General features: G+C 38.9%; 4 protein-coding genes and 3 long non-coding RNA genes across 7 annotated transcripts; 3 read left to right on the top strand and 4 right to left on the bottom strand.

The window, feature by feature from the left end:
* The first annotated feature begins 4,289 nt into the window (after nt 1-4,289).
* Nucleotides 4,290-49,094, top strand: LOC122650272 (translocon at the outer membrane of chloroplasts 64). The gene is made up of 15 exons (XM_043843643.1): nt 4,290-4,301; nt 12,692-12,695; nt 13,205-13,446; nt 15,442-15,594; nt 15,929-16,053; nt 19,399-19,524; nt 20,362-20,538; nt 20,654-20,798; nt 24,643-24,805; nt 26,525-26,659; nt 26,823-27,023; nt 46,637-46,764; nt 46,849-46,900; nt 48,241-48,310; nt 48,678-49,094. The coding sequence occupies exons 3-15, from the start codon at nt 13,244-13,246 to the stop codon at nt 48,758-48,760; spliced, it is 1,761 nt and encodes a 586-aa protein (XP_043699578.1). The 5' UTR covers nt 4,290-4,301; nt 12,692-12,695; nt 13,205-13,243; the 3' UTR covers nt 48,761-49,094.
* Nucleotides 8,889-9,194, bottom strand: LOC122650275. The gene is made up of 2 exons (XR_006331407.1): nt 9,128-9,194; nt 8,889-9,030 (listed from the first exon to the last, which is right to left on the bottom strand). It is a non-coding gene; the product is annotated as an uncharacterized LOC122650275 (long non-coding RNA).
* LOC122650274 lies at nt 32,343-52,873 on the bottom strand. Its single transcript, XR_006331406.1, has 4 exons — nt 52,511-52,873; nt 50,783-50,785; nt 37,599-37,607; nt 32,343-32,353 (listed from the first exon to the last, which is right to left on the bottom strand). It is a non-coding gene; the product is annotated as an uncharacterized LOC122650274 (long non-coding RNA).
* Nucleotides 33,697-45,836, top strand: LOC122650276. The gene is made up of 3 exons (XR_006331408.1): nt 33,697-33,856; nt 40,146-40,151; nt 45,802-45,836. It is a non-coding gene; the product is annotated as an uncharacterized LOC122650276 (long non-coding RNA).
* A 492-nt stretch (nt 52,874-53,365) lies between the features above and the next one.
* LOC122650273 (glutathione S-transferase DHAR3, chloroplastic-like) lies at nt 53,366-64,864 on the bottom strand. Its single transcript, XM_043843644.1, has 6 exons — nt 64,555-64,864; nt 63,112-63,202; nt 62,262-62,405; nt 60,851-60,968; nt 54,147-54,287; nt 53,366-53,649 (listed from the first exon to the last, which is right to left on the bottom strand). The coding sequence occupies exons 1-6, from the start codon at nt 64,778-64,780 to the stop codon at nt 53,563-53,565; spliced, it is 807 nt and encodes a 268-aa protein (XP_043699579.1). The 5' UTR covers nt 64,781-64,864; the 3' UTR covers nt 53,366-53,562.
* Nucleotides 64,865-85,959: 21,095 nt separating this feature from the next.
* LOC122651528 (DELLA protein GAI1-like) lies at nt 85,960-95,917 on the top strand. Its single transcript, XM_043844937.1, has 2 exons — nt 85,960-87,917; nt 95,908-95,917. Exon 1 carries the CDS (start codon nt 86,028-86,030, stop codon nt 87,888-87,890), a length of 1,863 nt encoding a protein of 620 aa, XP_043700872.1. The 5' UTR covers nt 85,960-86,027; the 3' UTR covers nt 87,891-87,917; nt 95,908-95,917.
* Nucleotides 95,918-137,661: 41,744 nt separating this feature from the next.
* Nucleotides 137,662-138,921, bottom strand: LOC122653061 (uncharacterized protein At4g22758-like). The gene is made up of 2 exons (XM_043846994.1): nt 138,113-138,921; nt 137,662-137,997 (listed from the first exon to the last, which is right to left on the bottom strand). The coding sequence occupies exons 1-2, from the start codon at nt 138,342-138,344 to the stop codon at nt 137,783-137,785; spliced, it is 447 nt and encodes a 148-aa protein (XP_043702929.1). The 5' UTR covers nt 138,345-138,921; the 3' UTR covers nt 137,662-137,782.
* Between the last annotated feature and the right edge of the window lie 5,258 nt (nt 138,922-144,179).

Genomic DNA, 144,179 nt, shown 5'->3' on the forward strand with positions numbered 1-144,179 from the left:
GTGACGACACTCGCAGGACCGCTCAACGATTTCTTGACGTAACAACTGTATACTGAAAAGAGGAAAAGTTCCCTTGAATCCTGTTGCTCAGGGGTTGCGCTTTATAATCTCAAGCTTATTAGACCTCATTAATATCCATTTGAGCAACTCAAAGTTAACTTGGATAAATAAAATGAAAACTCCTAATCTTACCGAAGAAGTTATGAACAAAAGTATAGCCCACCCTATCTAGCTTACCCTTTGGAACAATGTCCATCTTGAGACCCTTCCGGTGATAGGATCTGATCATAAACTTGTAGCCCTATGTCTGAATCGAATTGCATCTTATAGAGAACTTTCCCATTTCTAGGCCACTTGGTTTTAGCGTCTAGTTTTCCTCAGTTTTCGTAAATATAAAAAGGAGGAGGCGGGTGGCAGGAGTCTTCTCTATCAAATATGAGGTCTTATGTAATCTCCTAATTGTTGCACAGCATTTAAGACTTGAGCTAAAGCCTCATTATCAACCGGTTCAGTGGAGTATTGCTCAAGAAAATGATTACAAAGGGTGTGTGATATTTCAGCTTCAGTGGATGTCAATTGCCCTAAGGGCAACTTCAACTTCAAGATTTTGTTCTTGTGACGACGTTGAACAGTAGAGGTATGAAAAAAAAAAGTGTTTTTTGTCATCACACTGCAAGTAATTCTTAATTTCTACCACTACATCTCCTTCTTTTTTAAGTTCCTAATCAAGAAATTTTCTATTCCAATTCTTGAGAGAAAGAAGAGACAGGAAGGCCTGAAGATGCTCAAGTTCAACTTTTAGGTTTTTTATATTCTCATGAATATTCCCAAAACTTCTCTATTCTACTTCTTGAATAATATACAACAATGGTTGATCTTCCCCATAACTCTCTGCATAGCCGAACCTGAAGGAGTGATGGTCCAACCATGATAAGGTGCATTTTTACTGTCATACCCCTATCCCGACAAGGGATAAAATATAATATCAGGGTATGATTGGGGTGACACGCGTCATCCCACCTCACCACCAGGATCTCGATGCAGTGGTCAACTCACAGTCATAAACCAATATTACAATATAATAATATCAGAGTGCGAAAGACAAAGGAATATTACATTCCAAGATAAGTCAAAGTTTGCAGAAGCGTAAATGAAATAATTAAGTCTTAGTCTAATATGAACATACCATAAAATTCAGAGTACAAAAGGTAAGGAATATTCCATTTCCAACGATCATAAAATAAGCGGAAGCGTTTACAGTAGTTACCTCATGTTTATACGGCTAAGTGATACATAAATAGTTTGGATGGATATCCCCAATGACAATAGCATAACTACCCCAAAACAAGTATAACAATAAATATTTATACAAGGCACGTGGCCCCAAAAAAACAAAAGAAGAGAACAAGTCCCAAGTATCAATACAGCCCGTAGGCACAATCATCATGGGCAACCATCGCCATGATCCTCAGTCACGGTCTCTGGCTCCACAGAAATCATCTGCATCAAAATCTAAAAAGAATGTGTACACGGGGATTAGCTCCACCGAGCTAGTGAGAGAGAAAAGGAGATGCACAATCACACAATCACAAATAGTCCATGGTGCATGCCATTATTAATTCATTTACCACCTAACACACAATACTAAGTCAATGGGTATATGCTACTGCAATAACTAGGGAAGACACTGTGGATCCTTCCATTCTCACCACAATGCAACCTCAATTATTACTATGGAGCCCGCGCCGGTCGTAGTCATCACCACCCAGAGGCAGACCCCAATAACCATTACTACCCCTGGCCTGGCCTCTCTAACTCTCCACATGCAGCAGGTGCTCTGGCTACCCAACACCTAAACCCATGTTGGTAAGGGTCGTAGCATAGGGAACTGAGCCTAACCACAGATATACTACATGAATCCTATCGTGTTGAGAGGTACATCCGGGTCTGTCAACGTCCCATTCCATCTAACCCTCGGGTACCAGCACAACACGGCGCATACGGTAAGAATGAGATGCAATATACAATTCCATAATCTGGGGTTCCTGCAGTAGATTTCCAAGACCGTAACCCAACACAAATCCATATCATCCAAATCATCATCATCGAATAAGAATAAATGCAAATATGCAATCATGCTTTAATGATAATGTCACAATATAATTCATAAATGCATGAATAAGCAATAGTAAACAAGCTCAAACAGTCACCCAAACCCACTCACCAATTACTTCAAATAGAATTTGTATAAGCGCAACGATTCCTGCTCAAAATCACTCCATTGCACATATGTTGGCGCCTATAGAAGTGAATAAGAGTGTGAGAGAGTGTAGGGGAGGCCCCATAGAGAAACCCTATAGTTTACATAAGTTATAAACCTTAAAAACTGCATCGGAGGCAACGTCAGACTCAGCAGGCTTGCCTCCGACCTTGAGTCCAACCTTCCTGCAGGCTCAGGCCACATCGGAGGCAAACATCGGACTCACGCAGTCTTGCCTCCGACCTTCCTGCAGGCTCAGGCCACATCGGAGGCAAACATCGGACTCACGCAGTCTTGCCTCCGACCTTGCCTCCAACCTTCCCTGCAGGCTCAGGACACATCGGAGGCAACATCGGACTCACGCAGACTCTACTTCCGATGCAACCCAAGTGTAATTTCAAGGTCTTTAAAAGCCTAGGGTTATCCCATTTGGTTCTCTAAGCCTCAAGGGACTAGGGAGGGGTGTCTTGGAGTCTATTTGGGTCTTAGAAACACCCAACATCCAAAGATTTAAGGGGGGTTTAAAGGATCAAAAGTTCAAAAATCCAGATTTGGGGTTTTCTTTGGTGGTTGAAGCTTTAGAATCAAATAGATTCAGCAAGAGGTCAAATAGAGGTCTTTATAGGATTGTAATGAAAATAGGATAGCATCCTACAAGGGGAAACTACACATGGCTCGAGCTAACCCTTTGGGTTTCCAAAAAAGAAATCCCCATCTTGGGGCTGCAACCAAAGAACCACCCAAGCTCAAACGAGCAAGGGGGAAAGAGAGAAAAAGGGGGGAAAAGGGCACTTGGCTTACCTGGTCTGAGATACACAAGATGTGCCCTCTTTAAAACTCCAAACCCAGCAGTCGTTTCCTTCTTCTTCTTCCCCTCCTTCTCCTTCTTCTCCTCCTTGTTGCCTCCTCTCTTCAAAGCTCTCCTCTCCTTTCACGATTAGGTTAGGAAAGAAAAAGAGAATAAGGAATAGTACTACCCATCTCTCTCATATAAAAAATCACCTTCATTGGCCTATTTGGATAAGGCCTCATAAGTGTAGGCTAGGGCCTGTTTGGATAGGGTCAAACAACCATCCATCCCTACACAAGCTTTAAAAATCCTAACTTGGGCCCCAAGGCCCACATAAGGTCAAGTTAATAAAAAGGGGTAAGGGTAGGGTCAAACATGGCAGGACACCAATAGTACCTTAGCCACAGGGTCTCACCCACAAGGGTCCTTGTCAGCAACATTGGATGCAGGGTCGGAGGCAGCCAGTAACCTTGCCTCCGATGGGTGTAGGAAGGTGGTTCCCACCATAAGAGGTCAGGGCCTTTGGACCACACTTCGAGGGCTTTGAGAGGGCAGTAAGCACACAACAAATTTGGTCAACTACTTACCCCTGATATGTCAAGGTGCAACCTCCGTGATCCCGACTAGTTTCCACAGGCAAACTCGTACTATGGTCAATAATTTTATAGCTGGGTTTGCCCACCAGTGAGAACAACTCACCAGCATATGTGACAGTGATAACTACATGTCACGGGGAAGAATTAATAATTAATTATACTCCCGGGGTGCGGGTATAACATTTACAGTCATTATGTTGAAGTCACATGGATTCAAACCTAAAAGGTTTGTGTGCGATCATGCAATTGGCCACTATTTGTATCAACTACAATTAGACAATGATTAGAACCAATGCTTTACAAAAATTGAAGCATTGATAAAGCTTTGTCGCCAATTAGGATTACATAGGGCACAATCTGGCCGAACATTTATATTTGAGGTGCCACCACGCTTGTTATTCCATGTGTAAGAAGGCCCATGGGAACCAAGATCAAAGGAACTTACAAGAATCCAAGAAATCCTTGAAGTTAACAATATCATGATAAGTAGTTTGAGATCATCCAGTTTTCTCATGCCCAAAAAGATAACAATTAAAGTCTCCAATACATGACCAATTTCCTTGTCTTGATCTACCAATAGCAGATATATAGTCTCAAACATGTTGCCGTCTATGCTTTTATAGATAACCGTACACACAAGTTAAAAAGAAAGGAAGTTATCATCAGAGTCGACTTCCACATCAATGAGTCTTGAGTTAGCAGATAAAACATTAACCTTGAAATTATCCTTTCATAACAAAGCAAGACAACCCGAGGTGCCTTGGGGATCAACAATAGCTTTGTCATGAAATGCCATTGCCGACAAAGTCTATTAATTCAAGTATTTTGGCACTTAGTTTCCATAAGATACACAAAATTTGTGTGCTCAACTTGATGAGATTATGAAAGGGACATAATGTCGAGGGACTCCCCAGCCCTTGACAGTTCCAAACCAAGAGTTTCATTGCTTCCCTTGGGGCTGATAACTTCCATCCACCACGGGGTTCTGCCCTAAAAAAGGAGACAGAAAGTCATTTGCATTATTTCTCACCACATCGGTATCATTTAAGGACTGTGATTCTTCATTATCAGTTCTTGGTCATTTTTGAGATTGCAACGGATGAGTTGCTCAGATGATACGGGTGGGTTACATGGGATGAGGTGCTAGTTACCTTGCAAAGCAACATGTTGGCTAGTGGGTTGAGAGTAGTAGTTTGGGTTTGAGAGAGTGCACTTGATAGATGGGGCAGCAATGTTGATAAGGCTTGAGGAATTTCAGACGTTCAGGAAAGTTGATGGAGGTAATGAAGGAGTTGATTCCCAGGCAGTTCAAAAGGATGGTCATGATATAAGGCTTGAGTAATTTCAAACCCATGGATGGATGTGGGATGATCTTGGGATGGATGTAACGTAGGGCGATAGGAATTTGTAACTAATGGACTGGGGATTGGACTGACAGGTGGAGGATAGGTGGCTAAAGAATTACTCATATAATTATAAGGGTTATATGACTTAAGGGAGGTTGCACGGGATAGGGGGTTGAGGGGGTTATGGAGTGGGTAACGTTGGCTATAATAAGTGTTGAACATGGGATGGTGTGGGACGAGGGGGTTATGGATAATGGATGATCAACAACAGTTACAAAAATAGATTGATTGACCCTGGTTCGAGTAACGGGTGGTGATTGGTGGCGGCCATCTGTGGTTTTGGTGCTGCTGGAAGATTAGGAGACTGGGTTTATGGGATTGACGATAATGGCTAGCTCCAATTAATAAGCATTAGGGATTGGACAATGAAGGTGGGGATGATAACGATGTTTTTTGAAAAATGAGCATGAAGCATTTGGGTTACATTATTGTGAAGTGTAATGAAGTTTTTTTTTATGAAAGATTAAATATATTGAATAACGCAAATTACAAAGTTTTATGGACAGGAGATATTATATCAAACCACTTAAAACCTATTATAGTAAAGTTGTCAGTTTCTTCAGCAAGTTCAAAATAGTTATCTATAAGATTCCAAGGAACAGACTTTAAGTTTAAGGGGTTAAGTAATTCACAAAGTCCTTTGAAGCGCAATGAAGTTGTTCATTCTCAAACAAGGAATGGCATCTCTGCTTATCATGATATGGAAGGCCATGTCTCTCATGTGTGTGAAAGATTAGTCCATCTCCATTCCTTGGCTTCATAGACTATGTTTGTTTGAAGCTTTTGGCTACAAACATGACAATCATTAGTAAATTGCATTTCTACAAAAAAAAAAACAAATAAATATAATAATAATAAAAGAGAGACAATCATTCATACTAGATTCCACTAAGTGTTGGTTGCCATTACGATGCCATATTTGCAAAGAGACTTTCAGTGGTTTCATATATTAAACCCAATCAAACATTATCACATATTAGAATAAGAATAAAGTTTTCATCACTGCGCATGGGGGAGGGTTTTGCCGTCATCCTAGGGTTCTAAAACACCCCCCTAGTTTTGAATTATTGAACATATCTCCACATTGTTGTGTGATACCCTCTCCCACCCATTCGAAGAAGTCGTAGTCAAGGGATTTTCCCGAGCTAAGATTTGGTCCTCTATGTGTATGTGTGGGTGTGAGAAACTCAGTTTTACTCCACCGCCCGGTGAATAGATTCCCCCTATGTTAGGGTTGGCAAACCCCTCCTAGGTTTTTTTTTTTTTTTTTTCATAATACCCCCTGCGTGCATATGGACCCACCTCGGTGAATGGAAACTCGTTCAATATATATTATGGTGGTTTACTATGATTCATTAACAGACCTAGAACTATCAAGTTGAGTATTAGTATACTAAGTAAGGGCATATTGTTTGGTTGCAGATTAAATTTCATGCTTAGCATCTTTTGAGAGGCAAATATCCTACCAACCTTTAAATTGCTCTATAAATCCATTGATAATAATTTTTTGCAATGGTTGAATCTTTATTATCTAAATAATTTGAGGCTATGGCAAACATCATCATTTAGCTCATGATATTTATAATTTGATATTTAGATAATCCATCTAAATTCCATTAAACTATTGATCTACCATCATATTGAGCATAATTGAATGTATTTTCTTTTTCGAATGGTAGATCTATTGGGGTTGGCCTATGATAGTATGCTTTAGCGGGTGCAGTTGGCTTAATTTTTTGTTCATACATGATCTTATTTATTTTTAGAGGATTTGATTTATCCTTAGTATTAAAAGTATCTTCGACTCTAATTATCTCTTCTCTTGAATAATCATTCAAATCCTCTGTTATTACGTTGATTTGAGCTAATTCTTGTCTTTTGTTGCATTTAGCTGGGTCTGTGTTTCTTTTGCCTACATGAAGATCTGCCATGTGTATAGCTAAGGCTTCTATGAATTCATTATTTTATTTTCTTGGAACATGTAGTTTTATAGAATCCTTTTCTAAATTAGGTGGAGGTTTGAACATCACAGATCTTTCTTAATTAATCTTTTTAAGGTTCTATTTATCTTTGGGAACCATAGATAGCATATATTCTATCTTAGTAGTTTGTTTACTTATGGACTGCATGCATAAATTTATATAATTATTTTTTTCAGTAACATGACTCAAATGTTTTAGAGTAATATTACTATTTTTCCTCTTTAGTGGTATATGTTGTAAGAGAAGTTTAAGGAAAATCAAGTAAAGAAACAGATATTCTGTTTGGTTAATTCCATAAAATGACACCATTGTTTATAAAATAGTTTTCTAATTGGTTCATTAAATTGCTTAAAAAATCAATTCTCGATTTTACTTGTTTGAATTTAAAAAATAAATCTCTTTTAAGACGTTATTTATCAATAATGAAAGATTTTTTCAATTGTAGAACATTTAGTTAATTGGAAGTCCATGTCAGAGTATGTGGGTCCTATAGATCCTGTCTCGTCTTGATTTAAATGAATATTACTGGTTTCAGTAATTTTGACCATATAGTATGGATGTTGAACTTGTGATTCTGATTGTATAGTTTCTTTTAAAGATAAAATGATCCTTCTCATGCTTTGTTTGAGAAACAGAGGAACATGAAGCCCTATACGATGAAGGACGAGAAGTACTTATCTGTATTTTTTCTAGAAGATGAAATTGTATTTTCCACTTCATCATTAGAATATTGCAGTGTTTTTTCTCTGGAATCTTATTTTCCAATGGAAAAGGTTTGATAACTGAATGTAAGTGCCAAGTGTAATATCTTTCCATGGGATTATTCCTGGTACCATTGCATTTGATTTAGCTGAATTAGCTTGGAAAAGTATCGTTTGACCATTTGTGGCGTTTGGGACTAGAGTAGTCATTCATTACTTTATAATATACTCTAATTGTAATTGTCAAATTCTAAGATCCATGCATCATATTGAAACCATTAGTTTTGATGTTCAAGGTAAGACCTTCGAGGATATTAGGGTCTATTAAAATCGTAGGAAAGTTTAGGTAATAATTATAAATATATTGTCCTTTCATTAAGGTTGGATTTTATTAATCCAAACATAGAATCTCTAAAAATATAATGCCTAGTGTCTTTAACGACTGCTAATAATTATTTCATCCAAGCCTACTTAGGGGCTTATTAGCTACCCGAATTTAACAAATATGAAGATAATTATACTCATGACTTAAATGTTCTTCAATTTATTTTTTAGGCATCAACTGGAATTGATCTTGATATTCCATTATTCAAATTGTTTTTTCAGTAATTTTAATGGCATAATCACTTTTAAACTAAAAAGAACCTTTGTTATATACTTCATAAATATTTACTTTAGGTATGCTCCAATTTTCAACTTGCTTTTCGGCTTCTCTAAAAAAATGTTGCTTTAGAATTAAGGTTTATGACAAATGCCCCCTGAAAATACTCATTTATCCAAATGCCCCCTACAGTTTTTCTAATTGCAAACTCTCCCTACTTTCAAAACATGTAGCACTTTGGTCCTGCCATTAATTGAGACGTTAGATGTTAGTTTTAAGGAATCTAATGACCAAAATGCCCTTCTGATAATAACCCACCAAAATTAAAGAATAAAATGACCAAAATGCCTTCATCTTCCCCAAATTGATTAGGGTTGAAACTTAAAAAAATTTCCCCAAATTGGTTAGAGTATGAGCCCATTTTGATACTTTCCTTCCTTCTTCTAGATTGTTGTCGTCTCATAGAAGAAGAGCCCTTTGATTCTTGGATCCCAAGTACATGAACTCAGTGTGTCGGGTGAGTATAGACAGGAACCAGAAGTTTGCATTTTACCCTGATAACCAACAACTGGGTAGCCTGTGAAGATTTTGTTGTTATTTTTCAGGCCATTGGCAATTGATTTATTGTATTCCACAAATGAAGCTGCCAATGTGCATTTCCCATTGACATTCTTTGCAGACTCAAATACTTTATCTGTACGGGCACATGGTTAAGTTGAAATATAAGTGCTTGAGACCTGTATTTTGCACACAACTTAAAAATCAAATTTGAGGAATGAAGAAATATATACCTGAAGCACGAACTGTACTGGAGACCAAAACAGGGTTAGACTGGAACCCAACGAAGTCATATACTCCTTCTCCGGCATTGTTAAATGGAATTCGATCATCGTACCCGTACGCTTCTGTATGTCTTGATGCGTACCAGGTGATATCTGCAAATTCGTGTCCCTGTGCATGGTCCATGAAAGTATCAAGATGGGTTCAAACCCTAATCAATTTCAGGAAATTTTTTTTCAATTTCAACCTTAATCGATTTGGGGAAGATGAGGGCATTTTGATCATTTTATTCTTTAATTTTGGTGGGTTATTATCATAATGGCATTTTGGTCATTAGATTCCTTAAAACTAACATCTAACATCCCAAATTAACTGTAGAGACCAAAGCGCTACAATGTTTTGAAAGTAAGGGGAGTTTACAATTAGAAAAGTTATAGGGGGCATTTGGACAAATGGGCATTTGTCAAAAACCCTTAGAATTATTAACAGACCTAGAACTATCATTATGATGGCACCTATAAATAGTTCAAATTAGGTTTTTCATAGCAGAGTTTCTATTCAAATTAATGTATCTGTGGTATTTGTCAACATTAAACAGTCCTCTTAATAACAAACCCTTAACCTTTCAGCAAGCAATAATATAAGGTTAGTGTGACTTGAGTGATACTCATAAATCAAATAGTATCTTACTATAATAAACTTCTGTTCTTCTGATTTTGATATTAATTTTAGCCAGGATAAGTGTTAGAACATGATAGATACTCTAATATTATAAATGGATGAACACTACATTCAAAATGAACTCATACAATACAAACTTAGAGATAGTACAAGAAAAGAAATACAAACAACAAAAACTTAAAGAAAGAATATTTACATAGCTTAGGAGAGACACAAACTAGCAACACACAGTATAGCTTACAAAATAACATATGAGAAATTCAGACTAACAGTGTAAACACAACGAGCACTTTCATAACACACTTATTCACAACTTGAGCAAATGATGCCCTCAACACTCTCTCCATATACCTTATATAAATTTGAATGAACTTAAATGAATTATAAGTGCGACAAACTTAAAACTCTTAGAAATCCACTGACAAAAGGATCAGATTAATTATAAAAGGAAGGGGACACGTGTTGTTAAATCATGAAATCGAACTAGTCCAAGTAGAGTAGAACCTTTTAGCTACATGAACTTTTTTTTGGGGAATCTTCTTTTTTCACACGAAGTGGAATTATATCGTAGCAATCATCTCCACTGTCGTTTCCGAGGTTAACAGTCTCTTCTTCATCTTTGACAAAAGTGGACACACCATCTCTACCATCTTCATTATGAAAATCGTTGCTTAGTACCAACATGATTTGTCTGCAAAAATCTTATCTAGACAGAGAATAGATTAGAGATCTTAATTCATAAGGGGATTCTTGAGGTGAGGAAGCAATATCCTGAATTGAAGGATTGGAGAATTTAACTCTTTCTAGAGTAAACCTTTGTGGTTCAAATTGAAACGTATTAAACTTTTAACACCATTTAATATATATTTGCCTATTTAAAATAGTAACATAATCCCAATGTCCATAATCATATCCTAGAGATTTCATATAAAAAATAGAATTAAATATATATGTCTCTCTCATCAAAATTATGATTGATTTCATTGAATTTCGAGAGACACTCATTAAGATTAGGAGGAAGAATTTCATGGATAGGATCCCAAACCACGAACCAATATGGAAGGTCCTTTGAGGTTTGAAATATGAATTGAAAAAACCAACTATAAATTAAGAGTGATTGCTACTGATTTTGATTCTATGAGAATTTTCTCATAAAATTCTTGACCTTTATCATCACGAATTCTATTAGGATGGTCATCATTAATAAGATATGTGAAAATGGTTCTGCTTGGTGGCACCCCCTACGCCTCTCATTGGGCACCGTGAAATGATGTCCTTGCCCCCCTGGGCAGATACCTAGGTGCATTCCTCTATTGGCCCAGACACTGATGTAGAGACCATGCGACAAAGCAGGGATCTCATGCCCATAAGATATATAGCATCAATTTCAAAAGAAGGCCTACGGATGTTTTTTTTTTTTTCCAATAAAAGAAGGCATAACGTTGATGTTTTAATAAAATGAGTTTTTTGGAATGGAAGAGGAGATGCTAATAGGGGCGATTGCAAGTGCATAGGAGAAGGCATATATTGCAAAGCTCGGGGAGAAGATTGAGTTATTTTAGAAGAGGCGCTTGACAAGCTAGGAACTATTCCTTTTTGTCTTCTATCATTGCAAAACTCACGAGTTGAAAGTCAGACAACAAAATTTAATTCTATTTTAATATATTTAACATCGAAATTAAACACTGATAAAATTGCTAGTCATCAAACAAAGATCTGTTTGGATGCTAGATTTTTAACATCTTTTTACAACACATCCTTGTTGCTTTGCAATCAACTCGTACCAAGAATTATTGGTTTGGTAAATCACTGTCAAATTTAGCAACGCAATGAATTATAACTAGAATTTTCTTTTTAATTGTTGAGTAATTTGTTGTGGTGGTTTCAACAACAAATTTAGATGCGTCGGTCTCAACAATCTTAAAAACTTCAGGATTTGAGAGGGCTAAACAAGGTAGTTCTTTAGCCTTAAGTTTTAATTTTTTCGACAACATTTGTATGCTCAATTGTCCATGCTTCTGCCTTCTTTTTAAGCAGTTGAAACAGAGGCTTGCAATCTTTTGTCATGTCTTTATAAAATTCAGCAATATAGTTTAAACTTCCTAAGAAACGTTGCAATTGATTTTTATCTTTTATTTCATCAAGAAATTTATCACCAAATTGAATTGCTTGAACACCTGAATTTTTTATTTAAATAATTTAACCTTTTTAATACAGACATGTAATCCCATATTCTTGACTATTTTAAGAAAGATACGCAAATGTTTCCAATGTTGTTGGTTAATGGAATTTGAGAAGATAAAGACATCATCAACGTATACAATAATAAATTGAGTATAAGGAGTAATGAATCAACTCTAAAGGGGCGTCATTTAATCCAAAGGGCATAAAATTCCATTCAGAATGATCAAATGGTAATACGAAAGTAGTCTTATATTTATTCTTTTCAGTAATTTGAAAAAAAATTTATGCATTATATAACCGATTTAACAATTATTTCTTATTTAGAATATGGTATTTTATCCATTCTAATACCTTATTAAGGGGTATATAATTTAATACTAATCAAAGTGCTCCTCTTTCAATTTTTTTGTAGCATTTTTTATATAAAAGATAGAACAACTTCAAGGAGATTTACTTGGTTTGATAAGACCCTTTTGAAGGTGGTCTTGAATTTCTCGTTTGCAAATCTCCTAAAGTTGAGAGGGTATCTTGATAGTTCGTAGCTCGTGCTATGGTAGAAATTATTATTTCCATCAAAATTAGGTTCATAATGCAAGAGAGAGAGAGAGAGAGAGAGAGAGAGAGAGAGAGAGAGAGAGTATTTTTATGTTTAAGAATAAATATTAAATTTTGTGTATGTTTGGAAATTGTTTGAATGTTTGACTGCTTAGATAAGTTAAGACCATCCCATTGTAAATGAGACCAAATATTAATTTTGAAATTGTTTAATAAATAGGTCAGTTTTAGGATTGACACCCTGTGAACTGAACCGTCTCAATTACCCTCAACCGTCCATTGCACCTAGGTTATAAAAACTGAGTCCGGCTCAGGTTCTCGTATGAGGACACTCCTTGGGACCTGAGCACCACCCATATGGAATCGTACGAAGACCTGAGCCACACTCATAGAAAGTTGCAGAGAGGTTCGCTAGATTAATTTTTTTATGAGATAAACCCCATAGATTTTAACGGCTAACGTATATTATCATTATTTAATCTGACGGTACAGAATCCATGAGATCATCAACACCAAACTTCCTGGCCCCCAGCGCTGCTAGGTTATGGGGTGTTTATTTGTGTTTTACCCTCTCTCCCCGTAGCTCTGTACTTGTGTTATCAAACTATCCAGGTCCTGGGTGTTGCTCCTCACAACGGAGCAGAATAGATAAGCAGAGGTTAAAGAAGGGAAAGAAACAAAGAAAAAGTGTGTGCAAGTGATAATCCATGGCGTCGTCCTCTGCCAACCTATGGGTGTTGCTGGGATTGGGTTTGGCCGGAATCTTACTTATGACCAGAAAATTGAAGAAAGTCGTCAAAGAAGATTTTGGTGCTTTCATCGAGAGGTTTCAGCTTCTGCCCCCTCCTCAGCCTGCACCGCCCAAAGCTCCTCACCCCTTGACGGGTCTCTCCTTCGCCGTCTCAGATGTGTAAGCAAATGATGTCTGCTTCCTCTGTATTTTACATGTTGAATTGGGTTTCAGGTTCTATTGGGTTCTGCTGTTTGAATGCTCTTTTTTCCCCCCTCCAATAAGAGTATGTGGACGGGGTTTAGTTGCAGAATTAATTCTAGTTATCTGGAGGGTTCAGTGGCTGGGATATGACAATGTAATTGTACGTGTACCCGCTTAAATGACTGTTCACCTAAGGCGCGTAGTGGAGCTGCCTTGCGGGCTAAACATTTCTGTTTTGTTGCTCTCAATGCTAACAGATGGCGACTTCTAAGTTCCGACACACACACCCACATCCATTTCGTACTATATTTTTTCATCAAATACTTCTCTGAATCAGGAATAGATCTATGTGTCATCTGACGCATCGACTCTTATCAATCAATAGTCTAAAAAATCTTACTGTATATATTGATCAGTGGTTGTTACTCATATTGAAGTTAATGTGAAAAAAACCTTCATCAGGACGGTCTTCTAAATCTGTATAGTAGCTGTATAGTCATGGATGCAAACTATGGGGTCAATGCTCCTCTTTTAAGTTAAAAATTGGTGGTTGGTGTGTATTAAGTGCTCTGATATCCTCAAACTTCTTTGTGTTTGATATTCTTGTCGTTAGAGCATTGACATGATTTTGATATCTCTTTCTCAACTATTATATAGGGAAGCTCCTGTCCACAAGTAACTGTGTGATACCTTGAGCGAGCTTTTTGAGTTGATGTAACTGAGATAAATGATACCCTCATAAAATCCAAATGAAGTTGCTTTGAGTTGATTGGGGAAATATTGTCACTGTATATAGAAGTCCAAGCTGAGGAGAGTTAAGGCTAGTTAATTGTCCTCTGTTCTGGGACCATTCAAGGGGATCAATGCTGATGTGATGTAGGGATCAAAGTTTATATTGGGATCATTTGTTTGAGTTAGTTTGGGGCAACAATGCTACACAAAACTCTGATTTGACATTTGATTTAGGGAGATCTTTAATGTGGTCACATGGGCTGCCAATGGTGATCCCAAAGCTATCGACTCCTAAAAATTATTAATTGCTAACTCTTCCTGTTTGTTAATCTTAAGTCTCTTCTTCTATTTGTTCTCATCCATAATATCCCTCAAGTGCCTGTTAAAATTTCTCGTACGTTAACTTGTCTTTGTGTAGGATTGAAGTCCTTCCCCTCGTCTTAAATACTCAAATCCACTTTCACCTATAGGTTACAAGTAGGCAAGGTTCAGCAGTCGCTTGCTGTCCCTTTCTAGCTCCAGAGGTCCAGAATTCCTTAATGAACGACCAGCCAACTGACATTTGGCCATGAGAGCTAGCCTGGGGTCTATTACTCACTGGCTGTGCTATTTCAGCTGACAATCTTCATTCTTTGACTTGACCTCTTTCTTTTCCTATCCCTTATTTTACATATTTTGTTCTTATACTTCAATCAGCTTTTCATTTGATCATTTCCTGCTTGAAAATTTTAGATTTATTTTCCCACCTCTCCCAACTTAGTATCTTGTTTTTTGTTTACCAATTGACTATCAATATTCATCTTCTTCTTTTGTTTTTTCTTTCCAATTAATAAATTGCAGCAGCATCTAGCTATAGTGGGTGGCATTTCCTCATCCTTGTCATCTGAAGGTTCAACTCCTGATTGTGGTTTTGTGATTCACATGCATAGAAGGAGAAACTTGCAAGAATTTCTTTTTAACAGGAAGACATATATACGTGCATGGTTGCTACATAGTTTGTTTACCTATTTGATCAATTTACATGAGAGGTGTTACCTACAATTTTTTTTTTTTTGCAGTTATTCTTGAGTTGATCAGTAACGAGTCTTGAAACTTGAATTTAATAGTCTTGTGAGAGTTTCCATCTAGTAATACCTTGGTGGTTACTGGTTATCATAACTCTTAGGCACCTTTGTCTCAGAAGCATTTCCCATCTCATCAACATTGTTAAATATTGATTTTTTTTTTCATGGTTTCCAGATTTGATATCAATGGATACATTACTGGGTTTGGTAATCAAGATTGGACCAGGACGCATGAAGCTGCTGCTCGAACATCTCCTGTGGTTTCAGCAGTCATTGAAGGAGGGGCCACTTGTGTTGGGAAAACTGTTGTGGATGAAATGGCTTATAGGTTAGAACTTAACTCATTTGTTCTTTTGGGTCTTAAAATTTCATATGCCATGGTTGTTGACTTATCTGAAGTAGTATTTTTGTTACAGTAGTTGTTTTTTTTCCGTGGTTTTTGAGTTATTTTATCACAGAGATGGTGATTATTGTTCCTTAGCATTGAACTGCATGGTGGGCTTACTCGGAAAACTCTTTCTTTGAACACAATACTTGTCAATGACTAGCTGTTGATCTGTCTATCTACTGCTTCAATTTTCTATATGGGTTTTTATGTGTGTTGTCGTTTTGTTCTGATTTTATATTATTGGTATCATGATACCTATGTTTTTTTTTTTTAGTTTCAATGGAGAAAACAAACATTATGGTACTCCAACCAATCCTATAGCTCCTGAACGAGTACCAGGTGGATCTTCCAGTGGATCTGCTGTAGCTGTTGCTGCTAAACTAGTTGACTTTTCTCTCGGTGAGCTTCTAACTTTTCTTTCATTTGAATTCTCATCGAGTTTTACAATATGTATGGGAAGCTACAGATAAGTGGTCCTGTGCATGCAATTGAATCATTAGGTTCTACTATCTGTTTTATGATGGATGTTATCCATATTGTTTCTCCTCTCTATACCACCACCACCCCCACCCCAAAAAAATAAAAATAAAAAAGAGTTGCGCTCATAAATATTTTTGTTGCCATGTTTTTTCTTTGGAGCTGTATATTTTTTCAACTTTTCTTTCTTTGTCTGAGGTACGGACATTTCTTCATTTTTTTTTTTGGCTTGGTAACACCCAAGATTGTCTAATGTAAAGGGCATTCCTTTAAAATATTTCAACACTTTTCCCCTTCACCTTTTTTTTTTTTGTTTCTTTCTTATTTTTCTTTTAATAGGTGGAAGTTCTCTTAAATGTTGAAGCATTTGGTGGTAGAACATTAGCAATCTTTTGTCAAGATTTTTGCCAGATAATTTAAGTGTTGTCACCACCTAATGTAGAGCTAGATCGATGATGACCTATCCTGTAGAAGTATCAAGATGCTGACTAACAGTAGTGGTGGAGGGCTGGTTAAGGACAAGGAGAAGTCTGAGAAGAAATCAGAGTTGCAGGGGAGAGAGGAACGCATAAGAAGAAGGGAGGGGGGGGGGAGATAAGAAGCTCGCACACCAAGCCACACAGAATTCAACCAAACATAGTTTATTCCATTCTCAAATCTCTGAATTTTTGATCGGTACCAGCATACATATAAATAAGAAAAGAAAACCTATACAAAGCCTAAAATAAAAATAGAAACATATCCAACTAGGAAACTACCGTCCTATGTATCATACCCAAAATAAAAGATTACATAATATTTTCCCAAATAAATAAACATTCTAAAATCCTACTAGACTCCAAAAACTCAAATTGGTCCCTGTTCATCTCCGTCTGGATACCCAAATGGGTTTGGGTCGGTCCAAGGTAGTGCACCTGCATCAATTCCCCCGGTGTTGAGAAAAACTCGACCTCAAGTTTTGTAGGACAGAAGAATTAAAAGCTCACGAGTAGCGGCTATCGGCAACTTGAAGAAATCCAAAATATGAAGTTTTGGCGTTGCATCCATGTCTGCGAAATCATGGGGAAGAACGAAGTCAAGGTGAGGAATGATCCACAATCTTCTCGTCTATCATTGCCATTATTGGCTGTTCTTGTTGAGGTTGCATCACCGGTATTGCCTCTTTTGGCTTTTGAGCGAACTTCATCAACTAACCCATGAAGAATGAATGTCTGGCGCATGTAAAAATGTTGTAGGGTGCACAAGTTTCTGTCACGAGCAACGATGCCTTTTCATTCTTCTAACCATTCCTGCAGGAAAGCCCCCTCCCAACATCCACTGTGATTCACGAACCCACAAACCGCCCCACTGTGACCTCAGTCGAATCCCTGTCTAGGGGGTTCTTTCTACACCCCCCCCCCCCCCCCCCAAAAAAAAAAAAAAAAAAAAAAAAAAAACTCAGACCTTGATTCTGCCACATCCGCCAGCGACCAACACTCCACTGCCCCCTCATCTCCCTTTTTGGGTTCCACCAGTGAATAAAGAAGAGAATAGAAGACGGAATGAGTGGGAAAAAAATGGTTTTGAAGCTCCCGACGCGAGTCGCCCTCCTTCAAAATTGCACTCCTCCCATTGAAGTCCCCTTTTCTGGTTTGAAGTTGAACTTTCCAACCGTGGATCGACCCAAACTCCTTGCCGAACTCCTCTGTTGCAGCTCGCAGCGGCTTCCTTGGTAGTCTTTTTCCTCTCTGGTTCACTCCTAGTAGAATACAGTATCCCTCCCATGGTTCCTTTTGTTCATTCTTTCCTTGTATTTTTTTTTCTTGTAATTCATTCCATTCTCAAATATCTAATTTTTTGATCGGTACCAGCATACATTTAAATAAGTAAAGAAAACCTATACATAGCCTAAAATAAAAATAGAAACATTTCCAACTAGGAAACTATCAAGTTACCGTACGTCCTATGTATCCTACCCAAAATAAAAGATTACGTAATATTTTCCCAAATAAATAAACTTCCTAAAATCCTACTAGACTCCAAATACTCGAACTGGACCCAGTTCATCTCCGCCTGGATACCCAAATGGGTTTGGTTCGGTCCAAGGTACTGCACCTGCATCAAGTAGACTTGACAACTGATTCCAGCAACACAATATCAAAAAATCACCCAACAACCAAGCTATTGATATAGTTCTTAACATAACAGACACTCAAGGGTCTGAGACACACTACAAGGCTGTTAACCAGTCACAGAAAATGGGACAACACACAGTCTGTACTGTTGGCTGACAGAGATGAACTAAAACACAGAATTAGCAACTGGCCCAGGTGGTTTATGACCAGGGAATGAGCATACCAAAATCTGAAAGATTTATACTGGTTTGATGTCTGAGAAATCACCATTGGAAGTTGCTGTTAATTGAATGAAGTAACAAAGAGAATGAAAAGAAGAAGAAGAAAAGAAGGATACGTAGGTATCTCACCTACCGTAGAGAAGGTATCCCACCTTTCTCCACGAGGGCCTCTTAGCCTGGCTCTCTCTCACAGCAGCTGCATCTCACAGGTTTCAAAGGCAAGCTTTCTTTTCTTTTAAACTCAAACCGTGGGAGCTGTAACAGTCCCTCTCTTGTATTAATAACCTTCAAACTCCCTTCTTGCGTTGGGGGGGGGGGAACCCTTACAAATTAGAAACCAAATAAACTAGAAACTATCCTTGATTGCAATCTAATTCCTAGTTACATGACTTGCATCAAAATAGTAACTGAAATCAAATAAGATCTTGTAAGTTTGTAACTGAATCCTAATTAATACCTAGTAACTGAAATAGAAACTAAATAAAATCCTAAAACCGTCATTAACTAAATAGCACAAAATAGAAACTACTAAATAGTAACTGTATATAATTTTAAATTTCATCCTAATCACCTCCATATCATCAGATTTGGAAGCTTTATATCATAAGGATGATACCCCCGCAAGTCATGAAAGAAGATCTCTTCTTGGGCCTAAATCTGGACCACGCTAGGCTGGCTGATTGACTGGTTCGATGTGCTGGCAGAATTGGCCTTCTTTCTTTCCTCCTTTGATCTACATCACCACCTGCTTTTGACATGGATTTAATTTTAGAACCTAAGTTTGAAACAAATTCTGTTTATTTCCCTTTTTCTTCTGGAAGTGATTGTATTATTCTGATGAGTTGAGGTAATTATATAATGATATATCAAGGCTGTTCTTGATGTTATGTCATTTTTGGATGTGCTTACTTATAAGTTAAAATGTATGGTAGGTACGGATACTGTTGGAGGTGTGAGAGTACCTGCAGGTTTTTGTGGTACAATAGGCTTCAAACCATCTCATGGCGCTGTTTCTCACATTGGAATTATTCCTGTTGCCCCCAGTCTTGACACTGTCGGTATGTATGGATAGGATCCTTTTAGAATTGATCTGGAGACATGTTGGCTATTCCATTATCTTGAACATCATGACAATTTAAAAAATACAAATATTTGTGTCTGCTTAGAGTTTGCAAAAATTGCTTAATAATTACTTTCATGTGAAACAGAGCTTAATGGTTGGTTGAATACTTCTTACTCATCTATCTGATAAGAAGATATATAAATGCACTTCAACTTATTTAATTATTAATATTGTAAGCATTATATATATAACAAGACGATATGAAATCAGGATGGGTCGTACTCATTATTTATTGACTACACCAATGATATGCCAACACCAAGCTGAAGTCATACTTTGATCAGGCTCAGCTCAGGCGAGTTTAATTAAATGAGCTGGCTTAACGGCTTAACGCTAGGGCTCATCTAAACTCATATTAATACTTATTTATATCCTTTATACTAAAGTTACAATTTTACGTTCCTTCCCTTTGTTACATCACTACCTTTTTATCTATTTTCTTTGAAAAATTGTGTGCTTATTTTCTGTCATTTCTCATCTGAATTGGTCTTGAAATTTATGTTCACATGATCTGTGTTATGAACTTATGATTCATAATCGATCCTGCTATTAATAGAAAGATCATCCATAGGAGTAAATTTTTATAGTATTTCAAATTCCATATTGTTTTGATCTCTGATCTATTGCTGGTTGATGGGATGGCTTGGCAAGTAATAAATCTATTCTGTGCAACATACCATATCTGTATGGATGCAATTCTAATTTCATGTCTGGAATGCCTTTGTTATTCCATGTATTGTCCTTCCTCTGATATTTATCATTCCTTAACCAGGATGGTTTGCTAGGGACCCTAGTGTCTTGCGCCGTGTCAGTCATGTGCTTCTACAACTTCCATATGCAAGTCAACGTATGCCCAGGAATATTATAATAGCCGATGATTGTTTTCAGCTATTAAAGATGGACCGGATTACTCAGATGGTGATTAGATCCACAGAGAAGCTATTTGGAAGTATGTTCTTATTCTGTTTGACTTGTACCTGTTTTTCACTAACCTTTCTATCCCTATGCTCTCTTATTATTTTGTGGAATTGCTGACAGCCTTCTTTTATGACCTGCTATTTCAGGACAAGTTTTGAAGCATGCAAACCTTGCAGACTATTTGGATTTTAACGTACCAAGTTTGAAACAATTTCATATTGAAAAAAGAAATGACGAACTGAAAATATCTTCCATCAGAGCACTTGCAAATGCCACACAGTTACTTCAAAGGTGTCTATTTTTTCAATATTAAAATTTAGGTCTTAAGTAATGGTGGTGGTGTTGTAGTTTCTAAATTCTGTCTGTGAGTCTCAGGGGCAGTTTTCTCACTTTTTTATTTAGTTTCAATTTTGTGCACCTTCTTGGTTATTTGCAAGGTACTAAAACTCGGGTCTCGGTACCAACTCGACTCTTGGAAAAACCGAGACGAGTCGAGATCTCACCGAGTTGGTGCATTTTTTTTTCTTTCAACTCGAAGCCTCAACTTTGGGTCAACCCGAGATCCGAGATCTCGCCGAGATATGTCGAGTTTTGTCCAATTAGGTAAGGTATTTAAGTGGTAGGTGGGTTAAATAATGGGTCGAAACCGAGATCCGAGATCTCGCCGAGATATTGCACTTTTGAGACTCGTAGGCAGTCTCGTCTCGGCTTTTCCAAAAACCGAGAAACTCGGCGAGATCTCGGCTCTTGAGTTCTCGAACTATGGTTATTTGACACAGTTTCCTGCCATAATACAGTTGTCTTTATTTAATTTCTAATTTGGCTTGAAAATTGAAATATGAGCCAAGGAATAAAGCATCTTAGAGCTCGTGGAGCTTTAGATAAGCTGTTATGATTGTTTTATTACTAGTTAATGAAACTTTGCTGTACTTATGTTGCTGGTTGGGTGTTTATTATGAATATTACTCTCTGGTTGCGACTCCTGGAAACTATTGCAAACCAAGTTGAACCTATTCTCTCTTTCTCTTCTCTCCTTATTTTGTGCTCTCTTTTCTCTTTTTTGCCGACCCCATTAAGTTGGGTTATTTTTATATGCTCACTCATACTTTACTGCCAGAAAATTTAAACATAACCATTTGTTAAGCTCAAACCCCCATTAAGTTTCTCAGTTCTCACTCCTAGGTCCTAGTATAGCCAATCACTACTTATCTCTTTCATGCTCATCAATGATCTTTGAATCTTCACCTTATCAACTGTCACTATAATATTCTTCTTCCTCTTATCCCTCATACTAAGCTTGAAAACACAGCAAATTTTGCTTGGGAGTATCAAACCCTAACCATATAATTACGCTACATGGCTCTTTCCTGGATGGGTTATGCATATCAATCAGAGAACCAATGACGAGGTTGTAAAGATTGGTGAATACAGGACAGCTGGGGCCACCATTTGCCATCATGTTTCAGTCTCCATAAAGATCAAGACGTTTAAGGAGATAGTGCCCATAAAATTATGGTGAGGTGGATTGATGCAGTTAGGCATAGGGATAATTAGAGATGTATGTAATTTGTTTTTTTGTTTGTCTTTATATTTTTAGATTCATTAATAGCAAGTAGGAGATTGAGTCCAAATTAGAGTCAAGTTTTGTTTTAGTTTTGGGTAAGGATTAGGATTGTTTGAAATCTTTAAATATATGTTGTAACAGAGGATTCTTAGATTTGGAATGAAAAGTTTCTTTTTTGAGTTGAAACCGATGGCTGCCAAGAGCTGCATATCCCTCTCTCCTCTTATCACTTCAGGTACAGCCTATCCACACCTTTACCTTTATTTGTCTTCTGTTCTTCTGATTTCTTCTTTCTTCTTTCTGTTATTTCCTTCTTATTGATATTACCCTGTTTTGGTGTGAATCTGATATCCGTAAAGAGAGCTCATCTCTCCAGGCTCTTGTTCTTTCAACGGTTCAACCTAAAATTCTGTGCATCAATATCATTGCTGTGGGCAACTTAAACTCCAGAATACCATCCTTTATAAGTTCCCTCTTTGTTAGATATTAACCCGTAATCATGTCTGAATCTGTAGGTACTGCCAGGAACACACTCAGCGATTTCATTCTGTTATTTAAACAAATATTTGATTTGCTAATGTTTGCATTCTGTCTGGGTGAGTGATATTATGGGGTTGAAGATGAAGAGTTTCTGAACCAATAATGACAGATTCCTCCTTATTTACACAAAAGCCCTTATTTCTCTATTTTGTTCTATTTTAATTCCTTAGGCTAGTCTAATATGATAATGGATCTTCCTTCTTTAAGTTTATTTATTATTACATCCCACATTCTGTTTACCCCTCTCAAACAGGCCCTAACCATTCTTAATATTTCGGAAATTGCCACTGATCTCAATATTTTAAATCTTATTCACTTTTGTGGGCCCATGGTGACCCTAATCTGGGGTTATTGATCCCAGGATTGCATCATGGATTATGTGGACGGTTACTTCTAGAGTGCCATGTGATTGAAGCTTGCAATTCTAATTTAGTAGGAAAATTTTATACAACAGCTATTAAATCAATGATGCTTTATGGAGCATAGTATTAAATCTCGTCTCGGAAGGGCCATTTTGGCCGGACCGAAATTTTGGCGCAATTTCGCCAAAATATTGTATTTTTTTTCTCTGAGTTTTGCTTGGCCATTGAGGGGTGTAAAATGACGAATTGCCAGAATGACCGAAACGAAATGACCGAAATTTTGGCGAAATGGTGCATTTTTTAGAGTGAAATTTCTGAAACAAGATGACCGAAATTTCAGAAATATTGCATTTTTTTCATTTCGACATGGCATCTCGTCTCGGCCTGGCCGAAATATCCGAAATTTCAGCGAGATTTTGAACTATGTTATGGAGCATAGTGATGGGCAATCAAAGAAGCAAAAAATGTAGAGAATGAGGTGATGTAGGTCAAAGCATGAAGAAGAAAAGGACCCTTCATATCTCAACATCCATGCATCAAAATAGGCTGAGATTTTGAGGAGTCGTCCCAACCTAGGAGGTCTACCCTTCGACTGGAGAATCAACCCCATCAAAGGTTTTAGTTACTAATTCTGGAACTTGAGTTCATCAGGTTGACAACTATTTTCTGTCCAGCCGATAAGCCAGGCTTGGTAGTATTTATTTTCTTCTGAGGTTAGCCATCAACCTAATGTAGTTAGGCCTTGAGAATTAAAAGAATTAAACCCCTCCTGATCACCTACTGTTAGGTGTTACTCTAATTTTTCTATTGCTGGAAGTGGTGACATATCATACTGACGTTAGTATTGAGTGATCCTATTGTGGGATTGGTTCCTAGTTGGGAACTGGTCCTACATTAGAGGGTAGCTGGATTAGGTTGGATCAGTGGCATGATTAGAAAAAAAATAATGCATTCACAAGAACTAACAAGTAACAAGTCATTCCAATGGATTTCAAGATGGAGGATTACCTGATATGGTTCGAGTCTAGACCCCTCAACTCAATGGGATTCCAGTCCAAAGATGTGTCTTCTGTTTTTTTTTTTTTTTGGGGGGGGGGGGGGGGAGACTGCACCACTGAATGACATATTATTATAATTATACTGTCACTATGTTTTAGGATGATTCTTTTGGCATTATTTTGACTTCGTAGATTCTATTTCATATTTGTACACTCCAGAAGTAAAAAATCATCTTCTTTTGCCTGTATCTGGAAGTCTTTTCTGTGCAAACTTTTTTTTGTTAAATTGGCAGTTACTTTCTTGGCCATTCAATTTGGAAAGAGATGCTAAATTTTCTTTCATAACAAAGACAACAAGAAGAAGAAGAAGGTTCTGGAAGTCTGTTGCTATATTTTGTACTCAAGGAGGAAAATTTGTATCAGGACATTTAAGATATGATTAGATGCTTCTTTTGGCACATAGTATGACTTCTGCAGATTAAATGACATATTTGTACCCTCCTGAAGAATATAATAATCTTCTTTTGACTGTATCCGAAGTCAGACTGTGTATTTCTTTTGCTAAAAATGGCAATTACTTTTCGTGGCCCTTCAATTTGGAAAGAATTGCAAAATTTAGTCTGATTTTCTGAGGCTATGATCTAATACTTTTTGTTTCCTTTGTAAAACAGACATGAGTTCAAAAGTAATCATGAGGAATGGATCAACTTGACCAAGCCTGTTTTAGATACTTTTGTATCAGCACAATTTCACCAAGTGTCCGCCGATACAAAGTTGGAACATTGCCATTTAGTAAGGAATGAAGTGCGTTCGGCTCTCAACTCACTTTTGAAGGTATCATAATATTTTATGGGTATTGCACTGATATTTGGTAAAGTTGTTAATTGCAGTATATTGTTTATAGTCAAGGGTGTGCTCAGGGAGCAATCAAGTGCATGTGTTCCTTTGTTATGTGCGACTGGCAATAATTTATTATATGCAACTTGGAAGATCAGCAACAATTTGTTGAATAAAAAATTTAAATGACCAAAGGGTGAAAAAGTTACATGAGTGGAAACCCTGTACTTTAGTTGTTTTTCTGCTTTTGGAAGACTGGATAATTATTTCTGTATTTATGTGCAACTGGGATCCCTTAATATGTTAAGGCTTTGTTTCTTGTCCATAAAGCATGGAAGAGTGAAAAGTTCACTTTTTGATCACTTCCCCACATTTTTCTGTTTGATTTTTTTTTTTTTTGAGAAAGTGATTGTATTGGGAACAGTGCTAAGGAAGTACCCACTTTCTCGTTCCTCTTTATAGTGGTTGAAATTTTTATGAAAATGGTGGAATTTTTGGGAGAGTGCATGTTAAACCTCTAAAAAGAGTGGGTCTCACTTATTTTATGTACTTCCTTAGCACAACCAAACAGCGGTGTGGTTAAATTTATCATTTTCTTGCACTTCATTTCCCACTTCTTATAATTTCACTTTCACTGACTTCCCCACAATCTCTGGACAACTAAACACATAAAGGAGATTGATGAACCAAATACTGTTGTATTTTGTGTTACTTGTTTTTAAGGTATTATGTAACCCAAGAACTGTGAGTGATTTCCAAATGTGGTGTGTGCAATGATCCTAGCACTTTTATCTGGCCTATGTATTTCATTTAGTAATACAATATGTTTTTACTTTTCTGTGTTCAAAATTCATTGCAAATTTTTAACTATTTTTTTTGGGTGTATTTTCTTCTATTGCCAGCGATGTTTTTCCTTAAAACTTTTATCTACTTTTTCAAATATTATCCAATTCTTATTCATTGTTGAAATGTCGGTTTGTCGTATTGAAGCACAAACTTCTTTTGGTTTCTCTTGAGTTATGGAAGCCACTTAAATGGATGTGGAATTGCTTGTTGCCATTTCTTCCCCCAACTGCTTTGCAATTCAGTTATCAATCTCTTTTCCCCTTTTCTTTTTGCTGAAATTATCTGATACTTTGATTTTGGTGTCTTCTGAGCACTTGTTTGAATGCAGCTTCTTTTGTTTTCAGTATGTTAAAGTTTATCGAGTAATTAGGGTAATTAGGGCTGGAAATAATCTCGACTAGGATATTCTAATATCCTAGTCGAGATTCCTCCCTAATTAACTCCTATTTCTATTATGGTTTACACCTAGTTTTAATTTACTTTCTGTTTTATATTTATGGATCCTAATATGATTAGGAATCCTCTTTTGTAATCTGAGTATAAATAAGACAACAAAGGGTTGGGGGGGGGGGGGGGCACTGTTATGCTCAATTAATGCAACCAACAGTCCCCTTTCCTCTTCTCCCCTCACTCTCGGTTCTGGTATTCTAGTGTTCTGATCTGCTACACAGTACATATGCTTTTGGGTTTTGGTTTTTGAAGCAAAATTTTGTTGTTTTTTCCACATTATCTACTCAACTATGGACATGTTCACATAAATTTCTTCATTAACATGCACATAACTAAAATTGATATAAAAAAATGCACAATGAACCATTTGCCCTTATGTTGATAGTACTGTCCTGGTTATTAATTTTATGTTTCATGCAGGATGATCGGATCCTTGTGATTCCTACAGTTGCTTATCCACCTCCAAAACTCGGTTCGAAGGAGATTCTATCAGAGGACTACCAGAGCCGTAATTTTAGTCTGTTGAGTATTGCGAGCATGTCCGGCTGCTGTCAGGTAAATATTTTCTTGTTTATTCTTTTCTAATGAATGACAAGATTCATGGATCTCCTTATATTATCATTATCAGTATATCAATTTTGGTGGTTTTTTTAGTTTGATTACTTTAATGATTGACTCATGCTGCTTTGGTTCTGTTCTATTGTCATTTAATTTTTAGGTCTCTGTGCCACTGGGCCTTCATGACCGGTGTCCTGTCTCAGTGTCCTTCATAGCAAGGCATGGTGGTGATCGGTTTTTACTAGATACTGTGCAGACTATGTTTGCATCTCTTCAGGAACAGTCTGATGTAGCTGCAAAGTCAAAATTGTCTGGTAATGCCATCAACCAGGAAGAATCTGCTGAGATTGCTAAAGAAAAGGTTAGCCTGTTCCATCTCTCTCTCTCTCTCTCTTATGCTTTCTTGGTTTTTTAGTTTTGCATTTATGTAATTTTACTAAGATCTTCTTGACTTAATGCAGGAGTGATTTTGTTAGATAACCCACACATATCGAGTAATAATTGATTTGTTTGAGTGTAAATAGGTACTTAATATATGGGGTTCTATGATTGCTAAGCTAGTTGGGACCCTTTTGATTTTATTCTCCAATGATGGGTCTTGGATTGAATGCACCTTTGACATTCTCTATGGGATAGAAATGATCACCTTGTTAAATTTCTCAAGCCTTACATTTCATTTTGTCTCTTCCTGGGATACTGGTTATGTCATTGCTCAGATGTGGTTTGATATAGTATTCCCCTTAGTTCATATAACAGAGGTATATGGCCTGGTTTTAAGTTGTGAACAAATTACATAAATTTTAAAATTTTAATGGCTCAAATATAATTCATAATCCCCAATGGACTTAAATGCAAAACATGAAAAGTTGAAAACATTTAAGTGCATAATAAATGTGCACACTTTGATCCTGAATCATGGAGATTACTGCTTCAACAATAGATGCCCCAGTGCCCAATGGAGAGGATGGAAAATTTGATCAAACGTGTATTCTTCTGCCCAGGGTTTAAAGTATCAGTTAGTATCGTATCGGTACCGACCAATACCAATATGTATCGGTCAGTACCAATATGATACAAATTTTTTTTTATAGTGTATTGTACCATATCAATAAGTATCGGCCGATACACACTGATACTTAAGACATTTATTGACAGAACCCATTTCACTTTCAAAACAGACCTGTTCTTCTCACTGGCGGTACTTGAGTTTCCAAAATTTGAAGCACAACAGCACAATCGATCTCCCTTTCATTTTTTGGACTTGGGGCTTTGAATCGTTCATAAAAAAACAATTCAAAATCTACAATCAAACTGATGTTTGAAGGATTGAAACATAAAAATCATATAGTGAAAGCTAAACATAGCACAAGATATATAAGTTGAAAAAACTTCCAATTTGTTTTGCAAATCTTTGTTTTTACTTCTGTTTCTTTACTATGTTTGAGTTGATTTAGGTAAAACAAACTAAAATATTGCATCAAACATGAATTATTTCATCAAATTGTTCATAGATTTTTGAAATTTCTCAGAAACTTGAAAAGTGTACTACCCATGGTTCGAGGTCTCAGTTTCGGACCCCAACTCAGTCAGGCAGAAAATCGAGTTGGTGTATTTTTTTTTCAACTCGTTTCATGGTTTCGGTGGGTTTTTGACCTAGTTTGGTCATGAAACTTGGTAAACAGCCTATTTTGGGCCATTTAAACACAATGACACTATCAGATTTTGAAAAATCGAAGTCCAAATATGAGTTTGACTCTGGACCCTAGGTTGGTAGGCTATGACATACTAATTGGCCATATTCTACATATAATTTAGTAGTAGAAAGCAATCAAAGCATACTATTAATGTAAAACAACTTAAATAAGAATTAGGAATGTAAAAATGTAAAATAAATCAATCTTGTCTCACCTTTATCATGCAAATGAGTGCCATGCTGAATCAAAACCTTGAGACCTCGGTTGACTTTGCCGAAGCAAGTTAGCCTCTGCCTGTGACACATAGGGTTCCCATGTCATATTTCTGCAAGTTCGATGTTTGCTGAAGTATCTCCGTGCAATCCGACCATTTTTCCATCGAAAAATGGGATCAAAACCAAAGTTTTTGAGTATTTTGGAAGTTCTCTGCCGAAACCAGTGAAACTTGACTGCTCTCAGTCGAGTTCAGTGCCTTTTTATATGTGGGTTTGGTTGAGTCTCGGTCGAACCAAGATCTCGGCCGAGACAATGCACGCCCCCCATTTCGTAGCTGGTCTCGTCTTGGTTTTGCAAAAAATCGAGATATTTTTGAGATCTCGGCGAGACCTCATTCCATGGTTCTACCTTAAAAAAATTGATTTACTTGCAAAAACAATTGATATTGAGTTGGGAGATTTATATACATTAACTATATATCAGTATATGTAAGAAACATCATCCTTTGTACAATTTCAATCAAATGCACTTGTCTCGTAATACATTTTTCTCCTTTTTAGTGTTTATACATGATACATGTTGTATATTGCTTATGTATAGTGTTTTATGCTCCAAAAGCACATTTCCAGGCGTATCTTGACCATATCTATGCATATATTTAGCGTATCCTGTGTTTCTCTGATATGGTACGTCTCTTAAAATCGCCCCTCCGATACGATACCTGATACCAATACATAAAACCTTGCTTCTTCCCCCCCGCTTTGTCGTCGTCGTCCTCTCTTCCCTCTTGCTCTTTCTCCTCTTTCTTTCTTTCTTCTGTGGCTACTTAACAGCAATGATGGATTCTTCTTTTTCCTATTTGTGGAAAAATCATTGTCTGATGGTTGCTGGAAGGATATGAACTGATCCTATACCCATACTTGTGTTGCATCATGTCAAGATGGGTACTTTGGATGATGCAGGAGCATTCCTGCAATGCTGCTGAAAATTTTTCTCCAGGGTCATTGCACTGTTTTGGCATTGGGACTTGGGAACATTGTGGTTTAACTTGTAATGGGCTGGTTTTATTTAAGTTTGAAGTTTTTATTTGCAAATGGGACTTAAGCCCGTGAGTCAGTAGTAGTTAGCTTGGTCAAGGGGTTCAGAGATATGATCAGTAGGAGTCTCTAGACTTGTTTTCTAAAAATAGAGTTATGTTAGTGAAAGAAAGTTGCATCTTAGGAATCCTTCCCATAGGAGTCCTTTCCTATCCTATTTTATTTCTTTCTTAGTTAATGTTATTGCAACTTCCTAAGAGAGCTGGATATAGTGTGGTGAGTTGATTAATGGAAGTTGTTTTGTGAGTGTTGTTGCTCTTTTCTGTTCTTCCTGTGGTTGTACCCAAGGGAAACCCTAGCAAGGTTGTAGCTATTAGTTGTAGACCATTGAGTCTATCCTTCTTTTATCTCTTCTTCCTTTTTTTTTATTTTTCACATTCGTCAAATTATTGTTTACAGGCCCATAACCATACTTTTTTTTCTTCTATCCTGCTAAACCCTATGCAGGCCTTTTCCCACTATATCTTCCTAGAAGGAGAAGCTTCGTCATTGGTGTGTATAGAAGGATCCAGAAATCTTGTGAATTTAGTAAAAAGGATAATATATAAGTAGGAATTGCACCTTCTACCCCTTTAACATCCCCCCCCCCCCCCAAAAAAAAAAAAAAAAAAAAAAAAGGGGGAAGGGTGGAGCATATAATCCCTTTGATGGGCTGGATTACATTTAACTAGGTTTTTTGAAACTATAGTTGCATGGGCCCATTTCTTTTAGGGACAGATAGGAAACATCCTCCCAGAAACTACTAAGTTGCTTTTATGGTGTTATTGCTACACTTGTTGGGGTTGGGATGGAGGTTACTCATCTGTGTGCTTTGGGACTGTGTTAATGTCCACTAGATGAAACAAGGTTAATGTCCACTAGATGAAACAAAAATGGCAATAACAATGAAAACTGTGAATAACTTTTGCAACTAATGATATATGTTTGAACTGCTGCTTGGTTCGAGCATCTTATGTTTTTGAGGCTACATTCTTGAGACGATTTGAACTCTGGTCACATCAACTTCTTTAATATTCATTGTCAATACTACACTTTCTGTTTCCATGAGATTTGACAAAAAATAAATTTGAGTATAACTTTAGATTCCATCATATCATCCCCTTGCTGTGTCGAAGAGTGCATGCTCGGTCAATTATCCTACTTTAAAAAGAAATGCTCAGTACATGTTATTGGGCTTTAATATATAAATTCCCTCAAAGGCATGGTCATTGTCCTCAGTCCCTGACCTTTTATGGTCAGTGTAGATATTTCTGATACCATCTGTTTATATTCTTTTATGTTGCATTAATCTATCATGATCTTTTATAGAATTGCAAACTTGATGCATTGCCATTTTAGAACATTATTTACAAGTGTGTTAATTTGTTGTTTTAGCTTGTATTTTTCACTTGGTCATCTCTGTTTTTACATGCCCTATGTTTATGTTCATCAAATGGAGAGACACTATGGCTATTTAAAATCCAATGGTATCTAAATTCTGTTGAAAAAAGAGGAGCACCTAGTTATGATCTTTCCATTGTGAACGAGGAGCACTTAGTTACCTATAAAAGTGAGAATCATACTAGCCAAATAGACTTCTTCTTAATAAGAAGGGCTGACAGATTGGTGTGTAAGGACTATAAGGTTATCCCTGGAGATAGCTTAATCATCCAACATAGATTGGTGATCCTGTATATGTGCTTCAGTGCATAGAAGCGTAGGAGGAGGGAACATATGCACCCTAAGATAAGGTGCTGGAGATTAAAAGGGGTGTCCCTGAGGACATTTACTGATAATGTGGTCAAACAAGGAAAGTGGGATTTTGAGGGAGACACCAATACGGTGTGGAACACAAGATGATGTCTTATATTAAGAGGGTTGCCAAAGATGTGCTAGGGGAAGCGAAGGGTAGTCGTCAGGCCCCTAGGGAGACTTGGTGGTGGAACGATGAGGTCCAAGCAGCCATTAAGACCAAGAAAGAGTGTTTTAAGACATGACAAAGGACTAAAGAAACAAAGGATAAAAAGAGGTATTATGATGAAAATAGATGAAAAGAGATGAAAAGAGAAGAGAATGTAGCTGCAACTTTTGGGGAGTCCAGCCGTATGAAACTCCCCACATCAATTCATTATATAAGATAACAGGACAACAAAAATATAACCCCAAAGAACCCAAAATACCCCTCTCGTTATTAGTGCTAGCGCTAATCCTGAGACTCCAAGTCTCTTAAGATGTTAAAGAAACAGAGGATAAAAATAGGTATTATGATGCCAGAAACAAAGCTAGGAAAACTGTGGGGATAGCTAGGGGGAAGAAATATGAAGATCTCTATATAAACCTAAACACAAAAGAAGGGGAAAAGTGATATAATAAGATAACTAAGACGAGAGAAAGGAAGAATAGAGATTTCGATCAGGTGAGGTATATCAAGGGTAATGATGGAAGAGTGTTGGTAAGGGATGAGGACATTGTGATGAGATGGGATGAGTTTATTTGTGACTTAGTGTCCGTTTGATAACACTCCAAGAAACGCGTTTTCCCATTTTTTGTTCTAAGAAATGGAAAAACACCCCAAAAAGTGTTTGATAAACGTGTTTCGTTTCTACTGTTTCTTGAAACATAAAATAAAATTTATGGGCTAGAGAATGGGTTTGACGAAACAAGTATGACTTGTTTTTCTGTTTTTTTAAACAATTTGAAGGAAACTTGTGCCCGATAAAATAAAGAGGGGGGGGGGAGAATAGTCGTTCCTGATAAAAAGCTTAAGCGCCATTGACTCTCCTCCAACCTCAAGCTCCATTGCTCGAGAGCTCCTAGTGCCTGCAACTCACCATCGCCATCGCCATCTACATCTAGCTCCTACTGCTTGCAACTTACCATCGCTCGAGAGCTCCTACCGCCTGGAACCGTTTCCAGAACAGGTTGACCAAAAGCTTTTGAACACCCCAAGAACTGTTTCTCAGCACAAAAATGGAAAAAGTTCTTTCTGTTGTTTCTCAACACAGAAACAGTAGAAATGTTATCAAACGGTGCCTTACTAAATGGAGATAGGTCGAGTAGAAATGACCCGGGCAATTACATTATCCAACAAGACACCACATGTCATAGATTGTAAGAATGGTTAGTGTGGCGGAAGTTAAGGAAGCCTTAAGAAACATGAAAGCAGGCAAGACACTAGGCCCAGATGAGATTCTAATAGAAGTATGGAAAACCCTAGGAGGTTGTGGGGTATATTGATTAACCAATCTGTTTAATGGGATTATGAACACAAGGAAGATGCTAGATGAATGGAGGAGAAGCATTGTTATCCCGATCTACAAAAATAAAGGCGATATTGAATGCTGCAATAACTATAGAAGCATAAAGTTAATGAGTCACACTATAAAACTTTGGGAGAAGGTTATTGAAGCCCGTTTGAGAAGAGAGACTCATATCTCAGTGAACCAATTTGGCTTTATGTAAGATAGATCCACGACAAAAGCTATCTACTTATTGAGGAGGTTCATGGAAATATATAGAGATAGCAAGAAGGATCTCCATATGGTCTTTATTGACCTGGGAAAAGCCTATGACCAAGTCCCTTGAGATTGACATGTTTAAACGAAGAGAGGGGTGTTGAGTAAATATGTAGATGCTATTAAAGATATGTATGAGGGTGTGGTGACTAGTGTGAAATCTGTGGGAGGTCAGGGAAAGGAATTCCCAATTATGATTGGGTTACATCAGGGATCAACCTTACGCCTTATCTATTTGCGCTTGTCATGGACGACCTAACCAAGAGCATCCAAGACGAGGTCCCGTGGTGTATGCTCTTTGCCGATGATATCGTTTTGGTGGATGAGACAGAAGTAGGGATTAACGCTTTAGAGCTGTGGAGATCAACCTTGGAAACAAGAGGATTTAAGATTAGTAGAACGAAGACGGAGTATATGATTTGTAATTTTAGTCATACTATGATGGATATTGACATAGTGCGCATTGAGGAATGAGAGATACCGCAAAGTTACTATTTTAGATATCTGGGGTCAATTATAAATAAAGAAGGTGACATAGAGGATGATGTTTCACAGAGAATTAAAGTGGGATGGTTAAAGTGGAGAGGAGTGTCCGGAGTGCTGTGTGACCGACATATTCCTTTAAAGCTTAAAGGAAAGTTCTATAGGATTGTTGTACGACCGACTATGCTGTATGGAGTAGAATGTTGGGCAGTTAAGAATAAGGTACTAAAACTCGGAACTCGGTACCAACTTGGTCCCTTGAAAAACCGAGTCAAGTCGAGATCTCACTGAGTTGGTGCATTTTTTTTTTTTCCGACTCGAAGCCTCAACTCGGTGGGTTTTGGACCTAGTTTGGGTCTGAAACTTGGTAGTCAGCCTATTTTAGGCCATTTAAACACAATGGCACTATCAGATTTTGCAAAAACAAAGTCCAAATAGGAGTTATGTACCGGTCAAACTTAATTTGGTGTGCACGAATGCTGTCAAAATCGCTCTGAATGAAAATATTTTCTTGGACATCAAAACAAATGAATATTTTACCGCACTTTTGGTTTTTAGCAATGTTTTACCATATTAAGATTTATGGAATTTTTAAATTTGAGAAAAACCCCAGCATTAGAAAGTTGAAAATTGCACCTACCGCCGAAAATCCAGTTTTTGTTCTTGAACTAGGGGGTTGTCTTTTTTTCCTTTTGGAATTTGATTTTTTAACTATTTTTATTGGATTCAAATAGGGGGTATTTGTTTATTTATGAATTGTAAATAAATCCAGATTTAATGGAGAAGATGGAGAGGAAGAAGATGAAGAAGAAGAGAAGTGGCTGTAATCCTTTGGGGAGAACTATCGAATGATAAATTGTTCTCCCCTCTTCACCAATATTATTAATAGTAGGGTAGAGCTAGCACACAAGAGAAATTCCCAAACTGCCCCTCACTAACAACTCTCATCTTCTAGTTACTGTTCACATGAACAGTGTATGACACTGTTCACGACACTGTTCACGACACTGTTCATGTGAACAGTACCCAAAACACATTAACACTCCCCCTCAAACTGGAGCATAGATGTTAATCATGCCCAGCTTGTTACAAATATAATCAATTCTCACACTTCCCAAGGACTTGGTAAAAATATCAGCAAGTTGCTCCTTTGTACGAACATGTTGTGGAGCAATAAAACCTTCTTGTAGTTTCTCTCGAACAAAATGGCAATCAACCTCTATATGCTTCGTCCTCTCATGAAACACAGGATTGGAAGCTATATGGATAGCTGTTTGATTATCACACCACAGCTGTATAGGTAACTCCTTCGTAAATTTCAACTCAGTAAACAACTGCTTCATCCACATCAGCTCGCAAGTAATTTGTGCCATAGCCCAATACTCTTCCTCTGCACTAGATCTTGCTACTACTGGCTGTTTCTTGCTCTTCCAGGACACCAAATTTCCCCCCACAAAGACACAATACCCAGTGGCAGACCTCCTATCCACAGGAGAACCAGCCCAATCAGCATCACAAAATCCCTCAACACATCCATGACCATGATCAGTGTAGAGTAGACCACGACCTGGAGCTTTCTTGAGGTATCTCAGAATTCGAATCACAGCATCCCAATGTGACGTCCTAGGAGAGGACAAAAATCGACTTACTACACTAACCGGAAAGGCAATATCCGGTCGAGTCACAGTGAGATAATTTAATTTTCCAACAAGTCTTCTGTATTTTTCCGGATCATCAAGAGCATCACCACTATCAGCTGTCAACTTCAAATTTGGGTCCATTGGAGTATCTAAAGGTTTAGACCCAAGCATACCTGTTTCGGAAAGCAGGTCAAGAACATATTTCCTCTGGGAGAGAGAAATACCTTTACTAGACTGAGCTACCTCAACTCCAAGATAGTACTTCAACTTACCAAGATCCTTGGTTTGAAATTTACACTGCAAATGTAACTTAAGCTGCTTAATGCCTTCAACATCATCACTAGTGATGACTATATCATCTACATATACCACCAAAAATACCCTGCCAGCCTTGTTATGCCGGTAGAACACTGAATGATCACTGCCACACCGAGTCATCCCAAATTCCAGAACAACATCTGAAAATCTCCCAAACCAGGCCTTGGGAGATTGTTTCAAACCATACAACGACTTCTTAAGTTTGCACACTAAACCAGACTCCCCTTGAGCAACAAACCCAGGAGGTTGCTCCATATAAACCTCCTCATGGAGATCACCATGAAGAAAAGCATTCTTCACGTCCAACTGAAAAAGAGGCCAATGATGGGATGCGACGAGAGATCAAAAGACGAACAGATGCAAGCTTGGCAACAGGGGAAAAGGTATCAAGATAATCAATTCCATAAACCTGTGTATAACCTTTGGCAACTAAGCGTGCCTTCAAACGAGCCAAAGAACCACCAGGGTTCACTTTAACCACATATACCCACCGACAACCAACAGCCTTCTTGCCAGCAGGTAACGGTACCAAGTCCCAAGTGTGATTTTCAGCCAAGGCAGCCAATTCCTCCTCCATAGCTGTCCTCCAGCTAGAGTGGGATAATGCCTCTGAAACAGATTTAGGGGTAGGATAAGACCAACAGTAGAGAGACAAGCAGTAAAGTTAGCAGATAAGCCTATATAAGAAACAAAATGAGACGAAGGATGTTGAGTACAACTACGAACACCCTTACGAAGAGCAATGGGAATATCAAGATCAGAAGAAGGAATACTTAACTGAGGAGTAGGATCCGCATGCGAAGTTGAAGTTGGAGGATGAGTAGAGATCAGGGGTTTTGCATCATCTCGAGGACGCCGAACAAATGTAGACCAAACAGGAGGAGGTGGAGGCGGAGGTGGTGGAGACAGAGCAGTAGCCGGTTGACCATGGGAAATAGTACGTTGCACCACATATAAAGGAAGATCCTCATCCAACTCCGAGGAAACAGAAGATGTATCATCATCAGCAATGGACTAAAAAAAGTTAACATCAGCAGAGACAAAGTACTTTCGAAGAACTGGTGAATAATACCGATAACCTTTTTGAGTGCGTGAATAACCCAAGAAAATACATTTAATAGCCCGGATATCTAATTTGGACAGACCTAGACGATGGTCATGGATAAAGCAAACACACCCAAAAATTCTAGGTGGTAAAACAAAGAGAGGTTTAGTAGGAAATAAAAAAGAATGAGGAATCCCACCCTGTAACCCAGAAGATGGCATACGATTTATAAGGAAACAGGCAGTCAAGATAGCATCAGCCCAAAAGATTTTTGGTATTTTCATCTAAAAAAGAATTGAACGGGTCACTACCATTAAATGTCTATTCTTCCGTTCAGCTATACCATTTTGTTGGGGTGTATATGAACAAGAAGACTGGTGCAACATGCCACGGTCAGCCATAAAAGAATTAAATGGAGCAGAAAAATATTCAAGGGCATTATCACTACGTAAAACACAAATATTCTTGTTAAACTGAGTCTGAATTTCAGTAACAAATGCACGAAAAATGGTAAACAGCTTAGAACGACTTTTCATTAAATAAATCCAGGTGACTCTAGAATAGTCATCGACAAAAGTAACAAAATATTTAAATCCCATCTTAGAAGTAACAGGGCAAGGCCCCCATACATCAGAATGCACTAAAGAAAAAGGGTACGCAGACCGTTTATTGACTCTGGGGGGATAACTCACACGGTGGAGCTTTCCAAACTGACATGACTCACACTCTAAACTAGAAAGGGAACTAAAACGAGGATCCAACTTCTGTAAACTCTGCAAAGACGGATGGCCCAGCTGACAATGAACTTGGTATGGAGACAAAACACTGGAATAAGCAACTGAAGGAGAGTCTTCAAGATGATACAACCCCCCTTGCTCACGTCCCCTACCAAGCATCTTCTTCGTCATAAGATCCTGAAAAACACAGGAATCGGATAAAAAGTCCGAACAATTGTAGGCTTTAGTAATTTTACTAACGTAAGAAAGTTACAAGGGAAGTCGTAAATGGAGAGAACAAGACAAGGACAAGGACTTAGTTGGGTTGCATACCGTGCGTGACTTTGGCAAGGGAACCATCAGCCAATGTAACACTAGACTCTGAAGACCGAAAGGAAGAAAAATTACCTGACACACCAGACATATGATCAGAAGCACCTGAATCAATGATCCAGGGACGAGAAGTGAAGAAACACGCAGTGGCATTACCTGTCTGGGCAAAAGTAGCCGTGGAGGAAGATGTAGAATGCCGAGAAATCTGAAACTGTGTGAACTGAGCATAATCCTCATCAGATAACCTTACCAACTTATCCTCAGAAGGTGTAGCAGGAGACTCGGTACTAGCTGCTGAATTAGCATACTGCTGTTGCGGTGGCTTCCCATGAAGTTTCCAACAAAAGCGTTGGATGTGTCCTGGTTGACCATAGTGATTACAAGTCTTCACAGAACCAGAATTTTCACCACCATTACCACTACCACTGCCTCTTCCACCTCTTATACCACCACCACGACCCCCATTACGTCCACCATTACCTCTCCCTTGACTAGAAGCAACAAGGGCAGAGCTCTCACCAGGAGCAGCTGCTGGTTCATGGGAACTATCACGAGAAACACAAAGAACGCGAGAAAAAGTTTCTGCAAATGGCAATTTTATCTCCTCCAAGAATAGTGGAGCGTACTGAGTCATATTCCTGGCCCAGTCCTCCCAAAAATCCCATGACCGCAAGTTGTTCACGTTGATCTTGCATCTGTTTCACATCCGAACTAATGGGCAGCAATGCATTTTACTCTTCAAACATTCGTTTATAATCGGCAAAATATTGGGTCAACAGACGTCCCTTCCTATCAGCACGATAGAACTCCTGTGACAGCTCATATATACGGGATAGATTATTCTGTCCAGAATACAAAACATGTAAGTAATCCCATAACTCCTTCACAGTATCTATGTGAGTCACTATGTCAACAATCTGTGAATCCATATTATTCAACATCTGTCCCAGAATGCGTGCATCTACAATTTCCCACGCTTCATCATCCTCTGGTTTGGGCTTTGTAAGATGTTTCTGTTGGCCATGACTAGTCAAAACCATAGTTCAAAATCTCGCGAAATCTCGATCCTCGATATAGATTTCGAGAATTTCGACCCCCTCGAAACGAAATGGCCCCTCAAATAAAAAAAATACAAGATTTCGATTGAATTCTCGAGATTTCGAGATTTTTTAAAAATCTTGCGAGATTTCGAAAATCTCGAAAAATTGCTTTATATAAAATACCATGTTTCGTCAGTCTCGGTCGAAATTTCGACTGAGACTGAGAAACAGAGAACATTTTTCCTCCTTTGGCACTTTTGCATGGTTTTTGAAGGTTTTTGCTCATTTCTTCTTCAATCTTCCACTTCCCACTTGAATCCTTGCCGCATCTATGCCGGAATCACTTGGAGAACAAACTTCTTAGCACATCTGTGAAGCCTTTCCACTATTCCAGGTAAAATCATATTCTCAAAATTGATTTTTTTTAGGGAAATGCATGATCAACATGTTTGTTTATGATGAAATAAATATATGTTAGACACCGGAAGCCGATCTACGACTTCACGGTGTCGAAATTTTTTTTTGGTATATATATTATTTATTTATTTTTCTGCTTAAAAAATTGGATTTATTTACAATAAAAAAAAAAAAATAATAGGGGTTATGTATATTGTATAGTGATGAATTAAGTATATGTTAGACACCATTGGCCGATCTATGGCCTCATGGTGTAAAAAATATTGTTCTGCCAATAATTAATTATTTTAATTTTCAAAAATTATAAAAAATATTTTAAAAATTCAAAAAAATAGCAAAAAATAAGAAAAAATATGAGGTCTTTGTTTTAAAATTACTGAAAAATATAAAAGTAAATTGTACATACTTCTTATTTGTTGCCCATTTACATATCTTTTCGATTTTGTTGTGCTAAGCCAATATTTATTTGAAAAATATTTTTAAAAATTGTTTTTAAATATGAGAAAAATATGAGGGTTAGGGGAAAAATACTAAATAGTTATATACATATATACTTGTGTTAGTGCTCTTAAATCTTAATTCTTAAACATTTAAACTAAAAGAATTGATGTGCTTCAGTGATTAATGAATTGTCTTTTATTCATGCAACAGTAAACTAGTCCGATCATGGCGAACCGTGGTAAACGACGGAGCCAGAGGCAAGAGGGGCAGAGGCAGCAGGCCCAGACCCAGGGGGAGGGGAGCACACCCAGGCGCACTAGGGGTGACATTGCATGGTTGCATGGCACTCCAATTGATGGGGATAAAAGAAAATCCCAATACAATTATTGGCACATGCAGTTTTTGGGAAGTGGTGCCACTAGACTCAAACAACATCTAGCTGGGAATTCTCCTGAAGTGGTCGCATGTCATATGGTCCCTGTGGAGGTATCTAGGGCTGTCATTGATTACATGAATGGAGGGAGTAAGAGGAAGGCTCAGAGGGAGAAGGCAAAAGTAGATCTTGAGGAAGCAGTGAGGTGTACAACGGGAGGCCAATCAGGCCATCGTGATGATGATGATGATGATGACAGTGATGATGTCTATGTTCCTGGTGATATAGAGATTGAGCAAGAGGCTAGGGATTGGAGACGAGCACAGATGATGAGCAGAGCCAGTTATCATGAGGATCAGGAGAGACAGAGAGTAGGTGGTAGTGGAGGAGCTGGTACCTCTAGAGCTGGTGCTAGTGGTAGTGGAGGGGCAGGTACAAGTGGAGGAGGTGGGTTGCCTAATCCCTTTAGGAGATCACAAAGTACGAGGGCAGCTCCCCCTTCGCCTCCACCACCATAAGATGACCCAGCACTTCACCAAGCACCTGGTGTTTATAGAAAGAAAGGCAACAAACAACCAAAAATCAAGGGAGCATGGAAAAATCTGAAGGGGATGGTGAAGGAATCTATAGCTAAGTGGATGTTATACCATACCATCCCAGCAAACACAGCACAAGGCCCCTTTTATCAGACTATGATAGATTCCATTGCTGAGGCTGGGCCAGGGTATAATGGGCCCACCCCATATGAGATTATGAATGTGTATTTGCCCCAACAGAAGAGAGAGCTTGAAGACTACATCAATGAAATGAGGGGGCTGTGGGAGAACTATGGGGTGACCATAATGTGTGATGGTTGGACTGGTCCTACAAGAAAGTCCATCATCAACTTTATGGTGTATTGTGATGGGAGGACAGTCTTTCTGAAGTTTGTTGATGCATCCAAGGAGAAAAAGGATGCAAAGTATATCTACAAATTGCTGAAGGAAGTGGTAGAAGATGTAGGAGTGGGGAACGTTGTCCAAATTGTAACGGACAACGGAAGCAACTACAAGAGTGCCGGTGAGAGGTTGATGCAAAACAGTAAGTACCGGTTGTTTTGGACTCCATGTGCTGCCCATTGTATAGACCTCATGTTGAAGGACATGGGAAAGATCAAATTGGTACAACATGTTGTGGAAAGGGCAAGGCAAATGACCAACTTTGTCTACAACCATGGGTTTGCACTAAACCTCTTGAGGGAGAAGTGTGGGGGTGACTTAGTAAGGCCAGGCATAACTAGATTCGCCACCAACTACATTGCACTCAAGAGTATAGAGACCAAGAAGTCTGGACTGAGATCAATGTTTGCTTTTGAAGACTGGTTCAACTGGAATGGGTCCAATACCCATGGTGGTAGGGAAGCAGAAGCTACAATTTCATCAGATGACTTTTGGTCTAAGTTGCATAAAGTGGTACAACTTCTGGACCCAGTGGTCAAGGTTTTGCATATAGTTGATTCTGCTCTCAAGGGACCAACCATGCCACATCTATATGCTGCCATAGACTTGATGAATGAAGGTGTTAACAATGCAAATCCACAAGGTAGCAAACACTTTCTCAAAATTATCAAGGAGCGCTGGGAAAATCAACTTATGCATCCACTGCATAAGGCTGGTGAGTGTACACTCTTTGTTTTTTATGCAATTACATCTTTTAAAGTTAATTTGAAGGATATATTACTAACTAGTCAATATATAATGTCAATTTCAGCATATTATTTGAACCCCAAGTACCAATATAGTCATAGGTTTGGGTTGAATAATAGTCTTATTGACGCAGTCAAAGAAGTAGTTGCCAAGTTGGAGCCGAATAGTAAATTACAGGCGATATGCAACAATGAGGTGAGTCTTATAAGTTTTAATTCATTTGGAATTACTCAATTCAATACTAAATAGTAATGAGTCATTACTAATTTTAAATATTTTCCAAATGATTATAGTTGAAGACTTTTAGGGATGCATTGGGAAGTTTTGGAACCGATGCTGCAGAGCAAGGCCGGACACGCGGTGATGCCGGTACTCATTAGTCATTACTTCATTAGTCATTATCTTATTCTTTTGAAATGAAGGTGACATGTTTCTTTTGTTGTAATGCAGCTGAATGGTGGGTGTCGTATGGGGGTTCGGCAAACAATTTAAGAAAAATAGCAATCAAGGTTCTCTCTCAGACATGTTCAGCATCTGGCTGTGAACGGAATTGTAGTACATTTTCTCTCATCCACTCCAAGAGGAGAAATAGATTGGGTTCTGAACGTCTCTCTGACTTAGTGTATGTGCATTATAATTTGAGGTTGAAGATGAAACACATACGCATGGGACAAGAGGGTATCAGGGAAAATATCGATCTCGCCAACATTTTCCAGGTGGAGTCAGATGATGAAGATCCTATTGTTGATTGGGTGAGGGATAGAGGTGAGCCAGTGTTAGATCAGCCTGGAGGTAGACCTGACCCCATGATAGCTGAACACATAGAAGCTAATATGGATGATTTCATGGCTGCAGAGGGGCGAGGTACACACACGGGACGCGTCACCCATACCGTTCCAGCCTACTGGTGGTGTTGATGAGGAGGATGAAGATTGGTCTATGTCATCTGGTGGAGTTGGTGGTGGTGGAGATGGTGGTGGTGGTCCTGGTGGTGGTGGAGGTGATGATGAAGGTAATGATGGACGTGATGATGATGGTGATGGTGGTCAAGCATATGAGGGAACTTGAGTCCCGTTTGTGGTACAAGAGCAGCAAAAGGCAATCCGTGCCCCCATACCAGCCACACGACCCACATTGTCTACCTCGACCTACTCGAGAAAGCAGCGTGGCCAGTCCCATCCTGGTGGTCGTGGTAGTGATACTAGTAGGCAGGCTGAGCTTATGGACATTGATGCGGGATAGAGGTGAGCCAGTGTTAGATCAGCCTGGAGGTAGACTTGACCCCATGATAGCTGAACACATAGAAGCTAATATGGATGACTTCATGGCTGTAGAGGGTGAGGTACACGCACGGGACGCGTCACCCATACCGTTCCAGCCTACTGGTGGTGTTGATGAGGAGGATGAAGATTGGTCTATGTCATTTGGTGGAGATGGTGGTGGTGGTCCTGGTAGAGATGGTGGTGGTGGTCCTGGTGGAGATGGTGATGATGGAGGTGACGATGAAGGTAATGATGGACGTGATGATGATGGTGGTCAAGCATATGAGGGAACTCGAGTCCCGTTTGTGGTACAAGAGCAGCAAGAGGCAATCCGTGCCCCCACACCAGCCACACGGCCCACATCGTCCACCTCGACCTACTCGAGAAAGTAGCGTGGCCAGTCCCGTCCTGGTGGTCGTGGTAGTGGTACTAGTAGGCAGGCTGAGCTTATGGACATTGATGCCCTATCTGGCTCTGTTGGTGGACTGAGTATTGGCGATAGAGATAGTAGATCGAGTGGGCATTTCCGTACCCCATCTTTGCATGTAGACAACAGTCCATCTCCAGCACAATCAGAGTTTGGTTCATCTCATTCACATCCATATGGCGAAGGGCATTATGGGCAGTACCCTTGGGGGCAGTAGCCTATATCTTCTCCATCCATTCCCAGTTTTGAGTATGACTCCCACTCACAGGGATATAGTGGATCGTCTTTTGTGGATGACTTCTTTTCCCACCCTGGCTACCCAACCCACCAGTCGTAGCCGTACAACCCGTACATGCTCCCAGAGCTGTCATATGACTCATATCATAGTGGATCAGTGGGTAGTACTTCTTCACAGTTTGGTGACCTATATCCTAGGATAGATTACCTTAGGCATGTTGATGATGCAGTTTACATGGCCACTGTGGATGACTACACTCGCTTCTTCTCCCAGATTATGACGTGACATGCATTTGTCCTACAGTTGGAGAGCAATACACGTCGGCTCCTGCAGACCATGAGTGGGGTTGATCCTTGACGGCGGAGTAGTTATTATTAGCAAATTTGTAAACATTTGAGATGAATGATGACTAGTTGACTACTTGACTTGTAGCCTTGTGGGGGACAATTGGGGATATTGACATATTGTGATTTTGAATGTTTGATATCTTCTTAAATCTTAACTCTTAAGTTGTTATTTGTTAACTTGTTATTGACTTGATGTCTTATGTACTTAATATTATGATTTATGACTTAACTTATGAGTCATTATGTTTCCAACTTAGTTGCAAGTCAATTTACTTGTTTAATGTACAATGTGTATGTGTAAATGTGTAATTAACTAAGTTATATATTAGGGTTCGACCGTACATTGCCAATCAATGGTGCACATCCAAAACATCATTTTGGGTGACTATTTTTGCAATTTGAACATTTAAATGTGTTTATATAGTCTAAAATAGGGTTTCCATGAAGTTTCAGGCCTTAACTTGGCCTAAAACCCACCGAAATGACCTATTGAAACATACCAGAAAAAATACAATATTTCGACCGAAATATCCAAAATTTTGAATATTTCGGATATTTCGGTCAGCTCGAAATACTGAAACGAAACGAGTTCTCGAACTATGGTCAAAACAACCCACACAATTTTCTTCCATTGCTGGAAATTACTTACCCCTTCCAATCTCTTCTCTGTAATAGATTTGGAAGAGCCCGAAACAACCTCAGAGATAACACCTTTAGATTCTTCAGTTGGGTCATCCATCTTGATCAAGCAAACCGATGCAGAAATTCACCAACAACTAATAAAAACTGAGAAAAAGTGATGAACCAGCAAACAAACACGATCGCCAACAGCCAACAAAAAATTCAAAGATCGATTTTAGAACAAAAAATCGATGCAATCTTCAATATCCAGTAAGGACCGATTCAGGGAAAACCTTACAAAGAACCTTCAAACCACAAAAAAAAAAGAACTGAAATCGAAAAATAATCACCTCCCAAAACCTTGAATCGATATCAAGCAATCACCACAAAATCGAGACTAGGTTCCTTTATATAATCATGAACCAATCTCAACAAACTCCACCAAAATGCAGCATAGGGTGCTGTAGCCCCTTCAAACTGTGGTCACGAAAACCTTCAAACGTGAAGCCTTCAAAACCGCAACACTGTCTTGATCAATTTGAGAGTAATCGAGTAGGTCCTAGGATGTAGAATCGACTCCCAAGATCCTAGCTCTGATACCATGTAAATAAAACCAGATTTAATGGAGAAGATGGAAAGGAAGAAGATAAAGAAGAAGAGAAGTGGCTGTAATCCTTTGGGGAGAACTATCGAATGATAAATTGTTCTCCCCTCTTCACCAATATTATTAATAATAGGGTAGAGCTAGCACACAAGAGAAATTCCCAAACTGCCCCTCACTAACAACTCTCATCTTCTAGTTACTGTTCACGCGGACAGTGTACGGTACTATTTACGACACTGTTCACGTGAATAGTGTATGGTACTGTTCATGACACTGTTCACGTGAACAGTACCCAAAGCACATTAACATGAATAATATCTTAATTAAATGTAATACAAATTAAATGATATTAGGCATAAATAAGTGTCTGTCTTAGTTCCTGGCCTAAATAACTGTCTGTATACCAAGGTTTGCATAGATAGGTGTCTGTATACCAAGATTTTCCACCAAGATTTCGAGATCCAACACTCATATAGAGGAGTTTGGGTCGAGATTCTCGAGATCTTGAGATCTCGACGACATCTCGAGATCTCGGTCGAGTTGTTGCACTTTTGGAACTCGTATGCCAACTCGTCTCAGTTTCTCAAAAAACCGAGAAACTCGCCGAGATCTCGCCGAGATCTCACGAGTTCTCAAACTATGGTTAAGAAGTGTCATATTGAGAAGCTATGTGTAGCAGAGATGAGGATGTTAAGATGGATGTGCGGAAAAACTAGGAGGGACACCTTTCTGTTTTTATAACAATTAATTGTTTCTTGATTTCCATTTCAAATTGTTCTCTGGACTTTTTATCAATATGAGGTGATCGTAAGTAAGAAATGAACATATTCGAGCTGAATTGGGAATTGCCCCGATCAATGACAAGCTCCGAGAGAGTCGTTTGGGGTGGTATGGTCATGTTCAATGAAGGCGTGGGGACGATCCAGTAAGGAGTGATATGATCCCGAGTGAAGGAGCTAAAGAGCTAGGAGCAGGCATAAAATGACCATAGGAGAAGTTGTGAGGAAGGATATACATAATCTAGGTCTTTTTCCAATTATGACCTCGGATGGAGCTTATTGGAGGGCTAGGATCCATGTAGCAGACCCCATTTAGCTGAGATTCTGCTGACTTGCTGGGCTGTGCCACTTTCCTTTTACTTTCATCTTTCATTGTTCTTTTTATTGGCCATCTTTCATTTGTCTAATTCTTTTTTTCATTTCTCATCTCACTTCCCATCCCACTTTGCCCATCTCTTTTAAACCTCAGTTTTTTTTGCTTGGATACATGTAGCCGACCTCATTAAGTTGGGATAAGGCTGAGTTTGTTGTTCTTGTTGTTGTTGGTATCTAATTTCTATTTGAGATAACTGATCTGGAATTACATAATAAAGGTCTATAGCCATTGTAGTAATGTTGTCCTCTCTGAAATTGGTTGGTTTCTTTTTTATTTTTTATGGTTGAAGAACTCATTGGTTTCTTCTTTTAATGCTTTCTTGATTCAGGGTAATATTGCTTTTAAAGACAAACAATGGCAGAAAGCTATCAGCTTCTATACAGAAGCAATCAAACTTAGTGGAAAGAATGCAACATACTACAGTAACAGGGCTGCAGCATACCTGGAGCTTGGGAGGTATCACTGTCATCCAATTGTTTTCGTTTTCAACTCTTTAATATATTTTTTTCCCTTAATGATGATTCCCATTTGTTGATTCAGCTATGTCCAAGCGGAGGCAGATTGTAGCACAGCTATCAGTCTTGATAAAAAGGTAAGGTTTCATCTCCTAGGAAAACTGAGCCGAAAATGCCAAGAAGCAAAGACTGCTTTCCTTAACCAGATAGACTTAAAATTATCCAAAACTGTACCTTTTTTGAAAAAAAAAGAAGAAAAGTTCCAAAATAGAAAATCCTAAAAGCTATGAAGCACTTCAAGACTAACAAATGTCCTTTCTGATAAATAAGTTTACTTATCTACTTTGAGCTGGTGAACTGCAGTCTGGAGTTTCTCTGAATAGGTGAAATACAAGGTTGATTCCATAGGTAGTTGATCACTCGATCCAATAAATCAAAATGTTCTATAAGAATGAAAATCATGCACAGGAATATTTCAAATTTCCATGCACTGTATGGATATGGTTGAATATAATGTGATTGCATATGCATGCTCAAAATAGCAATATGCTTTGAAAAAGGAAAACAGTATTTAGCTTCAAAGCTGGTTTATCAAATCTCAAATGGCAATTTGAGCCTTTAAGGTGTGGCTTGATTTCTACCTTCTGCTTGTTCGTTATTGTCCCAGGACTACTGTGCTTGATTCCCTAAGTTCATAAACCCAAGCATTTTATGAATTTGTGATTCATGAATTACAAACAAGGAATGAACAAATTAGAGCTAATATAGGAGTTGCTCCGATACATGATAAGTTGGGAGAAAGTTGTTTTTAGGTGGTATGGACTATCGACATGTGTAGTGGAGGCTGAGGCTTTTGAGTGCTCCAATAAGGAGGGGTGGTGGTATGATTCACAGATTGGAGGAACTAAAAGAGCCAAAGGGTAGGCCTAAAATGACTCTAGGAGAAGTGGTGAAGAAAGTCACTCGTAGCTTAAGACTAGTAACTAAGTATGGCTTTGAATAGAGTTGATGGGAGAAAGAAGATCCATGTAGCCGACCCCAATCACCCCATTTAGTTGGGATAAGGCTTGGGTTGAGTTTTGATTCATGAATTACAATTAATGCTGTTAAGTAGTTGAACTAACTTGGCTTGTTTGGGACAAGCCTGAGCTATGTTTTTGTGGCTTGTGAGATGATCCTGAACCTTTAGATTAAGCTCATTTATGTTAATTGGCCTGAGCTCCTCACAAGTGTGAACTGCTCCTTGTGAGCCAGTGATGAGAAAAATTAAATTCCATTGATGTAAACAAGTGGAAATTTCTCTTTTGCATTGTAATTTGTAAGTGTACCATCACATTGTTTTGTATTCATGGATAATGGTATTTTACAATTGTTTCTTAATGAAATATATATTCTGTTTTCGGTAAAAAAATCTTTGAGAATCTTTTGTTGGAGGGCATTTGAAGTACAAGTGAGATTTCGTTTGCTTTTTGTTTAGAATGTTAAGGCCTACTTTCGAAGAGGAACAGCACGGGAGATGCTTGGTTATTTTAAGGAGGCTATTGAAGGTAAATATTCTATTTTAAAAAATGTTATTCTATTATCAGTTCAGTATCATGTGGTAGTCCTTACCAATTTTTATGATGCCTATTGTCGGACCTAACAATGGGGATACGGTAGTTCAATTCATTCTCAAATTATGATGAAACATTTTATATACTAGGATGGGGGTTGTGTTTTAAGATGTTAGGTCGAACATGGAAGGAAATATTAGTGTTTGAGCCACTCCATTAAGTGGCTCAGGATGTGGGTCACACTAGATCAGAATAAGCTTTTTTACACAAGTTGCTTGATTTTGATACCTTTGGATGTCTATTGGTTTTGCGCTAGTCTCCTAAATTTGTTGTGCTAATTTTTGTTCTCTTTCCCCTATAGATTTCAGATATGCACTTGTTTTAGAACCTACCAATAAGAGAGCAGCACTTGCAGCTGAGAAATTACAGAAGTTGTTTCAATAAATGTTTGAAGTCTAAGAAAAGATTTTGAGAATCTCCATTTCTTGGGAAGTTTTTGCAATGAAAAACTTCCGGATTACTAGTGCACACCTCTCAAGATGGGCCCATACAAACAGTTGTTGATTGCCAGATCTCTTGGGAGTCCCTTTGACAAGATTGCATTTCTTTCTAAACGAGGCAATTTTGAAGGATTGGACTGTATTTGCTTGCTGGATCCAGAGCACTTCTTCAGTCTCCCATCACTTTGTTGTTGCTGGGGTTTGTAAGTTGATCAATTTTGTTTCATTCTCGATTGTTGACATTAGTAAGTGTAATTCAAATTAGAGAGCCTATAATTCCCCCCTTATTTTTTTTATGTCGATTAAAGTTACTGAGAACAAGCGTATTTGAACAATTTATGATCACTGAGGTTATGAAAACTTTAATTGATCCTTTTTTTCTTCTTCTAAATTGGTCAGAAAATACTGAAAAAAATCCAAAAATATACAGGTTGGACCAATTTTTGAATAACCATATTTCTTGTTTCTGGTGGATTGCTATGCCCATAGTATCCTTGGTCTCTACTCCTTTTCTTTCTTCCGATATTTTAGAGAAGCCGATGGTGATGCCAATGGTGCCTGGTCCTTAATGCCATACTCACTCTTATTCGAGGTTGTCTCAGGTTAAAAGCCGTCTTCTCTTCCTCCTTAGTGAATTTACTCTCGCTTCTTGTTCAGAACTGAGAATGAACATGTATGTTCTTTGGGGACAAGGATTTGGTACATCTATGCAAGTCAAACGACCCTTGCCTTAAGTTTTGGAGGTTTTCACCTCCAGATCTGGGAGAAAAAGCTCAAGAAACCCAGACTGAAAATCCTTTGCCTCGATTAACTCTTTTTAAATAAAGAGCAACTCATGCAGTTGAGGATTTCATCCTGCTCAGTTGGCCGATCGAGGGCTGAGTTGGACAGTTGGACTCTCCGGCAATAGCAGATTGCTGATGGGCGATCCGAGACAATATGATCCACAGGCTTGAAACTACAGGTTGGACAGGTTTAGAGACTGTCAGTGTCAACACTAGTTGAATAGGATTTAGATCCTTTCTCGGCCGAGTTCCTCTCCAGTGCTGGGCTGTCATAATGCGCACCAGGATGTGTGTCGGGGTGCATACCATGCCAGACCCCAGACCAGCGGTTGGATGCACGCAGGAGAGGCACCCGGGAGAGGATCTGTTTCCAGTTGAATGGGCAAAGATAATGGCCAACCTAACCCAACCCAGCTCAGCTTTGGGTTTGACATTACCTGATCTGAGCTACATGATCAAACCAAATTTTAATCTCTCTGAAAATTCAAGATCATTTTATAATGGAATGGATATCGGTCTTAGAGTTTCCAATTAATTCCCCCCCCCCCCCCCCCACCAACTTTAAAATTACAAGGTTACCAATGGTAGTGAGGGTTCTGCTAATTTGGAGCAACTAACCAATATATGATGGATACGATAAGATGATGGACCATGAAGCACTGTTTTGAAAATTGGAATTAATCGGTAGAATTGGAATCGGTTGTGTCCGTTCCCAATTCTGGATGTTCTAAAGTAGTTGATTCTAGGGTTTTTGGGATCAGATTGCTGGGTTTTCAGATCTGAGGGGGTCGGTTTTAGGAATTTTGAGACCAATTCTAGCAGAGTTGCGAGTTTAAAATCCTTGCTATGGAGATGCAGATCCGAGAAATTAGGGGAAAAATCATCGAAAACATAAGCCGATAATTCAGAGTCTTCTTCAATAGATGCATTATCCAACTACATTACTTCAAAATTAATTTTTGTTCCATTTCCAACCGTCCACCTCTCCATATGAGAAATAAAATCCCAAAGGTCAAATGGAAGAGGATTTCTTGATAGATTTCTATTAACAAACCTTGTTTTGAAGAAGCGATTCACTGCTGAGTTGCCATGCTTGATTTCCCAGACCAACTTGTAGAGAAGAGATTTATTTACATTTCTCAATCTTCAAAGACCAAGACCTCCTTCAGATTTCGGTTTACAGACTACATCCAATTTCACCACAATAGCTTTAGATGAATCCGCACCCCTTGACCAGAAAAAAAATTTCATCCATCTTTCTATCAGATTTAGTAGACTAGAGGGTCACCCACCAATAAACTGAAAAAATTATAAGTAAGGATTCCTGATATCACAGATTTTACCAGCTCCAAAAACCTAGTCATCGACAACAATTTTGCCTTCCAACCAGACAATCTTCTTTTGATATGATTGAGCAAAAGCAACGAAGGTTCCTTTTTGCTCTGTTTGGTTGCAAGGGAAATTAAAAAGAAAGGAAGTGAAAATTATAAACTTAAATAGGAAACTTTTGTAATCATTACCCCATAATTACCTCATGTGACTATATCATTTGCTTCAAATCATTCCATATTTGGTTATTAAATTTCACTTTACTCTCCATCTAATTTCCTTTGGTTTTAAAAGTAAAATAAAAATTATATGTAAAATGTATCATTACTAAATATGATATGGAATTTAAGTAGTTTCCACAATCACATGGGGTAATTATTACAAAAAATTACTTTTTAAGGGTTGAAAATTTTCACTTCCCTTCCCTTTAATTCCCCTTGTAACCAAACATAGCCTTGAAGATTTCCACTCCCAAATAGCGAGTTGGAAACCTACAAACCAAGATACGCAGCGCATCCACAATATTTCGATCTTCCCTAGAAAAAAACAGCTTGCTTTACTTCAAGTTAATATGTTGCCTAGAGAAGACTTGATAAAAAATCCCCGAGGACCTCACATACCTGAAATAGGCATTCAAGAAGATAAAAATGTTATCAACGAATAATTGGTGGGAGGGAACTGTCGTACCATGTGATCCCTGAATAGATTTCATATTATTACTTGCAGATAAGAAACTTGAGACCTCTACAAGAGGCTCGGCGAGAGGAGATCACCTTTCTTGAGACCCATTTGAACACCGAAAAAACCAACCAGGCCTCCATTTATCATAATAGAAATAATTTTGGTAGAGAGAAAATCTGATGGATCCACATGATCCATTTTTCACTGAAACCAAATCTTCACAGGACCTCAAGCAGAACATCCCAAGAGAAAGTGTGATAACCTTTATGCACATCAAGCTTGATCCCAATCCCCCCTTCTCTGGAAGGCTGGAACATTAGATTAACAATCATAAATGTCATTCTTCTAGCAGACACGAAAAAGAACTCCAGAGAAGCCATCCAGACTTGGGGAACTATTTGGATCAAAATCCCATACAATTTTTGTTCATCACACTATACGACCTCGTTATATTAATTAGGAAAAGTCACGTCTACCATCCCTATCGTTTCATCTATTTCATAAACTTCCCCTGTATTTTGAAAGATTCTTACAAATGTATCCCTATCGTTAGTTAGAGCAGTTAAGTGATGATGTCATCGCCCAAATATTAATTAAATGCCCATAATACCTTTAATGAAGATGCTTTTACATCTTTACCCTCATTTGTTTGAAACACCATCGTCTCAAAAGGGAAAGAACAGAGCTCCATTGCCGAACACAGAGCTTCGTTTTTATGTTTGAGACTTTGAGTCGAACTTGAAGATTGATCCTATTAAAAAATTAAAGCTCACCAATGGTAATTTTATTCACCACACTGATCACCCCACACCTTGAAGGATCTCTGGGCAAAGTCAATGAAAGCAGCGGCATTCTAGTGGATCTACAAATAACCAGTCAAGGCATTCTAATGGATCTACAAAAGGAGTTGAATGTTCTAGAAATTTAAGAAAAGAGAGAGATTTACAGCATGAGATCGATCCTCAAGGAGAGGGAACAATCACCTCAAAGAAACCCTAATTACACATCAGATCGAAATTCCCAAAATCTCAAAGCGATCACACCTGCCTTCTGTAATGAAATTGTATCTAATCTGGAAAAATCAAAAGGGGAAAAAACAACCCAATTTCTAAGAGCTAGTGAATTTTGTGACGGCCTTGGTTCCCTCTGAGACAATGTGTTTTGCCAATTCACCAGAAAGAACTAGTCGAACAGCGGCCCGAATCTCTTGAGAGGTGATGGTAGGTTTCTTGTTGTAGCAGGCAAGCCTTGAAGCCTACTGTGCAAGCTCATCGAAGATCTCGTTATTGAAACTGTTCATGATCCCCTTGGCCTTGTTGGAGATACCGATGTCAGGGTGAACCTGCTTCAAGACCTAGAAGATGAACGATATCAAGGGTGGGTGGAGTGGGTTTATTTCTTATGAGAAATAAGAAAGGGCAAAATTGTTATTTTCTTTCAAAACTAACAGAGTTAGTAGCACTCAAGGGTACAAAAGTAATTGTTTGAAACTCCAGGGGTGGTAGACGTAATTGTTTGAAACCCTAGGGGTGGTACACATAATTTTCCCTATTAATCAAGGTTTGGTTTGTATTAAAAAAAAAAACAAAAAAACAATGGCTATGCAGATCTAATGAAACTCATTTGCTAGTGCATTTCTTTCATCCTAGAATTTAACAGAAGCATGACATGGTTTGATAAACCACAAGCTCTGTTTTCAATTTTTAGTTCAATTTCAGTTTCATGTCTATAATATAAATTTGCCAAGAAACACATGCACTAAAGAATTTTCTGCATTAGATCAGGTATTATCCCTGAAACTACATTAGTACATGGATATACAGATGTAGTGAGTACACTATGACATTAAAAAGAAGAAAAAAAAAAAAAAATCAATTAATCCTTTTTCCATTTCTGCAATACTGTGGAGACCTGAATCATTGCCTGGAAAATGAGTTCCAGTCGCCTGATTTTAACCCATCACTTTCGGAAGCCATCCAGCAATGACATCTTCCGGCAAAGCCCGAGTTTTAATGAATGAATCCTTGGAGAAGATCGTCTGGAACATTAGAACATATGCACTGTTAGACACAGAGCCACAGTTTGTTGAAAACACAAACTGCAAATAGACAACATGAGCAGAACTTCAGCCATTTGCATGAGAGGAGGAACAGAAGGAACCTTTTCCATTGCGTGCCTTAACACTCGAATATGAGCTTAGACTTGATGAATGCACATGGATTTAAAAGACAAGCACACACCAAGCATGGTGTCTAAGCTGAAAACTACTTTACAGTCCACACAATCAAAGAAATACCTATCTATGCATTAGCCAGAAGCATGCTCTGAGTTACCATTTAAAAGAGTTCACATACATAACCTAACCTGTCGCAAGCAATTAGATGGGCTCCATGTTATCTTTTCCCATGGGACAGATAGACCAGAGTAAAACTATTGTTGTCTATTCCAAATCACTTTCAATCACAACAAAGGGAAAAGATGACTTTCATGGTGATGGGTAAGAATCAACTTGCCAAGGTCAACTATTCAACACACCTTCATATACGACTTCATATACGGTAGTGAGTCCGGAACAGACCAGTTCTTGTAGTGCCCCAACGTGATCTCTAAATGGTAAAGCTTGGGTGCCAGAGCGCAGTCTGCAGCAGAGACCTCTTTTCCATTGATAAAAGGTCCCTTTAAACAAATAAAAGAAATTCAGGACATACTGAAAAGTTAGGGATATTGCTATATCCATTTATTGCAAAGAAACTCCAGCATATTTTATAAAGCCACAAAGATCAAGGTTTGGAAGAAGACATTGAATTGGTACAAAAGGGTGTTAGTCAAAAGAGATTATAACATGTCTACCAAACAGATTAAAACAAAAAGAATACATAATGCAGGGAAAAGCTAGTCTGGAGCTAAATGGCCCATGGATATAAAAACAAAAGGAATACATAATGCAGGGAAAAGCTACTCTGGAGCTAAATGGCCCATGGATATCCTTGGTTAGCTAGTAATTGATGTATATGTCAGAAATTGAGCAAGACGATTGTAAAGTTCCATCAATTACTTGGGACAGCTTACATAATCCTGACAAGCCAATTCATGACTCAGGTCTCCCAATTCCTACAAGTACAGGGATGCTCAAGGATTTGCCAATACCGTCTAAAGCATTATTGATTAATCTCCAACACTCATGGGCTATTTTACCTAGACCACTTTGACACAGCAGAGAAGCAAAACAAGGTGCCACAATCTCTCTTCAAATGTTCAAAAATAAAAATGATGAACAGAAAGCAAGAGAACAAATAGGTATCAGTTGATCTTCTTCTGGTTCAGTAAACCAGGGTTAGAGAGAGAGAGAGAGAGCTACTTGCTAAACCATTAAAATGACAATAATAAACTGTCCCTTGTATACATTAACCAATCCTACAAGCAAGCTCACTCCTCCAAATAATATGATATGAGACATAAATTGTAATTTAAAAGAAATAAAAAGACTCAATGCTCCCTTCAAACACAAAGCCAAGGATTCCATGGACCGAACAGCAACAGTAAGATGACCAGTACCTTCCCAATTTAATTTGGTTCAAAATGATGCAAGGGAAAAGTTACCTCAGATAGCCATCATGAAAAGCCCTCATAGCAGCTCAAATTTCTGCCACGTGGCAGTTTTATTGATATTCAAATTTCATGGACCAGTTGCTGCCTTCTAATTTCAACCCAACCAATTTTCCTATGTACAGATACAAACCGGTAAAAACTTTCACCTCCAGTAGTTTTGGCTCAACCATCCAAAATACAAGGGGAGAAGCACAATAAAGTATGGGAAATATTATTAAGATGGGGCCTCAAATTCGACATGTGGCTAATCCACAGTGGACATCTAACAGTGGGTCACCGAAGACCAAACCTCCAGTTTCCCAAAGTGGGCCTTCTCATGACAGGCCATTAAATGCAGTTTTTCCCATGATGTAAATAACCTCTATTTTATTTAAAACAATCAGTGGAGACAGGTCTCCACAACTATACCAGCTACTACACTCTGGAAACATATCAACAAAAGAGAAAACAGAAAACCAAGCAATCTGCTATGGTGTATCACTATGCACCATAGAATTGTTATCCTCTTCTTCAGATAGATACTGCTGATCACACTTTAAAGTAGGAGGCATACACAAATGCAGTACTTTGAGCACAAAATTCTGCACCCAAGTCTTGAGTAATTGTTCCTGGTGACATTAAAGAATTTAGTTTTTGACCAGGTAATGTAGATTCATCCCGAACAAGAATAATACAGCTAGAGATTAGTACAAACAGAATTACAGAACAGAGAATATTGGATATGGAACTAACAAAAAAGAATATGAAACTAGATCTAATAGAAAATAGAAGAATTGATTGAACAAGGCAGAAATCCAATAAACCCCTCAAGAGAATCCACTCTCCTACTAAGGAATCCACCTTAGTTTTCACTTGGAATTCACCAAGAACACTACTGAATCCACAACAGCAAAATTAAGGAAATCTGAATTGATTACAATACTCAGTGCACGAGGCTCCCGTCACTGCGGGGTCTGGGGAGGGTCATAATGTACGCAGCCTTACCCCTGCTTTTGCAGAGGCTGTTTTCAGAGACTCGAACCCGTGACCACTTGGTCACAATGGAGCAACCTAACCGTTGCACCAAGGTCCACCCTCAATAGTTGCAGACAAAAATGGCCTAAAATTGACCTGATTGGTTCCAGATGTACAAGAAATTTACATGTCAGATCAGGTAAAATAAAAACTTTGTACAACACAACCAGGATACCCAGACTAGACAATATTAAGAATTAATTTTGATTTCCAAGGTGATGCATTGAGCCCCAATCATCCAAACAATCAAAACTGGATGTTTTGGATAAGTAAATGAGCACCAGCCAGAAATTAATTGGTAGATAATTATTACATACTATTTAGAGTACAATTTCTTCAGTACAAGAATGGAAGCAAAGGATAAAGTACTTTTTATATCACAGAATGAAAAGAAACAACAGTCATGCTGATGTTAAGTGACATTTGTACACGCTGATTGTGTGCATCAAGTGCCCTTTAAGAAAATGGTTCCTCCCTGGATATGAAACAAGGGATTTCATTGCCACTACAGTTGAACAATAATAAAATTGTCCGAGTTTGATGGTTGACATACAATAAATTGTACACATTTGATATCTAAATACTTCTTGTATGGCCTTTACGTTTATTTATAATGCGAGCTAACCCAAGTAGGATAGCCTCAGAATTGATTACAAATAACCTTATTCAAAATAAAACGATAACAACAAACCATCTATTTTACTAAAAGACTGACTCTAGAGATAAAGATAAGCTAAGGATAAGGTAGATTGCTAATGTCAGGCCTAATCCAGCTAAAGATTAGATAAAATAATAAATAAGAAGTGAAATAGAAAACAACTACTAAGACCCAACAAGTCCTGTATTCCTACCTCTTACCCATATTCTATGGCCCATTAAAGAGGCTTATTACAATGAAAACCATCAGACCAAAGGGCCAACACACATGTAACCCAACCCAAGGCTTATTTCCACTATTTAAGCAAACTTTTGGCAATTTATCTGCATTAATTCCCCCCTAGTTGAAAAAATCATCCTCGAGTTCTGAAGGACATAGAAACAGCACCACATGATAAACTTCTATTTTGAAATAAAGTTCTGGTTTCTCTTGAACAAGAAAAATAAAATTAGAAACTCCTGAACCCTTCTTGTCTTTAGAAGTGATGGCTTTGATACCAAATAATCTAAACCAATCGCAAACCAGAAAAAACCTGCTAGAGACTAGTACAAACCGGATTGAAGAACAAAGAATATGGGATATGAAACTAACAAAAAAGAATATGAACATAGATTTAATAAAAAATAGAAAAATTGATAGAATAGGGCAGAAATTCACCAAACCCATGAAGAGAATCTACTCTTTATTAAGGAATCTACAACAGCAATTATCGAATCTACAACAGGAAAATTCAGGAAATCTGAGCCATAGTTGTCAAGGCATCGCCTAGGAGGTTTTCTGCAGGCTGGGCGGTTAGTCAACTTACTGTAGTCATGAAAGGCAAAGCGCCTTATTGTCCTGGTCAACACCTAGACATCACCTTTAGCACCTTGGGACGCCTTGGTGCTTAGGGGGTCGCCTTGGCGTTGCTTTTTTTATTTAAAAGATAGACAGATGCCTTTTCTTACCATATCATTTGTGTATGCAGATCGTATACTTAAGGTGAGATGCACAAAATCATGTAGTGAAAAACAAAAAAAAGGAAGAAGAACCAAGAATGAAATGAAAACCTTGAGCATCCAATACCCAGTTTTATTGTTCAATTGTTCTGTGGTCACCCTTCACCGCACGCTGCAACCCTAATTCCAACCTACCATGGTAAATGGGCGGCGACATTCCAGAAGGCGGCCATCCTCCCAAAATGTTCATTAATGATTACTTGATTTCAAGTTCTGGTAGCAGTTTGCACTGTTGTATGATACTATGATTGACTGTATCTATCTTTGCATCTGGTATTCTGGTTAGTGGTTATACACTTAATGCTTATTTTCTTAGTGATTCTTGATGAGTTGATGTGGCTTAATGTTGATTTTTTATGTATGGTATAAGCATACTTATATTACACAACTTACATGTTATAGCATACTAATTGATGTGATCACTGGATTAAAACAGGGGAGGGGGGATAACACTTGGGCGCCTAGGCGGGCAGCTTGTTGCCTAAGCATCTAGGCGCCCCTTCAACACCTTAGGTCGCCTTGACGCCATGACGACTATGATCTGAACTGATTCATTACTTCAAATTGTTGGAGAGGCCTATGGCCTATACATATATTTATAATGTGAGCTAACCCTAGTAAGATAGCATCAGAACTGATTACATAACCTTATCTAAAAGAAAATAATAACAAACAAGTGAAACAACAATCTATTTTACTAAAAGACTGACTCTAGAGATGGAGCTTAGATAGAAATAAGGATTTTTGACACCAGGCCTAATCCAGCTAATGATAAGATAAAATAAAAAATAAGAAGTGAAATAGATAACTAACAACTACAAAGACCCCAGCTAATCTCATATTCCTACCTCCTACCGAAAATTTATGGCCTACTACAATCATGGAACAAGAACTCGCCGAGATCTCGGTAATATCTCGGTTTTTAGACAAGATGCTAGGTGAAATAGAAGGAATGCATTGTCTCGGCCGAGATCTCAGTGGGAAACCTTGGTATACAAACGCTTAAATGATATTAGGCATAAATAAGTGTCTATCCTGGTTTCTGGCATAAGTGTCTGTCCTGGTTTCCCACTAAGGCAAACTCCTATTTGGATTTTGATTTTTCAAAATCTGATAGTGCCATTGTGTTTAAATGGTCCAAAATAGGCTGTTTACCAAGTTTCATGACCAAACTAGGTCAAAAACCCACTGAAACTATCAAACGAGTTCAAAAAAAAAAAGTGCACCAACTCGCCGAGATCTCGGTCAAACTCGGTTTTGGCCCAACCGAAACCAAGTTCTCGAACCTTGATTACAATGAAAACCCATTGGACCAAAGGCCCAACACATTTTTAACCCAACCCAAGGCTATTCCCACTAAATAAGCCCACATTTGTGATTTATTTGCATCACCAGGATTCCCGAAGCCCTACTTTGACACATTAGAGTTTTGATATACAATGTACATTCATCATCGATATGTTCTAGTCTAGCTTCATGACTTCAATGTAAATCCCTGCAGGTTCCTCATCTTTGTCCTTAGAGCCTCCAACCAAACCATCCTCATCATATTTTCCTTCACTAGTCTTCACTGTATACATTTAAGTTACTACAGTTTATTCTTTTATTGACTATTGATGATACTATAATTCCAAATTGTGCTTTTAAAAGTTTATCTCAAAGGTAATGTGCTATCTGCCCTTTCCTTTACCATCAATTAATGCTATACCATAGTTCCTCAACTGACCTTTCCTTCTCCATGGCTTGATGGTGCATCTACCATTAAATATCCTTGATTCTTATCCCTAATGTTTGCTGCATCTCTCCTCCTATAGTTTGGCAATGTGATGCATAACTTTGAGAAATTTTAATTGGAGCAACTTGTTACATGTCTCCATTCTATCTTTTCTCATAGGTACAATGTACTTCTCCATTGGTCCAGCACTTTTTAATTCATTGAGTGTAGTTGCACAGCTTAGCCATAACAAAAAAGTTTCTTATATTCTTCCACGATTCTACTGGAATAAGAAAACTGGTACAAAAGTATTTTCAATCTATTTTTGCTGGAGTTCTCTCAAATGCAATTTGTCCTCGAACCAAGGTACGTAAGAAGTGGCATCAATATATTTTAAAATGATGTGTAGGGAAACTGTTAAGGTGGAAATGAGAGTAGAAGGTGATATATTAGCTCCATTAATACACTATTTTTCTTTGTCATGTTTTTATGTGATAACAAATGTGCAAGAACATCCCCTCACTCCATTAAAAGGAGGTGAGAATTAAACTTCTGGCCAGAGTAGCAGCTTTATTATTAGCAGATCTTGGTGTTCAATGGAATGAGATGTTCATCCCAATATTATGATTCGCTAAGAATCCTAGAACTGGGACAAAAACAAACTGTGAGAAACCTGGTCTACTATAGGTTATCAAATATGTCTTGACTACCATATTTTGTCACATATTTTCACCAAACAGACACAGGAGGAATCAGAAATAAATAAGGGGAGAGCAAAATCTAACCTTTACTATCAGAGGGCCACCAAGATTCACAATGTGCGCTGTAGTTCTTAATACATTAAGTATATATAGCAAATTATTACTATTTGTTGGCCAATTTTGGTAATTATCTAGGGTAGTTCTACAGATTCTAGTTGTTCATAGTTTTGAATAAGTACTTTCTATTTGAAGGCTTCTCAGATGTAACTATTGTTCTTCCCATGTAATTAAAAGGAACTCCCATCTTAGAATAGCCTGCCAAGATGTCGTTGAGAGGGGGACGGGAGAAAGAGAGCCAGAAGACAATTTCATTTCAAGTGTCTTAAAACATTTGAACATAGAGCTGCTAAAACACATGGTTTGCTTTCAAGCATACAGTATTATGTAATGGCCTCAGAGTTTTGGAACGTTACTATGACTTCTTTGCTCGCATAAAAGCTAGAAGTAGAAGCAATAGAATAATGTTTCTAAACACTAAAGCTCACATTTTCTTTGATATAATCATTAAAGGAAGTTAACTCGCTGAGCAATGCCTGCTCTGTTCCATCATTGGGATCTTTGCTTTTAAGGAAACCAATAAATGTGGAGAAAATCTTTGATCCCCTACAAGAAAAATAATATAATCAGACAAAGATATTCCTAATGATAGCTAAAGAACAAGTTTAGATGCTGATGAAAAAAATATTACGTATGGAATTACGAATAAATCTCAAACTTTTACTATGTCAAATAACTATAATATAAATTGATAGGCAGAGTTAGCAATTTAAAAGAATCCTAAAACTATTTTTCAAAGAATCAATCTGCTTTTTTTAGTTCTAAAACTCCGAATTTGAATATGAATGAGCTACTTATTGAAAGCTGTATTGTTAAGGGAGAATTTAAAGGAAACATAATACCCCCACATGTTCAATGGAAGAATTCAATAAAGTTGTATGGTCATAGTAATTAACTAACAAATATTAAATAGAGAAAACATAATAATTAACTAACACAAATTAATAAAAAAAGAAAATTAAGTTAGGTTAAAAAAATTTGCACTCTGCAATAACATATTTAATATGTACTAGATACCCAAATGCAAAAGGAAAATCTATCACCGACAAAAAATAATATCCACAGTGGGACTTCAAAATAGCAAATCATTTTGGACAAGATCCTATGAGCGTGGAACCAGTTTCTGATACAACAATGGCTCAAGAGGCAACAAACCATTACACCAATAAGAGAAAGTATAGAGGGGATAAGAAAAGATCCTTCAAATACCAACATTTTGGAACTCTATTCTATATTTATGAGGAAAATAATTCTGAACTAGGAAGCAGTAACCAAAATATAGATCAGAGTTTAGGCCAAGAGCTTGGGTTAACACTGGTTTGATGAGCATAGCTCCAATCCAGGTAAGAAGAAGCTGATCAATGCAAATGTAAGGTGGTTTATAAAATTGACAAGAGGCTGTTTGCAATGAGAAGCTAGATGCCTAGATGAAAATGTAAGAGTGGATTTGGACCTGTAAATGAAGCCAGGAATACCTAGGCAAAATAAAGCAGGTAAAACTTGTTGCCTAAGTAGAGGATCAAAGGAAGTTAAATCTCTTTAATCTCAATGAAGGTACTTCGATGTTGTGGATAAGATTCATTTGTTAAAAGCCTTCTAGTGCAAGATAAACATGCATCAACACCCCCCCCCCCCCCCCAAAAAAAAAAAAAAGAAAAGAAAAAGGGTGTGTGTGGGGGGGGGGGGGAGGAGCACATTTGTACGACTACAATATCAGTGGAATAAAAAGAATTTCAGAGGAAATCAAGTACACAACTTTTGTCCTCTCAATGTTTCCATCAGGAAGAGTAGAACCATATCATGGACAGCTGGACGCTCATATAAACGTTAAGAACATACACTGAAGTCTTTTCAGGTGGAGTTCCCAAAGGAGGATATGGGTATTTCTCTTCCAATGATTGAGTAATAACATCTGAATCAGCGATCCACTTCTCATCAAGTTTGATCACTGGAACTTTGCCTTCTGAACTGATTTTTAAGAACCTAGATGGAAAAACCAAAAACATGCAAGACAGAGTAAAGATTAAACAAGAAGTAGGTTAGCATATGGATGAGACAAAGATATGCAATGTAAAGGCCAAGTTGTACATCAAACTTCAACAGGTAAACCAGTGATTTGAACACATGGCAAATGAGGTAGCACCCAACTTGGGTCCACATTCTCCATGACACCCTACCTGGACAACAAATTTCATCCAATAGGCCTCTGAGTGTGACAAAACAGCTTGTGCTTTCACCCTTTTTTATGTCAAAGAGGCAAGGAATGAGTCGTCCCACACTAGAATCAGACCTGTACAACTCAACATCCACAAGGGATGGCTCATCTACAAGTTTGATCAACAGATGTTTGTTCCCATAAGTTGACTCATAGACCATCTCCCTCTTGAAATGAATGAAAAAAAAAAATTGTTGATAAATCAAAGGAAAATTTTATCAAGAGGCCCCACAAAATGAGAGAAAAAGTTTACTAATATTTGCAGAGAAAAGATGCAATAAAGAGTCAGAGATGGGGTCGAAGTGGACAAACTGCTGTGCACATAGCTAATCCAGAAGACCACATCAGACAGAGTCTAATTGTCCCTGTCAGTCCCACACAGGGGCAAAGAAACCCAGTAAATGCAAGCTGCATGAAGCCTGCATATATACAATAGAATACTTTTCACCTTTGATTTGTCTCATGGAAAATTACCATTCTGGCTTGTTACCCAAATCTACCAACTTCGTGTCATATGCAAGATGCTTTTCCTCAAGAGTCAGCAACACCCTCTGACAGAAGGGGCCTGAAAATGAAATGAAAAACAATTAGCAGGAATGAATGTGCAATGTTTATGATGGGGTACAATGCCTTGATAAAAATGAGAAGCATAAGATCCCACATACAAAAAGTGCTACAAGAAGCTGGATTCAAGATCAACCATCCAAGTCAACAAAAAACATGAATACAACTCAACTCAACTCACCCTTATCCCAACTTAATGGAGTTGGAAACATGGATCTTCTTTCTTCAATCAACTCTCTCTAAAACCATACTAGTCACTAGTCCTAAGCTATGCATGTGTTTCCTCACTTCTCCTAGTCATTTTAAGTCTATTATTGGCTCTTCTAGTTCCTCTAACCTGAATCATATCACCCCTTCTGGAACATTCAAAGGCATCTGTTGCACAAGTCCATACCACCTCAAACGACTTCCTTTCAACTTATCATGTATCAAAGCTATCCCTAAATTAGTTTTAATTTGTTCATTCATTATTTTATCTTCTTTAGTTTTTACCACTCATCCACCTTAACATCCTCATTTTAAATACACCAAGTTTGTTTATATATTGTTTTTTCACTGTCCAACTTTGAGCTCTACAAAATATGCCCCATGGAATTGAATACTTTTACTTGCCATGCAAGGATAGTTCCAACATGCTATAAGGCAAAACCAGGTGGAACCAAGAAAGGCAACAGAAAGTTTCATCGTGCAAGAAATTGCAAAGAAGCAGGAGACTTGTGGACCAGTCAATTTATCTACAGATGAACACATTTTGATGATCACATATGAACTCAAGCAAATGATTGTTGATATCTTGTCAAGGATTATCAGAAACGGAAAGGAAGATGGCAAAAAAGGATCACTCTGCAAAGACAATTCTAATACATAGATTTTATACTAGTTTGTTTCTGGTTAACGGTTCACATTATTGTAGGGATATAGTCAAAATGTAAGAATAACTTAATATTCCGCATTGCTTTCCCTGCTACCCAATCAACCTCAAAGCCCCAACCCAAACAATCCAAGACCTGCATTTGTATTCTGCTATGTTAAATTTGCACAATTTCACCCAATTCCAGTCCAAAACAGTTAATCGATATGCATCCATGTTCAATGACCAAGCGAGACAACACGTCGCCTAAGGAATGTAACAATGCCTGTTACTGTGATATCAACTTCTCCATCAATGTTACCATAAAAAAACGAACTTCACACTCTCAATTTGCAGATCAAAATCACAAAACTCGGCAACCAAAGAGTTCAAAGGCAGAATGGGTTATACCATGTTGCAGCAAATCAAACAAAGTAAACTAACATTGCAAAAGAAAACTGAAGCTCAAGAAGGGAAAAGGGTAACGAGAAGAGAGTCCATACAGTCTCCGAGCTTGCCGGGAGAGGTAACAGAGTCCTTGATGCAGACTTCGATAGGGTCTGAGACTGTAGCCATCGCGACAGTAAGATTTCTGGAGCTCCTGAAACGGTTGGAAGTGTTAGTAGTAAACAAAAAACTGAAATTTTGGGAGAGCCGAATGTTACGACCAATTTGTTTGAATGAAGAAGAAAGAGCCGCAGCTGTCTGAGGTATAGTTGCTGTCGACATTTCTGTATCTAAAATAAGAAACAGTTCGAACAGAGAAGGAAGAACAGAAGAATCTGTTATTGGGTTGATGGGTTCTCTCTGAAAACTGTGTGTAGAGACTAGAGTCTTCTTACTGGATTTCTCTCCCTGTCTTTGTTTGTAGGCAAAGAAGAAAAACTGGAAAGAAAGATGAGGTTCTGTTCTGCGTGGGCGCTAGTGCAGCTTGACAACTGGAAAAGGCGCATCTTTCATGGGACGGTCTGGAGCTCTCCACGTATGACCCCCTACCTTTGATAACCACTCGAAAGATGGGACCCTATTGCCAACCAAAAAAAAGAAAAAAAAAGGTGGGACCCATTATCACATTTGAGTCCTCTGTAGCGCGACAGGGTTTGTAACACACCATCCGACGGCCCGCAGTGTTCGGGCACGTAGTCCAACACATATGCAGGGTATTGGGCTACATGCCCAAGCATTGTGGGCCGTTGGTTGTGCGCTACACTCCCTGTCGCACTGCAGAGGAGTCGAACGCCTATTTAGGGGTGTAAATGAATAGCCGAAATCCGTGTCCGTATCCATTTAGCACTATCTGAATCCGTCAGAAAGCTAAACGGATGCGGATACGGATAGGCTATAGCTATCCGAATAGCTATATTTACACGTAAACGGATAAAATATTTGATCCGTATCCGTGTAGCACTATCCGAATCCGTCCGATAACTAATCAGATGCGGATGCGGATGTAGCATTATCCGAGCCGAATCCGATCCGTTTACAGCCCTACGCCTATTACACTTTTTTTTTTTTTTGAAATTTGCAGTCATATTGAACTGAAATTATGAGGGATCTTCCAATTGATGCTTCAAAAGAAAGGTGGGACTGTGGAAGTGCTAGCCAACGAGCTTTGAAATATATTTTTATTGATGAACTCGTGAAGGACACCTGGTAGGGAAGGGAACAGTCTCCCAAAACCATGGAGTGGAAATCAGCCAGACTGTCTTATATGATATCGACAAGGCTTTCTTAGCTAGGGAATTGGCAACAGAGTTTGCCTCCCTAGAGATGTAGTGGAAATTACAAGATATGAAAAAAGATGCAAGTTGTATGATATCGACTAGGTTGGGATGCAAATCTTGAGGGATTGACTGGTGCTGCTAATTGATATTGTCTATCACCACCTTAGCATCTGATTCCACTATGAGATGCTCGAATCCATAAGAGATAGCTTCAAGAAGCCCATTCCGAACCGCCAACGCCTCACCAAGAAGAATGCTCTCAAAAGCACAAGGTTCAGAAATAGCCAAAACCAGGCCTCTATTCGAATCTCTAACGATGAAACAATGCCACAATTTAGCTATATGACTGATTGAGGGGGTGGAGACCATGTTGCTGGTATGTTTTGAGAAAACCGAATGCTATCCTTGGGGGGGGGGGGACAAGATTGGGAGAACTCCCATTCTGCTTTAATAGCAGCTTGGATGACCTCCAAGGGTTGCAGTCTTCTCTTGCCAAAGACAAATTTATTCCTTGCCTTCCAAATGATCCAAGCCAAAAAATCACATAGACTCATAAGTGCCTTAGTCTCCCTTTTAATCTGGAGCTGTAATGAAGACTGGCCACTCATTAATCCATCTTGGGATGGTATAGGCTGGGTCTTGAGGAACCATAAAAGAACGGGGAGATCCAAACCACACTGCCTTTGGGAAGGGGTAGTGAAGTATAATGTGGTCGATAGACTAGGATGAAGCTCCACACCTTGAGCACTCTTGATTGATAGGGACTTTCTAGCGGGCGAAGACTACCTTCTGCTGTAACTAGACCATCCGCACACAACCTCCAAAGAAAGTCACGAACTCTAGGAGGAACCGAACATTTCCAAACGGACTTAATATACATTACTAGTTAATATATTAAGGGAAAAGGTTCTCGGAGCCATTGGGACAAGATACACTAGCATCCATGTGTCTACCTCTCTCTTTTAAACATGAGATGACCTTGCTGCCCTCCCATGCACGATACCATTTTGACGCACTTCTTTGGTGTGTCGCTTGCTTAAAGAAACCTCTCCCATATATTAAATATATAAGGGAGAGGATTCTCTGAGCAAGCGGTGTACTTTGCTCCTTCTCACAGTGTTTTTTAAATAATTTGTTCCTCTCTTTTAAAAAACTAATATAATAAGTGATGTGAGAAGGCGTACTGTACGCCTTAGGCACAGAGAGTCTTTTCCCAATATATGTTAAAATTATTTTCTCCCATTGTTCGTGTAAAAAAAATGATAAAAGTAGGGCTCAGCCTAATTGGCCTGCCCTGCGTCTGATAGAGTTAGGGTTGGGCTGAGATATCCTAGCCCGACTTGATTGCACCCCCTATTTCCATGACCAAACTTTTCTTTCTTCTTTTTGAAAGAGTTGGATTCCTACAATGACATTGCCAGCTTTTTCACGCTAAGGGTGTCAATTTAGAACATGAACCGAACATCGAAATCAAAACTAGCTATTAAAAATGGACCGAATCTAACCGAAAAAATTCAGTTTGATTTTGGTTTTGAAAAGAGAAATTTCATTCGGTTCGATATTGGTTTTAGATTGAAAATGTTTGTTTGAACCAAACAAAATAAAGTGTAATCTGACATGAACCAAAACTGAACCTAAACCATACTAAATCCTACAATCATGTGTCTTCCATGAATTGTGAAATTACCTACTATGGGTTTCTTTGTCGAATTGTGTAAAAAAAGAATGAAAGATTTTTTTTTTGTTGGGGTAAACATAACTTTACTACTGATAATATGTATTACACATGGAATCTGAATTACAAGCTTCAAGAAGTCATGGAGCGAAAAGGGGCCAAACAATCCTACACGATACAGATCGAGCCCTCCTAGCAAGGGAGTCAACCACACTATTTCCCTCCTTTGGGACAAAAGAAAAAGAGCTAGATTCTAAATAAGATGCAATGTGAATAATATCTTGGCAATAGGAGCCACTGGCGTTGGTGGAGAAGGGTACTCGTCGTTGAGGATGGTAATTAGAACCTTATTATTCGATTCAATCACAACATGATCCCAACTCTTCTCAATAACTTGTAGGATGTCTGACCGAATAGTCATTGCTTCACCAACAATAATGGAGGAAAATTGAGACAGTTTAGAAGTAACATATAAAGGGTTCTCACTATTATCACGAAAGATGAAGCCAAGACCAACATTAGGGTTACCCGATGGGAGAGATGCATCACAATTTAGTTTTATAAAGCCCGTCAAAGGTGGTTGCCATATATTCTGATTTCCTTCTTGTTGTTGCAAAAGAGGAACAACGATTGATGGATAAGATCTTAGCCCACTAGTTTCTTGAAATTCATTGAAAGCTTGTTGTACTTGTCTAATAACATCAATTGATGAAAGCCAAAGCTTCTTGTAAGATATTGGATTCGATAATTTGGAATTTCATCTCAAGAAGTTGTAACTTCTTTACCACTTTATTTGTTTCAACAGGTTATTTCCACTTATATTTAATATGAACCGAATTACTAGACCGTGTATAAAACAAATGAAACCGAATAGGAACCGAATAAAATCGAATAAATTCATTTCGGTTTTAGTTTTGGAACTATGAAATTTATTTAGTTTTCGGATTGTACATGTTGTATTGTATCCTGAACAAACCCAAAACCGAACCAAAAAATCGAAACGGGTTGACAACCTTATTTCACGCACATGTCATAATTTGTTGGCATCAATACTATACAAACTTTATATCCATGCCATTAATTTCTAGACTAATCTAATCTCTCTACTAATGCAATGTAATGTTTTTTTGTTGAGGAAATAAACTTAATTAAACAAGATATTAGTATTTTTAGTTGTTATAGTCGATTGGAGCTCCTCTCTCCTAGCCTCACTAGTCCACTTATGGGCTGAATAATTCATCAAAATAATAAATCACCCATTCCTTACACTAGTGACCTCCTTAATCAACTGTACCAACAACCATACTAAATGTTCCAAATCCTTCCGCATTCGGACATATATGTGTGGAGAACAACAAGATTCCAAAGGAAAGTGCCTCACTATACCAAGGTGGTAGATTTTTTTTTGTTTTTTTTTTTTTAAACCATAAAAGAAACTATTTTCGATGAGAAATGCAAAAATGGAAAATGAAAGATGAAAGATGAAAAATAAAAAGAAAATTGGAAGATGTAAGTAAGAGGAATGAGTCACAGTCCAGTATGTCGGGAGAATCTCAACTAAATGGCGTTTGCTATATGGATCCTTGGCCTCCAATAGGCTATATCCGAGGTCATACTTGGTACAAGACCTAGGCTATGCAATTCTTTCCTCACAACTTCACCTATGGTCATTTTAGGCCTTCCCCTAGATCTTTTAACCCCTTCAATCGGATTTGTATCACTCTTCCTTACATAGGTATCCCTAGGCCGTCATTAAATTAAGATTTACATAATAGCACCACAACCCAACCAGCTGACCCTGTAGCTAAGTCAAAACACCCATCGCAAATTAGAAGGTGATCAACTCCTTCCACCTTCCTAGTTGGCACACCTTTTTTTTCTCATGTGGAAGGATGATGTGGTTATTCTTTAACGTTTTAACAACGGTGTGGGTTGGTCAAGTGTCAAATTTCATATTCGAATTTACACTCTTCTGTAATGCTATACATACCCTCCAATTTATGTCTATGCATCCTTTTATTTTTTAGCCGTCTATGTAATGGCATTCATCCTCCTGTAGTGTGGATTTTAGATAAGGAGCCTTGGGTTCTACCTATCCTAGATGAAACTTTTGGGGTTGGTTAAATGGAAAAGACAAAAGTAATATATATACATGGGCCAGCCCATGGAGTTTGAGGCCTGAAATTAAATTAGATTGGGTCAGCCCATGACGCTCAGCCTTTTATGACAACCAATTTTGTACCTTTCAGGCCCATATTCTTATCAACAAGACAATTTCTTGTTTTTCCACTACTTCAGTCATGGATGTGTTTTTTTATTGTGGGTTCAGTCAAGCTGCATATGGGCTATGTCGCCAATCTAAATTTTAGTTAATTAAATTGGGTAACAAAAATTTATTGAAGGTCAGGACTTGGGCCAAGCTCCAGCCTCAGCCCAATTGCTTGGCCTCTGAATGGTCAAGCCCAACCCACCAAAGAGTGAATTCTTTAGGATTAATGTTGCTTTTTTCTTCTTGATTGCGGCAATCAAAACCCTAAGAGAGCTTCCGCTATGATAACATATCATGGTTTCGGTAAAGCTTTCCAGATCGAGTCCTATTATGTTGCTTAGTCACTCATTGTGCTTACGATATGAGACGACACGACCTACAGGTTGGTGATTTTCAAGTCTGTTGGGATCAAGTAAACGTCACTGTGCTATGCCGGATCAAACCACTACCAACCATATCAACACTGCTTTAGGCCCCAAAATTTAACAATGTTAGAAACTGTTCTTGATGATTTCCATAAAAGAAAGGACTGAGTTTCTCTACACCCATGGTGAAGAGGGAATCTCCACATCTAAGGATATCTTACCCTTTTAAGTAGCATAGGGAGGTTATTTTCGATTCTGTCAATAGGGGGTGAGAATTTATTGATGACACATGAATCCAATCACATGGTTACATCACCAGTGGGGAAGAGATTTCTTTGTTCCACGGGTGAAGGAGAGCCGAGTATGGGCCAACCCCATGGAGTAGTTCTTTTTTTTTTGTGTGTGTGTGGGGGGGGGGGGGTGCAAGCCCATGGATTATTTCAACCTGAATTTCAAGTTTTCAGTTGCAATGGCCCAGCAGGTACTGGGTCCCAGGCCTATCAAAGATCAGATCCAACAAATGTAAGGCCCATTTATACCCCATGAACACACTTAATGGGAATGCTTTTGTTATGGCACCTTTTCTTTTAATGATATTGCAAAAATATTCCCCTTACATCCATCAATTGTTTGTTTTTTTTTTTATTTAAATTTTCTTTAATTCCCTAAAATATTCATCCTTCAATGTCCACACAACCTTTAATAAGGCCTATAAGTTGCAGATCCAAATCTTCTTAATATATATAGAGAGAGGAATTTAATTGCTGAAGCCCATTGATACTGAGTTTGTCCGATGTGAACAAACTTTTGGTTGTGATGATGAATATAAAATACAGAATTTTGAAAGCTAGTGAAGATTGATGAGTAAATGCGCCATATTATTCCCATTCAATTCCACCAAACACAAGAATTATTTGTGGGGGAGAGGGAAGGGCTATTTGGATGGATGCCTCCACCACAGTTTTTTTCTAACTTTTATTTCCCACCTAAAACAGGACCACTCACTTACTTTTAGATCCCACACAAAGCCCTTTCTTTTGTTTGATGAAAAAACAGATAGTAATAGAAAAGAGAGAGAGAGAGAGAGAGAGAGAGAGAATGCAAATTGCACTACTATGGTACAAAACAGGAAGTGAAAGAGGGTCTTTTGTGACACAAAAAGGTAGAAAGCTATTCCAAACACTATTTTTTTTTGGGGTAAATTACACGTCACCCTTTTGTTTTCAAACGAAACTCAGATCACCCCCTGGTTTTTGAAAAAACTCAAATCACCCCAGTCTGCTATTAGTTATTAGTGTGAAAGGACTATTTTACCCTTATACTAAAATATTAGAATTAAATTTATCATACTACCCTTCCTTCATCTTCAACATTGGTCAAGGATAGTTTAGGGATTTAAATTTATTTAACTGGCTGACATCATCACTTAACAGCATAAAACTAACGATAGGGACTAATTTGTCATATTGGGGTCTAAACTAGGGGTGATATGAGTTTTTTCAAAAATCAAGGGGTGATCTGAGTTTTGTTTGAAAACCAGGGGGTGACGTGTAATTTACCCCTTTTTTTTTTTCACTCAAAAACTAAAAGAAGAAAGTAAAAGAGAAAAGGGGAGGCAAGACTTAAAAGAGGTATTGCCTTGTATCTCAATTTTGGTGCTTTGCATCACACAATTCAACTTCATGTTACAGGCTTTAATAAATAGCACCATAATTATTGTAGATTAATATAGAGGCACTAGAAGTCTTAGTACTACTAATTATAAGTCCACATAGCAAGACCAAATTGACTCTCTGACCTGTTCTAACACTTTAATTTTTCCTAAATGGAAACAAACTAAGAAGTACCCAACAATTTAATGTTTTTCAAATTGCATTTAAGATAATTAAATCTCCTTAATTAGTTTCCTTATTGTTGTAAATTTGAATGGAATGAATATAAATACCAACAACATCAATTGGTACATGACCATACACTACTCTCTGTTTTCCTTAATCAGCAATTAGAAAGAAATTACTAATTCATGTGGGAACTTTCTTAGCAAGTACCAAGACTAATGAAAGTATTAGTTGTGGAGCAGTTATAATTGACCTCATCATTCCCACATAAACCTACACAAATTAGTAATATATCTTCCAAATGATCACTGTTTTAAAGCATAAACCATATCTATATATTTTGGGGACTTGAAGTTGTATAGGAACTTGGGGTGCTATTGTTTCCAAAAGTATAAAGAACTATGGGTTTCATTAGTTCATGTGGAAGTGGAAGGAAAGGGCAAAAAGTATGTAATTGAACGCAATGTGATACCTGATGAAAGCAACTAATTAACAACCATGTTATGTATTAAGTCATCAAGTTGTGATTATTTTATAGGTTTAACAAAGAACAATTTTGATTATTGTAATCCAAAAATGTATTCTATTACTAAGGTCACCTTAATTTACGTGTGCACAAGATTAAAGAATCATTATATGTAATAGTTACTCATAAACAACATGGACCTTCTTAATTCAAGGCCTGCTTATTATTTCTATAATTAATCTATTCCATCTAAAGAAGTGAAGTTCTTGGGCACCAACAAAAGTTAACCAATTAAATGATCTTAATTATCTAACTTTGATATATTTATTTCTTCTAAACGGCTAGAAATGCAAGAGCAGTCGTTTCGATGAAAAGTCTAATCGCGAGTTATAATTTCTTAGAATGAACAGACTTAGGAGATGGAGACATAATTCATAAGAAATATTTAGTGGTGGTGTAGTCTTCACTAATTAAATGATGCATGCTTATGTCTTCCCAAAGAAAAAAGTAAAGGAATTTTTATTTATTTATTTATTTTTATATGGTAGACATCAACTTCAAGTTACTATGCTCTATGACATATTCTTTGTTAACTATTTATTTGTCTAAGGATTATTACATGCACACATATAGCATGAATCATCATTTTCATTTCTTTTGGGTGAAATATATATAGCTTAATTGATCATTTTCTCGTGGAGATATTATTTTACATAAATAAAATTTTTCTCACTGTTTTTTTTTTTTTTTGGCTAATGGTCAGCAAATGAATTGTATTAAAGAAAGAATAAAGAATGAGAGGATACAGACCGTTGAATTACTATTCCACCTTCGGCAAAGCCATCAGCTGAAAAACAAAACAATCAAAAAATTCAAAGAGAACTAAGAAAACCTGTATCTAAGTCTCATTTAAGAATCCCCTAATACTTCCTGAGATATGGAATTAGGAGCTCCATCCCAAGTTGTAGAAGTCATTGATGTCGCTGCATGTTTGGCCAGTAGATCTGCAACACTATTAACTTCACGGTAGCAATGAGTAATTTTTCTTACTGTCTTCTCCATGAATTTGATCCTTTTCCAAGTCCAAATTTAACATTCCCCTAATGCCCTTAGACGTGCATGAAGAAACGGTACTGACTCAAATGTTTCTTCACCACCTTCTGAGGGTATTAGTAAGATCTAGTAGGAACTAATGTTAGCATAATTTTTAGTAGTCCCTAGCTCACACATGCATCACATATACCTTATGGTATTTCTGTTCAAACTTTTTACTATCTAGCTCACCATTTTGATCACCTAGACTAGCTAGCCATTTAGGATGGATGGTTGGATCAGAATTAAAGGGACATTTGTGTAAATGGATGCAGTTAAGGATGTAATTTTGTTTCTAATTTTATAATAAAATATTTTTCAATAACATTACAAGCCATGTTCCTTTGGGGACATTTGTGTGACCTTTTCTAATCCTAGATGGTGGGGTGAACCTTCATGACTTCATCACATGGTGAAGGAAAACTTTGTCCTTAATTCTTTGGACTGAAGACTTTAGATGGGGAGGGAGAGGGTATTTTTGGAATTATACTAGAACCCTATTAGATCCTGTTTGTTTGACTAAGAAAAGTGGAAAAGGTAAAAAAGGTGGAACACTTGTACTTGTTTTTTCACAAACTACCACAAATATGACATTTTGGTTAAATGAGATGAGAAACTTTCAAACAAGCTCATTAAATGTATTTATTCTTGTCTGGTGAGGAGACACCCCTTTTTTTACCACTTCATTTACTTTTCAGGTCCTACCAAATTGATAGGACTTTGGCATTATTCATGGAAGAGTTATTTTTGAGTCTATCTCTCTCCTCTTTTTATTTCCTTTTTTTCCCATGGAATTCCACCCCATGTCCATTTCCTCTTTCTCCTACTAAATCCCACCCCACTACAAAATGCGTATTATTTCTTTTTTTTTTTTCCTTTCCTTGTCAACCCAACCCACAACATATGAGACTCACGATTACAAGTTTTCAACCCCTTTTCATTTATCAAACAAACGGGACCAAGGGTTCGTGAATCCTAGGATGATGGGTTGAACCTTTTTCATCGCGCAGTGAAGGAAACCTTTATCCTTCCTTTTAAGTCTTCTTCTTCCTTTTAACAGTTTCTCAACAGGAAAGGGTCATCTAAGGAGAAGTAATTAAATGAATTAATATAAAGCTTTCTTTTTACCACGTGGCTGGAGCCGACAGGCTGAGACGATGTGACAATCACGTGCAATCCTTCATGGCTGCCACCTTAGCTTCGACATCTAACTAGTCGCCCAATGTCAAGGAGATCTCTTTTCTCTACACAATTGTCCTTAGAAACTTGCCTCGATCAGCCTTTATCTATGCATCAGTTTTCTTTCTTTGATGAATAACTCTTAATGGGAATCTTTACCTAAGAATGTAGAAACTACCAAGTCTTGGGCTTTGAAGCTTTTTTTTTTTTTTTTTTTTTTTTTGGGGTTCTAGCAGTCTTGTGCTTTGAAGTAAAACATTAAGAGGAATTCCTTGGGAGGGCCATGTGGTAGTATTTTATTTTATCATTTTAGTCTTGTGGTAGTTCTTGAAGGGAGGAGTTTTGTTGTTGAAGTCCATAGTTAGAATTTGGTCTTGTTTGTTAAAGGGAAAAGAGAGGAGAGGATAGTCACGGGTGTGTTATCTTATATTTTTTAGTAGTTATTCCCCTTTTATCAATCAGAGATGGTAGTTCTTGAAAGAAGTGTTTGGTTTCAAATCTCCTTTTTTTTTTTTTTTTTTTGGGGGGTGCTCAGCCTTTGTTATTTCAGAAAGAATAGAAAGGAAAACATTAATATTAAGGCATGTCAAGGAAGAAACCATAGGAGAGACTAGGGCTTAAGCTAAATAAAACCCAACACAACAGTAGTAGGGATATAAAGAGACTACAGTTTCACTAGTGAGAGAAATGGAGCAGGTTGATCTGACTAAACTCTGTAGCCAAACACAAAACTGAAGTTAAGTTGAATAGGGAGGGACACACACAACATTATTGTTTGGATACCCTACATGAAGGATCCCAAGTTTGGAAATCACCCTTGCAGAACTTGATATATATGAGTCATATGACAATATTATCCTTTTTGATCCATCAAAATTTAACCTAAATGCCCATCTCTTGTTGGGTCATTTTGCAGGTTTTTGGACACCCAACTAATTGTGTAGGACATATAGAGTAGTGGTGGTGGTGGTGGTGGTGAGAAGCAATAAGTGGAATCCCAAAAGAAGAAGAGCCCACCACCCATTTGGCTTCCTCTTTACTTAGGGAACAGCATTGTTAACAAGGCAATAGGGGCACCACAAATGCCATTGAGAGGTCATGGGGACCCCAAAAATCACAGAAGCTATCTCAAAAGAAAATGGGACATACAGTGTTTGATGTCTTCCTCACAGAACATGACACATGAGGCACATGGAAGGAACAGTCACTTGATGCTTAGGGTATAGGGGTCCCTCCTCTCCTTGGGCATTTATGTCATCTTGCCATTGATTAATGCATGATCATAACCATTTGAATTACAATTATTTCTGCTCCATTTTTGAATCAGTTTTTTTTTTTTTTTTTTTTTAATATTTATGTCCTAATTAGATGCAGTTGGTGATGATCCAATTGGAAGGCTAAAAGTATTGGTCACTCATGAACTATTTCCCAAATCCCAAAAGACATGGAACAAGTAGTTCCATCTAGGGAACCCTGCTTGCCTGCCTTGGTGAAGTGAGAAATAATATATATGACACTTCTTACTAGTTACAGCCTTACAACTTTTGAGGTCCCCTCCAAACAAAACATGAAATACCCTTCTTTTTCAACCCAAAAATTAAAATAAAATACTCTTCTTTCTTTTTTAATTTTTAAATTTGGTATTAAAACACAATATCCTATGGAGCTCACGAGCTTAGGTCTCAACGACCCTGGACCCCCCCTACAAAATATAGAGAGAGAATTGCAAAACTAGTTTCTATTTATTAATGAAAATTAAACTTTAATAAATTTAAAAAATAAATAAATAAAAGTCAGAAAGATAATAAAATAAGAAACAGAAAAGAAATTACAATTTATAGGTTCATAGCCCCTAGCCATCGTTCACTATTGTATGAGCAGAGACAGAATAAAATGATTCAATTTGGTAAACTTTGCAAAAGTCCTCCGGCATGAAAGATGGGTCAGAAGCTCTTTTTCTTTCCCTCAAACTATGAGAAACATGGACTTCCATGTCCTACTTTGGTTTTTTTTTTTTTAATATTTTAAATAGCTACCTTGTGTTTAAATATCAGCTTATTATGTTGACTATGTTCCAAGGGTTGGATGCTTTAGTGTTTGATGCAATTGATAAAGAACTTGAAATTTCCTTCCACCCAAACAAATTTTTCCATGGGTGGATTTAATGGGAACTTCTACCTTCATTCTGTAAGCTTGATCAAGGTTACAAATCGGGTAGGTTCACCTAGATCACACAAAAACCTACATTGGTTTGATATAGGGGTGTCAAATGATTGGTGAATTGGTTTGATTTTGGTCTGACTTTTCAATTTTCTAAATATAATGGATCATACCAAAATCTGTTTGATAAGGTGTTCGGTCTACAAAAGTCAAATCAAAATAGGTAGCCATCATTTCGGTCAATTTTGAACCGCTATATCGGGTTTTTTTTTGTGTGGTAATGATCCCTTATCAAATCTAGTCTTGTGTGATCTGTAATATATAAAAAAGGAAAATGTATTGGTTTTGAAGCAGATGGTCCCTGGTGGTTTGTTTGATAGCAATGGATTGCTTTACAGGATTTTTTTCGGGGACATTGAGTAGAAAATTACACATTGCTATCGGGAGGCTAACTCGGTGACAGATTTCCTTGAAAAATCAACGATAAAGCTACAGATTTCTTATGCCATTGTTTCTTGGCCAGGTCTAGTGGTAGATGAACTTAGAGTAGATGCTCAGGGAAGACCTAGAGTTCTGGTGCGCTAAATTTTGGTTTTTTCCCTAAGTCTTCTTGTTCACTAGTCGTTTTTCTAACTGATGGCAATGTCATAGGTGGGATTCGTTCTAGTTGATTCTGTTGCTTGGTTATGGTTTTTCCAGTCTATCTGTATTTTATCTTTTTATTCTCTTTTAATATACACGATCTTTTAACGAAAATAATAAAAAATGAATAAATATATATTTAATTTTATTGTTTTTTTTTCCTTTCGGGTTTCAGTCCAAACAGTCTTATCAATCGGTTCAATAGGTTCCAATCGATTTTTTAACAGTTTCTAAACACGAAAACCAGTATTGAACCGATAAGATGTACGTACAATTGGTGAGTTTTGCTTCGATTGGTTCAATCGGTCCAGTCTCATTTTTGACATCCCTAATTTGATATATATCTCTAGAATTACAGCTTAATTAAAATTCAAATTGGGAATTAACTGATCTGGTAAGAATGTCATTAGGTGGTATGGGTCATTATAGTTCATAGGATGAATGAAGATTACAAGGAAAGATAGAATTGAGTTAGAGTTTGAAATTAACAACACCAAACTCCATGGCACCATGTCCAAAGCAGGTTTAAATCATTTCCCTTGAAATCTTTCAAATATATTGACTTTGTCACCCTCCCACTATTCATGCAATGAATTGAAGTCAAAACCCAAATCCTTGTTTAGCAGAAATTAATGTAAATGAAATGTTGAAAAGTCAATATTTTGAAGATTAGGAATAAGCAAATGGTTGACTACAGATAGAAGAGTACTTAGAGAAGGGGATGAGAATCTTCTTTGAGGAAGAAGATGGTACACTCCACACATTCTATGTATTATAAACTGAGAAATGGATCAAATTTGCTTAAAGAAAGACTTAAGTTACTTTTTATGGGTTAGAACTAAAAATGGAAAAATGATAGTGATAGACAGCAGAGTTTGGACTTTGAATCAGAGAATTAGTCAGAGGATAGTTGCAACTGAGAGCTGAAGATTAAGATTCATTTGGAATCTTTCTTAAGCCGACTTGACAACTCGGTATGTATGATAAAGCCAGAGAAATGAGTTGACTCATGACTAGTTTCATATCACAACTTACTTTTTTCCATATGGTTATGTTTGACAATCTAGAAAATGTAAAGTACTTTTATTGAAAATTTACCATTAATTGCTCTTTTCCTATGGGCAACCAAGCCTAGCCCAAGGTTCATGAATCAAGTTGGTGTAACATTGTTACTTTTTCTAAAATTTTGATGGGAGAAGGTTTTCTGAGCAAGTGGCATAGGGAGCACGAGCGCACAGCAATGAGGTGCAATAGTTTCGTACATTGGAGGTCAGTAAGGTCATTTTATGTGAGGGAGAGAGACATAAACACAAAGGTGGAAGCATAATCTGCTTTTGGCGGGTTTAATGAGAAAAGTTCTTTGAACTGTCAAGGGAGGCCGGGAGAATAAGTTAGCATCCTCTCTCTATCTCCTTTTCAAATAAAATGGTTTTGCTACTCTCCTATATAGGATACTGTTTTATCATACCTCATTGGTAGATTCCTCTATGCCGTTTGCTCAAAAAACCCTCTTTTATTTTTTATTGTTACATTTTTAGAAAAGTAGTCATAAGTGAATATTGTGCTTTATAGATGCAACATTTATCCAATTCATATTGGATATGTTTTTCAAAAGGGATAAATTTTGAGTTACTAGTTTCCTATGTTATTGTTATTGAAATTATCTATTAAACTCCAAACCAAGAGGAAATGTGAGAACATTATGTATTTAGAAGTCTTAATTTCTTGGAGAAAAAAAATGTTTAATTTGAGTTGGGAGAATTACGTTTTTACTAACTGGTTTATTAGCATATGAAACTTCCGAGTCATATTAATCACAAAAGTTTTTTTTGGGTGAAAATTATTAGTCAAAAAAGTTTCAACTTGTTAAATGCTAAACATTGGTAATTTAAGATCTTGTTAAATTATTGAATAATTTACTACTAGTATGAGTCCCCAAAAGACTTCCATTTTAATTGAATTTATTCATTTAGAGTACTTTCATCCAACCATATGGAACCTAAGGCTTCATTAATTTCCAAGTAAGAAGAATGTAAAATGAAAAATTTAGTACCACAACTAAACACAACCTATAACATGAAAAAAAAAAAAACCTGGAAGGGTCTTGCTCTCCTCTTAGGTAGGGAGGTAAACAGATTCAATTCGGCTCGGATAGTGCTATATCCGCATCCGCATTCGATTAATTTTCGGACGGATTCAGATAGTGCTAAACAGACACGGATCGGATATTTTATCCGTTTATATGTAAATATAGCTTTTCGGATAGCTATAGCCTATCCGTATCCTCATCCGTTTAGCTTTCGAACGGATTCGAATAGTACTAAACGAATACGGACACGGATACGAAAATGAATTTTGACTATTCATTTACATCTCTACTCTTAGGTACTGAAAATGGATTTGTAAAAAATATTTTTTTATAAAGATATAAGGAGAAAGTTTTCCGTTATCCGCGGAAAAAACAGCCAAAAATCTAAGGTTATTATTATTGCACCTACTAGTCCCTGGCATCCATCCTACTGCAATAAAGCACATTGGTGAAGGAACTCCTTCACCATGGCTCAAGAAAAGTAAACCCAAAACATAATCAATCTAACTTACAGCATTCTATCATGAAGATCCAAGAGAGATCCTTCAAAATGGGTCCCATGAACTGTTAGGTCCCACCAGCCACAATGTGAACCACAATTTTTACTACATAATATGATACATATATGAAGGAAGGATTGAATAGTAGTTATCAACAAGAGAATCTAGCTCAGATTTTACCCATCTCTCTTCCTCTCTCTCTCAAGTCTCAAAGCATTCAAATCTCAAGAGTCTCCCAAATATGAGGCTGAAGAGGATATAACCCCACCAGCCATCCCTTCCAAAGCTCACATGCTCACCATCATGGGAGGTGTCCTCTCGCACGGACAAAGGAATGGTGGAAATGGGACCATATGTATATCACTACTACTGATCAGTCCTTTTGCCTTTCAACTCCCAAATAATATAGAATCCCAGTACAAAAACCCTTAATATTTTCACTCCCCTTCCCTCATAGACAACTGATTTGACACCATTGTCTCTTGGCCCTCACACCGACTGGGAAGTGGGAAATGCCCTAAAACTCCCTTGGTAAAATTTTTTTTAAAAAATTGAAAACAAAAGTTTACCACAATTTCGGAATGGAATTCAAAATTAGGTCACTCTACATGTCATTCTATGGTGGTGATAAGAAAATCTTCTCCAGCGTGTCAGTGAGTGTAGCGCGCATTGGACAATTGGAGCTGTCCTTGTGTGTGTCAGGTAGCTTCAGCCATTTGATGTACATTACACTCACTGGTGCAGTGGAGAGGATCCGAACTCGTGGTGGTGACAATTTCCATCCGTTCAAACAGAATAAGGTTTAGGTCACAATTCTGTTTTTTTTTGTTTTAAATTTGATTACAATGCGGGAATTGGCCAAGCTCGGTCTTTGTTCCCATTATTTCAAATCAATCGTTGCATAATAGATATTTGGTGTTTAGGTCTATTGTAGAAGATTTCAATCTTTGATTCTTCCTTCACCATGGCTTGAAGAAATGTCATCTTAAATTGGTGAGAATATCCATTCATTTTAAAGTTATGTTTAAAAACTCGAAATCAAAATTGAATACGAAGACAATATGGAATATAATTGGATCAGAATCAAGATCTAGATCAATCTTAATCGATTTCGATTTGAAATCAGTCAAGATCGACCCAGAAACCACTGTGTTGATCCATAACCCTGGTTTCCACACAAATGATTGATCTAATCTGGATCAGCCAGAATCAGAATCACAATCAAGATCACTCAAAATTGATCGATGGAAACCGATTTTCAAATCCATGATCTGCACATAAAGCCTTGGCGTAGGTACCATGTGTACCAGAAAATAACAGCTGGAATTTTTTTTTTTATAAAAAAAGGAAAAGTGCAGAAGTGAAGAATCTGTTTTTTTTTTTTTGGGTACGAAGAAGAATCTGTTTTACGAACCCCAGAAATAAAAGTGCGACCTTTCCCAAGATGATTCATTTCACGACCCCTTTTCTCTCTCCTCTCAAATCTATATACATGTGCAGACTATGGACCACAGTGCAGAAACCCAAATATCTAACAGGCAAACATTATTAACCTCCAGATCTGAATCCATGGTAGGACCCATTAATCACATGGATTTTAATCCGACGGTTTGGATTAACAATAGAATGGGCCCACGTTTTCGAATTGTCTAGCTCAAAAAAAATTTTATTTTTTATTTTTTGAGTGTTGACGTTGAGGGATCAGATCATCAGAATCAATCCAGCTATAAACTGCTCAACTTACTATTAAAGGTAAAAGAAAAACCGCCTTCTTTGCCTTACAAAAGTGGACCAGACAATTTGATGCAAATACGAAAATACCCCAATACGTACAAGTGGTGGGTGGAAGGTAGTTCAATCACTGACTCATCTGAGTCATCTCTCAATATTCAATTTCATTTTCAACTTCAAATAAATAAATTTTAAAAACAGTTTTTTATTTTATTTTATTTTAGAAAACCTAGGTTTAAGCTAGAGTCTTTGGACGGCTAAATAAAAATTAAACTAAACTTATTTAGTTTATCTAATTTGGAGTATACACTTGGTTTATATTGTTCTATTGTTGATACTTAAATGTTAAAGTAAAACAATATTTAAAAGATTTAATTAAATATTTTTGGAAAATCGGTCGCTGTAAAGAAGCGTGGCTCCTGCATATGTGGGGACCAATGAAAAGGAACACAAAGGCATCTTAGGGGTGGGATGATCATTTTACTATCTATTATTTATGGTCATGGGCGATTCACTCCCCCAGAGAGAATTTTTTTTTCATATTTTTTTTAATCACTTGAAAATACTAAATAAACAAAGGAAGGTTCAAAGGTCTAACGGATCCCACGCCCTAACCCCTTTTGTTCAACCGGTACTTTCAAGTGATTGGAAAAGTTCATCCGTGGCCATAGATTTTTAATACTATTTTCTAGGATTCTTTTATTTTTATATGTGATTTGATCCGTGCACAGACATTAGCAATGGATTCCATAAATTATTTTATATATATTTTTTAGTAGAGAGATGCAAAGATTCCTGGGCAATCTTAATTCATATAATGAAATGGATTTAATGGATAAACAAGCGTGCAAGTGTGTAGGGCAAGGTTCAAGAAAACAGAATCGGCAACGGGATCGGCCTTAGATAATTCTAATTCCATTTTAATCGGAATCACTCGGAATTGACTGAAAATTGGTCAGAATTGACTTGAACCTTAGAAATCTAGTATGGATCCACCGATTTGGATTGACATGAATTGTAATCCGTATCTAGAGAGATAAGACTATTTTGCACCTCAAAATACTGATATCTCCCTTGTACCGATACGATCGGTGATATCGATATGGCCAGTATTATACTTATAGCTTGAACCATGGATTAGAGATAGTCTTTTTCAAGTATTGGATAGACAGTTGGATTCTAAAGTATAGTGTATTGGGCGAGTGAAGAGGAACTAACATTGATTTAGGATCAAAATTCAAAGAAGAAATAACCTCGAGTAAATGGTAAATTGTTAAATGGTCATGTGATACCTAATACGTTTACTTCTTTTTAACCGTTGGGTGAAATTTTATTAAGGAAACCATAGGATTAATAGATTAATACACCCCCTACAAGCTTACAGTTGGTGGATCAAATCTAAAATAATGATCACCACCGTGAACAAAGGTGATGGAAGAATGGGGGGGAGGGGGGAGTGGTGGACCACAATCTGAGTTTAATGTTGGTAGGGGTCCACTTTAAAGGAAAGGATGGACTACTACTACTACTGACTGAGTATGATATGGATATCCATCTACAGACACAAAAAGTAAAATTAATTTCCTTAAAAATAGCTCTAGTTTTGAGGGAAACGAAGAATGAGTGAAAACAAGAGTTAAAGTGGGTTGGTCAAAATGAAGGCGTGGGGGTTTCTTAAGATGGTTACAGAGTGCAGAAAAAAATTAGTTAATGTTAAAATTACTTATATTTAATTAGGGTAAAACAATGCCGCCTAGTCATGTGGCCTTTGCACCAGCGCGGGGCTAGTGAGAGAACATAGGTGTGTTAATGTGGATGAGATTTTAGGATGGTAATTTTGTGCACTTTTATGTCTGGGCACAGGATTTATGCGACAAGGAATCGTTATTTTTCCATTTAATTAAAAGGAATTTTTTTTTCTTCTTTTGATAATGAAAAAAAACTTTCTTAGCAAAACGAGGAAACTATAATGTCCAAGTGGTTAGAATTTACTCTAACGATTTCTTACCGCTAACTAGTGAGCTCGATTAGTAAAACATCTATCATTTTTAATAATACATGCATCCTTACAAATCTTCAATATAATTTTGATGTCAACCAAAATACTAAACACTTCCCATGGCCATTGAGATTTTTTGAGTCCTTGGAGTAGGATATGCTGATGCCCCTATGTTTATTTGTCTCCTCCTCATATGAACTGACCTTGTTGTCCTCTCAAGTGAGATGGTGTTGATGCCGGAGACCAGAGTGCAAATTCCAACATACACCTTCTCACATAATGAGATGTATGACTTTTACTAATACACTCTCTCCTATTCTAACCCACATGGGTGGACCCATGTAGATATGTTGTTTCTATACTATCATTGGTCACATTGGGGTCATGAGGAACTCTCTTCCTATATATATAGAAAAGGTTTTTAGAACCGTCAAGAAAGGATATGCTAGCATCTTTGTGTCTATCTCTATCTCATCTTAGATGAAATGACCTTGCTGTTCCACTATGTATGATATTGTTTTATTGCATCTCATTGGTGCGCTACATGTGCCGTTTTCTCAGAGAATCCTCTTCTAATAAATATGGGGGAAGTGCAGGGGCCACACACCCATGACGACCAATGAGAGAGAACATGGAACCACCTTAGGGGTGAGATTTTTTGCCTTTCATAGGGTTGGGGGTAGTGGTACACTCTCCCATGGAAAACTTTTCTCCGATAAATATATATTGATAGAAAAATATTGAGGAAAAAGGCAAAAAGGAAAGAAAAGAAAATTAAGAATAAAGAAAAAAAAAAAACAGTAACAGGAAGAAGCAACGGCCTCCAAGGTGGGGATGGGTACCACAGGAGACAAGGAAAGAGGGACACGGGGAAGGACCACATGGGAATGGGCCACGGAAGCCGGAGAAGAGGAAAGGGAAAGGGGGTGGGGGGGGAGGAGTGGGATGGAAGAGGAAGAGCGATGGTGTCAGTGCGGCGTCGCCTGTTTCATGTTGTAAAGGAGGCATCGTGCGGACGTCACGTCTCGATGGGGATGGCATTAAGAAAAAAAAGGCTGTTTCTCTCGAGTTCAGATTTGCTATCCACATGGGACGGGTGGGGACAGATTTGAACCCTCCATGGAGGTGTGAGATCCACCTCTAAAATATGAGACCCATGTCCTATGGAGAGATCAGATCTTTTCCCACTCGTCCCCATGTGGATAGCTGATCTGGATTTGTTTCTCTCAGCCATCAGGTGCCCTGTGTGTCCAGGGCCTCTCTCTCTCTCTCACTCACACACTCACCTCTGCCTATGTGGGCCCACAAAAAAACACTACTATTTCTACTACTGCTCCTGCCCTCTACAAGTCTACTGTGTTACTACTACTACTACTACTACTACTACAGAACAAACACCAGAATAGTATATACTTTATACTCATATAACCTATACTATTTATAGCCCCTACAATCATATCTTATAATTCATATTCTAGATGTAGATGTGTGTTATTGCGGTTGATAAACACGTGTACGGTTCTTGGGGATGGAGGTGTATTGGGGGCAATGCTGGTTTAAATACGCTGGCAATATTCTCTTATGTACAGTTGTTAATCTGGGGAAACTATATTCAAACGGGGCCTCCCAGGGACACGTGTCATGGATAGACGTGAGAGTTTATCAAGGCCTAAGGGTTGCGGTACCACTACGGTTCTTACACTATTCCCTCAGAGACTGAGAAAGAGGAGAGAGAGAGGAGGAAATTCTGAAGGAGAAAAAATAAAAATAAGAATTCTGATTTCTGATTGGTTTAAGTAGTGGGTTCATCAGCAGAAGAAACAGATTTAAAAAAAAAAAAAAAAAACATTTTTTTTTAAGAAGGAGAATTAGTTTTAGTTAGTACCTGGTTTTAAGCATTTTCATCTTTTTATAATTTCATTCGTTCCTTTTCAATTTTTTTTTTGCTTTGCTTTGCTTTCTTATCTCTTTAGGCCCTCCTGTTGTTGGTTCGTTGGAGCCCGCGCCCGTCACGAGCGTCCTCTATTATTTTCTGATGGGAAGAACTGGAGGAAGTGAAAAATCAAGCAATCAAGCTCTAGCATACCACCGCAAAAGGATCAGATTCTTCTTCTTCTTTTACTTTTGCTTCTGCTGAGGTTTTAGGACAATCTTCAGTCTCCATATCAGGGCACTGGTGAGTGGTGACTTCTGTATTGATCTTTATTTTTGGGGGTTTTTTTTTTAGCTTTATTGGAAGGAGGAAAAATGAAGAGAGAACATCAAGAGAGTAGCGGCGGTAGTACTGGTCCTGGTGGTGGAGCTTATTCAATGGGGGCTGGGAGGGATATGGGGAAGACGAAGATGTGGGACGAGCCACAGCAGCAAGATGCAGGAGTGGATGAGCTTCTAGCTGTTTTGGGTTACAAGGTGAAGTCATCAGACATGGCGGAAGTAGCTCAGAAGCTTGAGCAGCTGGAGATGGTAATCGGCGGTGCTCAGGAAGATGGTATCTCACATCTGTCTTCTGATACTGTTCATTACAACCCCTCTGATCTTAACACATGGCTCGAAAGTATGCTCTCTGAACTCAACGCTCCACCCAATTTCGATCCAAACCTTGCTCAGCCGTCTTTGCCCCAACCCATTGATGATCCTCTCCTTGCTCCCGCTGAGTCTTCCACCATCACCACTGTTGATTTCCCCAATTCCACGCAGCAACATCGACACCAACATCAACCTCAGTCTCGAATCTATGATGACTCTTCGGATTACGATCTCAGAGCAATCCCTGGAGGGGCCATTTACGCACAGACGGAAGCATCCTCGGCTCCCAGAGAGAACAAACGGATGAAACCTACTTCCACCACATCAACTTCCTCTGCGTCCGCAACTGCATCTTCATCGTCTGCTGCTGCTCCTCCTCCCCTTCCTGCTGCCCCCATAGGAGGAGGGGTTGGGGTTACGACGACCGAGTCGGCTGGGCCGGTTGTACTAATGGCCTCTCAGGAGAACGGAATCCGACTGGTCCACACCTTGATGGCGTGCGCAGATGCGGTTCAACAAAAAAATTTCAAGCTCGCTGAGACACTGGTTCAACAGATAGGGTTGCTGGCTCGTTCCCAGGCAGGCGCCATGAGAAAGGTAGCCACATACTTCGCAGAAGCCCTCGCTCGTCGAATTTACCGATTGTATCTACAGGAAAGCTTGGAATCATCCATCTCAGACACTCTTGAGATGCACTTCTACGAAACCTGCCCCTATTTGAAATTCGCCCATTTCACCGCCAACCAAGCTATCCTGGAGGCCTTCGCCGGGAAAAGCCGAGTTCACGTCATCGATTTCAGCATGAAACAAGGGATGCAGTGGCCGGCTCTGATGCAGGCGCTGGCACTCCGACCAGGCGGTCCACCTACGTTTCGGTTGACCGGAATCGGCCCACCTCAGCCGGATAACAACGACGCGTTGCAGCAAGTAGGGTGGAAACTGGCGCAACTGGCTGACACCATTCATGTCAAATTCGAGTATAGAGGGTTCGTAGTGAACAGTTTGGCAGACCTGGACCCGGCGGTTTTGGACCTGAGGCCGAGCGAGGTGGAGGCGGTGGCGGTGAATTCAGTTTTCGAGCTTCACAGATTACTGGGAAGGCCGGGGTCGATGGAGAAGGTGTTGACGTCGATTAGGGAGATGAAGCCTCGGATCGTGACGATCGTTGAGCAAGAGGCGAACCACAACGGACCGGTGTTCATGGACCGGTTCACGGAGGCGCTTCATTACTACTCCACCTTGTTTGACTCATTGGAAGGGTGTGGGATATCGCCGCCAAACACACAGGATCTCTTGATGTCGGAAATGTATTTGGGGCGGCAGATCTGCAACGTGGTAGCCTGCGAGGGGCCGGATCGGGTGGAGCGTCACGAGACTTTGACTCAGTGGCGGACTAGGATGGGATCGGCCGGGTTCTCTCCGGTTCATCTCGGTTCCAACGCGTTCAAGCAGGCCAGTATGTTGTTAGCTTTGTTTGCCGGTGGGGACGGGTACAGGGTGGATGAGAACAATGGATGTCTCATGCTAGGTTGGCACACTCGTCCACTCATAGCCACATCAGCATGGCAACTCGACCCTCAATAATGAGTTTTTTATTGGTTGAGTCATCTCGTCGCGACTCGGTCGATTCAATCCCAAACCCTAAAAAGTCCCGAAAACCATGCTAAAGCTTAAACCTTTGATGATGGTTATTTCCTCTTTCATCTCTTTTGTTTAATTTTTTTTTTTTTTTTTTTTGGGGGGGGGGGGTTTAAAATGCTGCCATGACACGTGTGAGGCTGAGCGAGTCGGACCAATTTAACCCAATCAAGTGCCCTCTTTTAATCGCTGAGTTGGGCTTGTAAGAGTGAGTGAGACCCACCACTAGAACAACTACTCGAAGTGTCTCCAACTTCTTTTTTTTTTTTTTTTTTTTTTTCCTATTTTCCTTTTTTTTATTTTATTACTCCTCCTTTCAACCCCTTGTATCTCAACGGTGAATGAATGCCAATGTGTATTTTATGAATATATATCTTTTTTTTTTTTAATAAATAAGAAAAGATAAATGTTCGTTTCGTTAACCTAATTATTTAAGTTTAAAAAATAATAATTTTAATTACCTAAGGTTTTACTTTCATCTAATTTAATAATTTAATAATTTAATTAATTGATTATGGGAAAGGTTAGTAGGGGTTTGAAAATTGAAAAGGAAGGCCGGCCATATTAGTCTATGGTTATTGGACTCCATCTACACTGCTTTGAGGTAGTTTTTTATTTAAATATTTTTTAAAAAAAAATTTCAAGTGGGTATAAACTATAATGAGAGTGGGTTTGCATGACTGATGTTACCCAAAAAAAAAAAAAAAAAAAAAAAAAAAAAAGGTTTGCATGACTGATTTGACCCTCCCTTCAATAATAGTTGGACAACCATCACCACCCGAAAATAAGGGGAAACCTGATGTAATGCCTTTCTTTTATTTTTCCTTCTTCCCCCCTTCCACCATGGTTTGTGGAGAGAGAGAGAGAGAGAGAGAAAGAGAGAGAGTACTGTTTCAAAAACTCGGATTGAGGATTGAATTGGTCGAATCGGGGTATTTGGATTGGAATTGTCTATGATTGATCTTGATTCTGGATGTTGGTTTTTGAGAATGAATTGCTGTCTTTTCAGATTTATGAGGCTGATTTTAGGGGCTTTGGATCCGAGTCTGATTGGAATAGATAAATCAATTTGACCTGGGTTCTGAGTTTAAAAATCCTTGAGAGAGAGAGAGAGAGAGATTGATTTGAGTTGGGGTCAAGTTCATGTACGTGTGCTACGAGACTGGATCCCAGTTGTTCAGATGGAATCCATCTGTAGAACCCACAAAATGGATTCCAACTGAACAATTGAGAACTGTTCTCGTATGCTCATGTACGTGAACGCGAGCTGAACTCGTACCAAATACTTATGAGCAGGCCAAATTGGTCCTGGCTGATTTTGGGATCAATAACAATCTCCCTAAAACAAGATGTAAATTCAGATTAAGATTGGATGATAAGGTTCATTGAAGCTCCATTGAGGCACTAAAGGTGGACAAATATATAGTAAGTAATTTTAGAAGAAGGGAGTAGACTTGAGATTGTTGTTGACAAGCCACTTTCTTTTCAATGGGTTGTTTTTTCCCACTCAAAGGGAGAAAGCGGTTTATATCAAAGTCGTAATTTTAAGAACTTATTTTGACATTCCCTCTCCTATAGTCCATATTAAAGCCAGCCACCGCCACCAGCAGCAGCAATACACGTCAGACACTCGCCTACTAAAATTCACCCAAAGCCTTTTAATCCCAATACTTTTTTACATGAGAGTGAGAGAGTGAGGGAGTGAGGGAGTGAGGGAGTGAGTGAGTGAGTCTCCTCCTATTACAAGTAATTACCATTTACTTTCTACTGCTCGGGGCCATGCCACCCGGCCTCTTTCTTTCTTTCTTTCGTGTCTATGTGAAAGGAAAGCTCTTTCCCTATAATTATATCCTCTTCCACCCTTTGACCTTTTACTACATACTCTCATATATATATATATATATATATATTCTTTTCTTTCTTTTAATAGTGCTTAGATAGGTTCTACTTTATATAATCAGGTACGTGTCCTCGTACAATTATATTGGGTCGTGCCCTAGCTTCCTCCTTCAACGGGTCATTTCAGTTTTAAGATATGGGTCAGACCACATGGATAATTGTATACCCTAATTAACCTACACAAATTAATCTGGATCAATTGTAGCTCATGATGCCGCCAATCGGATCGCAGGATGCATGGGCATCGATCCCCTCAAATTCCAAATGTGTACTTACTAAAATGCCCTTTTAACTCCTGTGGATCAATAAAAATTATCCCGATTGAGTGATTCCCTAGCTCTCCACGACTCATGTTCAGATCGTTGTCTGATTGTGTGGTCCCTACATATCCAAGTAATATTTTTTTTAAAAAAAAATATAAAAATAATTCATTAGAGGTGAGATGGTAATTTTGTGCATTCTTGTATTTGACACACAAGATGCTCACGATCAAACAATGTTCTTTTTTCCTTATGAAATTAATTACTTTTATGGTTGTCGATTCAACTAGAGGAATTTTTCTTCATTACTGAATGACTCAACTTAATTGGTACTTCTGTATGCTTTGCTATGGAACCTGTTAGCTCTAAGAGTTGCTACTTAATTGGGTTGTATATTAATTAATGCACTTCAATATATAATGCTTCTCAATTTGTTTCATCATCTTCTGTTGTGTACACAACTAAATTGTATGTACAAGTTTGGGTTTTCCTCATGGTTTTTGGTTCACTTTTTAGCCATGTTTTTCATTGTTGTTTAATTGGATCGAGTGTTTTTTCACCTATGGTGAAAAGAGAATTTAAATAATTTTTTTTTTAACTGTTAGATTGAATTTTAGGAATAGAAAAGGACATTTTAGACCTTGGTCTAGTAGGGGCAGAGTAAATATGACCCTCTCTATCCATGGGTGTATCCGTGAAGTAAGAATACACTTACAAAGATGGAAAACTTTCACCATTCTTTTTCTTCTTTTATTAATTTCTTTTTTGTTTCAACAAGAAAAGCAAGTAGAATAATTTACACATTTTCTTACTTATTTTAGAGTCCTTGGGTATAAATTAGTGGAAACTATTGTGGAACTTTACATGTTTTTCTTTTATGTTTGATGCAATAAATCTATATTAAGAAAAGGAAAAAGGAGCCTGTTTGGCAGTGTGACTCATGCATGTGCCCAGACATAGGCCACACAAAATGACCGTCATAACCCCCATGAAAGGCATCTCACCCCTGTTGATGCTTCTGCGCATCCTCCGCGCATCCTCCCATTGGCTTCCTCGCGCAGAGACTATGCTCTTGGACAAAAAACAATGGTAAAAAGTTTGGGCTGTCAGAGCAAAAACCCCAAATTTGAATCTTGAGAGTGATCACTTTGCACAAAAATAATGAAAGTTAGGATTGTCTCCAAATATAAGTGGAGACCAATTAATACTGGGTACTGACCCCCTTTTTAATAATTCCAATTGGATATAGACCTCTCACAATTGAGACCTACAATTTGTGCTTAGGGTAGTTCACTTCCATTAAAGCAGGGAGGCTTGAGTGTAATGTAGTGGCATTCAGTAAGATTCAAAGAATCTAATCTAATGCATAAATACTAAAAATGAAGATTGCCTCAATGTGACTATACTATATTAAAAGATACAACTAATATTTTTTTGATGAATAATTTAAATATATACAACTAATGTTGCTCAACTCTTTCATCATACTTCTCTTTCGCATGTTCTTAGGTCATTTTTTTTTTTTTAATAATCCATAGTTTAGTTTGCATGTCTTTTTCAATTACCCATGAATCAAAATTTCAAAATATATGTGGTCCAAGGTTCTCCATTAACAAAGCTTTGGATAGATTAGAGCATTAGAATGGTAAGGGCTTGGATTTTCCTGCTTTTCAAGATTCTTTTCTTTCCCTCTTTACAATCACCATTTGCAACCTATGTCTATTAGTCTGATCATAGGAAAGAAAAGAAAAAAAAAACCCTAACTATTTTCAATCAAAGGCTGTGTTGTATTTTAATAGACCAAAGCTCCATAGCTATGCTTATAAACCATTTCCCAAAAATCAATATTTACATCAAAACCATACATGCTATGCAATGAATGTAAGAAATACTGATTTACATTTTGGTATTTGAAAATAGAAAAATACATATATAGGTTATTGAGAAAATTTCTATATCCCTCTAAAAATTTTAAAGTAAGTATCCATTATATTACAACTTTTAATACTCCTATTTCTCCCAAATAACTAGAGAAGTGGTTACCTAAGAAAAATTATTTAATATTTCTTAGAAAAGGATAACCAAATAAGTAGAATGCCAAGTCAACTTGTTCATTGTGATAGGCAATGATAGATATTAGATATGAGTGGGTCCATGTTATTAGAGATCATTTATACCTCTGGTTGATGTAGAGTATATACAGTCAAAGCTTTTAACAAGTGGCAAAAGTTTCCTCCCATCTTGTTGAAACACATGGCATTTTGGATGAGGGCATAAAATTTTGTGGACAGATAGATACCAAGGTCCCTTGCTTACATATCAAGTTTCAACCAATACGAAATGAGCCAAGTGGCAAAATATATTATCGAAAATCTAGGAATATTAAGAGGGTACAAACTAAGATATGTACTATGAAGACATAAGGTATATAATTAAAATTGGCTATAAAATTTGTCACGTAACTGATCCAAAATTTTCCTCCTTATGAGTTCTGTCCAATGATCGAAATTGTCATATCACATTGCCATGTGGTAGAATTAGATTGGCCATGTAAACAAACTTCTCTCAAACCCTGATGTAAAGGACTTTATGATTTATTACACAAACACCCACTATTTGAAATTTCTATAACTTTGAATTCACTTTCAACTCATATGGTATCTCATTTTGGGTTGGGTAGGGTGTCCTTTACAGCATACAACCATCTAAGGATTAGGCATGCCATATAAGTTGATAAGACTTTATAGAGTTCACTAAATATTGGAACATTATTAGGACCACCCCCCTTCCCCCCTCACCACAAAAAAAAAAAACAAAAAGAATAATAAAATTGGGAAAGTGCCTTCCCATGAAAAAAGTGGCACCTAATAGAACATCGAGGTCGTGCAAGAACAAAAAAAAGATAAAGAACATAGATTCCATGTATATTCTATAATCAACCAATTCAAATATCTACAGTTGTCCTCCCTATATCTACACCAAGTCTTCGATTAATTTGCCCTAATTAATATTTTATAACCGAATGATGTCATATAATATCTCAATTATCAAGTTGGTGCCTTGGTTTAAAGAATAATTCTTATATCTTTTAATTAATAACTTTTTTGTAGAAATTCTTGTATACCTATTATATGTAAGGAAAATATATTGCTATACATATGTATATATTTAGACATTTATGTGTATATTTAAATATGAGTGGTGTTGTAATCAAAGTGGAGAATTGAGATCTTGTTATCTTCTTTTCTCTCGTCCCTTGTTTTATTCCTAGAAGTTCCTTAAGTCAAGGTTAGAAAGGCTTTTGAAAATAATTTAAAGTAACTTAACCTATGTCGTTCTCAAGCCTTGTCATTGTTTTGCATATTTTTCGAATGCTCATGTGAAATAGAAAGATTTTACCCTTATTGAAATAAAGAAAAAATAATTTGTTATATTAAAAGGACAAAAAGTAAGATTATAATTTCTTTTTCACCAAATTTGGTTACAATAAGATTTTTCTGTTTAAATATATGTTAAGGGAGGGTGGAGGTGGGTGGTGCTCCTACCTTTTCTTTCTCTTAACATTCTACATATATCTTCCCCGTTAAGTGGTTGTAAGCGACAACTGCCTAATATTTGCATACGAATATGATTACAGATGATTTGAGTTTGTAGAATTTATTTATTTGATATTTGCATAAAAGAAGAAAAAAAAATATAAGAATAAAAGATGAGATTCGATTGGAAAGAGGAATAGAGTTCATTAAACAAATTCAGTGCCTCATTTTTAATAATTTATAAAAGGGTAAATTACACGTCACTCCTTGGTTTTCAAACGAAACTCAGATCACCCCCTGATTTTTGAAAAAACTCAAATCACCCCTTTTACAGTAATGGTGTTAGTCTGCTGTTAGTTATTGGTGTGAAAGGACTATTTTACCCTTGTACTAAAACATTATAATTAAATTTACAATACACTGCTAAAAGGTAGTTTAGAGATTTAAATTTATTTAACTGGTGACATCATCACTTAATGGCACAAAACTAACGTTAGGGACTAATTTATCATATTGTGGTCTAAACCAGGGGGTGATTTGAGTTTTTTCAAAAACCAAGGGGTGATATGAGTTTAGTTTGAAAACTAGGGGATGACGTGTAATTTGCCCTTTATAATTGAACATGAATATAATTACGTGGTGAAAATAAAGTGAACAAAACTAAAGAAATTAAATTATGAAAACACGAACCAATTGATTTAAAGAAGTTCATTTTAACCAATAATGATTTGTATAATTAAATAAAAAATTTACTGAATATATTAAAATCTAATTATTATTTAGATATTGGTAGAAATGAACACCAACACAAATTTTGTTTCACTTTTAAATGCTATCTAAAATATCTTCTTAAAATATTTTACATATAACCAAACAAATTCAACAAGCCTAAAAAAAAAGGTATTGTCTACAAAAAAAGTAAGGAAATGAAATAATTTCTAGTAATTGCTTCCAACAATTACAATTTTGGATTGTGTTAAAGAATTTCAACCTAATTATTAAGTGGAAATGGAAATCATAAATAGCTTAAAGGAATCTATCCATTCACCTAAAAAGAAACTTGTTCTTAATTTATTGTGGTTGAAATAGGATTGGGTTCTTTATCATTACTTAATTCTTTGAGATGACAAGAAGTTTTGTTCTATCTGTTCTCAAGCTTGGAATTCTAAACAACCATTATCAAAGGTTAAGCTAGCTATCCAAAAATGATATGGTAACAATAAAAGCATTAGATGAGAAATCAAAAACATTTTAATGATCAAAAAAGGAATTCTTGATTGTGACTTATTATCACATATATTATACAAACATTAATAGTCTTTCTTGGAAATTAAATTGTTGATATATGAGGTAGTGTGTTGTTTCACAGGCTTTTACAGCTGCCCTCCTAGTGGCCAATGGTTTCTATTATGTTCCCTACTGAACTGTATATATATAGAAACATTATTGTGCCATGGGACCCAGTAACCCAATTTAGGCCAACAATTAATGACAGTATAGGGTGAATCATTATTTAATGTTTGGTTTTATATAAGATTTCCAAACTCAAGTAGTTAGTACACCTCTCAAGTATGTAGTTGTATCATGTATGCAGGGGAGAGTATATAAGAGGCCGGTTTGGGCTGGGTTTTTGAAAACCCAGGTCCAGCCTGAGATCCTCATGGCTCAGCTCAGGTTTGGCATCTCAATCCAGGTTTATCCCGGGTTGGGTGAAACTTAATGTGGATGAATGCTCTCTGGGGAATCCAGGGAAGGTAGGCCCAGGTGGCATCTTCAGAGAGTTCATTGTGATGTTGTTGTTGGTTTTTAGCATTTTTCTTGGACACAATACAAACTATGACGCTGAATTCGTTGCTCTCAACAAGGGATTACATAAAGCCATGGAATTGAGGACCAATTTCTTATGGATTGAATGTGACTCAATGGTTGTGGTATTCTCAATTCAATCTATGTGATTCCATGGTTTGTGTTGCAAGAACGGATTTTCCTTCAACATTTCTTGTCATCTATATTGGCCAAACAACGGTCCAGGGATCAACCCATGGTTCCCTAGGGAGACCAAGATATTTATCTTTAGGGTTTTGCACGCCCTGGGTTAGCCCATGGTGTCCCATGGGTGCCCCATTTTAATTTTAGGGTTTCCCATGGTCGCCCATGGGAACCCTGGTGCATCCCTATTAGGGTTTCTCCTTCCCTATTACATTCCATAAAATTAATTATCACAATAGGGACGGAGAAACTTGTCTCTAATCCATCACATGGCAAGAGGGATCCATCCCATACTCGAATGCGCAGTGGAAAATAATCGATTCGAGTTTCTTTCGCATCCCATAAATATTCATAATCAATGAACAGAAGGAATTAATAAAGAACTGCTAACCTGGTGAGCCTCAAGTGTTGCTCCTCCAATAGACAGTGGTTCTTCCTCCAATGAGCGCTCCAAGCAAACAGATCTGAACCTCCAATGGTGCTACCAAGGTTCTACACGCCAATCCCAGATGCCCTCAAACTCCTCAGCACAGATCTAGGGTTTCACAAACCCTAACTCTCAAACACAGGTGAGAGAAGCAAGAAGAAGAAGAGAGATCACAAGAGGGAGAGAGAGAAACCAAAAACGTAGGAGAGAGAGTGTCTGCTCCAAAAACGTGGAGAGCTCCTCTTCTGCGTATTTTTGGTCCCCTATTTATAATAATAGGGTTTAATTAAATCCTAGATAGATTTAATAGAGCCCTAGTGAGAGTCTGACTCTCTCTCTCTCAGTCTGGCAGTTCTGTTTAAACTCAAAGTGCTACACAGGTGAAGAAGCAGAATCTAATAGGGAAAGTATTAATTAGATTCTTTATTTAATTATTAATGGATAATTACAATTAGCACCAAATCCATTAATTAAATAAAGAGCCAATTAAATTAGCAAATTCCAAATAACTCCCTATATGATAACAATTTATCATATACAACCCCCCCACTAATCAACACCATCATTATGGAATCTAGGGCATGTACACATGTATTGCCAAACCCCAATCCATAGTACATGTCCATATAAGAGCGTCTGTGCATCCGATCGGGTCCCGCAAAACTCGATAAAACACTTTATTTGAAATAACTATAAATAATGTATCATTTTATGTAAAATAAATTTTGCAAAACCATTTCCAAAACGGTATTGGATCCAGATTCTAATCCGACCATTCACAGACAGTCTCTATCTTGGTGTTCCCCAATCGGGCAGTGGTGACCGTGTTGGATAACTCCTTCACTCACAAAGTGTTCACGCATTCCCAGAACACCGGCTTTGACTCGCTTGAGTCTCAGTCATTGATGAACCAAAGAATGCGATCACACTTTGCAGTGACAGGGTTCCCTCAGGTACAGGGTGTCGGTGACACATGTCTATCCCTTCCTACATCTGGCAGTAATACATGAGGGAATAGACAAAGTAGATTCTTCGCCAATGCACACATCAAACATGTGAGCACTCGCATTCGTACCCCGACATCACATGTCTAGGCATACCCAATACGACTACCATATGATAAGGGTGCCCAGCCCAAACCCTAGTCGTGACTACCATTTTAAGTATAACTTACGGACACATAATGCTCAAAAAATTTATATCGCATGTGATAATATTAAACTAAAATGTATAAATGTTCAATACAAAGGTGAACCGGGTTGAACCGGACCGAACCGGGTTTGATGGACACACACTTATCCAACAATCTATTATATGAAAAAAAATAACCCACAATTATTACATGGAGACAAACCCAATAGCAAATTATACTGCCAAGGAGGCAGCAAAGCATAAAGTTTGGTTTAATGCAATAGATTTCCCATCCATATTAAAGAGGAAATATTGATAGATACTCAATGTAGACCAAAGATTTCGATTTAAGTGAATCTGGTTGTTTGTTACTTTGAGTTGTTTGGCTCTCCCCTGCTGATGCCAATACTGAAGGTGGGGGAGTCCATTAAGTGTTTCGTTCTTGTTAGTCTGGGTTTTTCTAGACTTTTTCCTTGTAATCTTATGCAAGCCTATCTCGTATCGTAAAATTAATTGAAAGATCAAGAGAAAGATCAGGACAGGAACCCATAAGTCATGGTTTCTTGGTCACATTCTGAAGCTTAGAGTCTAAATCCGTAGGACCGTGCCCTTCCTTCTATTTGTCCTTCCAGCTACTGTACTCCATCTTTCAGCTATACCCCGTCTTTCTCCTCGCTTATTTCCACATTCTTGACGAATACATTGTTAGATTCCAGATCCAATTTCGAACCCTCCATCCCCATCTTGATTTGATGCAGAAACTCCGGATCGCCAAACGACAAGTCACAAACACCAATCGAAGACAAACTCTATGAGAAAAGCCTGTATCTTCTACTTTGAAAGTACTCCACTTCCCACATCGTCCATCTTGAGTTTACTCATTCGAGAACACAAGTCCAGACGACAAAAAAAGAGACAGAAGACGAGCTATTTGACTCAAAGCCTGCCTGTTGTATCTTCAAAAACACTCGGGCTTATTTATTTATAGGGAGCATGGCTTATTTTGTAATTATTTTACTCCCATGGCCCATATTGGACATTTCCCCCCTATTTCGGTTGATTCCACTTTTATGAGATTATCCAGGTAACGGGATTGGCTTGTGCTGGGATTTTACAAATAATTTGAGACATGAATACAAAATTCACAAGGCTCCTGCCATTGTGGGGTCAAGGGAGGGTCATAATGTTCGCAGCTGACCCTTGATTTCACAAATAGGCTGATTCCAAGGAGGGTCATAAAGCCATGGAATTGAGGAACAATTTTTTGTGGATTGAATGTGACTCAATGGCTGTGGTAATCTCAATTCAATCTATGTGATTCCATGATTTGTGTTGCAAGAATGGATTTTCTTTCAACATTTCTTGTCATCCATTATATGAATAAATAAAAAAAAAACCCAGAATTGTTATAGGGAGGCAAACCCAATAGCAAATTATATTGCCAAGGAGGCAACAAAGCATGGAGTTTCGTCTAATGCAGTAGATTTCCCATCCATATTAAAGAGGAAATATTGATAGATACTCAATGTAGACCAAGATTCCGATTTAAGTGAATCTGGTTGTTTTTTCTTTGGAGTTGTTTGGCTCTCCCCTGCTGATGGCAATACTGAAGGTGGGGGAGTCCATTAAGTCATTCGTTCTTGTTAGTCTGGATTTTTCTAGACATTTTTCTTGTAATTTGATGCAAGCCCATCTCGTATCATAAAATTAATTGAAAGATCAGGAGAAAGATCAGTAAAGGAACCCACAAGTCGTGGTTTCTTGGTCACATTCTAAAGCTTAGGGTCTAAATCCGTAGGACCGTGCCCTTCTTTTTGTCCTTCCAGCTGCTGTACTCCATCTTTCTGTTGTACCCCGTCTTTCTCCTCGCTTATTTCCACATTCTTGACGAATACATTGTTAGATTCCAGATCCGATTTCGAATCCTCCATCCCCATCTTGATTTGACGCAGAAACTCCGAATCGCCAGACGACAAGTCACAAACACCAATCGAAGACGAATTCTCTGAGAAAAGCCTGTATCTTCTACTTCGAAAGTACTCCACTTCCCGCATCGTCCATCTTGAGTTCACACATTTGAGAACACAAGTCCAGACGACAAGAAAAGAGACAGAAGACGAGCTATCTGACTCAAAGCTTGCTTGCTGTATATCATCAAAAGCACTTCGGCTCGTTTATTTATAGGGAGCATGACTTATTTTGTAATAATTTTACTCCCACGGCCCATATTGGACATTTTCCCTCCTAGTTCGTCGATTCCACTTTAGGAGATTGTCCAGGTAATGGGACTGGCTTGTGCATGGATTTAGATTATCCAAGTAACGGGATTGGCTTGTACCGGGATTTTAAAAATAATTTGAGAAATGAATACACAATTCACAAGGCTCCCGCCACTATGGGGTCTAGGGAGGGTCATAATGTACGAAGCCTTAACCTTGTTTTCACAAATAGGCTGATTCCAGGAAGGGTCATAAAGCCATGGAATTGAGGACCAATTTTTTGTGGATTGAATGTGACTCAATGGCTGTGGTATTCTCAATTCAATCTATGTGATTCCATGGTTTGTGATGCAAGAATGGATTTTCCTTCAACATTTCTTGTCATCCATTATATGAAAAATAAAAACCCACAATTGTTACAGGGAGGCAAACCCAATAGCAAATTATATTGCCAAGGAGGCAGCAAAGCATAGAGTTTCGTCTTGTTTCGTCAAGAAATCGTCGAGCGGTCCTGCGAGTGCCGTCACCTGCAAGTGGACCAAAGGGGTCAATCAGAAAGAACCGGTGTGGTCCCGGCCTAGGGCTCTCCGATGCCAAAGTTAGATCTCCTGGCGCAAATAGATGAATAGTGATTATTCAGTATGAGTTTAGATGTCCTCTATGGGGTTGTGTACCTTTGCCTTTTATAGTAGCATATGGCGGTGTGGAGAGTCCCCGTTTGATTGACGATTGTGCCGTTGAGTGGATAGAGGCCCCGGGGTAACGGGGCTCTATCCTGATTGGTCATCTCCCCGTGGGAGGGAGTGTCCTGGTGGCATCAGGATCCTTGGTGGATAGATACCTGCGTGTGGTGATAACGTCCTTGGTGCTTGAATCCGTCTGGATGACGTGACCTCTAAGCGGCGGTCTAGAGTCCTGGTAGTGACATGAGTCTTACCGATACGATCGGATCGTAGATAAGTGGCCCCCACCTCACGTGCCCACGATGTTGTGCCTGGGTACAGGCCGCGCCTGGGTGAGGCTGCGCCTGGATGTGTGGTTGCGCCTAGGTGAGGCCGCGCCGGTGGTGGCCGCGCTGAGTGAGGCCGCGGCCTGGGTGAGGCCGCTCCTCGGTGAGGAGGCCGCGCCGGGTGAGGCCGCTGGGTGAGGAGGCCGCGCGGTGAGGTGAGGAGGCCGCGCTCGGGTGAGGAGGCGCGCTCCGGGTGAGGTCGCCCCGGTGAGGAGGCCGCGGCTCGGGTGAGGCCGCGGTGAGGAGGCGCGCCGGTGAGGAGGCGTGAGGAGGCTCTCGGGTGAGGCCGCGCTCGGTGAGGAGGCCGAGCTCGGGTGAGGCCGCCTCGGGTGAGGAGGCCGCGCTCGGGTGAGGCCGCTCTTGGGTGAGGAGGCCGCTGGGTGAGGAGGCCGCACTGGGTGAGGCGCGCTCGGGTGAGGAGGCCGCGCCCGGTGAGGAGGCCGCGCCTGGGTGAGGCCGCGCTGGGTGAGGAGGCCGCGCCTATGCGGGGCCGTGCCCGAGTGGTGGCCGCGCCCGAGTGGTGCCGGGACCCCGATTCGTTCCCCTTAGCTATGGAGCGGGTCGTCGTGACACGTGGCGGTCGTTGATTTGCCCGGTGAATATTGGATGTATCATTTGCCCCCCACTCTCTTGGGATAGGATGTCCAAGAGAGTAGGTGTCTTTGCATAGTGAGGGGTCCGCTGTGAATAGACTTTCCTGTGGGGTTTGCCTATAAATCCACTAATGAGGTAGGAGAGGTTGGGGGTTCAAACCTTACCTCCTACACTTTTTCTTTTTGTTTTTTGTAGGTATATGTTCCTTCCTCTCCCTTCTTCTTTCACTTCTCATTTCTCTTTTTGTCTCCCCTTTTGCTCTCCTTTGATTCCCCCTTTTTGTCTTTTGTCTTCTCTTTGGTGCCCACCATGTGCTTGTTTTTGGGTCACCTCCACTAGTATCCATTTTGCTTGATTTTGGGTCCTTGTGTTGGGGTTGTGTTATCTTGGTGCCTTGGTTTGCTTGGAAGGCTTGAGTGGTGCTTGGCTTGAGTGCCTTGCCTCTTGTGACCTCTATCCCTTGATTGTGCCTCGTGGTGTGGCTACGTCATCGCCGTGTGCTTGCCCTTCCGCGCGGTCACCTTTTTTCTGAGGTAAATCGATCCCCACCTTTTTTTTTTTTTTTTTTTTTTTGTATGGTGTCTCCTCGGTCTCGGTGAGGCCGCGCCTGCTGCTGTGGCCGCGGTGAGGCCGCGCCCTGCAGATGTGGCCGCGCAGGGGTGGCCGCGCCTGAGTGTGGCCGCGCTTTGGTGTGGCCCGCGCCTTGCGGGTGTGGCCGCGCCTAGGTGTGGCTGCGCCTTGCTGGCGATGCCCCGCCTATGGTGGCCGTGGCGTGGGTGTGATGGACCCTCGCTCTTCTTCCCTGTTCTTCCTCTTGTATGTGATGGATCTGCTGTTTATATTTCGCAGGTGGCATTCTTTTCATTTTTCTTGCCAGCTTCGGGGAGATTGCTTTCTCGAGTAAGTAGTTCGTTCCCCTTTTGTCCTTGTCTCTTGGTGATTATTTGCGCGTTGATGCTCTCTGACCCTTGATAGTTAACGCCTTAGGCGTAGAGCCTCAATGGTGGCATGAAGCCTCAGTGTTGGCATGTTGCCTTAGGCTTGAAGCCTCGGTGTTGGCATGTCGCCTTAGGCATGAAGCCTCAATGTTGGCATGTCGCCTTAGGCATAAAGCCTCAATGTTGGCATATTGCCTTAGGCACGAAGCCTCAGTGTTGGCATATCGCCTTAGGCACGAAGCCTCGATGTTGGCATATCGCCTTAGGCACGAAGCCTCAGTGTTGGCATATCGCCTTAGGCACGAAGCCTCAGTGTTGGCATATCGCCTTAGGCATAAAGCCTCAATGTTGGCATGTTGCCTTAGGCACGAAGCCTCAGTGTTGGCATATCGCCTTAGGCATAAAGCCTCAATGTTGGCATATCGCCTTAGGCACGAAGCCTCGATGTTGGCATATCGCCTTAGGCACGAAGCCTCAGTGTTGGCATATCGCCTTAGGCACGAAGCCTCAGTGTTGGCATATCGCCTTAGGCACGAAGCCTCAGTTGAGTAGTAGAAGAAGCCGAGTATTCCCGAATTTTTTTCAATTCATCTTTGAAACTGTAATGCCATCTACTGCCATGTTGGTGGTGCTAAACTCATTGTTGTTACTTCACGATAGTACTTCTTCAAGTATAGTGAGTTCAGTGCACGGTCTACCTTCTTGCCCCCTGGAGTCTTCAAGTGGTAGGTCCCTGGGTGTATCTGCTTGGAGACTATGTAGGGTCCTTCCCAGTTGGGTGACAGCTTCCCTGCCTTTTGTGGCTGTGATGCACTTGCCCTCCGTAGTACTAAATCTCCCTGGTGGAATAGCCTTTCCTTGACCCTGGCATTATAGTACCTGGCAGTACGTTGCTGGTAGGCGACGTTCCTTAGTAGTGCTCTTTCGCGGACCTCATCTATAAAGTCTAGGTTCGCCCGCAGTCCGTCGACATAGGTGCGTTCATTGAAGTGCGTAACCCTATGGGACATAGTGCGAGACCTCTACCGGCGCCAATGCTTGATTGCCATATGCTAGGCGGAATGGGCTCTCTCCTGTGGCGTCCGTCCTATGTAGTTCGGTATGCCCACAAGATGCTTGGTAGCTCTTCTACCCACTTGCCTTTGGCTCCTTCTAGCCTTTTCTTGACTCCTTCCAATAGCATTCGTTGGTGACCTCCACGACCATTGGCTCGTGGGTATGCTACCGACACAGCCGATAGTCGATGTTGTATGTGATGGAATGCTTGGAATTTAGGGTTGTTGAATTATTTTCCATTGTCCGAGACGAGGATCCGTGGTACCCGAACTGTAGATGACGCCGTCGCGGACGAACTTCTCCATCTCTGTCTCTGTTATCTTGGCCAAGGGTTTAGCTTCAACCCACTTGGTGAAGTAGTCGATCGCGACGACCCGGTACTTTCGTTTCTTGGTGCTGCGGTGAAGTTGCCTAAGATGTCTAGTCCCCACATGGCAAAAGGTATGGGGTTGAGGATTGATGTCACTTGGTGGAGGGTAGATGGGGTACTGGGGTGAACAATGACATTGCTCGCACTTCTTGGCATATTGGATGGTCTCCTCTTGCATTCGTGGCCAGTATAGTCCCTGGCGGAGGATTTTGTAGGCTAGGGCTCGTCCCCCCATGTGGCTTCCACATATCCCCTCATGGACTTCAGCTAGGGCGTACTCTGCCCCCTTGGGTCTTAGGCACCGGAGTAGTGGTGTTGTTGCCCCTCGCATACGATGCCCATCTAGGACGGTGTACTTTGCAGCTCTCATCTTGTTCTTCCTTGCTTGACCTTGTCTTACGGTAAGACATCGTTCTGGAGGTAGTTGAGTAGAGGGTCCATCCAGCTAGGTCCCTCCGTGATCTTGTTAACCTGCTTTTCCTTATACGTTGGCTCATGCAGGATCTCAACATAGACTGCACTAGCCAAATTTCGGAGTTCCTCATTGGCGAGCCTGGATAGGGCGTCAGCGGTGGCGTTCTCCTCCCTGGGAACTCGAACCATCTCAAACTTCTCGAAATCCTCGATCAATGCTTGAGTGCGTGCTAGGTATGATGCCATCCTCTCATCTTTTGCCTCATACTCTCCATTCACCTGATTCACCACGAGCCGGAGTCACTCCGGGCGGATAGGTGTGTGACTTGGATGGCTTTGGCCACCCGGAGTCCAGCTAGTAATGCCTCATACTCGCTTCATTATTGGATGCTTGGAAGGTGAACCGGAGAGCATATTGGATTCGAAATCCCTCGGGGCTGGTTAATATGAGCCCAGCGCGCTCTCGCCGCATTGCTCGACCCGTCCCACGAACATGTCCCAAGATCCGTGATCCTTCTCTTGGGCTCCCCTGTTTGTGACTCGATCTCAGGACGGGTACACTCGCAATGAAATCTGCAAGAGCCTGGCCTTTGATGGCTGTCCTTGGTTGGAACTCGATGTCATGCTCACTTAACTCCACCGCCCATGCTATCAATCGTCCGGAGACGCCCGGCTTGTGCAATATCTTCTTCAAGGGTAGGTCTGTGAGGACTGTGATGGTATGGGCTTGGAAGTATGGTCGTAGCTTCCTGGCTGCCATTACCAATGCATAGGCTACCTTCTCGATCCTAGTGTACCTGGTCTCTGCATCGATCAGGACATGGCCGACGTAGTAGATGGGCCTCTGGACTTTGTCTTCTTCCTTCAAGAGATCTGGCCGACCGCGACAGGGTGGCGGCCAGGTAGAGCCGCAACTCTTCGTTAGGTTCCGGTCGCCCAAGTAGGGGTGGGCTCTCTAGGTACTCCTTCAATTCTTGAACGCCTTTTGGCACTCTTCCGTCCATGTGAAGTCCTTAGGGCTTCGGAGGTTTTTCAATGTTTTGAAGAATGGTAAGCACTTATCACCTGATCGTGACACGAACCTGGAAAGGGCGGCAACCCTTCCATTCAACCTCTACACTTCCCGACCGTTCGAGGAGGTGCCATCTCTTGGATGGCCTTGATCTTGGATGGGTTGGCTTCTATTCCACGGATGAGACCATGAACCCCAGGAATTTTCCTGACGTTAACGAAGGCGCACTTTGCGGGTTTAGCTTCATCCGGTTCCTCCTCGAGCACTGTGAATGCTTCCTCTAGGTCGGTCAGGTGTTGGTTGGTGTGGATGCTTTTCACGAGCATGTCATCCACATATACCTCCATGTTGCGCCCGATCTGCTCCTCGAACATCTTGTTGACCATTCTCTGGTAGGTGGCCCCTGCATTCTTTAACCCGAACGGCATGACGTTGTAGCAGTAGCTCTCTTTGTCCGTCCGGAATGCGGTGTAAGACTCATCATCCTCATACATGAGGATCTGGTTGTATCCGGAGTAGGCGTCCATGAAACTCAGCATCTCATGGCCGGCGGTGGCGTCGATCAGTAGGTCGATCCGGGGCAGTGGATACTCATCTTTTGGGCATGCCTTGTTCAGGTCGGTGTAGTCGACACACATCCTCCACTTCCCACTTGGCTTTGGTACCATGACCACTTTGGCGAGCCAGGTTGGGAACTTCTCCTTTCTGATGAACCCTGATCGGCTTAACTTCTCGACCTCCTCCTTGATTGCTGCTTGTCGGTCGAGGGCAAAGTTACGCCGCTTCTGCTGAACGGGCTTCCTGGTTGGGTCGACATGTAGTCGGTGTTCCGCTATGGAACGTGGTATTCCTGGCATGTCGGAGGTCGACCATGCGAAGACATCCATGTTCGCTTGGAGGAGGTGTCCAAGCCCTTCTTTCTGTTCCTTGCTTAGCAGCGAGCCGACCTGAACGACCTTGGAGGGGTCATCCTGGCTGAGGGGCCATGGGATGAGGTCTTCCACTGGCCTTCCCCTTCTCTCTGTCAGTTCATCTCTCTGGTCACTGACCATGCTCTCTAGGCAGAGTGCCATTCCACGGGTGTTGCCATTTTTCATGAAGGTGGCGTAGCACTCCCTTGCTTTCTTCTGATCTCCTCGGACTTCGCCTACCCCATTCTCGGTGGGGAACTTCATCTTCAGGTGAAGTGGTGATATGACTCCTCTAAGGGCTGTCAGTGATGGTCGCCCTAAGAGGCCGTTGAAGGACACCACGGACTTGACTACCATGAAATTTACCATGATGGTTACTTGTTGAGGGTGTACCCCGAAGGTGACGGGTAGCTCTATGGTACCTCTGATGGAGGCGGTGGCCCCTGAGAATCCATGGAGATAAGTGGGCTCTGGTTTGAGCTGGTCGTCCCCGAACCCGAACTGTCGATAGGCGTCCAAGGAGAGTACGTCAACGGACGCCCTGTGTCTATCGCACGTGTGCAAGTCGATTGGCTACCTCCACCTATACTACCAGGGCATCTTCATGCGGGAAGTTTAGTCCTTCCAGGTCTTCATCCAAGAAGGAGATCACCGCCTCGATCTTGGCTATCTTCTGGGCTTCTCTCGCCACTCCCACGAACCTGGCATGAGCTTTAGCTTTCGGTGGACTCTTGCCCTGGTCCTCCAAGTATGGTGAGGATAGGAGGTCCCTTGGTGCCACTAGGTTCGTGGCATCTCTCCGCTCTTCGGGCGGTCTCTCTCTCGACTGTTCTTCTTTCTTCTCGTCTCGGCTCCACTCTGTCTCCGTCGCGACCTCTATCTCCTTGGCCGAGCGGTTGTCACGTCTCCCCTTCACATACTTGTTCAAGCTTCCTGCTCTTACCAGTTGTTCTATCTCTCTCTTCAATTGATAGCACTCCCGTGTCGTGCCCATTCTCTTTGTGGAAGAGACAATATTTGTTAGGGTTTCGCTTCTCGGCGCTGCTAGCATGGGTCGTGGCCAATGGAGTAGGTCACGGTCTGGATCTCGCATGAGTATCTGGGACTGGTGGTGTTCGTGGTGTGAACTCGGGGTGCTTGCCCTCTCGCTTCTCTCGGGCGCGTCGTCCTCCTAGATGGGCGGTCGCTCTTCTCTTGTCGGCGCTCTGTCCTCGACCTCTTACTCTCGTTGCGGTCATCAGGTGTTGACCTCTTGTTGTCCTATGGCTTGGCCTCGATTATTTTTGTTGTAGCTTGTAGTACCTCGGCCATATTTACAAACTCGTTGCACCGCTCCAGGAGCTCTTTCATAGTCCTGGTCTCATGACGTGCCAGGTCCTTGATCAAGTCCAGGTCCCTAATACCTCCTGCTAGGGCTGCATCTTGTGTCCGGTCATCCAAGTCTCGAACCTCCAGGGACTCCTTGGTGAACTGGTAACGTATTCCTGAGAGATTCCCCAGGGTTCTGTACCACATTTAGTAGATTGACGGTGGTCTTCTTACGCTTGTGCTTTGGAAACGGGTGACGAACTGTTCGCATAGCTCTGCGAACGAGCATATAGATCTCGATCATAGCCTGGAGAACCATGATGTGGCTGCTCCCTTGAGGGACGCAAGGAATGCCCGACAGGATACCACATCCGACCCCCCATCATGCCATTAAAGTAGTTGATGTGGTCATTAGGGTCAGTGGTACCACTGTAGAGTTCAAAGGTGGGTAGTCGAAACCTGGAAGGTAGTGTGGCTGACATGATCTCTGCCAAGAAGGGGTGTTGTCTAGGTATGGAATGTGTCTCACCTTTGGTCTACTTCTTCAACCCTTCCAGCTTCTCATCCAGGTCGCAGAGTCTTTGATCGAGCTCCTCGTCCCGTGTCTGCCCCCCACGCTTAGCCGGACGTTCGCTGCGACCCCGTTCACGCTCTCTCCTGGATGTCCCCTCCCGCCTTGAGTGTTGGCGGGATGGTGAATGGTCATGCCGTGATGAACCCTGTCGTGAAGGTGAGGGGCTTTCTTCTCTGCAGGTCCGGCTTCGTCATGGTACGTGACCTTCTTCCAGTCGTCCATCGAACACAGACCTCCGGACTGATCTCTGCGGGCTAGACACCCTTGCCCTGGGTGTTGGCGTCCTCCCACGTTCTGACCGTGGCGAGAGGTCTCTTGTTCTCCTGGGATGCTGGGAAGGCTCCCCCCGCTGCGGAGTGGGGGTTGCCTGTCGCGCAAGTCTCTCTGATCTCGTGCCCCTGGGAGATGATCTCCTAGGGTTTGGCTCTTGTTGAGGTATGGACTCCACCCTTGCTGATGGTGAAGTCCTCCGACGGCGAGATGTCGCACGCTGCGTCAGGTATTCTCGAAAGAGTCGTTGTTCATCGAGGATCTGTCGTTGCAGGTCGTTGATCTGACCCACAGTGGCTGGAGCATTGGGGTCAGGTGTCACCTCCACCACCACATCGTCGGCCTCGTCATTGTTGGGCTCGGCGATCACGAACTGGTCATTAAGGGGGATCTCCTCCTCCAGAGGGACATGGTCCTGGTTGTTGGCTCCGCGGCGAGAGCACTCTGGGGGTGGTGATCCATTTCTTGCTCCGTTGTTGGTGGTAGTAGTCTTCCTTCGTGCCATTGAATGAGTATGTAAGCGAGCTAGTAGCTATAATGGCTAGCGTCGTTCCCACAGACGGCGCCAATCTGTTGCGTCAAGAAATCTTCGAGCGGTCCTGCGAGTGCCGTCACCTGCAATTGGACCAAAGGGGTCAATCAGAGAGAACCGGTGTGGTCCCGGCCTAGGGCTCTCCGATGCCAAAGTTAGATCTCCTGGCGCAAATAGATGAATAGTGATTATTCAGTATGAGTTTAGATGTCCTCTATGGGGTTGTGTACCTTTGCCTTTTATAGTAGCATATGGCGGTGTGGAGAGTCCCCGTTTGATTGACGATTGTGCCGTTGAGTGGATAGAGGCCCCGGGGTAACAGGGCTCTATCCTGATTGGTCATCTCCCCATGGGAGGGAGTGTCCTGGTGGCATCGGGATCCTTGGTGGATAGATACTGCGTGTGGTGATAACGTCCTTGGTGCTTGAATCCGTCCGGATGACGTGACCTCTAAGCGGTCTAGAGTCCTGGTAGTGACATGAGTCTTAGCGATACGATCGGATCGTAGATAGGTGGCCCCCACCTCACGTGCCCACGATGTTGTGCCTGGGTACAGGCCGCGCCTGGGTGAGGCTGCGCCTAGGTGAGGCCGCGCCCAAGTGGTGGCCGCGTCTGAGTGAGGCCGCGCCCTGGTGAGGAGGCCGCGGCCTGGGTGAGGCCGCTCCCTGGTGAGGAGGCCGTGCCTGGGTGAGGAAGCCGCGCTGGGGAACCTCGGGTGAGGCCGCCCGGTGAGGAGGCCGCACTCGGGTGAGGCCCCTCCTCGGGTGAGGAGGCCGCGCCTGGGTAGAGGAGGCCGCTCCTTGGTGAGGAGGCCGCGCCTGGGTGAGGAGGCCGCTCCTGGGTGAGGCCGCGCCCTGGTGAGGAGGCCGCGCCTGGGTGAGGCCGCGCCCTGGTGAGGAGGCCGCGCCTGGGTGAGGAGGCCGCACTTGGGTGAGGCCGCGCCTGGGTGAGGAGGCCGCGCCTGGGTGGGGCCGCGCATGGGTGAGGAGGCCGTGCCCTATGTGGGGCCGTGCCCGAGTGGTGGCCGCGCCCCCGAGTGGTGCTGGGACCCCAGTTCGTTCCCCTTAGCTATGGAGCGGGTCGTCTGTGACACGTGGCGGTCGTTGATTGGCCCGGTGAATATTGGATGTATCACGTCTAATGCACTGGATTTCCCATCCATATTAAAGAGGAAATATTGATAGATAATCAATGTAGACCAAGATTCCGATTTAAGTGAATCTAGTTATTTTTTTTTTTTTTGAGCTGTTTGGCTCTCCCTTGCTAATGGCAGTACTGAAGGTAGGGGAGTCCATTAAGTGTTTCGTTCTTGTTAGTCTGGGTTTTTCTCGACTTTTTCCTTCTAATCTGATGCAAGCTCATCTTGTATCGTAAAATTAATTGAAAGATCAAGAGAGAGATAGGACAAGAACCCATAAGTCAAGAGAAAGATCAGGACATGAACCCATAAGTCGTGGTTTCTTGGTCACATTCTGAAGCTTAGGGTCTAAATCCGTTGGACTGTGCCCTTCTTCTTTTCCTTCCAGCTGCTATACTTCATCTTTGTGCTGTATCCCATCTTGCTCTTCGCTTATGTCCACATTCTTGACTAATACATTGTTAGATTCCAAATCCGATTTCGAACCATCCATCCCCATCTTGATTTGACGTAGAAACTCCGAATCGCCAGACGACAAGTCACAAACACCAATCGAAGACGAACTCTATGAGAAAAGCCTGTATCTTCTACTTCGAAAGTACTCCGCTTCTCGCATCGTCCATCTTGAGTTCACTCATTTGAGAACACAACTCCAGATGACAAGAAAAGAGACAGAAGATGAGCTATCTGACTCAAAGCCTACCTGCTATATCTTCAGAAGCACTCTGGCTTATTTATTTATAGTGAGCACGACTTATTTTGCAATAATTTTACTCCCACGGTCCATATTGGACATTTTCTCCCCTAGTTTGTTCGATTCCACTTTTACGAGATTATCCAGGTAACGGGATTGGCTTGTTCCAGGATTATAAAAATACTTTGAGAAATGAATACGCAATTCACAAGGCTCCCGCCACTGTGGGGTCTAGGGGTCATAATGTACGCAGCCTTACCCTTATTTTCACAAATAGGCTGATTCAAGGGAGGGTCATAAAGCCATGGAATTGAGGACCAATTTTTTGTGGATTAAATGTGGCTCAATGGCTGTGGAATTCTTAATTCAATCTATGTGATTCCACTGTTTGTGTTGCAAGAATGGATTTTCCTTCAACATTTCTTTTCATCCATTATATGAAAAAAAAAATAACCCACAATTGTTATAGGGAGGCAGACCCAATAGCAAATTATATTGCCAAGGAGGTAGCAAAACATGGAGTTTCATCTAATACAGTAGATTTCCCATCCATATTAAAGAGGACATATTTGTAGATACTCAATGTAGACCAAGATTCCGATTTAAGTGAATCTGGATGTTTTTTCTTTTGAGTTGTTTGACTCTCCCTTGCTGATGGTAATACTGAAGGTGGGGGAGTCCATTAAGTGTTTCGTTCTTGTTAGTCTGGATTTTTCTAGACTTTTTCCTTGTAATCTGATGCAAGCCCATCTCGTATCGTAAAATTAATTGAAAGATCAGGAGAAAGATCAAGACAGAATAAAGATCAGGACAGGAAACCATAAGTCGTGGTTTCTTGGCCACATTATGAAGCTTAGGGTCTAAATCCGTAGGACCGTGCCCATGTTTTTGTCCTTCCAGCTGCTATACTCCATCTTTTTGTTGTACCCCATCTTTCTCCTCGCTTATTTTCACATTCTTGACGTATACATTGTTAGATTCCATATCCGATTTCGAACCCTCCATCCCCATCTTGATTTGATGCAGAAACTCCGAATCGCCAGACGACAAGTGACAAACACCAATCGAAGATGAACTCTCCGAGAAAAGCTGCTATCTTCTACTTCGAAAGTACTCCGCTTCCCGCATTGTCTATCTTGAGTTCACTCATTTGAGAACACAAGTCCAGACGACAAGAAAAGAGACAGAAGACGAGCTATTTGACTCAAAGCCTGCCTGTTGTATCTTCAAAAGCACTCCGGCTCAATTATTTATAGGGAGCACGGCTTATTTTGTAATAATTTTACTCCCACGGCCCTTATTGGTCATTTTCTCCCCTAGTTCGTTTGATTCCACCTTTACGAGATTATTCAAGTAACGGGATTGGTTTGTGCATGGATTTAGATTATCCAGGTAACGGGATTTGCTTGTGACGAGGTATTAAAAATAATTTGAGAAATGAAGACGCTATTAACAAATCTCCCGCCACTATGGGGTCTAGGGAGGGTCATAATGTACGCAGCCTTACCCATGTTTTCACAAATAGGCTGATTCCAGGGAGGGTCATAAAGCCATGGAACTGAGGACCAATTTTTTGTGGATTGAATGTGACTCAATGGCTGTGGTATTCTCAATTCAATCTATGTGATTCCATGGTTTGTGTTGCAAGAATGGATTTTCCTTCAACATTTCTTGTCATCCATTATATGAAAAAAAAAAAAAACCCACAATTGTTACAGAGAGGCAAACCCAATAGCAAATTATATTGCCAAGGAGGCAACAAAGCATAGAGTTTTGTCTAATGCACTGGATTTCCCATCCATATTAAAGAGGAAATATTGATAGATACTCAATGTAGATTAAGATTCCAATTTAAGTGAATCTGGTTTTTTTTTTTTGTTTTGTTTGAGCTGTTTGGCTCTCCCCTGCTAATGGCAATACTGAAGGTGGGGGAGTCCATCAAGTGTTTCGTTCTTGTTAGTCTGGGTTTTTCTCGATTTTTTCCTTGTAATCTGATGCAAGCCCATCTTGTATCGTAAAATTAATAGAAAGATCAGGAGAAATATTAGGTCAGGAACCCATATGTCAGGAGAAAAATCAGGACAGGAGAAAGATCGGGATAGGAACCCATAAATCGTGGTTTCTTGGTCACATTCTAAAGCTTAGGGTCTAAATCCGTAGGACCGTGACCTTCTTTTTGTCCTTCCAGCTGCTGTACTCTATCTTTCTGTTGTACCCAATCTCTCTCCTCGCTTATTTCCACATTCTTGACGAATACATTGTTAGATTCTAGATCCGATTTCGAACCCTCTGTCCCCATCTTGAATTGACGTAGAAACTCCGGATCGCCAGAGGACAAGTCACAAACACCAATCGAAGACGAACTCTCTGAGAAAAGCCTGCATCTTCTACTTCGAAAATACTTCGCTTCTCGCATCGTCCATCTTGCTTTAACTCATTTGAGAACACAAGTCCAGACGACAAGAAAAGAGATAGAAGACGAGCTATTTGACTCAAAGCCTGCCTGCTGTATCTTCAAAAGCACTCCGGCTCGTTTATTTATAGGCAGCACGGCTTATTTTGTAATAATTTTACTCCCACGGCCAATATTGGACATTTTCCCCCCTAGTTCGTTCGATTTCACTTTTACGAGATTATCCAGGTAACGGTATTGGGTTGTGCAGGGATTTAGATTATCCAGGTATGGGATAGGTATGTGTCAGGATTTTAAAAATAATTTGAGAAATGGGTACGCAATTCACAAGGTTCCGGCCACTGTGGCGTCTAGGGAGGGTCATAATGTACGCAGCCTTACCCTTGTTCTCACAAATAGGCTGATTCTAGGGAGGGTCATAAAGACTTGGAATTGAGCACCAATTTTTTGTGGATTGAATGTGACTCAATGGCTGTGGTATTCTCGATTCAATCTATATGATTCCATGGTTTGTGTTGCGAGAATATATTTTCCTTCCACATTTCTTGTCATCCATTATATGAAAAAAAAATAACCCACAATTGTTACAGGGAGGCAAACCCAATAGCAAATTATATTGCCAACGAGGCAGCAAAGCATAGAGTTTCGTCTAATGCGGTGGATTTCCCATCCATATTAAAGAGGAAATATTGATAGCTACTCAATGTAGACCAAGATTTCGATTTAAGTGAATCTGGTTGTTTTTTCTTTTGAGCTGTTTGGCACTCCCCTACTGATGGCAATACTGAAGGTGGGGGTGTCCATTAAGTGTTTCGTTCTTGTTATTCTGGATTTTTCTAGACTTTTTCCTTGTGCAAGCATCGTAAAATTAATTGAAAGATCGGGACGAGAAACCATGAGTCAAGAGAAAGATCAGGACAGGAACCCATAAGTCGTGGTTTCTTGGTCACATTCTGAAGCTTAGGGTCTAAATCCATAGGACCGTGCCCTTCTTTTTGTCCTTCCAGCTGCTGTACTCCATCTTTCTGTTGTACCCCGTCTTTCTCCTCTCTTATTTCCACATTCGTGACGAATACATTGTTAGATTCTAGATCCAATTTCGAACCCTTCATCCCCATCTTGATTTGATGTAGAAACTCTGAATCGCCACACGACAAGTCACAAACACCAATTGAAGTCGAAATCTCTGAGAAAAGCCTGTATTTTCTAATTTGAAAGTACTCCGCTTCCTGCATCGTCCATCTTGAGTTCACTCATTTGAGAACACAAGTCCAAACGACAAGAAAAGAGATGGAAGACGAGCTATCTGATTCAAAGCCTGCCTACTGTATCTTCTTAAGCGCTCCGGCTCGTTTATTTATAGGGAGCACGACTTATTTTGTAATAATTTTACTCCCAAGGCCCATATTAGACATTTCCCTCCCTAGTTCGTTCGATTCCACTTTTACGAGATTATCCAGGTAACGGGACTGGCTTGCGCAGGGATTTAGATTATTTAGATAATGGGATTGGCTTGTGCCGGGATTTTAAAAATAATTTGAGAAATGAATACACAATTCACAAGGCTCCTGCCACTGTGGGGTTTCAGAAGGGTCATAATGTTCACAGCCTTACCCTTGTTTTCACAAATAGGCTGATTCCAGGGAGGGTCATAAAGCCATGGAATTGAGGACCAATTTTTTGTGGATTGAATGTGACTCAATGGCTGTGGTATTCTCCGTTCAATCTATGTGCTTCCATGGTTTGTGTTGCAAGAATGGATTTTCCTTCAACATTTATTCTCATCCATTATATGAAAAAAAATAACCCACAATTGTTACTGAGAGGCAAACCCAGTAGCAAATTATATTGCCAAGGAAGCAGCAAAGCATAGAGTTTCGTCTAATGCAGTGGATTTCCCATCCATATTAAAGAGGAAATATTAATCGATACTCAATGTAGACCAATATTCCGATTTAAGTGAATCTGGTTGTTTTTTCTTTTGAGCTATTTGGCTCTCCCCTACTGATGGCAATACTGAAGGTGGGGGAGTCCATTAAGTGTTTCGTTCTTGTTAGTCTGAGTTTTTCTAGACTTTTTCTTGTAATCTGATGCAAGTTCATCTCGTATCGTAAAATTAATTGAAGCCCAAGTGGAGCTAAACCTTAACAAAAAGTAACTCAACTCCAAGACCATCGGACCAAAAGAGAACCAGTCCTTGATCAACAAGAGCTTTGCTAGTGGAAAATCTCTTCAATGCCACTTGAGGTATACCCTAGTGGATTGATGATGTGGCATCAACTTTCAAAACATCTTTGACTACATTCTTCTCTTCTTGAGTGGAAAGTTATCTCCTCTAGTTCCTTGTCCGGCCCTATTCCCCCAGTGCCTGTAATAAGAGGGAAGGGGAGGGGTGGACTCCACCCTAGCAGGGGTAGGGTGGTCATTGCATCCCCTTATTACAGGCATTGGGGGTACAAGGCCGGGTAGGGAACTGAAGGGGAAAACTCAAGATCCTTTTTTGAGTTTTCCCTTGAAGACAACATGAAGACTCTTGAAGATAACATCAAGACTTCTCAAAACAATAATCAAGGTACCTTAAAACAAAAATCAAATCATTGTACTTATTGCTTGAAGCAACCAACAAAAAAGTGGAGAAGATGCTCTAGAGTTTTTCTAAATCAAGATGTAATCTCAACCATGAGAACATCATTTAAATGAAGGATTGAGGTATCGTAGGAGCTTTTAGAATTTATTTTTCTTTGTCTATAAAAGACCTACCTATTTTGTTTGTAACAGATTAAAAGTTTGTGAATGAAATTTGCTAGAAGCACTCCCTTGAACCAAGATGTATTCTTGAACCTAGAAAAGTTCAACAATAAAAACTTTGAAGAGTTTTCCCATCTAATCTAGAATAGTTAAATGTTTTTCCATTGTGTCCCTTGCATCCTAGAATAGTTGCAACAATATTCTTGGTGCTGCTACATCCTAGAAGAGAGGTGTTTAAGTCCCATACTTGTCATTTTACAAAAATCCCAAAAAGAAAAAAAAAATTTGTTGTTTTCATTTCCAAAATTTGTCCTTCCATAAACCCTATCTTCACATCCAGTTTTCTCCAACCTACAATCATAATCGGAGAAAATTGTTGTAGCTCGATGACTCTTTTTTAATTTGGATTTAGAATCAACTCATTTTAAGTTATATCCGGAGAGTTATGTTCGTTTTCTCAAGCTTGCAGGCACATATGAACTTAATTTTGTCACTTAGTAAACTTGACATTAGTAGGTGACTTTGCAATCTAATTGTATGTAAAAAATTTCATTCCCGTTGGATAGGGAACTTTTTCTAGGCACACCTATCTAGGAAAAAAAAAGGAAAAAATAGAGCTAAATACATCATATATCATATTGATGATTGATTTCAATCATATGACCCACCATGTATAAAGCTATTTTGCCCATCATGTATCTATTTTCTCTGAAATCGTTTAGGTTTAGGGTTTCAAGTTCAAACCCTAAACAATTTGGAGAAGATGAGGGCAATTTGGTCACTTTACTCTTTAATTTTGGTGGATTTTTATCATAAGGTCATTTGGGTTATTAGATTCCATGAAAGTAACTTCTAACGTCCCAGACTGACGGACAAGACTAGATTGTTACAAAATTTGGCAAGTAGAGGTGCATTTGGACTTAGTAACGTTTCAAGAGTGCACTTATAGTTTTGTACGTGTGGGCAATTTGAGGGGGCATTTGAAGAAAACGCTTTAATATATGAATAAATGCTGACATGAACAACATGTGTACTAAATTTGGGTGGGTACATACAAGCTACCACATGGCAATTCAATGGGTAAATGAATAATGTGCTTGTTATGTATTCTTGGAATGCATTATAGGTTGATTTCGTATTCTCGAATGATACAAATATATAGTTGTTTTTATTATCTTAAAGTGGAAAATCAACCTAGAATGCATATCAAGCACAACTTCAACTATTTACAATCTTTGTGGGCTCTTGGCAGAAATCCGTAGTACCATTTTGCTTCGAGCTCCTCAAGCTCTTCTCTGTAGGAAGTCCAATACCCAAAAAGTGCCGAGATAGGCATTAAACGGCTGGGCTGTGCCTGTGCCGTATACAGCCTGACGGTTAACTGGATGCCCCCATGCGGACTCTCTAGGCGCTGGGCTCCCACCTCCCTAGAGATCGTGGAGCCGGATCCCTAGCTTCGTAGGTAAAACATGCTACTCAAAAATCAAGGAATCCCCAGGTCATTAACCCAATCATACGATTCATGTTGCAGTACAGCAAGATGTAAACAATGAAGTACAAGGGAAAAAATGTCTTTTCATCTTTTTGAGAGAGGGAGAGAGAGATGATCACATGTGATTAGAAGAGGCAGTGATGAATGTGAAGACTTTTTAATGTTAAAAAGTGATTGAAACGCACTCTTAAGTAGAGTAGCCGTAAAAAGGTCGCTTTGAAAGTGAAGAAGAAGTCGAGGAGGAGGAAACACCGGAGGTGATGGAAATGAAATGAGATGACCCCACTTGTACTGTCATGCTTCCACTTCCACTTTCACTTTGGATCTGGATCATATCAGGGTGGTCAAAAGCAAAATGTGAAAAAATAAAAAAGGTGATTAATTAAGTGGGAATGTTAACAACAATCAAAATCATTGAAATAACCATTTTAGCTAATTAAGACCAAACATTACAACAACGATAGCGATTGGCTTGCCGACATCTTACTTATACTTTTTTTCTTCTTCTTCTTCTTCTTCTTCTCCAGCTCTGATCAGCAGCGATCATATCTGTTGGTACATCTATACGTACTTTGGCGTGCACTCACTTTTTTTGAGTTGAAAATGTGGGAACCTGTTGCTGCCTTTACAATATATTTCCCTTCTTTTTCTTTATTAGAGCTTTTCAACTCGAAAAGTCTTGTCACCCACCGTGCACAAACCGTTGATGTGCATTAAAGGCATGAAATATGCCTTAATTACTACAATAATTAAAGAGTGAGAGACTAACTCCCATTAACAAAACTAACCACTATTCACTCTCTCTCTCTCTCTCTCTCTCTCTCCAGTCACACAAAATTAAAGGAATTTTGAGATGATGGATGAAGTCATTAAGCATTAAGCATTATGGGTCAAGCTCAAGTGTTTTACTTATCATGATTTTAAGGTATCTTGTTAAAGTCTGAAAATTATAAAAATGAAGAAGAAATATGAAACATATTAGAAGAAAAAAAACATATGACTAGCTGCACTCTCAAGTTTTATGGGTGGACAAACTAAAGATCGAAGATGACATTTGATTAATTTCTTTGTCAATTGTTTAGATGAAACTTATTTTATGGGTTTTGTAGATGCATTTAATCGCGTACACGATGCAAATATGTTATTTCAGTTCTTTTGTAGCAAGATTATAGAAATTGGAGAGGAGAATGTTCTACAAGTGCGTAATGGGATAAACTTACCTGATTGCGAGACCGATTAGTAGAACAAAGATAAAATTCGACCAGTGATTCATGAGTCTTGTATGAACACACGGACTAATAGATGAGAGGAATCCACATATTGGAAACTCAATCACCTATAATGCACCTACTATAAAGAGAAAGATTACAATATATTGTATCTACTATATTGAGAGAGACTGAGAGAGATTATAGGTTGTCATAGGATTGCATACTAGATGCTCAAGCAATAACAAATGTAGAAAGAACTAATATGCTGATATGGTCTGATAATATACGCCGGGGATAATAGGTTGATGGCTCTCACAAGAGCTATTTTTAATGGAGTTGTTTGGCATCTCAATGTTGACTCATCACATCCTTTGCTTTAAGAAATCCCAATTAGGTTTCCAATGTACATTCACCGATTCAAATGGTACATGAGTTGCACCAATGGGAAGGGGGCCCAATTTCCTTCTCTATAACTGTAGTGTAGATCAATATATATGTTGGATTTTAATTTGGAAGCCTAGTTTTCCTACTTAGAGATCAATAAGGCCACATTTGTTTAGTGAGGACTTAGGCGGGGTGGGAAAATACTGATGTGACACTTTAAAATCTCACCCAATTTTGTTTGGTTATCCTGGGGTGGCGCACTTACAAAAACTTAGGGAACATCATTAAATGCTTTGTTTACCGATGTGGCTCTTCAAAATTCCACCCCAATTCGGTGGGACTTTGGTTTTTGTTCATTGGAAAAGTAACTTTACCTCAGCATTTTCACGGATCGTTCTCCTCTCAAGTTCCCTGCCCAGTCAGGTGTGCAGGTTCCTCTAATAGGAGGGGTGGAAATGACGACCTCACCCCTTGCCCAAACACACTGCCCGGGTGGGGTGAAGTCGTCATTTCTGTCCTCCTATGAGAGGAGTCTGCGCACCTGACCGGGCAGGGAACCTGAGAAGAGAAAAATTCCATTTTCACTCCAACAAAACCCCCCACCAACATGTGGATCCCATCTTCCCAATAATCCCACCCCAACTTCCCCTCTAAACTAGTGGGGCCTAATAGAAGCTACATAACATGATGGTATCTTCTTGCTAGGAACCTAGATCAGCCATAACATAAGTTAGATGGGATTGAAATTTAGTGGCCACTAGAAACAGATGCCCCCTACTCGCATGTCAAACTTCAGATAAATCTAAGTTTACCAAATGAAAAAAACAAAAAATGTGAAAAATTCAACACTACCAAAAGGGTAATGCACCAGGATTGCAATGGAAGTGCATGGACGTACACAAGGAGACATGGCATTAGATGAGAGGATAGATAACTGAATTTGAACTTATAAGAAAAAAAAACATGATGGGATCCTAGTAGTATTTTAAAGTTCCCTAGTTTCGAGTCTGACGATTACTATCTCAGATATTTAGGTGAATCATAAGGCATAAGTACTCCCTACTTCAAAAGTTGAAATTGGATATGCAGATAATATAACGGGAGAAAGAACATTGCTGGGCTGCCTAGCGTACACTAGTGCCTCCCTACATGTTTCTCTATCATCTCCTATAAAATGATATATCTACCCCTATTGTGGGAGGAGAGAGACATAAGGAGGACCTTGTGTTGGTTTCACAACTTGACAGAGAACTCAATCCCTAATATATAGTTGGGAGTGGGTTATCCGAGCAAGCTGTATACGAAAGCACACCAATTAGAAGAACAAAAATGGTTTGGACCGAAGAGGCCATTTATATGCAAAGGAGAGAAAGAGACCCTTCCGTAGTCAGCCTTTTCTCTATATATATTTCTTAATGCAATAGTCATCAGATTAATATATTTTTAACGCCATTTCATTGACAGTGATATTAAAAGACCCTTTCGATGGAGGTTAAAACCTCATTTCCACCTCCCTATAAGAGGAACTGAACAACTGTACCGAACAGGTAACAGGACAAGAAAAAAAAATGAGTTCTAATTATTAAGTTAGCTGCTATTTGTCCAAATCATTGTTGTCTTACGACTTTATCAGTGGAGAACTCTTATGTGGGAGTCAAAACTCAAATGGGCGCACGAGTCAATTAGATATCTTTGCTAGTTAACCTTAAAGTGAAGGTCATTGTAAATTTCCCCATATATTTATATTACAAAAAAAATAATATAAAATATTATTTAGTTATATCTATATCTACCTTATAAAAGTGGAAATAAAAATACAAGGAGCAGGTTCTGACGATCTGTGGTTAGGTCACTCAGAAAATATTAGTTGGGTGACACCTATTTGTGACATGTGGTAGACTGATAGGTCGATCAGAAGGGTTTGAAATTTGGTTCCCTGTAGGCCCAAAGTTTTCTATTCTCATGGTAAATTTTAATCCAATCCAAGTTGACTGAGTACCAAAAAAAAATACGCATTGGAAAATCTAAGACTACTAAGAGGATGCACAAGACTACCGAGGGAGCGATATATACGAGAGGGTATATCAATTTTGTCTGTAATTACATTAAACAAATTAAACAGTTAGAATTGTCACATCTCCCTTTCACATAGTATTATTGGGTATCCAACCAACCTAGGTGGCCTAACTGGCAATTTGTTTGCCATAGATAAATAATATAAGCTAGGGATGGGGATCTCTGCAGGCTAATCCTATATAATATATAATTCTTACGACTTAAGGTCATGAGAGCTAAGGTCAGGTCCTTTATTTTTATAGTTTTTCAAATTTGATTGGTACTCTTGTCATATAGTATTTTACCAAAAACTCGACCATTAATTTAAAGGTTCATTTGAGAATTCAAAATTAAGAAAATGCCATGAATTAATCCTAATTTATGAGGATAGTGGTGTTTCTACTTATTAATTGAATATAAAAACAAGAAGTACTATGGACTAGTTTCATGATTTGTGAAGAAAAAAAAAATGATGATAGGTTACATATCTCATGTAATTGAAATTAGTGTCTTATTGATTACTCAAAAAAATTTAGGGTCTTATTGTTTACCAAAAAATATTACTATTTTATTATAATATTATTGAATATATATATATATACATATATATTGCATGTGTTTAGAGAATTTTTTTTTTAATATTATGGACTATTTGGAACCGATTAGGAACCTGAACCGGCTGTCCACCCATTAGTTAATGCTCTTGAATCTCAAGCTAGTTTGGAGCCGATTAGCTTATTGGTCCGGTTTTGATCCTGACCCCTTAGAGTTGGAACCGTTAAGAAATCAGACCAATGGCTCAAAATCGGACCAATAACCACCCATTAATTAATTAATGCTCATGAATCTCAAGTTTGGAGCCGATTAGCTTATTGGTCCGATGTTGGTCATGGCCCCTTAGAGTTGGAACCGTTAAGGAACTAGGCCAATAGCCTAGAATCGGACGAATTGACAACTTTACTAGTAACCTTACTTTTATCCTCGCCCAAAAAAAGTAGTAACCTTGTGATTTTTGTCCTTTTAAGATAACTTTTAGGAATAAGCTACAGCTTCTTACTTCATCACTTTAGTGACTAACAAGTTGCAACCCTATAAAATATTATATATAATCTTAAAGAGAAAAAGATCTTTGCCAAGTTACGAGGAGCATAGGAGTACACAAAATTACTGCTCCACCCTTTGAAATAAAAAATCCCATCGATGTTAATGCTCTTGTGCGTGCTCTCATTAGCCTCCACGTTGGTGAAAGGGCCACACCATAGTTAGCAAAATCGGGAATGGCAAAAAAACGGAGTCCTACGGTACGGGTTTTAAACGGTAAAAAATTACAAACGGGCGGTCAAATAAAATAGTCAAAAATAGAAAACGGTAAAATACAAAAAACGGACGGTACAGATTTTAAACATTTATATTAAAAAAAAAAAAAAAAAGAACCAAAAAAATGGCACTATTCTCATATAAATTGAGGAATTATTATTTAAAATCTATGTTTTTATTTTCGGTATCCATGCATTAACCTTGAGTTGAAGGTAATATCATGAAAAATGTAGCCCTTCGAGTCATTTTTATGTCGGTGAAAGAATCAGACCGATCAGAGTTCGGGAGAGAAAGATATGGTCAATTAAGTCCAAGGTCTTAAAAAATGCCAAAAAAAGGAAAACGTGTTTTAAGCGCATTTAAGACGGGAATGCTTGCCGTTTGCCTTTTAAACCGTATGTTTGGTTAACATACGACAAAACGTGTTTAAAACGGTAAAAAACGGGAACGTCGTTTTTGCTAACAGTGGGCCACACAGCCTAAGAGTGATCTCTTGCCCAATCTTATATTATATCCTAAACGGATGTTTTTAAATCAAAACCACGGTATCAGAATTTGTATTTGACCACATTAGTATATTGAAAAGTGATACACCATATTGTATCTGACCAGTTGCTAGGTAACACATGGAAGAGTGGGGCTCGAGAAGCATATTCCTTTGAAGATTCCTATATCATAAGAGGCAAAGTAAAACATGGATAGACATGTCAGCAAAGTTAATTGAAAAGAATCTTGATGGCGTCAAGAATGGTAACCGCATTCCATGTATGGAAAGACTCCTAATGGCTGAAATTTAGGAGAAGATCACTCTTCTAGGGGGAATCCAAAGCCTAGAACGATTCAATCGTCCAGAGAAGAAGGAAAGCAATCTCTCGCACGTCTTTGGAAAGAGAATCGTAGGAAAACATGTATAAATAGAGGCCATAATATCATAAGAAAGGGATCAATCAATAAGGATTTTTGCAGAATTCTTCGTGTCCAATATATTTTCTTGTGTTGGAGAGAGGGAAACCTCTCATCTTTCTTTGTGCAATAAAAAGTTAGCCAAATTCTTATATAGTTTTTTGTAAAAAAAAATTCATATATGGTATTTGATTATCCATTTACATCCCTAATTGGAGGAAACAATACGGTTTAAAATCTATGTATCATATTAATGTATTAATCGATATGAATAAGTTGATATGGATTCCCTAATAAGGCAAAAAAAATTGATTTTTAATCAAAAAATGATATTTTGTTCTTGAATTAAGTCGAATATGATTGATCCGTATTGATGTGGATGTGCACAATAGCCGATACAGTACCGATGCCGTGATTTATTTCACGAGAAAAATGTGATACGAAGCATAGAGAGAATGAAACGATATCAGATTGATCCATCCACAATTCCACATCTACCAAAATAGCACGTTATCTCATGAAAGCAAAAGGTCACCTTGCTCTACAGTGCATCTCTACGGGGAATGAGAAAACTTCTTCTCCTTACTTGTGTCCAGACAGCCCAGCGCGAAAAGATTGGTGCACCTCTCTGGAAAAGCAAAAAGGACTAAGTGCGTGTCGATTTTTTGGCGTTGGGCTGTGTTTGGGCGTAAGTACACACTACGCCAATGATCGGTTAATGTTCTTTCTCCCAAATAAAAAATCTCTCCAGTAAATAATAATAAAGGAAAAAAAAAATAAGAAAAAAATATTAACACATTTTTTTAGATGAAAGATTATATGTACGGCCATGTATGATGCACAATTGTACATATTACCGTGTGACGGAGACAATTCTAGGTCGAATTGACCAAAAAACCTGTCACTCCTTATTTGAAGAAGGTTTTGATTGCCATATGTGACCGTGCATGAACAACCCCTTCCCCATTTTTTTTTAATAAGAACCTTTAGCTCTTTATGCACTATAATTGCTAAAACAACACTCAATAAAATATGAATAGGGGGATGGTTCTTGAGCAAGAAATATAGGAAGCAAATCAATGAGGTGCAACAAAAAGGTATTATACATAAGAAAGTAGCAAAGTCATTTCATATGAGAAGGAGAGAGATGCACACAAAGGTACAATTGTACTCTGCTCTAACGGGGCTCAGAGAACCTTTTCCCATATGCATAATAACCCAAACTACGGTTTAAGATTCAAACTATATAATAGATCCAATTTAAAGGGTTACCTGTAGCGCCTAGTGTGGTGCCATGCTCATTTGTACGAGGCCTTGTCTTTTGGCATTTTTTAATTTTTTCTATGGCCAAATGTTCTTTGTGCCGACAGTGTAGGCTGCCTCTAGACACATGGGGGTAGGTGAAATGATTGTCCTACCCCCCGCAATGGCATATATACCCACCCCATATGGCTGGGCGTAGCCTGCGCTGCGTCACTAAGAACATCAGCCCTTTTTCTATTTAAATTCAACCATGTATCCTCCTATGGATTTCCTTGGAGTTTCTATGGTCTTAATTTTTTTATTATTTTATTTGTCACATGGCATACACCATTTCCATTGAAACTTGACATTGAGTAGGCAACCTTAGAGTCTATTCTATCACAAAATTTCAACATCATTTGACTTACCATTTGACTTCTGCAGACATCAGGAAAACTTTTGATTTTTTTTTATTTTTATGGGAGAGGGATGGGTATGCTAGTGATATATCGTAAGTTAGCACCCTATGTGTCTATCTCTCTCTTCCCCCTTTTTGAAATGACTCTCTTATCCTCATAAGGAAGAAAAGAAAGATATCACATAGGGTGCTAGCTTACGATATGCTGCTAGCATACCTAGTCTTTTCCCTTTTTCTATTTATGAAAAAACACTTCTATTTGTTTGTAAAAGATGAATTGCTATTGTTTATGCGATTTGACAAATTTCGAGGACCGAGTTTTCCTTCACGCATGATGAAAAGAGAATTTCTTAATCCACGACTTCGATGGTAGGATGAGACTTTTGAAATAGTGCCAAGGGCATTTTTGACTTCATCGATAGGGTGTAATGATGAGATCATGGTATTGGGTGAAGAGATTCCTAAGGTGACAAAATAGTTATCATAAGCTAAAATATTAAGGAAAAAAAATGCTACTTGATCACATGGCTCTTGCACCTAGACACATGAGCCTATGAAATTACAGTCCAACCTCTCCTAAAATAAAATAAAAAAACCATCCGTATTGATGCTCCTTTATGCGCTCTTATTGGCCCCTATGCTAGTGCAGGGGCTCCATGACCAAACATCTATCTCTTGCCCTAAATATTATCATTCCTTCTACTCCCATTGATGAAGGTCCGAAATACTACCTTTTCCACTATTTCAAGAATTTCATTTGACCAACAAAAATTATGGATGAAGAGATTGTCTCTGCAACATGGGTGAAAGAAGACTATTCAATTCCAAACCTTCTTAAATTCAATGGGAGTGGGAAAAATCGTACCAGATGAATTGAGAAATGAGAAAACATTAATAGTCAATAAATACTCTATAACATGTGTTCTTATGGAATTGGAACACTCTTCCCGAATTTTTCGGCCATTTTGTTAGTCAACCTGAGGACCCTAAAACTCGTCGGCTCATGGTTTTAAAAATCGGGTCGAAATCCATAGAATCGAATCGACATCCTAATTCCAATTAATATTGATCTTCCTCTTTTTTGGATTTTTTTGATCGATTCAAGACTGATTTCATCCCGTGGATAATTCCGGGTTTTTAAACCTTAGGTAGTGTTTGGTATGCATTCTTGGAATGCATTTTAGATCGATTTCGCATTCTCAAATAATAAAAACAACTATTTTTATCATCCAAATAAAAATAGTCTTTAAATCCACAGCAGTCATTTCACAACCCCCTGTGTCTGGACGCAGGGGCAGTGCACCGCATGTGCCAGCTAGCGCTCTCTTTTCTTAGGTTTTTCTGTCATTATTCACATTTTTTTTGTTTTTATCCAAAAAAAAATTCACATTTTTGGGCCAATTATACACATGTAATGCACCATTGAGTCCATGGATTTAATATTTCTTAGATTATTTTTCTTTCAATTTTATCATAGATTGTACATGGGCCTATAATGTATGGGCTAAAAAAATACTTTCTTTGGGCTTTATTGACTGATGTTTTGGTCTTTGGACTGATTAAAATTTAAGACCAAGTTAGGACCAATTCAAAACCGAAATCTAAGCATTTTACATCCTGACCAGAACCGGTCTAAAGAAAAGCTTCAGTTTAATTGTACTATGTATTTACCTGTTTTAATTGCAACTTCAATTGACTATACCGAAACAAAGAGGCATCATTGGGCTGGGCTTCACCCTGTTCTTTTCAAGCTCTCTCAAGTTGTCTGAGAAAATGCCCAACTTAACCAAGGATCAATTTCTAATTGAGAGACCAAGACCAAGACATTTCTGACTAGTTAGATCAGAGGCCAGTAGCCTTAGAGTCCGGATCAGCTCCCTGTACGTGGAGAGCAATGACTCTTCACATGTTATTTCGTGACAACACGGGTCTTTTTTTTTTTTCCTTTCACAAATGCCCTTCTAAACACTCCTAGTGGCAATATATATGGGTATTTATGAGAGCAAAATGACACATGTTATCACGAAAAATGTTCATGAAACCTTCACGTATAGGGATTCATCCGGGCTCGCAGCCTGGCACCTTTTGGTTGGCTACTATGTTTAGACCTTGAATCTAGCTTAGTTCAAGTCATTTGGCACTTGTCACCATTGGATAGACAGAGTATTGATCTAGATTAATCACATATCAAATTTCATATTCAAATTTAATCATATATATTTCATAGTATTCATTTTTTTTTTTTTTTTTTTATTTTCCCATTATTTATTTGTTTTCAAACCATCTTTCAAAAGTTCATTTCTTAGTTGTTTTATTGTTTTAAGATTCATTTGCCACATCTCAATATCTCACTACCTTCACTTCGGCCAAAATTTCACATGTGAAGAAGAGACTTCGGGTGTATCTATCCATAAAATTTGGGCTCCATTTGACATGTCATTTAGCAAAAACTAGTATAATACCCAAAAACCTTCCAAAGTAGGTCATCCAGACAGAGTATCAGGAAAAAAAAAAAATGGGCCCCGGCCACGAAATCGGAGCCCTTGGAAATGCTGAACTTACAGTGGGTGAGAGAGATATTGAATGGGAGTAAATGGGAAGGGCTAGGGCCACTTCTGTTAAGCCCAAACTCAGGCCCGGCCATTTATTTACTGGGCCTTAAATTTACAAAACTACTATATTCACAGCCCAAGACTGGAATGGATGGACTACGTTGCCAGGCCAAAATCCATAAAGGTGCGAAAGCCGCTTCTCTCCTTAAAAAACATCATGTATGTACAAACCCACGCCTGGCCCAGGCCCGTCCCCGGTACAATATTTAGACCGAGCTTCAACCTATGATAGGTTTGGCCCAACTTTAAAATGATTAATGTTCTAATTTGCACTTCTTTAGCTTCAAATTCCTGTAAAAAATTGGCCCTAGCCTCTCCTGTTCATGTCACAAATCCGAACCTAATAGATTCAATCGCTTGTGAAAACATGTCTTCAAGAATTTTTTACTATTTGGTTGATCATACAATTGATTGTAAAGTTTCTAATTTGACATGTTGAGATGTTAGGGCTTATAGCGGTATTATCCAGCATCTGTTGTGGGACCTTAGATGCATCTTAAAATACTTTTAAGACATCTCCATTTAATGTCTTAAGGTTTTGGATTACATAGTATAAGAGCCCAGGTCCTTTGTTATCCTCCTTAAGTTGTCTCTCCACATTTAGAGCTATATATGCCAAAACAATACATGGAAGGGAGTGTTGAGATGTTTGTGAAGGTGGATCCCACATCAGTTTGTTTATGACATTCGAGCTTTTATATACTTGATGAACTCTCTCTAATTAATACCTTAGGCTCCGCTTGTTTGACCGATAAAAAAGGGATGGATAAAAAAGGATGGAAAACTTGTGAGGGTAGATCCCACATGTTGTGGATTGGATTGACAAGAAAATAGATTGAAGGAAATAATGGAATATGAACTTTGTAGTGGAGTGAGATTTAGTGGAAGAAAGAGAAAATGAAGATAGGGTGGGATTCCATGGGAGGAAGAGAAAATACAAAATAAATTTTTCCATGAATAGTGCCAAAGACCTACCAAATTGGTAGGACTTTAAAAATGAATGAGATAGGAAAAAATGAGATGCCACATCATTATACAAGAATAAATGTATTTAACGAGGTTGTCTGGAAATTTCCCACCCACCTAACCAACCATTGTACTAATTTGTGAGAATTAAGTGTAAGTTTCCCACCCTTTTTATCTTTTTCATTTTTCTCCGTCAAACAAACATGACCTTAAGGATAGGTTTGAACTTTTTGTTTTTTGTTTTCTGTGGGTTTTCCCACTTATTTTCAGTGTTTCCTTTTCCATCTAAACCGTTTAGAAATGGTTTTATTATGAACATGCCCATCTAAAGCCCTTCAATACTATAATTGAAGACATAAATAAAAGTTGTTTAGGACTTAAAGCATATGAAGAAGAAAAACCATTATTGAAGTAGAGGATCTAAGATACAATATGGGGATAGAAAGATAATTCAAATCGAACCAACAATACTCTGATGAGCAAAGGTTGTCCGGAAGGGAGGTCAAAAAAAAGTTGAAAAAATTAAATGAAAAGAGTGTTGAGATATAAAAGATAAAACGGAAGTTTCCTAAACTATTAATGTGGGAAACCACACTAATGAGAGGACAAAAGACTGATTCATTTAGCAGAGAGGGATCACATTTTGTCTGAGGAGAGAGTGTTAGTGTAGATCCTACGACTTATTATATGAGAGTGGGTGAACGTCGTGGGAATCTTTTCCCCTAAAAGATATTTCATAAATTGGTCAAAAAAGTTCTATAATAGTTTACAAATTTTTTTTCTTTCTTTTTGCCAATTTTTTGTATTATTTTATGCCTAAAAATAGATTAGTTTGGTTAATATTTTTTTATATTCTTGCTAATCCCTTTAGTTGGGATAAGTTTGAGTTGAGTGGTTGAGTTCTAGTCATACATTTTTCGTACTTAATTAAATGAGTTAAAAGTATAATGAAAAAGTGATTTTCTATACTAGAATCAATCCTGACATGGTCGATTCGTATAGGTAACAATATTGATATTGGGCAACCTATCACTTGATCGATTGGTTGGTGATTTGTCGATTGGAATGCATGTCCTCCCCCCTCCCCCCCCCCAAGAGGTCAAGGGATTGATTCTTCTGGTTTGCATATTGTGCCAAAAAAAATGATACCCCTCTCTCCCCCCTGGGTAGTTGTAGGTTTCTCTTCGCATGTCTTAGCTTTTCCTTTATAGCTTAGATTAAGACACAGACCCAAAAATCGATATCGGTGGCATTAGGGTTGAGCTTGGGCATTAGAGTGCCCATGCGATGGTCACTCGTTTGGGTCTTGATCTGGTTGTCCAATGTCGTCATGCTTTTGTGGCATCCAAAACAAAGGCGTTTGGATTAGATACGGTTCAAATTCAGGCTAGTGTGGATTGGTCCATCTCCTGTGCTTGTTATTACTGACATTTTTAAAACCGGACCATGAGAGAACTGATAGGGAAAAATCGAATGGAATGGAATGCTTATTAGTTCGGTTTTAGTTTGGGTCTTAAAAAACCTGCAGATATCGAAACCGAACATTGGACCAAACCCAATAAAAAATGATAAAATGTGTGTGTATGAAAACTACTATCTATATACAAACCTTGACACAACGGTAAAGTTGCTCCATTGTGACCTAGTGGTCATGGGTTTGAGTTAGGAAACAACCTCTTTCCAAAGCGGGGGTATGGCTATATACATTATAACCCTATCCAGACCCACCCGAAACCAAATCAGATTGAAACTAATGCAATCTCAACTAGGCTACTTAAAATTCGGATCGGGAGAGGTAAACACAACTTAACTACGAAGATGTTAAACAGGACAGATTCGCACCATGTCAATAAAATGACGATAACTCTCAACTCACAACTCAGTTTGAGGTGATTTCAGTTGGAAATGAAATTTAAGAGATAGGACTACAAGAGTTATGAAGAAGAAGTCTTCTTCAAAAAAAGAATGTAAGATACTCGAAATATCTCATGAATTTGGATAATGATCAAGAACAAAATTCTGAAAATAAAAAGAAATGAATATGGATAGATGTGGGGCTGTAATGCAATTTGGTTTTGATTTGGCCCAATATCAAATCAAAATCGACTCAACCTAACCTAAACCAAACCGAACTAACTTGTTAACACTAGCTCATACCGAACTGCTATAGTGTTAAAAAAAAAAAAAAAAAGACCATATTACTTTAGGGTGATTGATGTGTAGAATGAAAAACACTGCTCTTTGAAGTAGGGGTGACACCCCTACTTTGAAGTAGCCTTTCAAAGAAGGAACTTAAAATCATGAGTAGCCTTTATCAAAGAAGGAACTTAAGAAAATGACTTACCAAGAATCCTAGACCTCTGGCTCTCATAATCACAAAGGTAAAGTTAATGGCATATATGAATCCTAGAACTCTGGCTACATGCATGGTTATATTAATTAAGCATCTATTTATATTTGGATGATTAGACTTGATGATGGAGGCTTATTTCTTAATACACTTTCGCTAAAACTTTTGCTTTAGCCATCAAATTATCTTTTTCCTGTTTTTTTTGTGGCTCAATGCTAATAACTAGGTAGACTTCATGATTTGATTAGTGGTGGAGGTTTTTTGTTCTTATTAGTCACGGGAGTTATAAATAGAGACCAAGCTAGTCTAATATTGGTTAAAAACGATTGTCACTTCCAGTGATTACTATCATATTCACATGGTCATGGTCCGAATGATAATTATACAAATCTAATCAATCCCACTCTCTCTGAGTATTATCTTTCATCTTTCTGCTTTCGTGTATATATATTTACGGGGATTAATTAGGAGAGTGAAACTCTACCTTATGTCTACATATTAAGGGCAAGTGTTCTCTGAGCAAGCAGCATAGGGAACCCACAAAAAAAAAAAAAAAAAGGTTTTATAAGGGTGTCAAATTTTGGAAGTGGCAATGCCTCACAAGATATTTGTCAATGCTTTAATGGTGTCTCTATTCTTATAGGTATCGATATCGGTATCAGTATCGATCATCGTTAATATTGATATTAATACGATACGGGTCCAACCTGTATCAAGCATAAACTTAAAAAACAAATCACTTTTTAACCGATACTCCCGATCTGTATTGGTATCATGTGCCAACAATACCAATGGATTGACCGATATAATGCAGATACCTTAAACCATAGATTTGAAGGCTGTTTGAACATTCTCACACTAATATAGTGGAGTCAAAAATAACCCGGTCAGCCCAAACCCGCCCTGAGCCCAGATAGGGTCGGGCTGGTAGAGTTGGGCTGGGTCTAGGTTGAGGTCTCTATCTTGATAGGGCTAGCCTGACCCTATATTGTATAATATATATATTTATACAATATATAGAGGGTGGGCCTTGGTGCAATGGTTAAGGTTGTTCCATTGTGACCAAGTGGTCACTACTTGGTCAATGGTTTGAGTCTAAAAGGGTCAATCATGGTTGAAACGGATTGGGCTTGAGAAAATCCTGCCAGGATTGGGCTGGTTGAGGGTATGTTTGACCCTAGAAAGACAATACTAGGCTTGAGTTTGGATTAAGACTCTTAAGGTTGGGTTAGGGTTTAGGACAGGAACGCCCGGCCCATTGACACCCCTAGTAACTGACATTCTTCCTTGGGTCATCATCATCTTCCTAGTTCCAACAGTAAAATCATATGGAATGTAAAAGCTACGTAAGTTAGGGCAAAATAGATATCTAAGTAGGCAACTTGGAAGAATACCTTGAACCTAGGTTGGGGTGGTAGGGTGCAGTTATGATGTGGCTAATCCCTAAAACTTATTGTCAGACACTTTTTTGACAGTTTGGATTTCCAAGGATCAAACGACCATGAATTAAGGAAAAAAAGAGTTGGTTCGCACCGTAAATTAAGCACAAGGAGCTCAAATTAATATATATTGATTATTGGTCCGGATGAGAGAGACCACTAAACCACCTGTATTAAATGCTTTTACACTGAAATAGAAACGAAAGCCGACCTTTCCTTTCCCTTTCAGTCTAATCTTTCTTTGTTCCTTTACGTAGGAAACACAATTAACACAAAGTTGTAGTGTTTCAAATATTGGGGACTCAGAAGCATAATCTCCGGAAATCTGGAGCTTTTCTTTCTTTCTTTCTTTCTTTCACTTTTAACCTGGGCAAAGATAAGACACCACTAGTAGTAGTAGTAGTAGGTCCTCCCCAGGATTTAATTTCAGTTAAAAAGTGAAACCCTAGAAACTGGATTTCAATAATATTAGTATGACAAACTTGTAAAAGTTTACATTATAATTTTTTTTTTTTTTTTTTTTTTTTGACTTTTATTCATAATTTCATGTACTATTCTTGTTCTATAATTCAATAATCTTTTATTTTTTCTAATCTAAGTATGATTTATTTAATTCATCTCTAGTTTCCTACATGGTCCACTTTATAAAAGTTTCCTGCACCGCTTAAATATATGCCACATGGCATCTCAGATGGGGCTCAACTTTTCAGAACTGGTAGTGCTTTGCCCACATATCAAATTTTAGTCCCAAACTGATAACATAGAGTTTTGAAGAATATTGACTATGGAAAGCTGCATGGCAGTGGTTAGTATTGGTAGGCATGCATAGAGATACATGGGTTCTATTTCACTAAATTAGACTCTAAATTTGACATGACACTAATCAAAACCTTGTTTCCTTTATCCAATGGTCATAATAGCTACATCAATTATCCACATAATATAATAAATAATAAGTCAAATGTTCTCTGTGTTCGGGATGTAAGCTGCGCCTAAACACATGGGGGTCGTTGAATGTCCACCCCACCCTCCTGAATGGTGTAAATACTACCTCCATGTGTCTGGGCAAAGTCTGCACTGTGACACAGAGAACATCGATCCAATATAATAATAATGGGCAACATGAACCTCTTCCTAAGTAGGTAGCACAAGTTTCAATTAAGAAGTAGTAACCTTCTTTTGATTAACACTGACACGTACTTGTCTTATTCCCAAGAGCTCTTATAATTAGGGGTAAAAAAATTCAAAATAATTTGAAATGAGTTATCATTGTGTCAATATCAAAAGTGTCATTGTGTTGCATATTTTTTGAATGCACAGTCAAAATGACAAAATTTTATCTTCAATAAAATAATTTTAAAGAGGGAAAAAAAAGGAATGTTACAACGCTACCCACAACATCCACCCTCTCACAATCACTAACATATTCTTCTCTATCACACACATCAATAACCATGTGATCGAGTTCCCTGTATGATGAATCAACACCCATCAAAATGTTTTTTTTTTTCTTTTTCCATTGGTTTAGTGTATAAGATGCTAATATGTTTATCATGTTTGGTGACATTATGGAGATGTTCAAATGATCCACATGTGTTGTGGCAACTCAGGTAGTAATAGACAGTAAGTTCGCAGTACAAACATGTCAATTCAAGTACAAATAGTGTTTGGGCATGCAGAGGTTTTTGGACACATGGCAGATGTTTGCAGTGTTAAATATTGTTTGGCAATGTTACACAATGTTTGGAAAAAGATGGAAGCACCAGGTAGAGGGTCCATACAATAAAACTGAGAAATTCATAGGTTCATGTAGTGGCAGCATGTTTGCTGCTATTTTTGAAAGGCATAATTTTTTAATTGGGTAGAGTAATCTCCATGAGTAACATATTTCATTGAGTTAACTTTCCAAATCTATTGGAATTGTGTCGTTTTGATACTAGATGAGAAAGTTATCGTAATTTTTGTACTCTCGCGCGCACAAATGGAGAAAATTGGGAGTCACAGATTTCTAAGGTGCTTTCTGTAAATTTTTTTTTTTTTTTTTTTTTTTTGAGATTGCATGTGTAGTAGTGTAGTTAAGATCTCAATTTTCATGAGCATGGTAGCAAAGACGGAATTGAAAAATTCATTAAAATGAAGAAGATTGCCCTAGATTTCATTTCGGGCTCATTGGTTGGCTGGGAGTATCAAGTTCTGGCACATAAGCATACACTGAATCAAAGTTTGGGGAGCTGATCTATGTCCATGTCGACAGATCCGATCTCAGTGGCTGAGATCATGGCGCGTGTTTGTGTGAAGGGATCAATGGAATAGATTCCATTGGCTCGTTTTTCATTGGTTGGGTGTGCCGGAATATTGGTGTGCCACGAAACATGATACCATGAATACATTCTAGTGATTCATGCCATTAAATGGTCTCAATTTTAAAACCAGAATCGAATCATTCATTAAATGGTTTCATGGTTTCGGTTTAAGTAGTTCGATTTTGGTAAACGGTTACAGTTCAATTCGATTTCGGTATACAATTTATATTTGATTTGTGATTCTCTGAGAGAAAGATGGATAAGATGGATAAGATGGATTGTAAGAAAAGAAAAAGAGCAAGGAAGACAAAAAAGGCCTCATGAAACAAGACGAACTGAATATGAAAGGTCACTTGAATTGAGAAAGAGAAAGAGAGAGAGAGTAATATCTGTTTGGTTCCAGATCAAATGATGCCATTCTAGATACTTGAAGTATTAAAAAATGTTTTTATATCTAAAAAGAAAATAAATTAAAGAAGTCTTGGTGGAAAATGGTGTTTCTAAAAATCACAAGACAAATCTAAATCGTTCATTTTTATGTTTTTTTTTTTTTTTTTTTCTAAATTTTTATAAATCTAAACCATATATTCTCACTCAAAATTGAGAGAATGCACAATAACGTCTAGAGAACTAGTAGTACACAAGCATGGACTATACACATGATGTGTGTCAATACAAAAGGGGATATTTGATTGAATTAGACTTTGAAATCTGATACATGACTAATTTAAATCATGTCCTCTCTATCCAATGGTCAGAATAGACACATCATCTATCTACGTGGGAAAATAGATGTCTTGTGACGTTTGAAAAAAAAAATACCCTTGTGACAATACTAATTCTTTTTTTTATTTTTATCTTTTAAATTTGTAATATAAATATTGTAGAGGTAGCTGAGAGTGATAAGTTTTAAAGGATGTGGGTACCACTCCTAATTTTAGGTGTCTAGTGTTTTCTATTTCTTGGTACACCAGTCTTTGTCATAAAAAAAGAATTTTGCTTTCTCTTCCATGAATCCCACCTTTTTGTGTTTGGTTGAAACCATGAAACTATTAACATACAAAGAGAGGATCCGCCCCACCGGTGGGGAGAATCTTTCATGTCACAACAGTCCGGTTCAAGAATTGGTTTCGTCAATAGGGGGGCTCACATGGTTAGAGCAAGTATATGTAATTGAAGAGAGAGAGTGTGTGACAAGGATGTGAGGGGGCCCAGGAAAGTTTTTCCACACTAGCAATTTGAGAACTTTTTCCCAACACATAATTTTTTGAGAGAGAGAGATCTACATATTACCCGCAGATATTAGCATCTCCAACGTCAAGTCAATAGACACCTACAAAGGAATTTATTACGATTTGAATATAGAGAGACCCACATTGTCAGGAAATAGATAAGTTGTAAGATAACGTGTATTATTGACAATGTGTAAATTACTTTTGCCTAATTTAATATAATGAACCATAAATGAAGAATATTGATATCTAATATTCTAATACAGAGTAATAATGTGGAAATTTCACAAATATAAGATTAAGAGAACAATTTCAATCTTCTCCGCAGAATCTGGTCATTATGCTCCACGCGGTGCAGCAGGCAAAGCATGTTTTCAAATTAATTATAACCACGTTTTTCTTGTTTCAATTTGGAAGATAATGTGGCATAATTGACCAATTAACCAGTTGGCTCTCATGGAATATTCACAAAAGCCCAATTCCTCAATCAAGATTCAAGACCGTTATTTTATTGAGGTACATTAATGGGATACCCCTGGAATCCAGTTAGAATGTCAAATTTATTAGTTCTAAACAGTCTTATGGCCTCTAATATATAATGTAGGACAAGAGATCTCTATTTAGTCCCATGGTCTTTATACAAACGCTTGGATATCTATCAAGGGGGAAAAGGCATCATCTCACCGTGTCATGTGAAAAGGCATAGAAAACACCACCAAGTAGAGATCTTTTTCTCTTCATTATTTATCAACTTTTCAATTCTTTTTTTTTTTTTACTGAAAAATTATTAAATTACTTATATATGGGTTTCAATTATCAAATTTTTACCTAGATTTCGTTTAACTAAATTACTAGACATGGATATTTTTATTAATTTAACAGTGCTACTTTGCATACATTTTTTACATTTTTCCATGATCATCAATATAAAAATGTCCAAAGGTGTTGTTAATAGTGTGATCACGGGTATGGCAAACTGCCATGACAAGAGAGAGAGAGAGAGAGAGTTAATAAATAACTCCTTTGGACTATTGTGCTATGATGGTGAAAGGTAAAAATGTAAAAAAAAAAAAACCGTGTGGATGTGAAGGTGCATAGAACTGGCACTATTTAGAACATAACTTATTTTTAGATATTCTAATTATAAAAAGAATCAAGTTTCTCTCCACCCACAATGAATTGGATCATTATCACCCACAGTGAATGGGATCCGTGGAGAGGAAGAGAACAGGAACAGGTATTGAGAGTATATTTTGGAACATACTAAAACCCTAGAGAGGTTTGTGAATCCTAGAATGATGGGTGATTCGTCCTCTATGAGTGAAGGAAAACTTCACCCTTTAAAAAGATTGACCTTTTCAAACATTTCTCAAAGCTTTAGCTTTTCAAGTGGTGATTATATTCGCACAAACACAACTTCTTGCTGAGTTGATTGGTTTTTGCATGTAGAGTACAGGTTCCAAGAAAGTCATCGAGTTAAAGTACCCCTTTCCCCCTCTTCCCCTCCCTCTTGTAGCTAAATGGAATGGCCCATGTTCCAAACAAGATATGTAATTGGTCAGCACCGAAGGAAACTCTCCCTAGCTATAACCCTTACCCTTTTAATTTGTCAACTTAACATGTAAGCATTCCCACAAAATTGACTTCCAGGTAAGCCAATCTAGAATTCTCCAGAACCCAAAAAACCGAATATCCGTAGATCCATGAATTCTTCTGAAACCACATAGATTTTGAAATCAAAACCTTCTATAGCACAGTAACTTGAGGTTAATAGTATATTGAATATCCCAAATACACATATACAGTGTCTCCAAACAAATGGTATCAAAACTCGAGCTCTTCTTTTGAGATTGGTGTTTAGTTTGTGTGATTACACTTTCATCAAAACAGAAAAAAAAAAAAAAAAAAACCCAGGCTCCTCCGCAGCATGGTGGTGCATGCTGCTATGATCTATTGGGCCGTGTTGGACATCTTCCAGCTGATTTTTCGAACTCAATTCAATCATTTTTTAAAAAAAAATTCGGACGGTTGAATATCATACTTGCCAGGTGGCAACATCCTGCAATTTTAGGGAATTTGGAGAGGATTTTTGTTTTTCTCTTACAGGGGAAAAATGATTGTAAGTTGCAACTCCACCAAGTGTGAGTGTGAGTGTGAATGTGAATGGAATGGTAGGAATCGCAACTAAATTGATCCATTTAATGAAAGATTAGGCAATGACAGAACAGAGGTGTGTGGCTATCCAATAGCACACATCAAAGCTTTTTATTCATGGAGAACATTCATCACTCTCAAAACAAGAAAGCCAACTAAAACAATAACCAAATTAAGAAAACAAAAAAGAAGCTTTCTATAATCGCCATACAAGCCTGTTTTCAAGTGAAACAACAATTTTAAATGATCAAAGAGGAGTCTTTTAATGACATCTTCCAACTTCCTTATTCCTTCATCCACAGTTCTAAGATTTTGGCTTCAATGTGAATAGATCTTGAGACTAAGGGATTTGTTGATCCATGATTTCCAGCTACCATTCCCCTTCCGAGCAGTATTAATCATCGCCTTCCGTGTCGGTTTCCCAGCTTCGACTGGAATCTCTCCTCCTTCCACCGACCTGGTTGGCTCAGGTTTCTTGCACAGAACGAAATTCCTTCCTCCCCCGGATCCAATGGTCTCCCACGGACTCAAAGCTGCAAAAGCAAACCCCACAAAAATTATGAACAAAAATTCAATTTCAGCCAAAAACAAAAAGCAGAATCAAATAAAAACCTTGAGAATCCAATGAAGATGGTTGTGTTACAATACCATCAGCTCCGGCATTGGCGCAATAGAGGAGAAAATTATTCAGATCAGAGCCGAGAACAGGGAGACGACCTTCGCGAGCATAAGATTTAAGAGCGGTGTCGATGACCGCGGCGACGAGCTCTCCCTCATTGACAACGAATCTAAGGGGTCCTGCACTTCCAAGGACATTGATGGTGATCAAGAGGCGGTTGCCCTTGACGTTCTGGTTCTTCTTGGGCTTCTGAAGCAACATTTTTTCTTTTTCTTCTTCTATTTGGTGTTTCTGATCGAATGCGCTAGCAAAATAACTAAAAAGATGAAGGGCTATGAGAATCGAATCAAAAGCAAAAGAAACGAAACTCGATAAGATTAGAGATTAAGGCGATGATGGATCGAAGAAAAGGTGAGATTGGGTAGGAAGTAAAATGGGTTGATTCCTTTAGGGATCAAGGCCAAGGCAGCGGTAGTACCAGCCTTGCTTGCAGGAACCGAAGGAGAAAACAGAGGCCGCAGAGAGAGGAAGACGGTTGTGTAGGTGTTGATGGGCTACTCCGAAGACAGAGTGAGAGGAAAACTGCGCGGCTGGGAATCGCGCGGTTGCCCTCGCAGGGTGTGAGTAAAGCATGAAATCACAAACAACAGTTTCCACCATTCACAACGGCCAGAGTGAGAAAGAGAAGGAATTTGGGATTCTATAAAACCTGAAAGCGTATTAATATCAGAAAAGGAAAGACAGAATACAAGAGAGATTTTTGATTTTGGAGTCTTTCTACCCAGAGAAGGAAGATTATAAATCAAGAAGAAGAAGAAGAAGAAGAAGAATAGAGAGAGAGAGAGAGATCGATTGAATTGAATAGAATAGAATAGAATTGACTTGAATTAAACTGAAAGAGATGGAGGCCAATTGCTGCTCCTCCGAAGCCCTTTTTATCTTAGCGTTAGGGTTTGGATCTGTGAAATTGTTTTGACTTTAGGGTAACGTAACGTAACCTCCCTCACCCCTTTCTCTCTTCTGGGGTTTGGGAAGGCAAAGGCTCTCTCTTAATCTGCTCTGGTTGAAGAAGGTTTTCCTTCTGCAAGAACGGTTCCTATTTAATCTTGTAAAACGGCAACCGCTTAATATAGAGAATGTTTCTTGGTCCAACTTTCCCAAGGAATTAGGATCTTTACTAGCTTAGCGTTAAAGCTTTGAAGTTATACTTCAAGAGTGACTCCAACACGGAATGGTTGGACCAACTAGAACCGATCGAACAAATCTGGATAAAATCAAAATTGAACCATTATTGGGTGGTTTTGTAGTAGGGTTTTTGGAGTCCGATAAAAAATTGAACCAATCGGGCTGACCGAATTGCTTGATTGAAATAAAAAAATCAAACCGAATTCGCACTAAATCGAAAATTTGTATCAGACGACGGATATTGATAAAAATCCAAAACCACCCAAAACTGAATTTGACCTAGTGTTATAACAAAACCGGTTTAGTTTAACCAAATTCGGACCAAACCGACTGATTGAACCCTTACATTAGAGGGTAAGTATGTGATGTAACAATGTTTGTTTGTAGGATGAATCTAGGCCATCCAATATATGGAATGGAATAATGTCATATCTTTTTAATACGGATAATAATATAATAATAATGGGTAGCTTTTGAACCATGAAGTACCATATTTGCTTTGTGGTAGCGGTGGAGCTAAAAAGCTAATCTCATTATTGTCCGCATCAACGAATCTATGAGACATTTATGGGACCTGTTTTGATGGTAGAACATGATTCGTTTAGCTCTAATCCTAACCCCAATTCTATGTAATTGAGATAAAAATAAAAAAATAAACAATTAAAAAAACATAGGGCAAGGGATCGCTGCATGGTCATGAGAGCATCCCTGGTTTGAGGTATCGGTATTGTATCGCCAGTACATATACCAGTTTCATTAGTCACTGATTCCAACACTGTGCTGGTGAATCAGTATGGACAAGAGGTGAAATAGTCAAAAAACCCATTTTTTAAAAGAAAAATCAAGGACAAATTTATTTGATACAACCAATTTGTGTCGATACCGTATTTATATCGTATCAGTTGTAGATGTGATACCTGATTTGATACCGTGCACTAAAACCATGAGAGCATCCGTAGAGGCGTATAATTGGATGGGATTTTTGAATTCATGGGATGCTAAACAGTCATTCTGTGTCTCGAGAGAGGAACCATGCAACTAGGTAGCATTCCTTCTCTCAAAAATATATTTTATGGGAGAGGGTTGGGTATGATAACTAGCGGCATCCACCAATCAAAGGGCTGGACACAAAAAGTGCAAAAGAATCTCTTCCAAACGGGGAGGAGTGAGGATGACACATGCTGGATACCCTGAGCAGGCTAATGCCCAACCTTTTCCCATATTTTATTTTGACAAAAGTTTCCCTTTGTAACTTGTAAGGGTGTTTTTTATTTGAACATCGAATTTCCATCATATAACATACCTAGAAGATGATTTAAATAGATCACATTATTAATGAGAAGTAGTTCTTTGTCCGAGAGTGTGGCCTACGCTAGCACTCTCATGTTTCTATCTCTCTCCTCCTCAAAACAAAGGGACCGAGGTGTTTTTCATATGGAGAGGAGAGAGATAGATAGACTCATGGGAGTGTGGCCTCCCAGAGGGAGAACTTTCTCCCAAAAATTTATGTCTAAATTCGATCATTTAAATCTGATTTATTGGTATTCATTGTCATGTATCTCCGTATCGATTTTCTTATTTCATTGTTTGAGGAGTCAGAATTCGATTGCCGATTCCAATTGAAGAAGATTGCAATCGGTTAAATTTGATTCCCAATTCTGCTTCCTCAAATCTTGACTATATTCCAAGCACTATCAAATCTCTTATGATATTTCAACGTTTTGTTTTACCGCATGATAAACTCTGTACATACTGAAACATGGCATGTGAGTAGAGGATCTTGGGATTTATATGTCTATAACATTTATGTTCAATCTAATTTACAGTGTGACTGAAGTAGTCATCCGACAACGACAACATCTCGTGATACATAGTCAACACTCATATGCATAGTACATACGTGAGCCATGTAAAGATATTGGGATCGGAATCCTCTCCAGTGAGGATATCGCCAAATGAGTGACCAATGAGGTATTCAACAACTGGGCTGACTGACACACATCCCGATGTGCATCCAACCATTGGATGCTCATTGGGCACAAGTCCTCGTTAGAGAGGATTCAGAACCAGATATGAGACCACTGTAGGGGAAGGATTCTTGGTGGTGTGTTGTTGTTATCATCTCTGCTGCTAGACTGCTAAAACTGCACATAAAATCCGTGCGATGCAACGGCTTGATATTTATTAGGGGTATTGGTTGATGGATGAACTGTCCTGTTCATACCCAAAGTCATTAGACCGCCCATGGTCCATGGCCCGTGTGGCCCGGACCACATATTCACCACCTAGGCCCCATTGTATGGGGTGGATTGATATTTTCTCGCCCTCTTGGTTCATTGTCTTTTTCCCAAGACTCCCTCCATTGAACCGTCTAGCCCATTAAACCATTGGATAAAACGGGTTGATGGCCAGACCATATTTTGAAACCGTGGATTAGGGCATTGTTTAAGGTAGGGGTGTCATCCCGTTGGACCTGGTCGGTTTCAGTCGGGCCTAATCAATCTTCACCAATTTAAAGCCCTGCATTGTATCCACTTATTTACGTAATTGGGCCTTATAGGTGAGGGTATGAACATATTTCTATTTGGTTGGTCAATTATCGCTTCATAATCGAGCTCAAGTAATCGGTCTAATTGGACTAAACAAACTAATTGAGTAATCGGGCTATAAACAATCATTGAATAGTCCATAAATTGTCGACACCTGATACTGATATTTGAGTGATTCCATCACGGTTAACCATATTGTAAGTACCGTGGTCCTAAATTTCAGTGTCTACACATATTGATCATGATATCGGATCTATGACTGATTGAGTCGGCGACACAGGTTTTAAACCTATAGTTCATGGTTTAAAGGTATCGGTAACACATCATGGGAGAGACGGAGTCCGATACGGGTATCAATACCGATACCTTTTTTTTTTTTAATTTTTTTTTATAAGACAAATAAAATATATTAATTAAAGTATATCCACAAAAGTACATTGATCAGACCGCTGTTTCAGCTTAGAGAAATTTTGTAGCCAAAGACATAAGTTAGGGGAGGGGCATAACATTATAGACAACCCAGTTATATGATCAACTAGAGACAATAAAAGGTCCAAAATGTCCAACGGCTAGTGAGATCGGGATGGAGTTGGAAGAAGTCCAATAATTGTCGGGTCCGAGCACCAAACTTCTTTTAGCTTCACTCCTCTCTTTTGGGCAAGAGTTAAACCATGAAGGATGGTCAACAATTCCGGCTCCAACAGGTGCCTAGACTTTAGTTTCCCTGCAGCCAACAAAAAGGGTTTGCCATGTTGCAAAATACAAAAAGTCGAGCCAGAGTACTCTACTTCTCCTATATGTCTCTGGGTTGAAACCCTGCGCAGAACAAAACAGGAAAATCTAAAGTAGGTAAATAAACTTCATTGATAGTCGGGGAAGAAATGTCATGACTAAAAGAGTTCAAAGTTAAATTAGGGGGGGGAAATACGAAGTTCCCGTAACCAAAGTTCAATCTTTCTTACCGCAGCTAAAGGATTAGGCATAACATTATTAAAAATCAAATTGTTCCGAACAGACCAAACAACATAACAGGTAACAATGAAAACAGAAAAAAACCAAACACGCGAATTCTTATCCAAACGGCGACTAAGAAAGGTCGCAATGCAGTAATGGCCAAAAGAGGGGACAGAAATAGATTCTGTTCTTAATCCAAGCGGCCCAACTGCCCAGATGTGTTTAACCCAGTCACACGAAAGTAATATGTGCCAGAGGGTCTCATTACAGGTGCCACAGAGAGCACATGTGGGATCCACCTGTTTCCATTTCGACACAAAATCTTTAACTGGAATCTCTGCATGTAATACACGCCAGAAAAAAACTTTAAATTTAGGATGAATATTAAGCTTCCAAAAAAATTTCCACCATAAGGAGCAAGAAAAATCAGAGGAAGGATAATCAAAGAGAAAATGTGCCACTATTTTAGTGCCAAACCGACCATTTTTTGATAAAGTGCACCACCATTGATCAGCCAAAGAAGAACAGGGGATGCAGCAAATATTTTTGACACAATTGGGTATCGTGTCTCGCAACAACCCCATGTTCCAGGTGGTATTATTAATAAACAGACTAACCTTTTCAGGATACGTCCGCTGAGATTCAGAGGGCTTAAGCGTAAAATGTGGGATTAGAGGGATCTAGGGGTCTGTCCAAAAATAGGTATCAATCCCGTTCCCAATGATCCTCAAAGAGAAGGATACCTTAAACCATAGTTCCGAGAAGGAAAAGTTTCAAAAGTTCAAACTAGGACAGCCATCTGATCCATGGGTTTATTATGATAAAATGGTTATGCAATGAATCTGGCTTGAAGCACCGACTGGTAGTGTGTTGACCCGGACAAGTGAGTCTGACCCCCTTAGAATATTCTGCCGCCTATGAAGCTGAAGAGATACTTTTTAATATTATGGTAGTTGGATTATAAGTAGTGGGGGGACCTTGGAAGTAAGATTAGAACTTAGAAGAGCAACCCTTTTTTTTGTTTGTTTTAATTGGATTGGTGTTCAAAGATGCATGCTCGTGGCCGGCTTTTTATTGTTGATTAATAGAATTTTCCATCTTACACACCCCTTCCCCACGCCTCCAAATTAAAAAAAAAAAAAAAAAAAAAAAAAAAAAAAAATCTTGGCTTTTGAACTTAATAAGTTAATGTCCTATTAAAACGTATATTTCTTATCTGAGTATTAAATGGTTTGAAATAGGGGTCTCGGATTGGTTGTATGGGCCACCGATCTATCTAGATCTTTAGTGTAACGGTATGGACCAAGGATCAGAAAAACAGGGGCAAAAGTGTCTAATTAAAGTCGATGCTGACCAATCCATATTTTGATACGGCAAAGGCTGATACCATGAACTTAAACCATAGATT

The sequence above is a fragment of the Telopea speciosissima genome, chromosome 2 (genome assembly GCF_018873765.1).
Source record: "Telopea speciosissima isolate NSW1024214 ecotype Mountain lineage chromosome 2, Tspe_v1, whole genome shotgun sequence".
In the NCBI taxonomy this organism is placed as follows: Eukaryota; Viridiplantae; Streptophyta; class Magnoliopsida; order Proteales; family Proteaceae; genus Telopea; species Telopea speciosissima.

Excerpts from the sequence above, each read along its gene's own strand:
- LOC122650272 (XM_043843643.1), top strand. The coding sequence starts at position 13,244 with ATGGCGTCGTCCTCTGCCAACCTATGGGTGTTGCTGGGATTGGGTTTG. Across the intron at positions 20,799-24,642 it reads GCCACACAGTTACTTCAAAG|ACATGAGTTCAAAAGTAATC; the intron begins GTGTCTATTTTT and ends TTTGTAAAACAG. Across the intron at positions 26,660-26,822 it reads GCATGTCCGGCTGCTGTCAG|GTCTCTGTGCCACTGGGCCT; the intron begins GTAAATATTTTC and ends TTTAATTTTTAG.
- LOC122650273 (XM_043843644.1), bottom strand. The coding sequence starts at position 64,780 with ATGTCGACAGCAACTATACCTCAGACAGCTGCGGCTCTTTCTTCTTCA. Across the intron at positions 63,203-64,554 it reads TCCCGGCAAGCTCGGAGACT|GCCCCTTCTGTCAGAGGGTG; the intron begins GTATGGACTCTC and ends TTTCATTTTCAG. Across the intron at positions 54,288-60,850 it reads ATGATTATATCAAAGAAAAT|GGACCTTTTATCAATGGAAA; the intron begins GTGAGCTTTAGT and ends ATTTGTTTAAAG.
- LOC122651528 (XM_043844937.1), top strand. The coding sequence starts at position 86,028 with ATGAAGAGAGAACATCAAGAGAGTAGCGGCGGTAGTACTGGTCCTGGT.
- LOC122653061 (XM_043846994.1), bottom strand. The coding sequence starts at position 138,344 with ATGTTGCTTCAGAAGCCCAAGAAGAACCAGAACGTCAAGGGCAACCGC. Across the intron at positions 137,998-138,112 it reads CGCCAATGCCGGAGCTGATG|CTTTGAGTCCGTGGGAGACC; the intron begins GTATTGTAACAC and ends TTGCTTTTGCAG.